This window comes from Dasypus novemcinctus, chromosome 10 (genome assembly GCF_030445035.2).
Source record: "Dasypus novemcinctus isolate mDasNov1 chromosome 10, mDasNov1.1.hap2, whole genome shotgun sequence".
NCBI lineage: Eukaryota > Metazoa > Chordata > Mammalia > Cingulata > Dasypodidae > Dasypus > Dasypus novemcinctus.
The window spans coordinates 5864852-5998800 of NC_080682.1; the positions used below are offsets into that span (position 1 = coordinate 5864852).

A 133949-nucleotide genomic window follows, 5' to 3' on the forward strand; every position below is an offset into this window, starting at 1 on the left:
CCATGACCCTTGGTCCTTGGCTTGCACACGGCAAGGCGGATGGCGGCGGCTCCTGTGGCCCCTGATGTCCAGCTTCTGGCTGCTAGCTGGGCTCTCTCTGTATTCACTCCCCTTATAGAGGCCTCCAGCAGTAGGACCAAGGCCCATCCTGGGTGAGGGGGGCCACGCCTTACCTGAAGTAGCCCCGAAAGGCCCTGCTTACCTGGGTTCACCCCACAGGAATGGATTAAGTTCAAGGGGTACACACGGCTCCAAATCACCACACCCGACATCCCCCAGACCTACTCCCTCTTCATGCCCAGGGCAGGGCCAGGCAACTGTGCACAGCGAGAACTTGGGGTCCCTCCCAGAGTCACCCAACACGGGGATCCTGCCTGTAGCAGTTTGATGTAATTGATGAATTCCAAAAAGAAATACTGGGTTATGCTTGTAATCTGATCTGTACCTGGGCATGATTGAGATATGATTAGGGTGCTGATAAAAGGTATGGCAGAGGACAGAGGTGGGGTTTTGATGTTGGAGTTTGATGCTGGAGTTTGATGCTGAAGACTTCAGCTGGAACCCCAGGAAGTCAGACACAGAGCAGAGAGAAGCCAGCCCCAGGAAGGAAGGAACCTTGAAGCCAGAGTAAAGCAAACCCCAGGAACGTAGGAACCCAGGAGGCCTGAGCCCTGGCAGACGTTGGAGCCATCTTGCTCCAACATGTGGAAATAGACTTTGGGGAGGGAAGTAACCTCTGCTTTATGACCTGGTATCTATAAGCTCCTACGCCTAATAAACACCCTTTATAACGCCCAGCAGATTTCTGGTATTTTGCATCAGCACCCCTTTGGATGACTAATACAGGCCCCTGCCGTGAGTGCAGCAGGTGGCTCAGGGGTGACGTCACCTCGTCCTACCCTGGGGACTCGCTCTTCTCTGGATTCTTCATTTACCCGGCAGGAAAGGGGTGTCGGCCATTGTAGGGGACATGCCATCCAGGGGGTTGAAATAACGCCTCCCCCCGTTAGCCTCGTGTGCACACGTGCTACATCCTCTGGTTCTCGCAGGGAGGTGAGGGGGCCGTTTCAGTGAGCACGGCGCAGCCAAGAGGACCCCTAGACTGCGCAGTCACCCGACTATCAAGTGCCAGAACCTGGGCTCGACCCGAGGTCCAGGGATTCCTGCCCACGCCCCCGGAAGCAGTGTCGAGCCCGGGGTAAGTCCGATGGCCAGAGCATCCTCTCCCTGCGGGGGACTGGGGGTGGCCAGAGAGCCCGGGGTCCCTTCCCAGGCCCCCGTAGCTCCCCAGCCACGGGTGCGCTGCTGCCTGCGAGGTCTCCTTGGCTACCCCAAGGTGGCCTGGGGAGAAAGGCGCTGCCGGGCAGGCAGGAAGGCACGGCCTTCCCAGGGCCTCTTGTGGTCCCTGGCCTCACCTCCATTTCTCTGCAACCCAGCCCCCTGGGGGGCCCTTCAGCCCCAGCCCAGGGTGCTCTGGGCTGCTCGGCCACTGGGCGGGGCCTGCGCCATCCTGCACTTGAACCTCAAGCTCCCCTTCCCCTTCTCAGAGGGAGAGAAGAGTGTCCAGGGCCTCCGGAAACAGGCCCCCTCGGAGGCCAGGGGTCAGCGAAGGCAGCGGAGAGCGGCCCTGCCTGGCAGGAGAGCAGCCGAGGGCCAGGGTCCCTGGGCACCGGCGTGCATTGGGCACGGCACCTTCCCTGAGAGACCCGACGTCACGCGTGACAGCAGGTGAGAGGCTGTATAGTCACCAAAGGGGTGCTGATGCAAGACACCAGAAATGGGTGGGTTTTTATAAAGGGTGATTATTTGGGCTAGGAGCTTACAGATACCAGGCCGTAAAGTGTAAGTTACTTCCCTCACCAGAGTCTATTTGGAGCAAGACGGCTGCCAACGTCTGCGAGGGCTCAGGCTTCCTGGGTCCCTACATTCCTGGGACTTGCTTTTCTCTGGCTTCAAGTTTCCTTCCTTCCTGGGGCAGGTGTCTCTCCTCTGGGTGCTGACTTCCTGGGGCTCCAGCTTACGTCTTCAACATCAAACTCCCACATCAAAACTCCAACATTAAAAGCCCCTAACTCTGTCCTCTGCCACGCCTTTTACCTGTGAGTCCCCACCCACCAAGGGGCGGGGACTCAGCCCCCTAATCATAACTCAGTCAGGCCCAGGTACAGAGCAGACTACAAGCATAAGCCAGTATTTCTTTTTGGAATTCATCAATTATATCCAACTGCTACTGAGGCCCATGCTTTTTAATCCCCGGGGGGAAGAGGCAGGAAAGCGTGTGGGTTCAAACAGGGGCCTTGGCCCGCTGGGTCAGGCGAAGGCCTCTGCCCCCAGGTGCAAGGGGGCTGACCCGGGCAGGTGCCGCAGTGTCTCTGAGCCCTCGTCTTCGCCAAACTCAAACAGGGACAATGCCCACCTCGCAAACATTTAAAGAGGTGACGAGACTGTGGCACCTCCCCTGGCACCTGCCACCTAGAGAGCCCCCTGTCAGTGGAGGTGGCAGAGCCAGGACAAGGCTGTGACAAGCCAACTTACGCCCAGGAGCAAATTTACAGAGCCGCTCCCTCCCGGGGCCGTGCCATCGCCTCGGCTAGCGCTCAGCCCCCAGGAGGCAGCTTCCTCCTTCCTGCGTGTCCGTCCTCTGTGGCCAGTCCAGGGGCCAGGCCAAGCAACACCGGACGGACCCGGAGAGCTTCCCCCGCCCTGCTCCCGGAGCAGGAAGCCACGTGCCTCCAGGCCCCAGCGGAAGGCAACTCGCCTTCCCTGCCGGTGCCTAAATCAGGATCCGCCCAGCTCAGAGCCTTTACTGAGGAGCCCCAAAGCCAGCACACAGGAAGGAGGGACCCCAACGAGGGCAGCAGTGTCGGGGTGCCTGGATGTAGAAGGGCCCTGGGCACCATGCGCGGAGCTTGGGGTTTACCTGGCTGGCTCGACTCGGAAGGGCAGTGAGCGGCAGGCGGCGTGGGGACGGGCAGGCCCGGGCCGCAGGGGAGCTGCTGGCAGGACACGCAGCCCAGGGGCGTCCCAAGCATTGCCGAGCACCCCAGCTCTCACCAGCTCGCCTTGCTGCGCGTGGGCGGGTTACAGCCCCGTGGGGCTTGACGCGGGCTTTGACTGTTTTGTTATCACTGGGAAAGAGCCCCAGTTTACTGTTTAGTTTTAGTGGGGATAAGGGTGCCTCTCTCTCCAATGACCGCCCCCCCGACACCCCCTTTCCTCTCCTCACTCTCAATATTTGACCCCCTTCCACGTTCACGGAGAAATGGATGCCTTAAGAAAGAGGGCGGCCTCATGCCGCACGCGGGCCCTCTGCCCTCGGCCCCAAGCTGTGCCAGCCCTCTTGCTGGCCCTGGACCCCCGCCCTCTCGCCACCCGGGGCGGCAGCCACCTCTGTCCTGCCTCCGGTTTGCCTTCTACCGAATCACTCCCACCCCACGCAAGTGTGCGGTGGCATCGCTCCTACCAAATCAGCAAACAACAAATGCCTCTTGCCTCCATATCTCATTTCTCTGCCCCCGTGACAAATTTCTTCCAAAAGTTCTCTGCTCAGTTCCACGGCCGTCTCTCAGAGACCCCTCGAAGGGGCCTTGTGGACCACCCCTCTCCCGCCCTGCCCCCTCTACCCCTTTTTCCTGCTCTGTCACCTGCAAGCAGCGTCTGTGTTAGAAAGAAAGCTGCACCTGTAAGAGAACAAAAGCTCACCCGACTGTGGAGGAGAAATGCATTTTATTAACGAGCTTGCAGGAATGGATGCGCGACCTGGATAAAATGGCCGGTGCATCAAACAACAAGAAACACTGACATGTATACCCTAAGCCTCACACGCGGGTCCCTCCCCTGTCCCATTGAGTGGGTCCTTCAGGGGTCACAGCCTATCCAAGGGGTCTCACTAACCTCCCTGGGCTCCCGCTCCGAGTCGCGCTCTCCTTCCCTCCACTCCAGCTTGGTAGTTGGCTCCAGTCTCAAACTTGGCGCTAGTTTTCCCTTTTACGTTAGAGCTTCTCCCTCCGCCCCCCCCCCCCCATTACAACTCCCAATCCCCTTAATTTTGGAGTTAGTGCCACTTTCAGACTTTGGCACCAAAGCTGCTAGAGCCCCTGCCCCTCCCCCCTTCACCTGCAGAGCCGCTTCGGCTTCACCGTCACGGCAAAGCTAAACGTGACCCTCTCCTCACAACCTGTGACCTTCTACATCACAGCTGTCACCACCTCCGTCCCGGGCACCCCGAGGAAGCTGTGCTGTCCATTTGGCTCCATGCTTGGCTGAGGCCCCTTTGGAGGGGCAGCCCCAGGACGGCGCCCCACCCTTCTCCAGAGCAGTCCCAGCGCCTGGCGCGAGCAGCGCCTGCTCCGTGCTTGGCGGGATGGACCCCGAGTGGCCGCTGGGAAGAAGTCCAGGTGGGTGGAGGGCTGCCAGCCCTTCCAGGCCATCGGGACCCTGCCCAGGAGCCCCGGGGTCCCGCATCAGAGGAGCCAGGGTGGGCCGGGGTACGCGGGTGTGCCGAGGGGCGGGGTGATGGCATGGGAGGACACATTTTCCAGGAGGCCCGCGGGGGTGGCATGGGGGCCGCGCCTTCCCCCTCAGCACTAACGGTTTGGATGGACACGTGTTCACCGAGGCCCGCTGGGCGCCTGGCGCGGGCAGGCCAGGTGGGGGGACAGGTGGCCACGAGGGCGGGGCCGTGCACCGCGGAGTCCCAGTCCACCTGGGCCCAGCCCGGCCCCGCCCCCTCGGGGCCATCGCACGCACACGCCTCGCTGAAAGATGAGGGACCGGCAGGGAGATTCCAGGTGCCCCGCTAGAGCTGAAACCTGAAGGCCTGGGGTACACGGGTCCCAGGGGTTGTGGGAGAGGAGTTGGGGGGGTATGTGGAGAAAGGGGGCCCTGTGGATGGAGTCCCGCACTTACTTCAGTAACTAACGCTCCAGATTTGCATCATTTATAGGTGTTGATTCTGAGTTCACAGCCCCTTGCTTGATGCTAAGCCAAGAGAGCCCTTAAAATCCTGGCCCTAGGCCCCTGAAACACTTCGAATGCCCAATGCCTGGGCAGCAAAACTTCCACGAGCCAGACAAGGTGGGGACCCTGTGAGAAAAAGTCATATCGTCCCCGTGGGAGACCATCTGTAACAGCGAAGCAAAGGGGGAAATGAGCACCATGAAGGAGAGTCATCTGATGCAATACATTGGGAGATTAGGAAACATTAGTAACAAACTGATATCAGATCAAATAGATGTTAAAGCAGGGGTTTTTAACCTTTTTTATTCCATGGACCCCTTTGCCAGTCAGGTGAAAACCACAGACCCCTTACTAAGTCCACACTACACTGTGTATTATTTATTAAATATATCATGCCTACACCAACACATCCCCATAAGAACAATGTTTTGTGAATTTAAATTCAAGTTCACAAAAAAGTTAAAATGAAAACATGATTAAGGATGACTATCATCAAAGATACAATTCTCCAGAATTACATAACAATCTTAGATGTGTATACACTTCACAGAATTTCAAAATGGATGACGGAAGGGGAAAATGACAAAAGCTGCCATTATACTGGGTTAATTTTTATAGCAGACAACATATAGTAAGGATACAGAGAATTTAAACACTGTGATTTTTGAAAGCTTAATCAAGTGGGTTTACAAAGAAAACAAAAATGAGCTGTCTGCTAGGCTACAAAGGAATCTCAACAAATGACCACATTACCTGACCACAATGCAATCATATTAGAATTCAATAACAAAATGTTAGCCAGAAGTGCACATAGTAAAAGATACTTCTAAGTAGTTTATGGGCCAAATTAAATTACAATGGAAATTATAAAACATTTAGTCTTGAATAACAGTGAAAACACTACATATCAAAACATCTAAAGAAACCATGAGTGGTACAGTGACAGCCCTAAATACCTGCTAGAAAGAGGAGTTTGATCCCGGGTGCTGCGGGTGAGGCCATCTGCAAGCAGGGCCTTTGAAGCTGTTATGAGTTAAGGTGCCCCACGGAAGGGGGGCGGGCGTTCAACAGGGCTCCAGGCCTGTAAGCCAAGGGAAGTGGACACAGAGAAGCCACGGGGGGCAGCGGGAGCCGGAGGTCAATGGAACGCAGAAGAGAAAGGAGGGGCATGCCGTGGGCAGTGCCCTGTAACAGAAGAGCCTGGAAGCCCGCAGGCTGCCCGCCGGAAGATGCCAGCTCTGGGAGGAAGCCAGCCAACCAGCCTCTGAAACAGAGAGCCAGTACATCCCGTGGGAGCCATTCCTTTGTGTGGTATTTGTTTTAGCAGCTGGGAAGCTAAAGCACTACTCAAGAAGAGATTAAGAACCTAAATAGACGTAAAACATTAAATTGGATTTGTGGGCTTTTTTTTAAAGCCATACACACACACTCGTGCAAAAATTACCAGACCAGATGGTTTTACCTTCTGCCAAACCTTCAAAGAAAGATAATCTTTATATGATACAAATTGCTCCAGAGGGTAGAGAAAAAGGGAAAGCTCTCTGACTCAATTTATGAGCCAGAATAACTTCATAGCTTTAAAATAACAAAGCAGACAAGGATAGTACCCAAAGGGAAAATTGTGGGCCAATCTCACTCGTGAAACATGGATGGCATTTTACTCAATAAAATCAGAGCAAATCAGGAAAAAAACAGAGAAACCTAAAAATCGTTTATCTTATTTATATAAAGATAAACAAACATCAGAAATCTATCAGTATGTATCTATCACGTAAGTAGACTAAGGGAGAAAAAATAAAATATTATCTCAGGAGATGTAAAAAAGGTTTATGATCATTTTCATCTTGCATTTTTTTATAAAATCTCTCAGAAAACTAGGAAGGGAACCATTTCATCTTAGTAAAAGGTAACACTAAAGATAGAGCAAACATATCTAATGGAGAAATTTTAGACACACTCCCTCTAAATATTGGGAAGAAAATTAGTGTGTCTAATGTTCAGTCATTGTTCAGTACAGAATGAGATGTCCTGAACTATATGAACTCTAAGACGTGAAAAAGAAACAGGAGGTATAAGGATAGCATGGAAAGAAACACCAAAATATTTAACAGGCAAACTGACACATACAACAAAATAAATCGAGAAATTTGCCTGCCCACAAAAAAAACGTCGGCAGTGCTCCTAAGTGCCAGCGATCACCAGCAAGGAGCTATAACGGAAGCCCTTCCATCTCGGGCCGTGAGGACTGGATGTAGAACATGGAGAGAAGGTTTGAAACAGTTGCTTTCAGTCACTGGACAAGAGTCCCCGCAGATCTGTGATCCCTGAAAGAAGGGAGGTGAGCCCTGCGTAGACCTGACTTCATCTGAGCAGTCCAGACAGGGTCACAGGAAGCGGGGGAAGCTAAGCAGAGCCTGCGGGTCTACCTGAGTTGAGGGGACAGAGGTCACACCTGAGGGAGATTGAAGTGGCTGGAATTTGTAAGACGGGACTGGAGAGAAGGGAGTGAGATGGAGGGGGAAAAACCTCCAAAAAGCTGCTTAGTGGTGCCCTTGGGTCTTTGGCTGAAAACTAAGCTGTGCATTCCTAGAATGAAATTCTGTGAGGCTGGGCAAAGAACAACTAATGAGTAACTACTGGCCAAACAATTCTAAGAGCACACAAAGGACTGGGAGAGGTTTGAGTTCTAATTAGCCAGAGTGCAATGACCTCAACCTGGAGCAGTCAGTAGAAAGCTTCGAAAGGCCATTGAGGAGCTGCTCTGGACCCACCCTAACGAAGCTTAAAAACAATTCTTGAAAATATCAAGCTCATCTGCAAGTAAATTAAATCCTTGCCAGATGAAAGCCCACCACTCTTTAAAGGAAGACAACAAAATCCAGACATTCAACAATGTAAAATACCAATGTCCAGCATCAAATATGCCCAAATGCATGAAGAAACAGGAAAATGTGATCCAGGAGTAAAATTAGTTAATAGAAAGAGACGAGAGCCAGATAAAACAGAGATAATGAAATTTGCAGGCAAGGAATTTTAAACAACTATTATAAAAATGCTCAAGGAAAGCAAGAACATAATAAAGAGGAAATAGAAGACATGAATGAGAACCAAATGGAACACCTAGGGTTGAAAATAAAACAAGTGTAACAAAAACTTACTGGATGGGATTAACAGCAGATTAGAAACTTCAGAAGAAAAGATTAGTGAACTTGGTGATAAGAGTGAGCAATGTAGGTCAAGTGGTTGAGCACTTGCTTCCCACTAGGAGGTCCCAGGTTCAGTTCCCAGTGCCTCCTAAAAACAACAGCAGCAAGCAAACAAATTAAAAAAGCAACTCAGGGAAGCTGATGTGGCTCAGCGGTAGAGTGCCAGCTTCCCGCGTACAAGGTCCCAGCTTTAATCCCTCAGCCCCAGTAACTCAAAAAATTAAAAAAATTAAATACCCAAACCTTGAAATGGCAGGGAGCTTCTTAGCTCAGTAAAGGGAATGCACGATCGATACCCGTGGAAGCGGAGCCGGTGGTGGGTACAGGCTGGGTGGGAGCCGGCGGAGGAGGGAAAGCATTAAGGCCCCTGGTCACACACTGTTGCAAAAAGAGCTCAGGTGAGCGTCACAAAGCACCCCCAGGTGCTCCCAGAGCAGCCCGGCCCAAGCAACACCGTTTCAGTTTGGGCCCCTGTTTTCGGTTCCCAGGGCTGCCCTAACGCAAACCACAGACTTGGTGGCTGAGAATGACAGGAATTTGCCCCAAGTCCAGGTGCGGCCCGCCGCGCCCCTCTGCAGCCTGCTGGGGCCCTGCCCGCCTCTCCCAGCTCCGGGTTCCTGCCACCAGCCTCGGCGCCCCTTGGCTTGCAGTGGCGTCCTTCCAGTCACCGCTCCTGTCTTCGCGCAGTCTCCCCCTCAGCTCTGTGCTCGTCAGTGTCCAAATGTCCTCGTGGGGACACGAATCGGGCGGGCCGCGTCCTAACTCATCCCCATTCACTCCTTTTGGGGGGCGCAGTTCTGACCCCTGGCACCCATCTTTCTTCCGAATGGCGGCGAGACCCCGGTACCACCAACAGCTCTCGACGGACGCGCTGGACGCGGCCTGCTTCGTGGTCACCGCCCTGCCCATGTTCGTCCACGGCGCAGGACGCCGGGCAGTGGCGTGTTCGTCCGGCTGCTGAGTGCCCGTGTCCTGCGGACCCCGCCAGCGCCAGCCTCTTAGTCTGGGTCCAGAGACGCCCCCGGCAGCCAAGCGGGAGGGTCTTCGTGGACCCCCGGGCCTCAGGCCTGCGTTCCTGGACAGCACCTGCCCCTCGGCCCCTGCTGCCTCTTCCCCCCCGGGGGGCACCCGCAGCCCTCCTGGGGCGCCTGGTCCTCAGCCTCCCGCGTCTCCCCCGAAGCGGCAGCGCCCACCCCTCAGCAGCAGGAGCCGGTGAATCAGCCAGCGGCGCCCTGCTGACCCCATCCGCGCTGCGGCCTGCGCCCCGTGAATCGCCCCAGGCCGGGCTTGGTCTGGAAACAGGTGATTTCTAGATTGTTCCTTTAAAACAGACACTTGCAGCAGGGAGGGATTCCATACCTCACAAGCCCAGGAGACAAAAGACAGGGTGATTTCTTTTTCTATCACTGAACTCTTCTTTCTCTGCCCCTCACCCTACCCCAGTCTCTTGGCAGAGTTGTGGTCAGTTCGGGTCCCCACCCGTGGCCCAAGGGTGCCAGGGTCCCGTGTGTGGCCTCCCACCTGCACCACCGACAAGGACACTGGCGCCGCAGCCCCTGGGGTGCCTGCTTTCCATTGTCAGGTCACCTGCTCCTTTGCTCTCGGACTCCCAGGTTTTACCCGTAGCCTCCATCACTTCAACCCTCAAGGAGCAGCTGCCAAGAAGAGTGTCCAAATGTCCCGTGTCCCACAACAGTCTCTAACGCCTCATGTTTTTTTTTTAGGAGGTACCAGGGATTGCACCCAGGGCCTCGTACATGAGAAGCAGGTGCTCAGCCACTGAGCTACCTCCGCTCCCCTCTAACTCCTCGTTCTTGGCGCTGGATCTCCTCTCCACCCTGCTGGCTGGTGGGAGACGTTTGCCTGCGTGAGACTAGGCGAGTTGTTAGAGGGAAGAGCCCCTGAGCCGCTGGTGCAAGTCTTCTTGCTTGCACTGCAGTCCAGGTGGGTCAGCGGGGGCTGAGCCATCCAGGCACTCATGCCTCTGCCCACTCCAGGTGCTCCAGGGCCCCTTGTCCAGCCAGAGGACGGAGAGAAGGTGGCACTTGGCAGGTTTCTACGGGAAGGCCTTCCAGTGGCTGGGACCAGGAGAAACGGGGCTGCCGCCCCATCCCCGAGGATGTGAGGGTGGCCCCGGGATGACACCCAAAGGAAGAGTAGGGTCTCAGCTGGGCAGACACCCAAAAGCCCCGCGTTCATGGTCGTGAGAGGAAATCCTGCATGACCCCACCCCTGGGACATGGAGAAGCAAGAAGGCAAAAAGTACTAGAGTCAGATCTCTGGGGGCGGGAGGCCACGGTTTGAATCTTGCCTCCGTCTCCCACTTGCCAGGTGGTTTGGACAAGGCACTGAGTCTCTGCAGTCTCCATTTTTTGCTGCTTTGCAATGGGGACGATAGCACTGCCTGTGTCGTGGGGTTAGAGGACCTGATGAGCTGATGGCATCGCGTTTAGCTGTGTCTGGCCCATGGTGAATGGTGAGGGAATGTCTGTGACTTTTGTGAACTGGTCCTTTGGGGCTTTGAGAGGCTGCTGCCAGCTTCCAGTCCCTCTTCCCAAGAACCCACCGATTTGCTGGTGGAGAGTTGCCTCTCCCCCGCTGCCGGGTGTCTTGGGGGGTGGCCGTGTCTCCCGGGGCTCCTTCACACAGGCCCTGCCTCTCAGCCTCCAGCACGCCCACGGGGCCAGCCAGCGCCCCGACTGGCCCGTCAGCCTCTTGCCTAGGCCTCTGAACCTTGACTGGAGGAATGCGAGACGGGAGAAGCCCTGCTCGTCACCCCTTCTGCAGTGGCGCCCTGCCGTGTCACTGAGAAGCCCACTCTGCTTTTATGCCAGGGTCTCCAGCCTGTATCGGTGTTGTGAGCCCACCCTCCAGCCCCAATCTCTTTCCGTAAATTCCCTTTATTTCTGAAGTTGGCTGTAGCCGCCCGCTGGGACACTCACTCACCTGGGAATTCAACCAGAAGGGGCCTTGCAGGCAGCAGGTCTAGGGGCTTTGAGAACGGAGGTCCGCTGAGAGGCGAGGGAGCAGAGGTGGGCCCCCGCAAAGCTCAAAGCCCCCCTCTGCACGAGCCCCTTCTAGGGCCTGGGGACGCGGCAATGTGCTCACACGCTCCTGTGTCTTGTGGAGGTGCACCCCAACAGGCTACGACTGCCGTCTCTCCCCTCCATCCTCGCTCCATCACGCTTCCCACGTGTCCATGGCAGTGGAATGGCGTGGCTATGCTGGGGTCCAGATAGGTGGAGGCCGAGCCGAGGAGGCATCCCGTGTGGGTGTAGGAGCACGGGTTGTGTAGCTCACGATCACTTCCATGTAACATTCTGGCTAATGGACTTTCCAGGTTCCAGGACGTGAAGGCACAGCCTGGGCAGTTTCATAGAGCTAGGAACGTACCCAGTGGTTGCCAGCCCTGAAAGGACGGGGGAAGGCAGAGGAGAGGCGGGCAGAGGAGAGAGGACAGAGGAGAAAGGGCCGAGGAGAGAGGGCAGAGGAGAGGCGGGCAGAGGAGACAGGGCAGAGGAGCGGCGGGCAGAGGAGAGAGGGCAGAGGAGAGAGGGCAGAGGACAGAGGGCAGAGGACAGAGGGCGGAGGAGAGAGGGCAGAGGACAGAGGGCGGAGGAGAGAGGGCAGAGGAGAGGCGGGCAGAGGAGAGAGGGCGGAGGAGAGGCGGGCAGAGGACAGAGGGCGGAGGAGAGAGGGCAGAGGAGAGAGGGCAGAGGAGAGAGGGCAGAGGAGAGGCGGGCAGAGGACAGAGGGCAGAGGACAGAGGGCAGAAGACAGAGGGCAGAGGAGAGAGGGCAGAGGAGAGAGGGCAGAGGAGAGGCGGGCAGAGGACAGAGAGCGGAGGACAGAGGGCAGAAGACAGAGGGCAGAGGAGAGAGGGCAGAGGAGAGAGGGCAGAGGAGAGAAGGCAGAGGAGAGGCGGGCAGAGGACAGAGGGCAGAGGACAGAGGGCAGAAGACAGAGGGCAGAGGAGAGAGGGCAGAGGAGAGAGGGCAGAGGAGAGAGAGCAGAGGAGAGAAGGCAGAGGAGAGGCGGGCAGAGGACAGAGGGCAGAGGACAGAGGGCAGAAGACAGAGGGCAGAGGAGAGAGGGCAGAGGAGAGAGGGCAGAGGAGAGAGGGCAGAGGAGAGGCGGGCAGAGGACAGAGGGCAGAGGACAGAGGGCAGAAGACAGAGGGCAGAGGACAGAGGGCAGAGGACAGAGGGCAGAGGAGAGGCGGGCAGAGGAGAGAGGGCGGAGGAGCGGAGGGCAGCGCCAGCAGCAGGCGGGGAAGCCTCTCCGGCTTGTCAGGGAAGCAGCCCTGCACTGGAGGAGCGGGCGCTAGACAGACGTGCTGGAACGTCGCCTACAGTGATGCACGCTCCCCAGGGCTCGCCAGCGAAAAGCTGCGTGAGTGCGTCAGCCACGGCCAGGTGTTCGCTGGTTACGGGCTTTTCCTCTCCTTTAAATGGAGTATTTTAACACCCATGCCCCCTGGCTTTTCCTTTAAAGAGTCTAAGCGGAAGAGCTGGCCTGCCCATCGTAAAGCGCTTTTAGCCTCATACCATGGGTATAATAGCTTTTTAAAGACTCTTAAATACATTTGTGAAGACTTGGAAGAAGAAAATAAATCCAAATTGCCAAAAAAAAAAAATCTTTAAATTCGAAAAATCATTTTGGAACAAGTCAATAAAACCAGTGAGAAATTACAAACCCCTGATTTAGATGGCTATGAAGGAGATCTTTTGTTACCTTTAGATTTATTTAAAGAACTAAGAGAAAGTTCATATTAAAAATTCATGGCCTATGAAATAAAAGGCATAAAGATAAATATTGAAATCAGTGGAAATTATTTTGACATTGAAAACTGATTTTTAACCAAATGAAAATCATTAAAAAGAGGAGACCAATTTGGAATAGAAGAAATCAATAGGCTCTTATATTTTCAATAATCCAATTAATATATAAGAGTGCATTGTATGAACACATTGGGAAATATTTAAATTTCTTATTGCTTCAACATCAGTGAAGACAGATTAAAATCATAAATCACTGCTATAGCAAGGACCTTGACAAACTAGCTAAAGAGTGTCATCAATTCAAAGAATATTTCAGTTTAATCACTGTACAAGAAACCTTGAAATGCCCTAAAATCTTACCACTTGTGTAGGAAAAAACCTAGTAGAGATTTTCCCCAATTTGATAAAATCCAAGAAATTGATAGGCGATCTATTAATAACGACTAGTGAAGCTAAAGGAAACACTGCAAGGCTATCAAAATACAAAACAAAATCTTGATCAGCCATGCTTTAAAAAAGACTGCATTGTCTTTCAGTTGTCTCTACAGGAAATTTTCAAAACTGTTGACATATGAGAAAACTATCAGTGTGTGGCCAGACATGGTAGAAAAAACATTATGCTTTTTTTTTCCCTGTATTTTGTTAGTTGCAATATTTGTCAGCTCTTAAAAATCTGTAACTTGCCACTATTTCTTTTTCATTCTTAATAAACATTCATTGCTGTCCCTCCACTTGTATTTATAATTTTGTATTCTTGTTCTTAACAAGCCCCCTCCCCTTGAATGCTGGCCTCTGCACTCCACAGTTTGTCCCTGGCTGGAAGGCACAGAACTCCCATTTGCACTGCGGGAGGGTCAGCAGCACCCATGGGTCAACCAAGGACAGCTGGAGGGCGATGCTAAACCACCGGGCCCCTTGCTGCCTGAGAAGGAGGGGCCCGGGACTGCGGGGCGGGGGGGGGGGCTGTGGAGGACAACCCCAACCTCTAATTTCTTGAGATCTGGATCGAAACTCGGGGAACTAAGGAAGTGCTGAAAGAATTTTTTTTCTTTTTTCTTTTGGTAATCTCTGGGCTGAGACTGACATGGGGAAAAAACCCTCACAATTAGAACATCTGTCGAATGCAAAACTGCACACATCTGTTATTCATTCAACAAACATTTAAGAGCAGATTCTGGGAGCCAGGCATTGCTCCTGGGAGGCTGCACATCTGTCCATGGCAAAGCGATCGCAAGAAGGTTCCAGAAGACACAGGGCAGCCCCCGGCCCCGGGGACCCTCCGGTGGCCTCCTCCTGCCTGAAGGACGTCCCCCTCTGGGGTTGAAGAGCTGCCGTCCCTCCTGAGGGGACCCCTGCAGGAAGCTGACTTCCAGCCCCCGCCTGGCCTTGGATGGGACCCCGCCCGGCCCAGGGTGGGTGGAGAGGAAAGCAGGAATTCCAGTCTCCAGGGGGTGAGAAGCTGGGGCCTTCTGGGGGGTGGGCCTCCGCGCGTGCTTAAAGGGGCAGAGTGTGCCCCTCGGAGCCCGCGCCTGCAGCCGAGCCCACGCCCGCGCCAGGGGCCCGAGGGCCTGCAGAGCCGGTTAATACAAAGCCGGAGCCCCCCCAGGCCGGGGCATGCCCACGATGCAGTGGGGGGACGCACAGGAGCCAGGAAAGGGGGGCCTAGCGTGGGAGCCCCGTCCTCTCACTTCCCCGTGTCCCATTTGGCACCCAGGAGACTCTGCCCTCCCGGCGCTTGAGACTTACGTGGAGAAGAAAGTGCCAGAACATTCTGGAATGCTGGGGGAGAAGGCCCAGTGCCCACTCCCCCCCGCCCAGAGCCCTGTTGGAGAAATGACTTCGGTCCTGATGGAGGAGGGGCTTAGGAAGAGGGGCCGGGAGATCCGGTGCTGCAGTCGTGGAAGCCAACCGGCTCCTGTAGCAGTTTAATATTAGTGATGAATTCCAAAAAGAATATTGGATTATGTGTGTAAACTGGTCTTTTCCTCTGGGTATATTAGATTATATTCAAATTAAGCAATCAAGGAAACCTCTTGTGCCTGTAGGGTGTTGAGTCCCCGCCCCTTGGTGGGTGGGGACTCACAGATAAAAGACATGGCAAAGGACAGAGTTGAGGGTTTCTGATGTTGGAGTTGTTTTTTTTTAAAGATTTATTTTATCTTTCTCTCCTCTCTCCCCCCCCTCATTGTCTGCTCTCTGTGGCCATCCACTGTGTGTTCTTCTGTGACCGCTTCTATCCTTATCAGTGGCACCGGGAAACAGTTGCTTTTTTTGTTGCGTCATCTTGCTGCGTCAACTCTCCATTTGTGTGGCGCCACTCCTGGGCTGGCTGCACTTTTTTTGCATGGGGTGGCTCTCCTTGCGGGGCGCAATCCTTGCGCGTGTGGCACGGCACTCCTTGCACGCGGCAGCACTGCGCATGGGCCAGCTCACCACACAGGTCAGGAGCCCTGGGTACCAAACCCAGGCCCCTCCATATGGTAGGCGGATGCTCTGTCAGTTGAGCAACATCTGCTTCCCTGAAGTTGGAGTTTTGACGTTGGAGTTTGATGGTGAAGCCTTAAGCTGCAGCCCTAGGAAGTAAGCTCACAGAGGAAAGAGAAGCCAGCCCCAGGAAGGGAGGAACCTGAGCCCAGGAAGAAGCAAGCCCTGGGAAGAGAGGAACCCTTAACCCAGAGAGAAGCAAGACCCTGGACGAGAGGAACCCAGGAAGCCTGAACCCGCACAGCTGTTGGCAGCCACCTTGCTCCAACACATGAAAATAGACTTTGGTGGGGGAAGTAACTTATGCTTTATGGCATCTGTAAGCTCCTACCCCGAATAAATACCCTTTATAAAAGCCAGCTGATTTCTGGAATTTTGCATCAGCACCCCTTTGGCTGAGTGACACAGGTCCCTTCAGCCAAACCCTTGCCCCCACACAAACGAGGGCAATTCCTGGGCCTGAGGGTGCCCAGTTGTGCCCCTGCTTCCAGGGGTCTGAACCTAGAGACAAGCAACTCCAGGAGAGAGGACACCACCGGCTGCTCTGAAGCTTCGGCCCTTCCTGTCCTCCTCCATCCTGGTCCTCTGGGCGCCTCACCCACCCACTGGCTCGGATATGCTCTGAAAATGTTTCTTTCTTTCTTTTTCCTTTAAGTCAGACAGGGTTGACTATTGCTATCTCTTCCAAAGAACCAAACAAATGCACATTAATATTCAGGAAATTGCATAAATGAAGATACTTTGGGCATCAAAGGAAAGAAACAGAAGTCAAACTGTCTTAAAGAAAAAAGGGAACTTATTGGTTCTAGTAACTAAAAACTCCAGAAGCCATCACAGCTTCAGGCATGGCTGGATCCAGGAGACCCAACCGTATGGTCAGGAGCCTGATCCCCTCCATCTGCACTGATCGCCATCCCCTTTGCCGGCATAAATGGGGTCGCTCTCCTCAGACTTCCATCCTACCCCTCAGGAGCCCCAGGAGGAAAGCTCCGTTCCCCTCAGCATTTCCCATGAAACACCTGGCATTGACCTCATTGGGTGAACTGGAGCTGTGTGCTTTTTCCCAAACGTGTAGCCCAGGGGCTGGACTAACTGATTGGCCGAGCCTGAAGCACTTCACACACACGTGGAACCTGACGTGAGGTCAGCAGCCCCCTTGGAGAAGCACCTGGGCTTGCCCTGGCCGTGAGAAGTCCGGCTCTTTCCCTCCCGCCCAGGGACTTGGCCAGCCACCAGCTCCTCAGAAGCTGGCTGCTTCGTGGACGAGGCACAGCCCATCAGCTCTTTGGGGTCACCTCAAAGCAGAGACCCAGCCGAGGCACGTCCTTCGGCTGACGCCGCGGCCTCAGGGCTCCCCCTGCTCCCCAAGTTCAGCACGGAGGCTCGCTGGTCTTCCAATGTGGGGCGAGGCGCTGGGGAACCTGAACTTGGTCTAGCCTTCCCCAGGAAGGCTGGGAGACAGCTCACCACGTGGACGGGCAGGCGATGCGCCGCGGGGCGGGCGCGGGGGTGCAGTAGGGGACCCCGAAGAACGGGAAGGACACCAGAGCCCTTCCCACCATCCTAGCGCCTGCCGGCGGCTGCCCAGGAGCGGGGAGCCTTCACGCCGTCTAGAGACAAAACCCCGGGCCGTGTTGGTGGCCCGGTGGTCACACGTGAGGATACGAGCCAGTTCTAGATTTAAGAGTTGAGACTTGATTTCATATTTCCCCCATGGGGCTCGTGTGCTCTGCACATGTCCTGGAGTCACATCGGGGAAGACTGATGGCTTTCACGGTTGGGATAACGTCCAGCTTTGTCAGGCAGGAAGTGAGCGGCCGGAGGGACTTGGGGTGATTGGCCAAGCCCTGCCTTTGCTGGAACTTCAGCTTCGTTCCTCCCCACCCTACGGGGCTCGGGTCGCTTGATTCTCGGACCCTTGAGTTGCTAAGCCCTGGCAGAATGGCGCGCTCTCTGCACGGCTTTATTGTTTCTACTTCCAGATGCTTCAGCGTCCAAGGATGCTGGCTCCACTCTGGGCACCTTCCGGAAGGCCCAGCCGCCGCCGAAAGCTTGCCCTTTCTCTGCCCTTAGCCTCCCTCCTCCAGGAACACGCAGGCTGCGTGGGCTGCTCAAAGGAGCGTGCCCGGCGACGCGCAGCCCCGGACCGAGGACGGCCGGCGTCCCAGCCGGGCGTGGGCAAAGCCCCTGCCCCGCCGCGCACGCGGGCCCCGCGGTCCTGCACGCAGCTGCCCCCAGGGGCCATTGCAGCATCAGCTGGAAGTTGCAAGCGACAGAAACCAGACGCGCTGGACGAAGCGCCATCCCTCCGAGGTCCCCCGGCTGCCACAGTGACGACGTCCGGGACACGGTGTCGCTTCAGGGACAGCCGGAGCTTCTTGGGACCAGGAATCGGTTCCTCCCCGTGTCGTCTTCTGCGTCCTTCGTTAACTGCTTTTCGGGCCCACTCCAGGCTGGCCAGGGGCAGCGGGCCCCCGGCAGCTCCAGTCCTCTTCGCTCTGGCTGAAACCTGAACCCTTTCCCAATAACCGGAGGTGGCAGTGGCACCGCCGAGCCATGGGCCCATTCCTTGGTCAGGACGGGGACAAACATCGACTCATACACCCCCACCCAAAACACAAGGATAAGGGGAAACCCAGGGGGCCTTCTCAGAGGAAGCGGGAATTCACGCTGAGCATTTCCCTGCGGGGGTGGGGTTTACTCAGTCACCACGAACCACGTGGCCAGCTGGGCTCCCGCTCTGCCCTCACACACAGTCCTCCCCGCTCATCGCCCGCACTTCCACCGCCTGCTGTGGCCGTGCTTCCCCTCCGCCCGCCCCGTGTCCAGCCGTGGGCCAGGACCAGGACGGCTCACAGGAAGGCCTCCGAGAGCCTCACGCAGCCGCCGGCGTCAGGGACGGAGCGCAGGTGGGTGTCCTCGCACCGCTGAAACAAGCCGCCCCCAGACTCAGTGGGGGGGACGCCACCCGGGTCTGAAGTCCAAGGTGGCCGAACTCAAAGGCCGGAGGCTCGAGCGCGGAAGCCGCCGCGGCCTTCTCCAGCTCCCGAGGCAGCCCGTCCCCCGGCCCGCGCCGCGCGTCCCTCCGTCCGCACGTCGCCTTCCCTGGCTCTCCCCCCCCTCCCCCTTCTAAGGACCCTGTGATGACCTTGGCCACCCTGACAGCCCGAGGTCATTTCTCAAGACCTTTCACGTCATCGCGTCATCACACCTGCCAAGCCCCCTCTGCCGGGTGAGGTCACGGAGCCGGAGCTTGGGGGCGCGGACGTCTTTGGGGGCGCACGAGCCCGCCCACCACCAGCACCTATGCTGTCCAAACGTGCTGGGCACGGTCAAGGATCAAGGGCAGGATTGGCCGCACCACCTCGGCCCCCCAGGCGCGTCCATCTTCAGGGCAGGAAGGGGCCAGCAGTCGCTCGCTCACGTCCCTGTGCTCGGGTCCCCCCCGGGGGCGCTGACTCCGAGACCCCGCTGAAGGCTAAGCAGAGGTTGCTGGCCCAGGGCCAGCCGCTGGGGGCACCCGTGAGCACAGGTCTCTGGCCTCCAGGGTCTGGGCACCCCGGGCCCTGCCTAAGAGAGCTGGAAACACCCACCACCCCAAGCCGAAGGTGCTGCTGGGCGCAGACCTCTCCCCTGTGGCCTTGCCAGCCCCAGGCCCTGCTGTGCTCAGCGCCCAGCTTTCCAGGGCGCAGGGACCCCAGCCCACCTCTGTAGATCCAGCACCTCCCACCCCAGGGCAGGTGAGCCGGGGAGCCGCCTGCCCCCGCCAGTCCTGGTTCCAGGGCAGCCCTCCTCTCTCCAACACATGCAAACTGCCTTGCATGGGGGTGTGGGGAGACCGCACCCCCATTTCTACCTGGCACCCCCTTTCCTGCTTCTTAGGGGGGTGCGGATTTGGACCCCAGCGGTGGGGCTTCCGGGAGCCCCAAGGCCTCTGGGAGCCCCAGGGCCGAGCCTGCCCCTCGAGAGCAGCGTGGCCCTTGGCCGTGGGCTCCAGCAAGGCCAGCCTGGCCCAGGGTAGCGGCGAGACCCCGGGTGCCCGCTCCCACGAGGGGCAGGACGTGCCACCAGCAGCAGGAGGGCAGCCTTGGAGTGGCTCAGCCCCGGGTTCAAGTCTGGGCTCGGCCGCTTCCCTCCCGAGAGACCCCGGGCTCCCCCTTCTCTCCTGCCACGTGGGGACAGCCCAGCACCCGCCCAACGCCTGGAGGACTAACTGGCCCGTCTAGATCGCATGCGCGTGGGAAGTGGGCACGCTAAAAATCAAAACACAGGGAAACGGACTTTGGCCCAGTGGTTAGGGCGTCCGTCTACCACATGGGAGGCCCGCGGTTCAAGCCCCGGGCCTCCTTGACCCGTGTGGAGCTGGTCCATGTGCAGTGCTGATGCGCGCAAGGAGTGCCGTGCCACACAGGGGTGTCCCCCGCGTAGGGGAGCCCCACGCGCAAGGAGTACACCGGTAAGGAGAGCCGCCCAGGGCGAAAGGAAGTGCAGCCTGCCCAGGAATGGCGCCGCCCACACTTCCCGTGCCGCTGACGACAACAGAAGCGGACAAAGAAACAAGACGCAGCAAATAGACACCAAGAACAGACAACCAGGGTGGGGGGGGGGGGAATTAAATAAATAAATAAATCTTAAAAAAAAAATCAAAACACAGTTACAGGCGTGGGGATGGAATCCTGCCAGAGCCGGCTGCTTCGGGAACCTCCAGGGCAGGAGGTGTGTGGATGCCGCTCTGGAGAGACTGCAGCAGAATCAGGGCAGCCGCGAGGTGGAACTGCGGGTTTCTAACCCTGAACTCAGAAGCCGTGGGAAGGAAAAGCCCTTCCCGCCAGGGTTAAGGGCAGCGGCGTTTCCCTGAGAACTGCCAGTCGCGCAGCGGTGCTCCCAAGCCCTTTGCTCCCCAAATGCATGAACCCCAAGCCCGGGTTCCCCGAACTCCCACAACCCACATTTCACAGACCTACGTACCCTGAGTCCACACTCTCCCGGGCCTCCCTTTCCCGAGCCCAGCACTCCTGGAACTCTGGCATTGCCCTAGCCCTCCGGTTTCAGACTAACTCCAAGAGCGGGAGAGTTTAGGTGGGAGGTGCGGAGGGGCCCAAGGAGTGCAGGTTCAATTTTCTGCCACCCCCCCCCTTTTATTGAGTTTGGAGGAGCATACCAGCTGACTTGGGGAGAGCCTAGAAGAGAGAAGAGGCGAATCTGCTGAGAAAGCCTGATTTACCTAAACACCCTGGGACAGGAAACTTAGTCTGGGAGAAGGTGGAGTCAGAAAATTAACCAGCCCCCCTATAGCACACCTAAGGCAGAGGGACAGAAGGACGTGCTCTGCAGGCTTCCAACAGCATATTTAGGGTTCCTGGCAAGGGGTGGGTGCTCTCTCTCAAGAAATTAAGAGACATTATATTCTGAGGTGAGTTGGTTCACCAGGGACCCATTTGAATCTCCTACAGGAGCCCTCACTCAGCTTTCCTGCTGCCATGGGAGAGAGGGAAGTGAGAAAGGAGAAAGGGGGGAGGTCAGCCTCCCAAGCAGTTTATTCAATTGCAAAGAGGATTCCTTGCGTGAGGCCTTGTCTGGTCTTTTTTGTTGGTTTGTTTTCTTGTTTTTCCTTCTTCTTTATCCCCCCATGGCCCTTTCTCTTTTATTTGCTTTTTTTTTCCTTTCATTTTCCCTTTTTTATTCTTCTTTTTTCTTTTTTATATTAGGTGCTGCAGGCAATGTTTCTTATTGCTGTGCTTCCTCATCCTCAAGCTCCTCTTTTCTGAGTGTACTGATTTTGGCTACCAGTGCCACCCCCTTCCTTTACATCATTCTCTCCTCTATCATCTATTGTTTCTCTTACATTCCACCTCTCTTTGTTTAGCCCCCAATATTTCTGACTTTTTATCTCTAATACCTCTATTCTGTTTTCTATCTTTTATTCACTCTTTATATTATTGTCCTTTCTTTTCTCTTTCCCTCTCTCCTGACCACACTGGCCTTTTAATTCACACTATATTCCTCCCCATATTCAGTTTACTATCTCATTATAGGTACTCCACTTTTTTACTGTTATAACTCTACACAACTTACATGAGTTCAATATCCATTCTCCTAGATCTCACAAGGTTCTTCTGCTAACATTCACTATCAATACTACTATTATATTTTTCCTTTCTTACCCCTTTTGCTTTCTCTGGCCCTAATATCTTCCTTCAAGGGAACTTAGCCAACAACAAGGAAACAGAATAAGAAGAACAAAGTAACAAAGAGAAGACTTAACACGCACACAAAAACAACAACTAATTAAACCCTGAGATGAAGAAGCTAATCAACTGAATAAACCCAACAAGATAAAATGATGACCATACAGCAACAAAAAAAAAACAGACCATACCAATAATCAGGAAAACATGGCCAATCAAATGAACAAACTAAAAACCAGGAAGAAGAGTGGAACATTGAACAACTAATTAAAGATCTCAAAACATGTATCATGGACCAATTTAATGAAGTGAAGGAAGAGATTAAGCATATTAAGAAAACACTTGGAGAAGAAATTGTGATCATGCACAAAAGCATCACGGATATGATGGAGATCAATAGCACAATCCAAGAAAATAAAAATACACTCTCAGCAAATAACAGCAGATTGAAGAGGCAGAGGAAAGAATCAGTGATGTGAAAGACAGTACATCTGAAATCAAACAGACAGTAGAAGTGATCTATAAAAAGAAAAAATCCAGCAGGGACCTGAATGACAACACAAAATGCACACACATATGCATTATAGGCATCCCAGAAGAGAAGAGAAGGGAAAGGGGACAGAAGGGGTGTTGGAGGAAATAATGGCTGATGCGGTCACCCCTCGGGCTGAAGTGTGGTTTGCTGACCTCGCGGGGGGTGGGGAGCCGCAGTAGGCCTAATTCCAAGCCGCTGCCCCCATAATAGGGTGGCTGGTCGGACTCACCGCCACCCCTGAAGGGAGCTCGGCATGGGCGCAGAGTGCCCTCGGGTCTCCCCTTCTCGGCAGCCATGCTTCCGCGGCCACCCCTCCTCCCGGATGGTGCCACACGATGCCTGTGGGGCGGCACCCTTCTTCTTCTTTCTCCCTGCACAGGCGCAGGGCGGAAAATTCCAGTCTGCCCTTTTCCCTCCCCCCGACAGCAGCAACAGCCAGGCGTGGGCGGGAAACTCAAGTCTGCCCTCTACCCCAGCAACAGCAGCCACCAATCACTAAACCCTGCCACTTCCCCCAGCAACAGCAACAGCCAATCCCTAATCACCACCCCTCCCCTGTCCAGTACCTCCCACTGACCTTTCTCCGGCAACCAATCAGAACAGGGCGTGGCTTCGACCAATCAGCCTTCCCCAGCCCCTATAAAACTGTTGCCTCTCCCTCAATAAAGTTGGACTTGCGTGTTTACCTTGTCTCCGCGGTAGTTCTTCTGCCGTGCGCCCTCCAGTCCTGAGAGCCCCCAACAAGGGCCTGGCCTCCCTTGTCCCCAGTTTGTCGCCTGCTTCTCCGGGAGACCCCCTCGTCGCCGGCTTCGCTGGGCGACCCCGTCAGCCGAACCGCGCAACCCCTGTGAGACCAACCCCTCGTCTGCTGCCAGACCGATCCCTCATCCCAAGTGGGACCAACCCCTCGTCCCAAGCGGGACCAACCCCTCGTCCAAAGCTGGACCGACCCCTCGTCTGCAGCTAGACCCCACCTCTACCGACCGAGCAAACCGTCGCAGGCTGAAAACTTCCCAAACCTATTGAGGGAGATGCATGTACATGTCCAGGAAGCACAACGCACCCCAAACAGCATAAATCCCAACAGGCCCACCCCAAGACATATACTTGTCAAATTATCCAATGCTCAAGACAAAGAGAAAATTCTAAAAGCAGCAAGAGAAAAGAGAACCATCACATACAGGGGAAGCTCCATAAGATTAAGTACTGTTTTTTCATCTGCAACATGGAGGCAAGAAGGCAGTGGTATGACATAGTCAAGGTACTAAAGGAAAAGAATTTGCAACCAAGAACACTCTATCCAGCAAAGCGAGCATTCAAACATGATGAAGAGTTCAAAATATTCACAGATAAACAGAAACTAAGAGAGTATGCTGACAAGAAACCTGCCCTTCAAGAAATACAAAAGGGAGTTTTGCAGGAGGAAAGAAAAAAACAGGAGAGACAGAGTAGGAAAAGAGTGTAAGAAGAACTAAAACAACAAAAGGAGGGGGAAAAAATCAAACAACTTATGGCAAACACAAATTCAAAGAAAATATAGCTAATATAAGTAATTCCTTGAAAGTAATAACACTGAATGTCAATGGATTAAATTTATCTGTTAAGAGACACAGATTGGAAGACTGGATAAGGAAATATGACCCATCTATATACTGTCTACAAGAAACACATGTTAGACCCAGGGATTCAAGGAGATTGAAAGTGAATGGCTGGTAGACAATCTTACAGGCAAACAATAACCAAAAAGGGCAGGAGTAGCTATATTAATATTAGACAAAATAGACTTTAAATGCAAAACTATTGTGAGAGATAAAGATGGACACTACATATTAGTGAAAGGGATAATCTTTCAAGAAGAAAGAGCAGTCATAAACATTTATGCCCCTAATAAGTGTGCCTCCAAATATATGAGGCAAACACTGGAGAAACTAAGGGAAGGAATAGATGCCTCTACAATTATAGTGGGGGACTATAACACACCACTATCACCAGTGGACAGAACATCTCAAAAGAGAATCAATAAAGAAACAAAGACTTTGAACAACATATTAGAGGATCTGGACCTAATAGATATATACAGAACATTACACCCAAATACAGCAAGATATACATTCTTCTCAAGTGCACATGGATCATTCTCCAAGATAGACCACATGCTAGGCCACAAAGAAAGTCCCAATGAATTCAGAAAGATTGAAATCATACAAAATAATTTCTCTGACCACAGTGGAATGAAGCTGGAAATCTGTAAGGGCCAGAGACCCAGACTTGGTACCATGATATGGAAGTTAAACAACACACTCTTGGAAAAACAGTGAGTCAAGGAAGAAATCTCAAAAGAAATCAATAACTACCTTGAAACTAATGAAAATGATAACACAACATACCAAAACTTATGGGATGCAGCAAAAGCTGTACTGAGAGGGAAATTCATAGCCATAAATTTATACCTCAAAAAAGAAAGAGCTAAAATTGAAGAACTAACTGTACAATTTGAGGAATTAGTAAAAAAACAACAAACTAGCCCAAAAGAAAAAAAGAGAGAAAGGAAGAAGGAAGGAAGGAAGGAAGGAAGGAAGGAAGGAAGGAAGGAAGCAAGCAAGGAAGGAAGGAAGGAAGGAAGGAAGGAAGGAAGGAAGGAAGGAAGGAAGGAAGGAAGGAAGGAAGGAAGATCAGGGCAGAACTAAATGAAATAGAAAATAAGAAAGTGCTTGAAAAAATTAACAAAACAAAGAGCTGGATCTTTAAGAAGATCAATAAAATTGACAAACCCTTGACTAACAAAGAAAAAGAGAGAGAGGATGCAAATACACAAAATAAGAAATGAGAAAGGGGCTATCACCACTGACCCTACTGAAATAAAGACTTTTTATAAGAGGACACTTTGAAAAACTATATTCCAACAAGAAAGACAATTTAGCAGAAATGGACAAATTCCTAGAAACACATAAGCAGCCTACTTTGAAAGAAGAAGAAATCAATGATCTCAACAAACCAATCACAAGTAAAGAGATAGAATCAGTCATCAAAAACCTCCCAACTAAGAAGAGCCCTGGGCCAGATGGCTTCACAGGTGAATTCTACCAAACATTCTAGGAAGAACTAACACCAATCTTGCTTAAACTCTTCCAAAAAATTGAAATAGAAGGAATATTGCCTAACTCATTTTATGATGCCAACATTACCTTAATACCAAAGCCAAACAAAGACACCACAAGAAAGGAAAATTACATACCAATCTCTCTAATGAACCTAGATGCAAAAATCTTCAACAAAATACTTGCTAATTGTATTCAACAACACATTAAATGAATTATACACCACAACCAAGTGGGTTTCATTCCTGGTATGCAAGGACAGTTCAACATAAGAAAATCAATTAATGTAATACTCCACATAAACAGATTGAAGGGAAAAAAATCACGTGATCATATCTATAGATGCAGAAAAGGCATTTGACAAAATACAGCACCCGTCCTTGATAAAAAACTGCAAAAAATAGGAATAGAAGGCAACATTCTGAACATGATAAAGGGCAAATATGAAAAACCCACAGCTAACATCATTTACAATGGTGAAATCCTAAAATCCTTCCCTCTAAGATCAGGAACAAGACAGGGATGCCCTCTATCACCCCTTCTATTTAACATCGTGTTAGAAGTACTTGCTCGAGCACCGAGGCAAGAGCCAGATATAAAAGGGATCCAAATAAGAAAAGAAGTCAAAATTTCACTATTTGCAGATGACATGATCCTATACATAGAAAGCCCTGAGAAGTCTACAACAAAGCTTCTAGAACTTATAAATGAGTTAATAAAGTTGCAGGTTATAAGATCAATGCACAAAAATCAGTAGTGTTTTTATACACTGATCATGAGCAATCTGAGGAGGAAATCAAGAAACAAATCCCATTTACAATAGTAAATTAAAAAAATCAAATCCCTAGGAATAAATTTAACTAAAGACATAAAAGACTTATACACAGAAAACTACACAACACTGTTCAAGGAAATCAAACAATACCTAAATAAATGGAAGAATATTCCATGTTCATGGATAGGAAGAATAAATGTTATTAAGATGTCTATCCTACCAAAACTGATCTACAGATTCAATGCAATCCCAATAAAAATCAACCCAGCATTTTTTTGTCCCCGTCTCCTTCCCGCCCAGTATTGGCAGCCGGTGCTGCCCCTCCTTCTCCCCCTCTCTGTCTTCCGCCTAGCCGTTATCTAGACAGCCCACACTTTCCCCTTCCCCTCCCTTGCTCCTAACCTCTTAGCCAGCTTACTGTCCAGTAACCGCCTACGCAAGCAACAGCACCCACCGGCACCAATCAAGTCCCTTTACGTATCCCTAGACCCGATAAAACCATGTCCCCTTCAACAATAAAGTAGACTTGTGCCTAGACCTTGTCTCCGTGGTGTTCTTGCTTGCACTGCGCATCCCCCGTGCCTGAGCGGAGAGAGCGAGGGCCCAACGGCTTCGTGCCGAACCCCCTCCTCTCCTTCGACCGCGAGGCAGCCCCTGTCCAGAGAGCTCGCCCGGCCAACTGCGCCGACCCTCCCGGAGGCCCACAGCTGCCCGCAATTGGCGCCCAACGTGAGGCCCGCTTCTGACACCCCCCCCCCCACGTTCTGCTCAAGGTAGGGACTCTTCGGCGTCCAATACCCGACATGGGTGCTTCGCTTTCCTCCCGGCAGGTCCCGCAGGTTCGGGCCCTGGCCGCCCTCTTGGAGACTAACCAAGTCAAAGTCTCCGTCAGACAGCTCCAGCGCTACTGGGACTTGCTCCTCCTGTTCAATCCCTGGCTCACTACCTGCCCACTCTGGAGCCCCCAGACTTACGCTAAACTAATTGACCGGGTCACCTCCGCCATGAGGGGAAAACGTTTCCTCCCAATCTTCTACCTGCCCTTGTGGCCATTCGCGCCTGCTTGCAGGGCGTGCCCACTCCCGCGGCTGAGACTTACCCTTGCGACTCCCGCGGAAGCGGTGCCTGTGCCGAACACGATTCCCATGCGGACAGTGACACAGAGTTGCTCTCAGCCCAGTTGGAGGCTGCGCTCGAGCTCGACCCCCCACGTGCGGTGGATTCTGACTGACCAAGATGGCGAACTTCCGCCTTCTTCTTCGCGGAAGAAGGGGAAGTCGGCTCAAAATGGCGCGAAGTCCGCCCGAAATGATGCACTTCCTCCTTCTTCGAAAAGGGGGAAGAAGCCCAACTCCCCGCCCCTTCCTGCTTCTTCATGGAAGGAGCCTCCGTCTCTATACCCTCCCCTTCCTGTCTCGGCGCCATCTTACCACTACCCGCCTAACCCAGAAACGGAAGTGCCATGTCCGCCATCTTCCGATGATGACCTAGATAACGAGGGTGACCGGCCGCCATCTTATGCGCCGCCACAGCCCCTCCCCCACCGGTACTATCCTTCCCCGCGCGCTGATGAGTCCTTCCTGAAGCCTCCCACCGCCACGCTCGCTGATCTTTACCCACTAAACCCCAACCGCTCTGTGGCTAATCCCCAAGTGTGGGTCCCATTCTCGCCCAAAGATATGCAGGCCCTCCATGCCGCCATCCGAGAAGACGGGCTCGCCAGCCCCCATGCGCAGGACCTGCTCGAGCGCATGTCCGTTGCTCGCTGCCTCCCATACGATTGGATCTCTCTCGCTAGGGGCACCCTCCCGCCAGGGCAGTTCGTTGACTGGCGCGCACACTTCGCCACCGAAAACGAAAGGCAAATCGCCGAAAATGCCCGCGACGGCACCCCCTACCCTCCCAACGCGTTCCTTGGACTGGAGCGTTACGCCGCGCCCCTGAGATACGCGGGCCTCCCACAAGGCTTCTTTCTCCAACTGAGGGAGTGCGCCCTTCGGGCTTTCCGTAATTGCGTGGCCTCTGCCCCAGAGCCGCTTACCTGGCTCTTTCAAAAGCCGGAGGAGCCCTTCACCGATTTCATGGCGCACGTCCAGGCCGCTGCCGAGCGCAAGGTATTCGGCATGCAGGCCCAAACATCCTTCATCAAGGACCTCCTGCAGGAAGGCGGGAACCCAACATGCAAGGCAATCATCAGACCGCTGAGGGACAAACCCCTCCACGATTGGGTCCTAGCCTGCTCCGGCGTCAACGTCCAGGCCTCCGCCATGGCCCAAGCCATCCTTGCCGCTGTCTCAGCCTCCAACGAGTGTTTTAGCTGCGGCGAGGTTGGTCACTATGCCCGCGAGTGCCCCAACAAGTCACGACCTCATCCAGGCCCCCCTGAAACGAGCCATCCACCTCGGCTGCCTTCTACCCTGTGCCTGCGATGTGGAAAGGGGTACCATTGGGCCCGCAACTGCCGCGTCCCCAACGTCACTCGCAAGCCTTTAAATGGCCGTGGGGGCAAGCCTCAGCCCCGCGACAAAGAGGCCACAGCGACTCAGCCTCCCCGCCCCTGAAGGTGCTCTGGTCCGTTCCCATTGCACCCTCCACCAAACCTCTTCTCTCCATTCAAGTTTCGGGCCGCTGGCTCACCAGGTTGCTGGATACGGGTGCAGAAATCTCCTGCATCCCGCTCGAACAGGCCGGCCACCTTCCCCTCACCGATGGGCCCCTGGTGGTCGGAGCCACCAGTCAAGCACCCTCCCAGCAGGTCGCCCAAGACATCGCCTGGAGAGACGCAGAGGGTCGCCAAGGAACCTTCCGCCCCCTCGTCCTGAAGGAAATATCACAAGTGCTTTGGGGCCGTGACATCCTGCATCAATCGGGGGCCGTTCTCACCGCATCGCCGCCACAGCTGCCCCCCCAATAGCTTCGGCCATTGTTCGCGTTCAACCTCCGGCACCCGTTCCTCTGCAGTGGGATACAGAGGAACCCATCTGGGTGGAGCAATGGCCTTTCTCAATCCCTAAGTTGGACATTCCCAAGGGACTGGTAAGCGAACAGCTGCAAGCTGGGCACATCAAGCCCTCCACCAGCCCCTACAATACACCAATATTCTTCATTCAAAAGAAAAGTGGCAAGCCTCGCCTGCTACAGGATTTGCGAGAGATCAACAAGCACATCAAACCAATGGGGTCGCCACAGCCTGGCCTGCCCCATCCCACAGCCGTCCCTCGGCATTGGTTCGTCGCTGTCCTGGACATCAAAGACTGTTTCTTCTCTATACCGCTCCACCCGGCCGATCGGCCGAAGTTTGCCTTTACGGTCCCTCAAACCAACCATCGGGAACCAGCTCAGCGATATCAGTGGTGCGTGTTACCTCAAGGCATGCGGAACAGCCCCGCCATCTGTCAGTTATACGTTCGGGAAGCCGTCCAGCCGCTCACGCAATACGCCAACATCATCCACTATATGGACGATCTGCTTGTCGCGCATCCCTCCGAATCGGGATTGCGCACCGTGCTCGACCGCCTACTGAGCCACCTGGAAGACTTGAACCTCAAGGTCAATCCACAAAAACTGACCACCCACCCACCATATCAATTCTTGGGGTTCTCCATCACCTCCACCGTGGCACCACAAGCGCCCAGCATCAGGATCCCTGATGTGCTCACGCTCCACGAGCTACAGCAACTTTGCGGTCAAGTCAACTGGCTGCGCCCAGCGCTTCCTATCACCACCCAGAAGCTCCAGCCTCTGTTCCGGCTCCTGTGCTCCGGTGGTCCGCTCTCATCGGTCCCCAACAAAAGAATCCACCTCACCGAAGAGGCGAAGGGAGCTTTACTACAGCTCAACCAGGCCCTCGAGTGCTGCCAACTTCAGCGCTACAACCCCGATAAGACATTGCTGGGACTGGTTCTCCCCACACAGGGCACACCCACTAGCCTGCTCTGGCAGGATGGGCCCCTCCTCTGGGTACATATGGCAAAGAGCAAGCTCAGAAAGATCTGCCCGCAAACCACCCTCTTCGTCCAGCTCGCTACCGCCCTGGTCGATCAGGCCACCCACCACTACGGCTACCCGCCGGACACTCTCGTGTGGCCACTGACTGTGCAACAAACTACCACCTTGCTGCGGGAGTCTTCAGATATGCAGGCGCTCATGGAACTCTACCGAGGGGACTTCGATAACCACTTTCCACAGCATCGGTTACTGCAGGGCCTTCCCCTGCTAGAAATCGCCGCCCCCGGCCATTTCCCTTTTCCGTCCAGCAAGCCTCTTCCAGACACCACCATCATCTTCACAGACGCCTCCAAGACTAAGTTTGCCGCCGTTGTCTTCGCACCCAGCGAGCACCAGCCACGTTCACATGTGCGCCTCCATCAATCCTCTGTGCAAGTGGCCGAACTGCGTGCTGTCATCTTAGCACTCCAAACCCATCCCCACTGTCCACTGAACATCTTTACAGACAGCCTCTACTGCCTACAAGTCTGCCAAGTCATCGCCTTTTCTGCGTTTTTTCCGCCCAACAACTCAGCGAGTGAAAGCATCAACGTCGCTCTCCTGGACCTTCAAGAGCTCATAGAGAACCGCCGACAGCCTTGGTTCATCGCTCACATCCGCAGCCATTCCGGCCTTCCCGGGCCCCTGGCCCACGGCAACCACCTTGCTGATCAAGCCATTCACCTGCTTCCAGCCGAGACCACCGTCGCAGTCGGAGACCTCATCAATCAGGCCAAGCTGCTGCACGCCAGATTTCACTTCTCAGCAGCTGGCCTCCACAAACTCTTTCCAGACTTCCCAATCCATACCTGCAAACACCTTGTGCGGTCATGCCGAACGTGAGCTCCATTGCTGCCCTTGGGGCCGCTCCAACCACAGGGAGTTAATCCTCGTGGGCTCCGCCCCAATTCCAGATGGCAACTGGACATCACTCACGTCCCCCAGTTTGGCCGATGGAAATACTTCCACGTAGCCATCGACACCTTCTCTCATCTCTGCTACGCAACCGCGCTCACCAGAGAAATGGCCAAGTACGCCATCCAAGCGCTCAGAGAATCTATTCTTTTCATGGGCGTTCCATGGGACATCAAGACAGACAACGGACCTGCCTACCGGAGCGCCTCCTTTGCCGAATTCCTCAAGCTCTACGACATCACCCATCACTTCGGCATTCCCTACAATCTGCAGGGACAAGGCCTAGTAGAGTGCGGTCACCCCTCGGGCTGAAGCGTGGTTTGCTGGCCTGGCGGGGGAGCGGCCGCGGTAGGCCAAGCCGCTGCCCCCATAATAGGGTGGCTGGTCGGACTCACCGCCACCCCTGAAGGGAGCTCGGCATGGGCGCAGAGTGCCCTCGGGTCTCCCCTTCTCGGCAGCCATGCTTCCGCGGCCGCCCCTCCTCCCGGATGGCGCCACACGATGCCTTCTTTCTCCCTGCGCAGGCGCAGGGCAGAAAATTCCAGTCTGCCCTTTTCCCCTCCCCTGACAGCAGCAACAGCCAGGTGTGGGCGGAAAAATCCAGCCCGCCCTTTTCCCTTCCCCCGACAGCAGCAACAGCCAGGCGTGGGCGGGAAACTCAAGTCTGCCCTCCACCCCAGCAACAGCAGCCACCAATCCCTAAACCCTGCCCCTTCCCCCAGCAACAGCGACAGCCAATCCCTAACCACCACCCCTCCCCCATCCAGTACCGCCCACTGACCTTTCGCCGGCAACCAATCAGAACAGGGCGTGGCTTCGACCAATCAGCCTTCCCCAGCCCCTATAAAACTGTTGCCTCTCCCTCAGTAAAGTGGACTTGCGTGTTTACCTTGTCTCCACGGTAGTTCTTCTGCCGTGCGCCCTCCAGTCCTGAGAGCCCCCGACAAGGGCCTGGCCTCCCTTGTCCCCAGTTCGTCGCCTGCTTCTCCGGGCGACCCCTTCGTCGCCGGCTTCGCCGGGCGACCCCGTCAGCCGAACCGCGCAACCCCTTGTGAGACCGATCCCTCGTCTGCTGCCGGACCGACCCCTCGTCCCAGGTGGGACCGACCCCTCGTCCCAAGCGGGACCGACCCCTCGTCCAGAGCTGGACCGACCCCTCGTCCGCAGCCAGACCCCACCTCTACTGACCAAGCAAGCCGCCGCAGTAGAGCGTGCTCACCAGTCTCTCAAAACCCTCATTCTCAAGACATCTGCCGACCAGCCGCGTCGCACCCCTCGCGACGTCGTCACAAAGGCCCTGATCCGACACAACCTGATGACCTTCAATGCCCAAGGCTTTTCACCGGTCCACATGCACTGGGGGCCTACCTTCCGGCCCACCCCTGCACCGCTTGTCCTCTGGCGTGACCCGCAGACCACCCAATGGCATGGACCTGCCCCTCTCTTAGCCCAAGGACGGGGATTCACCTGCGTTTTCCCTGAATCAGAGCTGCAGCCCATCTGGGTCCCAGGACGTCTCATCAAGCCCCACACCGCCGAGGCTTCCGCTAACGCTGACACCAATGATCCTCCTAACGAGTTGCCTACCTAACTTGCCTCCTTCCCATCGCTGTTTCCTTTGTAGTTTTCTCTCTCTCTTTTGTCTCCACAGATGATTCGCCGCCACGCGGGTAGTTCCGTTCTTCCCATTGCTCTCATCGTCATGCTTCCCTTCATCTCCCCGGCCGTTGTCAACTCGGCCCATCAACGCTCCAATTGGACCCTCCAGCGCTGGCAAGAGGAAGCCTTCCTCATCATCAGAAAACTACTGCCCACGCCTGAATCCCCACCCCTCGCCGCTGGCCCCAATAAAGTCCTCAATCCCCCCGCCTCCCCCCCCTTCCAGCGGCACCCCCCCCCCTCGTCCATCGCTCCCCAGCCATGGCCCCCCCTACCAAGTATTCCAGTCCCCTTCTCGCGTTAATCTATGCATCCTACTTATCTCTAAATACTTCTCACCCCAACCTCACCAAAAACTGTTGGCTCTGCCTCTCCCCCTCCCTTCCTATCTATGAGCCTGTCGCCGTTAACTTCACATTCAACGAATCCACTTCAGTATACCCAGCCGAGTGCAACTGGAACACTTCCTCCATCCCCCTAACCTTTCAATCTGTTTCCTCCACAGGACGCTGTGTTCATTCTCGTCCAGGTTCCCACCCCTCCCTTAGTGCTTGCTCTAGCTACTCCTCTCCCAGCACTTCCGCCAAGTTCTTAATCCCCCTTAACACCTCCCAATGGCTTTGCACCTCCACCGGGCTAACCCCCTGCCTCAATGTCGCCACCCTCAACGCTACCCATGAGACTTGCCTGCTCATCCTTCTCGCTCCTCGAGTCGTTTACCATTCTGACCACGAATTTTTCCGCCGCGTGCTGAGCAGACAAACCTCCCTCCACTTACAAAGGAGAGAGCCTGTCGCCGCAGTCCTAACAGTCGCTACCCTTCTAGGTCTTGCAGGGGCAGGCACAGGGATCGCCGCCCTCGCCACACAGTCCTCTGCCCTCTCCTCTCTCAGACAGGCCGTCGACGAAGATATCACCTACCTTCAAAATGCTGTAAAACATCTAAAAAATTCTCTCAATTCTCTCTCTGAGGTAGTCCTCCAGAACCGCCGCGGCCTCGACCTCCTCCTCCTTAAGGAAGGGGGTCTCTGTGCTGCCCTTGGAGAGGAATGCTGCGTATACGCCAACTCCACCGGCTTAGTCGAGGACAACCTGAGAAAGGTCCAGGAGGGATTGGATAAGCGCCGCAAAGAGCGAGAAAATGCGAACTATTTTTCCAGTGTTCTCCATACCCTCCTCCCATACCTCCTTCCATTTTTAGGCCCACTCATCATCATCATCTTAGCCCTCACTGTAGGACCCTGGGCCGTCAAAAAAATAGTCCGCCTCGCCAAAGACCAAGCCAACGCGGTATTCAGCTCCTTTGTGCAGGTTCATTATCAACGCCTCGCCACTAAAGAGCCACCACCAAGCCACCCGCCGCACTCCTCCCGCCCCTGCCGCAAACACCGAACCACACGCCTGTAACCTCCTGTCTCCCTTTCCTCACTCATCTCCCTCCTTCTCCCCCAATCGGGCGAGGGGTTCAGGAACATCACGACCCCGTTTTGCTGGCAGAGCTCGGCGCGCGCCAGGCGCCGGCGTGCGCCGACCCCAGCAGCAGGCACATGCGTCCTGGCCAGATGCTGTGTCCTCTGCAGCTGAGAGCAGCTGGGAGGGCCCTCTGCTTCTCGCCGCCAGCCGGTCTCCCTCGTGGTCTCCCTCCTCCCCTCGTCTTACCCCAGTACCCCGTCCCATACTGCCCCTGCTGCCACCAGTTCACCTCCCCCGAAGCACATACTTTTAAACAAAAGGGAGCAATTGTCCCCGTCTCCTTCCCACCCAGTATTGGCAGCCGGCGCTGCCCCTCCTTCTCCCCTTCTCTGTCTTCCACCTAGCCGTTATCTAGACAGCCCACACTTTCCCCTTCCCCTCCCTTGCTCCTAACCTCTTAGCCAGCTTACTGTCCAGTAACCGCCTACGCAAGCAACAGCACCCGCCGGCACCAATCAAGTCCCTTTACGTATCCCTAGACCTGATAAAACCATGTCCCCTTCAACAATAAAGTAGACTTGTGCCTAGACCTTGTCTCCGTGGTGTTCTTGCTTGCACCGCACGTCCCCCGTGCCTGAGCGGAGACAGCGAGGGCCCAACGGCTTCGTGCCGAACCCCCTCCTCTCCTTCGACCGCGAGGCAGCCCCCGTCAGAGAGCCCACCCGGCCAACCGCACCGACCCTCCCGGAGGCCCGCCGCTGCCTGCATTTTTTAATGAACTAGAAAAACTAACTATGAAATTTATTTGGAAAGGAAAGAGACCTCAAATAGCTACAGACATATTGAAAAAGAAAAGTGAAATTGGAGGAATCACATTACCTGACTTTAAAACATACTAAAACGACATGGGATTGGCTCAAGGATAGACACACTGATGAATGGAACTAAATTGAAAGTTCTGATATAGATCCTCATATATACAGTCATCTGATATTCGACAAGGCCACCAAGCCCACTCAACTGGGAGAGAATGACCTCTACAACAAATGGTGCCTAGAGAATTGGATATCCATATGCAAAAGAAGGAAAGAGGATTACCATCTCACACCTTATACAAAAATCAACTCAAGATGGCTTGAAGACCTAAATGTAAGAGCCAAGACCATAAAGACCTTGGAAAACAAGGTAGGGAAGCATCTACAGGACCTCGTAATAGGAAATGGTTTCATGAACTGCACACCCAGAGCACGAGCAGCAAAAGAACAAATAAATAAATGGGACTTCCTCAAAATTAAAGCCTTTTGCATCTCAAAGGAGTTTGTCAAGTAAGTGAAAAGAGAGCCCACCCAATGAGAGAAAATATTTGGTAACCATATATCTGATAGGAGGCTTATATCCTGCATATATAAAGAAAATAAAAAGACAATCCATTTTAAAAACAGGAAAAAGATTTAAACAGATGCTTCCCCAAAGAAGACATACAAATGGCTAAAAAGCACATGAAAAAATGCTCAAAATCACTAGCTATTAGAGAAATGCAAATCAAACTACAATGAGATACCATCTTACTCCTGTAAGATTGGCAGCTATCAAAAAAATAGAAGAATAAAGTGCTGGAGAGGATGTGGAGGAATGGGAACACTCATCCACTGCTGGTGGGAATGCAGAAGGATCCAGCCATTCTGGAGGACAGTTTGGCGGTTTCTCAAAAAGTTAGCTATAGATTTACTATATAACCCAGCAATTCCACTGCTGGGTATATACCCAGAAGAACGGAAAATAAGGACACAAACCAATATATGCACACCAATGTTTGTAGCAGCATTATTCACTATTGCCAAAAGCTGGAATCAACCCAAATGCCCATCAACAAGTGAATGGATAAATAAAATGTGATATATACACACAATGGAATACTACTCAGCTATAAGAAGGAATACAGTAATATGTGATAATATGGACGAATCTTGAGGGCTTATGTTGAGTGAAGCAAGCCAGGCATTGAAGAACAAACACTACATGACCTCTCTGATATGAAATAAGCAAACCAAGCAGTCTCAGAGAGCTAAAGACTGGAAGATAGGCTTAAAGGAATTTGGGGGGGTGAGGAGGGTTGAGAGCTGACATCTGCATGGGTGAATGTCTATGATAAGCTGGAGGTAAGTATTTGTACAGGGAAAGGATACGATGGGGGCATAGGGATACATTTGGGTGGGTCTTTGCAGGCTTGAGGGGGGCTAGGGTTGGGAGGATGGGTCAGATGGCCCAAGGAATTCGGGGGAGGGCTGGGGGGAACAGTTGAATATGGGAGACTTTCAGGTATATGGTTGAAACTATGCTGCTGAGAAAACTCTTTAGAAAATATAATAAGGAAGGATTACGTGTTTAAGGGACATCTAGTACAGGGTCAGGCTTCTAGGGAGTATGTGAGTGCTCAGTTTGTCATAGTGCGTTGTATCATTGGGTGGAGACCCATACAATGAATGTGAAGTTGTACCCACATCCTGGGGAGACATGATGTTTCCAAACAGAGGGAATTGTGTCTCTCGAGGGAATCAGGGCCTCCAATGGGTTAGGGTAGTCTAGTATGTCAAGCCCTCAGCATTGTTGCAAGTATCTGTAAATCTGGTCCCTCAGGTAGTGAAGATTGATTGTCACTGTGGGCACTGAGAGAGGTATAGAATAGGTGGAAGCCGAGTAACTGGGGGGCAATGGAAGTGCCCCACAAGATAATGCGATGATGGATATAGGACACGTTAACTTACACCAAAAGTGTATAAAAATCTATAAGCTAAAATGTAAACTATAATGTAAAACATAAAGAAACTAAAAATTTTAAAATGTGTACAGTCTAAAATATAAACCATACTGTAAACCAAAATGGAACCATGTTCAATAGCTATGTTCCAAAATCCGTACATCAGTTGTAGCAAATATAACATGAACATGTGAAAAGATCATTGGCTATATGGGAGTCCCCTATGTTGTATATGTGAATTACTATGATCTAAAACTTTTTTGAAGACAAAATTAAACATTAGGGGAAAAAAAGGAAGAAATGATGTAGACACCAAGGAAGAAATGAAAGAAAGTGCCTTGCCACTGTACGTACAGGGCAACACCATTACAGTGATGAAAGGCAAAACATTAAAAGCAAAGCTTTATAATATTTTTCATTTTTTTAATACACCAATTTATTTTTACCTTATTTTAGTATTTCTAAATTAGTATGTATTCTATTTCTAAACTTTAAACCCATCACTACATTTCAATTTCCTGTTAAGTGAATTTGGCAATATATTAGGCTTCATTATTGAAGTTTTGGACCACAGAGAGGTTCAACTATGGCAGGAGAGGAACACTGATGTGGGGTGTTATTGATGGGGGGCACATGGGTGGGAGGGAGTTCTCATATACATAGGGGACATAAAAATATTCTGACATATGTTGGGTATTTTCATAGTAGTTACAGTTACAAATGTCAGCTGAGGGAGTGCTGAGTTCTTACCCAGGGGAGCTCTCTCACATTCTCCAATGGAACAGCAATAACCCCCCAAGTGCAACAGCAAAGACCAACAAGGAAGGATGGTCCAATAATGAGCCCTTGATACTGATGACTATGCTTATGAACCTGTGTGCCTGAAATGTGCACTAGGGTATCTAAGTGTTACCTCCTGAGGGCATCCATGTTGCTCAAATGTGGCCGCTCTCTGAGCCAAAGTCAGCATGTACATGTATTACCTTCACCCCAGCATGGGACATGACTCACAGGGATGAGCCTCCCTGGCACTGAGGGATTACTACCAATCACTAGCTGGTGATGCAACTAGAAAGAGATCTTGAATAAAAGGGTCAACTCAGACCAACAGAATATCTCAGCCTACATGTAGAATCATGTGTTAAAAACTGCTTTTTAATTTGAATAAAAGGGGGAAATGACAAAGACAAATGAGTTTATATGGCTAAGAGTCTTCAAAAAAGAGTAAGGAGGTCATCAGAGGGGTCACACTTATGCATGCCTCAGCAGGACCCCAGAAAAAGCCAAAGTAGATACAATCCTAGGTACTGGTTCTCCTGAAGGCTACAGACACCCACAGGGTATATGGTCATGACAGATGGATTTGGAGTTCTCTGCTATGTCAGAGGGCCCTACTTTGGAATTTGTGTTCCTGAGTGTGATGGAGCTGGACTCAGGTGTGACCTTTCCACACCTGCCTCCTCTGTCACTTTTACTGAACCTGTGGTGGCTCTAGGGATGGTGTATACTCAGGGGACTTGAATCTCTGGACTGTCCATGTGCCACCTGGGCCCTGAGCCTCAGCAGAGTTGCAGCTCCTACTCTCTGGTTCATTGGATTTACCCAGGTCAGCTAACAGGGAGGTGAAGATGGTCAACCACCACACCAGGGAATCAAGAGTACCTACAACTGCAAGCAGAAGAATTGCATCCCTCATCCATGTGGAATCTAAGCCCCCTCTTGATCTAGAGGTGGAGTGGACATCACCAACCCAGGGTCCACAGGATGGAGGAATAAAATGTGGATTAGGGTGGCCTTACTGATATTCTATTATAAAACTGTTGTGACTAGTAATAGAAGAAATTGTAGCATTGATGTGGAGAAAGTGGCCAAAGTAGTTGCTGAGGGCAGAGAGAGGGAGGAAGAGATGTGATGTGGGGGCATTTTGGGGATTTTGAGTTGTCCTAAATGATATTGCAGATCAGATGCTAGACTTTATATATCCTGCTATAACCCCCTGAATGGACTGGGCAAGAGTGTAAACTACAGGGTAAACCATTATCCATGTGGTGCAGCAGTGCTCCAAAATGTGTTCACCGAGTGCAACAAGTGTACCACGATGATTGGGGACGTTGTTGGTGTGGGAGGAGTGGGGTAGGGAGGTGGGGGTATATGGGAATCTCATGTTTTTTAATGTAACATTTTTTGAGATGTATGTATCTTCAAAAAAACACAATTTACAAAAATGATGAGGGTGGGGGGTTATATAGGAACCTCTTATGTTTTTTAATATAACGTTTTTTGTCATCTATTAACTTTAATTTTAAAAAGTGTAAAAAATTTTTTATACAAGCATTTCCTCACCCCTTCTGAGGACACAACTGCCTTCTCTCTGTGTCAAGGAAACAAAGTGAAATTAAAAGAATGGAACGTTTTTCTTCACCTACTTTTAATGGGAAAAAAAGAGAGATGAGAGAAAATCCCCTGAATCATGGGAACTGAATATAAAAGCTGATTTCAGGCCATTTTTGCTCTTTTCAGACTTCACTAGTCCGTTAGCCCAAACAACAGAAGTAAAATTCCTTCCATGGCGCGTGTCCTCCTGGGTGGTTGTTTATCTTAGAAAGCAGCGGAAAGGCACGAGCCCAGCTTTCCGGGTCCAGGCGTGGGTGGGGGACCCAGAACATTCCTTGCAAGCCAGCCACGAGACCCAGGGGCGGGAGGGTGCTCCTGGCAGGTGCCCACAACGGGTGCTCTTCTGTCGATTCTGTAAACACCTGCCGCGGACCTGCACGCGGTGTTTCTGCCCTACAGGCAAGTCGGCCACGGCCCCTCCAACCCCGAGGGAACGGTCTTGCGGGGCGCGGCGGTTACACAACGAGCGCACGGTTAATTATCCGATTGCCGCCGTCATAAGTGCCACAAAGGGCAGTGCGGGGGTGAGGACGGCAGGTGATGGGGCCAGGGCCGGGCTGGTGTCAGGAGGTGGAAGAAGACGCCTCTGCTTCCTCTTGCGCACCGCGCGGCTCCGAGGTTCCCGTCTCCTGGGGCACGGGGTGCACCTGTGCTTCTGGCTCTTACTCTACTCGTAGCGTGGCAGTGGTTTCCAGAGCAGGTGGACAGCGGTGGCTCCATCGTGGGCCGCTACGTTTGATTTCCTGAATTGGCTTCAGGAGGAGAGGACCAGAAGGTGCCTGGCTTGTGGGTCTGGGGGTGGCGGTGTCTTGAAGTTGCCAGGGCTTCTGTTCTCGTTTCCTTGGCTGCTCAAGCAAATCCCATGAAATGGGTCAGGTTAAACGCTGGGAATTTATTTGCTTATGGCTGTGAGGCCAAAAGAAGGTCCAAATCAAGGTGTTGAGGCAATGCTTTCTCCCCGAAGACGGTGGCTTGGGGCTTAGCGACCCCTGGTCCTTAGAGAGTCCATGGCAAGGCCCCGGGCAGCCCGGCCTCTCTGTCCTCTCCAGGTTTCCTTGGTTTCAGCTTCTTACTTCCAGTGGCTTTTTCTCCCCCTCTGAGTTTCACTCCACTTATAAAGGACTCAGGGATTGGATTTAGACCCATCCTGATTCGTTGGCTGCATCTTAACTGACGCGACCTCATCAAAAGGTCCTGCTCGCCATAGGTCCACCCCACACGAATGGGTTAAATTAAGAACGTGCTTTTTCAGGGGCACGGGCAGCCTCAAACCGCCCCGGCCTGCCCGCTGAAGGCCGTGCATGGGCTGCCTGAACGGGGGAGCCCCTGGCCCGTGGTTTGGGAAGCTGGGCATCCTGCATCAAGGTCTCGAGGGGCTGTGCCTTCTCCTGCAGGCTGTGGCCCTTCTGTGCTGGCCACCGCCACCCCAGGGGCCCCTGGGCTTGCAGGGCTGCCTCTGCCATGCACTTCTCCTTCCGGCTTCCTCTCCCACCCAGGTCTCCTACAAGGTCCCACGGACTCGGGCCCACCCAGATTCAGCGCCACCCCATCTGTTCACAGAGGAGTCCACGCCTTACCTGATAACAAAGCCTTCAGGGTCCCGGCCACGGGATGGGGGTTAGGACGTGAGCAAGTCTTTCATGGGGGGCAAAATTCGATCCCCAAAAGGCGGTTCGGGACAGAAATGGAAATCCAGATGTGACCAGCTGCGGGTGGATGGGTTGTGGGATACAGGCGGAGGGTGGTAGAGGAGACACCCCACGTCCAGCATTTAGGGGTCAGTATATGTCAGAGGGGCAGCAAAGACAGCAAAAAAAAAAAAAAACAAGAAGAGAATCAGGGGGGCATGGAGGCCCAGCAGTACAGAAGGAGGTGCTGGAAGGAGGAGGGGGCAGCCGCCAGGATAAGGGCTACTGACAGAGGACATCCATTGGCTCTCCTCAACAAGGCAGGTTCCAGTGACCTGAGGGCCAGAAAGCTAGAGCAGTTCAACAGAATGGGGCCTCTTTAGCAGAATGGAAAAGTTGATCCAAAAATCCATGTGGAATTGCAGGGGGCCCCAAAATCGCCAAAACAATCTTGAAAAAGAAGAACAGGGAAACGGACTTTGGCCCAGTGGTTAGGGCGTCCGTCTACCATATGGGAGGTCCGCGGTTCAAGCCCCGGGCCTCCTTGACCCGTGTGGAGCTGGCCCATGCGCAGTGCTGATGCGCGCAAGGAGTGCCGCGCCACGTAGGGTGTCCCCCGCGTAGGGGAGCCCCACGCGCAAGGAGTGCACCCATAAGGAGAGCCGCCCAGCGCGAAGGAGGGAGCAGCCTGCCCAGGAATGGCGACGCCCACACTTCCCGTGCCGCTGACGACAACAGAAGCGGACAAAGAAACAAGACGCAGCAAAAAGACACAGAAAACAGACAACCGGGGGAGGGGAGGGGAATTAAATAAAAATAAAAAAAATAAATAAATAAATCTTTAAAAAAAAAAAAAAAAGAAAAAGAAGAACAAAGTTGGAGAGCTCACGCTTCCCAATTTTAAAACTTACTACAAACCCACAGGAATTAAGACCATGTGGTCCTAGTACAGAGACAAGCAGAAAGATCAACGGAATGGCCTCGAGGGCCCAGCAGTAACCCCAGACGGCCACTGCCAGCTCATCTTCAACAGGGTGCCAAGGGGAAAGAACTGTCCCCAGCACGCTGCTGGGACAACTGGACAGCCACATGCAGAAGAGTGAAGTTTCACCCTGACCTCACACTGGATACAAAGCTATATTTTTAAAAAATACGTAAAAATGAACTCAAAATGTATCAAAGACCTAAATACAAGAGCTAAGAGTTAAAGTCATAAAACTCTTAGAAGAAAACAAAGGAGTAAACCTTTATGCCTTCAGATTTGGTAACGGAATCTTACACAGGATACCAAAACACTAGCAGCAAAGGAAAAAAACTGATAAACTGGACTCCATTAAAACTGAAAACTTTGGTTCATCAAAAGTGGAAAAACAAACCACAGAATGGGAGAAAATATTTGCAAATCATGTATCAGATAAGGGTCTAGTATGCAGAATATGTAAAGAATTCTTGGAACTCAACAACAAAAAGACAAACAGCCCAATTTAAAAATGGACAAAAGACTTAAACTAGGGGAGTGAATGTAGCTCAAATGGTTCAATCCCTGGTACCTCTCCTTTAAAAAAAAAAAAAACAATAAAACTTCAGGAACAGATGAGCACCTGCTTCCTATGAACAAAGTCCTGTGTTCAATCCCTAGTACCTCCTTAAAAAAACAAACAAACAATCCCCAGTACATCCTAAAAATAAAACAGACAAAAGAAAAAACCAACTCTCATTGGGGAGCAGATGTCGCTCAGTGGTTGAGAACCTGCTTCCCATGTATGAGGCCCTGGTTCTTCCTAAAAATAAAAAAGGACAGAAGACTTAGACATTTTTCCAAAGAAGATATATAAGTGACCAACAAGCACATGAAAAGATGCTCAACATCATTAGCCATTAGGGAAATGTAAGTCAAAATCATAGAAGATACCATGTCACAACTCCTGGGATGGCTGTAATAAAATATACATTTTAAAGAGAGGATAATAGTAAGCGTTGGCAGGGATATGGAGAAACTGGAATGCTCACACGCTGCTGGTGAAAATGTAAGATGGTGCAGCTGCTTTGGAAAACAGTTTTGCAGTTCCTCAAGAAATTAAACATGGAATTAGTTACCATGTGACCCAGTGGTTCTAAACCTAGGTCCAGACTCCAAAGAACTGAAAACAGGTGTTCAAACAAGAACCTGTACGTGAATGTTCATAGCAGTGATATTCACCACAGCCAAGGGGTGGAAACAACCCCGACGTCAGGCTAACGACTGCGTAAACAGAAGGTGGTCTACACACACAGTGGAAGATTCTGCAGCTATATAGAGATGAAGTTCTGGTACGTGCTGCATCGTGCTGAGTGAAACAAGCCAGGCACAGAAGACCACGTATTGTCTGATTCCATTTATCTAGAACATTCAGAATAGGAGAACCCACAGAGAAGACAAAGTAGATCAGTGGTTGCTAGTGGGGAGCTACTGCTAATGGGCTTGGGGTTCTTTCTGGGGTGAAGAAAATGTTCTGGAAGGAGAGAGTGGTGATGGTAGCACAGCCTCGTGAAGGCACTGAAAGTCACCGTGGTCAAATTTGTGTTATATGTACTTTAACACAATAAAATATAGAGCGCGAGAGAGTAAGCCAAGGGGAGGCATCACGGAGGCTGCGTGGACGATGGTTTCGAGAGATTTGCTGTAGGAGTCAGAGAAAAGTGAGCGTCAAAGGAACAAGTGGGAAGTTTGGTTTTGTGTTTTTTGTTGTTTTTTTTTAATTTATCCTCCCCCCTTGCTGCTTGCTCGCTGTCTGCTCTCTGTGTCCATTCGCTGCGTGTTCTTCTGTGTCTGCTTGTCTCCCTTTCTTGCGTCATCTTGCTGCACCAGCTCTCCGCGAGCATGGGCCGTCAGCTCTCCGTAGCATGCAGGCCAGCCTGCCCTCACAAGGAGGTCCCGGGACGCGAACCCAGGGCCTCCCGTATGGTTGACGTTGACGGGAGCCCAATCGATGGAGCCACAGCTGCTTCCCGAGAAGTTTGTTTTTACTGGAACTGCTACTGCCTGCTGTGTTCTGCAGGGAGGGAGGCCTTCACAGGGGTACCTGGCGATTTGGGACGAGGGTGATGGCATGCCCACGACCTGAGCAGGGGCCGAGCCTGTGCGCCGGGGGTGGGCAGCAGGGACTGCCGGGAACAGGGCGGAAGGCAGCTCAGGGCTGAGGCGAGCAGGGAGCAGGTCCAGGGCAGAAGCAGGGCCAAGGGCGCGTCTCACCTTTGTGTCTTAGAGACATTCCTCGGGCGTACCTGTGGGTCACCTCAGGCGTACCTGCAGGTCACCTCAGGCATACCTGTGGGTCACCTCAGGCGTACCTGTGGGTCACCTCAGGCGTACCTGTGGGTCACCTCAGGCGTACCTGTGGGTCATCAGGAGGGGGCGAGGGTGTCGGAGGCTTGAAAAGAGCAATGGCCGTGTGTGGGAGGGGGCCGGCCTGGGAAGCGCCCGAGGACCACTGGGCAGGGCTGGCCCCCACCAGGCCTCTCGGGGGGACCCACTCCTGGTCAGTGCCCTGTTACCGCCATCTTGAAATTCCCAGTGATAAAGAAGGGCCCACATTTTCGTTCTGCTCTGGGCCCTGCAATTCCACGCCTGGTCCCATCATTCCTCAAAATAAAAGCAGAGAGGGCTGCACACCCAGCTCTTCGGCTGCCCGGGGCAGGTGGTGGAGACAGAGTGAGGAGGGCCGGGTTTGGCGAGGCCGGCTACGGAAGGCAGGGCTGGCCAGGGATATAGAGGAGGAGGCAGAGGCGCCCGCGGAGAGAGGCAGACCGGGGCACCGCCCGCAGCAGGGAGGACCGCCAGGGGGCCGGGGGGCACTCCCGACCTGCTGCAGGAGCTGCTGGGGGGCAGGGGAGGAGAGCGGATGGACGCACACCTGGAAGGGCAGCCGCCCTCCCTGTGTCATGGGGGAGGGCTGGGGCAGGGGGTCACCTCCGAGAGAAAGGAGCGAGAAAGTCTCCCCATCTCGTCCCTCGCCTCTCTCAGGCCTTCCATTCTGGAGCAAATCTGGAGCTCCTAGGCTCGGGGGCCTGCAGAGACACTCCCCCAGCAGGACCTCCCCACCTCCAGGCAGCCACCCTGGATTTACTCCTCGCCGTGAGCCTGCTCCTTATGTTCCTCCACTCCCACCTGCAAATAATGACGCCATCTCAACCCTAGCCTGTGGCCGGCCCAGGTCTCTGCATTCCTCGTTGCAGCCGGCTGCATAATGGCCCCCAGGCGGCCACGTCCTAGTCCCTGGGAGCCATGGCCTGGCCCTACGTGGCCACGGGCACCTTGCAGGTGTGATGAAGTGAGGGGCCTCAGATGGGGAGATGTCCTCGTTAGAGGAGCAGAAGCAGGAGCTGGGGCGACGGAAGCCAAAGGCTGGAGAGGGCGAGGAGGGGGCCACGAGCCAAGGAATGCGGGCGGCTCCAAAGGGCCGGGAATCGGGTCCCCTTCGAGCCTCCGGAAGGCACCAGCCTGCGGACACCTCGTCTCTAGCCCAGGGGGACCCGCGTCAGACCTCTCACCTGCACAGCCCTAAGACGACAAAGCTGCGTCACCGTCAACCTCCCAGCTTGCGGGGATTTGTTACCGTGGCAAGAGGAAACTGACCGCGTGTGCTTGTGTCTTGACTTCAGGAGGAAACTTTCTGGAGCAAGGCTGGCCTTCCCCGTCTCTCGCAGACCCCACATGGGGTCTGAGCTCACCAAGCAAAAGTCAGCCCCCAAATGCTCCTAGAGGAGCAGGACGGCCGGTGACAAACCCACAGAGCTGTGTGTCCTGGTCACCCCATTCCCACTCTAGAGCCCGCCCTCTGGGCTCACAGGCAAGCGGGGGGACCCACCCCCAGAAGGGGCCTCAGCCGTCCAGGGCAAGCACTTGGCTTCACAGCCACCTCCCCGGCTTCATGGGTCCCCTCTGGGCCTCTGTTTCCTCCTCTGTGAAATCTGTGAAATGGGGACCACCACTCCTTCCCTGCTCTCAGAGGTCCCGGGACACACTGGCCTCAGCAGACGAGGACGCAGCAGTGCCTCCAGGTGTTTGCGGAGAAGGGTTCCTGCTTGGGTTTTGATTTTGAATGTCAAGTGCAATTTACCAGCCCTTGGATGTTTTTAATACCCTTAGACGTTTGGTTGAAAATCAGATGCCTTGGAGCGGACGTGGCTCAAGTGGTTGAGCGCCTGCTTCCCATATGGGAGGTCCTGGGTTCGGTTCCTGGTGCCTCCTAAAAACAAAGAAACAAACAGAAAAACCAGCTCAAGGGAGCTGAAGACGTGGCTCTGTGGTTGAGCGCCGGCTTCCCACCTACGAGGTCTGGGGTTCCATCCCCAGCCCCGGTAGCTTGGGAAAAATAAAAATAAAAAAGTAGATGCTTGTTGAAATTTTCTGTTGTATCTGTGAAATCAAACGTACACACAGGGACAACACACAGCACAACTCTCGGTCTCCCCATAGCTGGGCCTGGTATCTGTCGCCCCCTCCCCCCGCAGGCTCACACCCCGTGTCTGGTTGGGGCTCCGGCGCCTGCACCCCGGCTCATGGTGGGCTCCGCGGTCTGCAGGGCAGCCCATGCCATGCAGGGCGGGCCTTGAACGAAGCCAGCCCAAGCGAAGGATGGGGCGGGGACACGGCACGGAGGCAGGGGACCCCGAGCTGGGGTCGAAGGGATGGTGGGAGCGGGCCGGTCAGAGGCGCTGGGGAGGGGTCCCGGGCAGAAGAAGCAGCAGAGCAAAGCCCAGTGGGCAGGGGGCCGGGCCCGCTCCAGCTACCGACGCCCGCCCTCCCCAGGGTTGAATTTCTTCACTTTCTAAGAAGGTGGAGTCTTTTTATTTTTCCCCACAATCTCTTTATTTTTGTTTTTAAATGTTACGTTCAAAATATATATGAGGTTCCCATACACCCCCCACCCCCTCACCCCACTCCTCCCACATCAGCAACCCCCCCCACACAGCCCACTCACTGCACTCGGCGACCACACGCCAGAGCATGGCCGCCCCACGTGGATAACAGTCCACAGCGTAGTCTACACTGCCGCCCAGTCCACCCAGTGGGTTACGGCAGGATATATAACGTCCAGCATCTGTCCCTGCAACATCCTTCAGGACAACTCCAAGTCCTGAAAACGCCCCCACGTCACATCTCTTCTCCCCTCTCCCTGCCCTCAGCAACTACTGTGGCCACTTTCTCCACCTCAATGCTACAATTTCTTCCGTTACTAATCATAATAGTTCCATAGCAGAATATCAGTAAGTCCACTCTAATCCACACTCTGGTCCTCCATCCTGTGGACCCTGGGATGGTGATGTCCACTCCACCTCTATATCGAGAAGGGGCTTAGATCCCACATGGTTGATGGATGCGATTCTCCTGCTTGCAGTTGTAGACTCTCTGGACTTCCTGGTATGGTGGCTGACCTTCTTCACCTCCCTGTCAGCTGGCTTGGGTAAGTCCAATGAACCAGAAGGCAGGAGTTGCAAGTCTGCTGAGGCTCAGGGCCCAGCTGGCACGTGGACAGAAGGTGGGGTCTCTTTCAAGCCTTGGCCTTTGATAGTTCTTTTGTGAATTTCTGGCTCATGCCCCTTGCTTCTTTCCTACCTGCGGAGACATTAACCTTTTCCCTTGTCGGGCCTCATCGGTGCCCCCACTTAACCCCCAGCCCCTGCCCCAGGGGAGGCTGGATTTGCAGGGAAATGGAGCTGTGGGCCCACGGGGGAGGACCCCACACCCGAGCCCCCGTGAAGTCACATTCAGCAGGCAGGTCGCTGCCCGAGGCCACGGGGCAGGCTCGGGGGAAACTCTGACCAACCAGACCCACACAGAAGGAAGACACACGAAAGAACGAATGCACAGGATAAGCCAGCTGGGGTCCAAGCACAGCCGTTTTCTTTGGTCTCCTGCTGTCCCTTGAGACTTTATCCACTGGGCCTAGAAACTTTGGGCTCATTTCAGGGGACTAGGGTTCTGGGGTCATTTTATGTTGCAAACACCATCTTGATTTCTGAATTAAACCACTGAGTCTCAGGTAACAGTCAAAACACCACGTGACATGGCCTTCTGTCCTGGCTGCCGGCCAAGACCTGCAGGGACAGGGGGCTGGAGGAGGGGGGGAGAGGGGGACAGGGCGGCTGGTCAGTGGCCTTGAGCTCCCGGGGCCCGAAGGCCTCTGCCACGCAGCACGGCAGCCCTGGTGGTCCCTCCCCATCGGCTGGCAGGCCCCCCACCCCTGCTCACGTTTGGGCTGTGGGAGACCCTCCCCTGTCCTTGCCTAGCAAACGCCATCAGCCGGGGTGGGGGGCCACCGCGGGGCAGCGGCCTCCCCTGGCTGCACCTCCAGAGGCTCAGGCCATCGTCCAGCCCGGGGTCCCCGGCAGAGCACATCCCACACGCTTCCGACTGCTCCCCTTAGGGGGGTGAGGAGTGGTCACCTCATCCCCTCCCCCGCTGCCCCACAGGGGGCCGGGGCTCACCAGCAGCACCCCTTCCTCCAAGGGAGAGTCTCCCCATGTCCTCACCGAATTCTCTCTGCCCTCCCACCGCCTTGATCCCACTGAGGGGTCCCGGGGGAGGGGAGCCGCTGCCGTCAGAAAGCTGCGTATTGGGGGGCTGGGTCCTGGAAGCTGCCCCTCCATCACGGGCTGCCGTGTACCCCGGAAAAGGCACGCTCCCGACGCTGGTGGCAGGAATTTGGAAAGAGGAATTTGGAAAGAGGAATTTGGAAGCGATTAGTTCAAATGAGGTCAAACCAGATCAGGAGGGGCGGACCCTGCAGGACTGGGGTCCTCAGAAGGCGGTGGGCATTGGGCACAGACAGACAGACACAGAGGAGAGGCCACGGGGACTCGAAAGCCGAGATCGGAGCGACGCGTCTAAGGCCAAGGATGGCCAGAAAACCCCAGAAGCCGGGGCGGGGGGCTGGAAGGAGGCGCCCCGCAGGTCCAGGGGCGCGTGGCCTCCGGAACGGGAGGGGCTGCGTTTCTCCTGCGTCAGGCCCCCGGCCTGTGGCGCTGCTCCCTGGGATCTAAGACGTGCTGCTGCCACAGGCTGCGCAGGGGCAGGGATGCCACCGTCGCTCAGAGCCCCGGCTCGGAGGGCCCGCACTTGGGGGTTAGAGCTCCGCAGCCGCCTCGTCATCATTTTGTCTCTGAATGTGAGTTCTGTCCCGTGGGACAGTGCAGCAGGCGTCGGTGCTGGCACGGTCCCGCCGCCCCAGGGCAGGTTCTCCACCTTCTGCTCTGGCACCCCTGGCGCCCCAAGTCCCACTGCTGCCCTCTGCTCCCTGGGGTGCCTGGGTGAGGCGGGGGTGCAGGGGTTCGGGGTAAGGCAATGCAGTGCGCTGGACAGGCGGGGGCAGGGGGCAGGCCTCTCGCCCACCCCCCCCAGGCGCCCAGTGCCCCCCTGTGTGAGGAGGCAAGCCCTGTCCGCCCCGGTCTGTTTATCTGTAAAACGGGGATTTCACAACTGCCATTTCGAGCCCATCTCAGGGGTGACTGACTGCGAAGAGCGCATCAGCCCGGGCTGGGAAGCGGTTTTCAAACAGCAAGGACGGCGCAGGGGGAAGAGACTGTCGCTTAACCCGTCGCGCCCAGGGCCGGCCTCGGGATGGCGCAGGGCTCCGCGGGCGTTTGATCACCGCCGTTGGGAGATTCACTCTCCTGAGTCATATTGAAGTTGGGGAGATCTGGCGGTTGGGAGAAGCCATGAAAATAGCTTGGGGTGGTGAGAAATACTGGAAACTGGTGATTGCTCAACACTGTGAGTGCACTGAGTGCCACTCAACAATGGTTAAAATGGCAAATTTAATGCGACATGTATTATATTTTACTGTAATAAAAACTTCCAGGAAGCAGATTTGGCTCAAATGATAGAGCGTCCACCTACCACATGGGAGGTTCAGGGTTCAAACCCAGGGCCTCCTGACCCAGGGCATCCTGACCACACAGTGCTCATGCACACAAGCAGTGCTGTGCCAGGCAGGGGTGTCCCCCGCGTAGGGGAGCCCCACGTGCAAGGAGTGCCCCGTAAGGAGAGCCGCCCAGCACGAAAGAAAGTGCAGCCTGCCCAGGAATGGCACCGCACACACGGAGAGCTGACACAACAAGATGACGCAACAAAAAAGAGATGCAGTTTCCCAGTGCCGCTGGATAATACAAGCAGATGCAGAGAAACATGCAGCGAATGGACACAGAGAGCAGACAACTCGGGGGGACGGGGCGGGGCAGGGAAGGGGAGAGAAACAAGTAAAAAATAAATCTTAAAAAAAAATGTCCCTACCTAATTTCAAAACGCAGTAAATACAAATTCTAGACAGCATCCATTTATGCACAAATAAAATCTAAGCGAGTTAGAACTCGGCAGCGGAAGGCAGCATTCCCCGGCGCCCTCCGTTCTGGAAGTGATGCAGCGGGCTCCTCTTCGGGGCAGACGGCACTGCTCGCTCAGCCCGGCAAAGGCCCAACCGGGCAATGGCCCAAGGAGGTGGCCCGGGCAGGCTCCGTGGTGGCAAGATCAGCTGCCCTGAGGGCCGGGGAGGAGCCAGGCCTTGGGCGCAACCACCGCCACCCACGCAGATGACGGCTCCGTCCACGGCTCGTTGCGTGCGCGGCAGTCGGGGTTTAGTATCGGCTCCGGGCCAGGTGCACAGAAGGCAGAGAGGGGGCAGGTGCTGCCCCAGGACATTGCCAGGCCACCAAGTGACCAGGGGTGAGCCCAAGGCCAGCCCGGGTCCCATGGGAGCGAGGGACATCGACACAGGCTGCGCAGGCTCACCCACGAACGCCTCCCACAGCTCAGTGCCGCCTTGCTCCCACCCACCTGGCGGGAACGGGAAAAGATGGGGTGAGGGTGGGCTCAGGGATCTGCCCTCCCCACCCCTGCCTCCTCTGTAAATATTTACAGCCTGCGGGGAGGTAAAAGAAAAGCTTTCGGCCGATGCCAGCTGGCAGGGCGGCGTTGGGGAGTCGTGAGTGGGGAAGCACCCCCTTCACAAAGGAGGAGCAGCTCCTAGTCGGGACCGACGCAGAGGCAGGCGGGACATGCTGTGCCAGCAGACCTGCCACTTCCTTTACGCAGGGGTCTAACGCAGGGGGGCAGGAGGCCCTGGTGGGTGTGGGGGGCTTCTAGGGGTGGAGCCCGGCTGATCACAGGCTGTGCCCCCTGCGGGCTGCGGCCCCCTCCTCAGCAGAAGCCGCTCCAGGAAGGGGTCCCTCCCGGCCATGCCCAGGGCCCACCCTTAGCCCACCCTCCTCCCCTCAGGGCCAGATGACCACACACTCCCCCAGCAAGGACGTAACTTGGGGGTGGCCTGGGCAGCCCCGGGGACAGCCGTTCACTACAGCCCCCAGAAGCCCCCAAGTCACGGCCTCCTCCTCTTCAGCAGCTCCCAGGTGGGGTGTCGGGCTGACCCCGCTGGCTCCCACTCCTGGGGGTACACCCCCCTTCAGATTGCTGGGGCCCCGTCTCCTCGCAGCTCATGCCCCGCTACTTTCTCAGCAGCCCCCCCACCCTGGCCAGGCCAGAGGGGCCGCGGCTGCCCCACCTCACCCCACCCCTGTCCGCTCGCACAGGGCCCAGCCCGACACCCCCTCGGAGCACCTCGGGGGCAGGCAGGCACCAGCCTCCGTCTCCACGCACCCCCCAGCTCCCCAGCACAGCTTAAGCCCCCCAAGAAGCTGGGCCCTCCCTCCCCCCTCACCTCTCAGGCACCCTGCTTCTCTCCAGGCCCTCAGGCGCATCCCCCACCCCCAGCTCCCTCTTCTGCCTCCACCGTGGGGAGGGGGCAGCAAGGGTGGGACGGAAAGGGCTTGGCCCCTCTCAGAACGTCCTGGAACACGGGGACCCCGCAGTTCTGCAGCCTTAGCCAAAACTGCAGGGCAACGGGGAAGACCCTTCAACGGCCTCGCGGGGGGCTTGTCGGGTGTCCCCTAGAGACCCAGCCGAGGGAAGGAGGGGCGGCGAGAGCGCAGGGTCCCGGAGGAGCTGAGACCCGGAGGCATCACGTGGGCCCCGGGGCGCTGGCGCCCACCCTGCCAGCTGCGGGCTGGGTGCTGGCTGGCCGGGCAGGGTGGGGGGCACAACCGTCCCCAGGAAGCCCCCCGCGCCCTGCACGCCTGGCACCACCGCGGGGGTCTGTGCTGGGGTAGGTTCTTGGCTCTAACCCTCAGCTGCTGGCCCGCCGGTGGGCGAAAGGCCGGGGCTGCTCCCAGGGCAGGGCGGTGAGGCACTTAGAAAGGAGGAAAGCTTCCTGCTCGTTGTGCTCACCGCCGCCCTGTTCCCGGAGCCGGGCCACTGGACTGCACCCTCACCTCATCACTTCTCAGGGGGATCTGTTGTTGCTCCATTTTACAGATGAGGAAACTGAGGCAGGGGCACGCCAGGTTGGGAGCAGGGTTCCCAAATGGGGCAGCCTGGCCCTGCCATCCAGCCGCGTCCCCCATCGCCCACCAGTCAGCAGCCACGGCGTTCATGAGCAGGTGGCGCCGTGGGTCGTTGAGCACCTGCCTCCACGCAGGTCACGGCCCCCCAGCTTCGGCCCTCGCAGCCCCCCCTTCCCTTCTGCGTCCTCTGCAGGGGCTGACCTCGTGTACCACGACCAGCCTCTGCGTCCAGCACCCAGGGCTCCAGCCCCCAAGAGCCCACCGCCCAGGGAGTCACACCCGAATCGGGCCCCTGAGCCCACCGAGGGCCCGTCCCATGGCAAGGCCAGGCCGAGGGGAACGGCCGCAGGCCCAGGGCGCCCCTCCCGGCTCGCAGCCTTCCCCGCTGCCATCTGAGCGCCCTGGGCACGCCGGCCTGGAGCTGGCAACCTGCGTCTCGGGCCTGCGCCCAGGCACGGAGAAGGCGACGCTGAGCTTTTGAAATCAGCTCTTGTAGCAGAGACGATCGTGTTGAACTTGACGGCTTTTGATTCCCAAGAGTCGGGCTTTTTGAATAAAGCAGATGAAAGCCCCCACTTTCAGCACATCAAGTTTATGCCGGGAATGGGCGAGGAGGCGCCGCCCACCGGCCAGTGGAGGGAGGACCGCATGGATTGAGCCCGTGGGTCCAGTAACGTGGGTCCAGTGACGAGCCGCCCTGTGGCCTGCGATGACAGCCCATTTTCCTGAAAACAGACAAGGAGACGGAAGGAACCGGGTGCTTGGACCGTAGTTCCCGTTCCGACCGTGTTTCTGGAAAAGGGCTTCCCTGGAGAGCAGACCCCATTGTGGTGGAAAGAACGGGGGGCTCCCTGCGCTGTCTCCTGCCACCCCTAGGGAAGTAGCTGGCTCAGGCAGTGACGGCAACGGCCGCTGGAGCTGGTGAGCGGGGACACGAGAAGCTCATCGAGCAAACGAGGGGGAGGTCTAGCTGGGCGGCCGATTCCAATCTCGGGGGAAACTGAGTCAGCAGGGAGTTTGAGTATGAGACCGTCAGAAGGGATCTGTGCTGGTTCTGCTGGGTATGAGGATGGTATTGGGACGATGCTTTTGAAAGTCTCTAGATTTTGGAGTGAAACACTACAGTGTCTGGGATTTGCTTTAGAATAATCCAGCCAAAATTTAAATTAAAAAAAAAAGGTGCAGGTGTGGGGACAGGTCAAACGTGCAGGCACGTGGTGACAGCTAATGAAGCTGGGAGGCCACCCGAGGCCCATGATTTGAGGCTCTCCTTCAGTGTGTGGCTCTAAACGTCCCACGTGAAAATGGAAAAAATGAAGGAAAAGGCGGCGATGGCAGCGATGGCCAGGCGATGGCCAGGACGGAGCGAGGACACGCGGACGGAATGGATGTGCGAGTCCATGTCCCAGCATGCGCCAGGGCCAGCAGCCACCGAATCGGCCGGGCAGCCCCAGCTGGTCCCGCGCCATCCGCGTGCAGCCATGGACACCGGCAGGTGGGCGCTCGGTTGGCACAGTGGAGCCTTGCCAGGTGGCCCTCTCCATGCCCCGGCCTCCTTGAGGTCCTCCAGACACTTCAGCCACCACCAGGCCAAGGTGTCCTACCCTCCACGGACCCCCGCGCCCCTCCTCGTGCCATCTTGAGGAGACCAGGACCGGCTGAGGGGCACGGCCACAGGTGTGCGCAGGGATGTGGCCGCCGTCACCCAGTGACGGGAGCGGGGCTGGGACCTGCCCCCGGGCCTCCCAGCCCCCAGGCAGGCGAGCACGTCCTGGCCCCGCTCCTAACCTCTCGACCACCCGCGCCCCGGTGCCCGGCGGGCTCCCAGGTTGTTGAGAACACAGCTTTGCGGGGACAGCTTCTGGGGAGAGCCGGGCATGGGGAGGCCGCCCCACTCCATCCACCTCTGGACCCACTCCCGGTTTGGCTATAAATAGCCCTCTGCGGGGAGGTGGGACCCGCGGGCCCATCTGACCACCCTCGAGAGGACCGGGCGGTGGCCCCAGACCTGGAAACCAAGCTCGCCAATGTCTGCTCAGACGTCCGTGCAAGTACACTGCGGAGATTCGTGCTTAAAAAACAGCAAGGAGACCTTTCCCGAGCCTGTGGGGTCGCCTCTGTTAGGCTCGGGGCCCACACGGGGGAAGTCGCTGACTCCTGGAAGCTCGTCATTCCTCTTGGGGAAGCAGGATGGTCACCCGGGAGGAGTGACGGGCGGGCGAGGGCAGACAGTCAGGCGCTAGTTCTCGGAGACCGCTGCGCAGCCAGCAGCCAGCCGGGCACGGGACACGAGGCACAGGAACGGCCCTGCGCTCCAGGCACTCACAGCGAGGCTCCTGGGCGCCCCAGAGGGCCGAGGGACCTCGAGGGATGCACAGCCCCCACCACCCCAGATGCCACCTCCTGCCTTGGTCATCTTGTTCTGAACAGGACCCCAAACAGGTAGGCTCCTTCAATGCTCCCTCTCCAGGAACCATCACGTGGACCTCGGTGGTGGCCACGGAGGGTTTCTCTGACTTCCACTAAGAGATCACAAGCCTAAGTAGAGGAAAAGGGGCGCTCGCTGTGAGGGGCAGGAGGTGGGGAGCGTCCTAGAGAAGCTGGAAGGTGGCGCTGCTCCTTTGCTCTAAGAAGAGCTCACATACCTTCAGGCATAGCTCGATCCAGGTGCTTGACTCAGGAATCAGGGACCCGTCTCTCTCTGCCTCAGTCGTGCTTCCCTTTGTCTGGGCTCCGCTTTCAGGAGGTTGCCCCTAAATGAAGCCCAAGGTGGCAACCCGGTCCTCCAGGCCTATGTCCTGCGGCTCGGCCATCCCTGCAGGAAGACGCCCTCGCCCTCAAAGCACCCCTGAGGCGCTCAATGTGAACTTGCACCCAGCCAGCTGTGGCGGGAGGAACGGCACGCCGCGCGTGGGCAGGCCCAAGATGCGGCGTAGCCATACCATGGGACTTCACTCAGCAGTCAAAAGAAATGAAGCGACAGGCTCAAAACAGCCTGGAACTGGCCCAAGGGCAGACATAAGCCAATGGCTGGAACGGAGAGCCCAAAAAGTAACGCTCCCTCGCACAGTCAAACGACTTTTGACAAGATGCCAAGACCATTCAGTGAGGAGAGGACAGCAAATGGACACAGAGCACAGGCACGGGCATGGGGGAGATTGGGAGAGAAATAAATAAAAATAATAAATCTTTTTAAAAATTTATATACATATATATATATAGAAGAGGTTCCCACATACCCCACACCCCACCCCACTCCTCCCACATCAACAACCTCCCTCATCATTGCGGCACATCCATTGCATTTGGTGACTACGTCTTGGAGCACTGCTGCACCGCGTGGATGATAGCTTACGTTGTAGTTTACGCTCTCCCCAGTCCATTCAGTGGGTGATGGCAGGATGTATAATTCCCAGCATCTGTCCCTGCAGTATCATTCAGGACAACCCCAAGTCCTGAAAATGCACCCATATCACACCTCTTCTTCCCTCTCCCTGCCCTCAGCCCCTCCCATGGCCACTGTCTCCACATCAATGACATAATTTCTTCCATTGCTAGAGTCACAATAATTCTATAGCAGGGTATTTATTTGGGGGTAGAAGCTTACAGTTACCAGGCCCTGAAAAGTCCACCTCAAGCTACTCTTCCCACCACAGTCGCTCGCCGCGTGTTGAAACAAGATGGCCGCCCGTCTCTGCGCGGGGAGCCTTCCCCTCTCTCAGCTCCAGGCTGGCAGAGGCTTCTCCTCAGCTCAGCTGCTCTGTTCTCTTTGGCTCCACACTGTCAGGCAAATGGCTCGTCCCTCTTCCGGGGCCGCAGGGTTCAGGTTCTCCTCTGCCCTGTCTGTGGAGCTTGCTTTCTTTTCCATGTATCTTCTTCTGAGTCTTCTTGAGGAAATGTGCATTTCCATCAGCCCACCAAGGGGCAGGGACTTTTTTTTTTAAGGTTTATCTTTTATTTATTTCTCTCCCCTCGCCCCCCCCCCCCAGTTGTCTGCTCTCTGTGCCCACTCGCTGTGTGTTCTTCTGTGTCCATTTGTATTCTTGTCAGCGGCACCGGGAATCTGTATCTCATTTTCTCGTGTCATCTTACTGCGTCAGCTCTCTCTGTGTGTGGCACCACTCCTGGGCAGGCCGTACTTTTTCGTGCTGGGCGGCTCTCCTAGCTTGCACACTCCTTGTACGTGGGGCTCCCCTACACGGGGGACACCCCTGTGTGGCACAGCACTCCTTGCGCACATCAGCCCTGCGTGTGGGCCAGCTCCACACGGGTCAGGAGGCCCGGGGTTTGAACCCTGGACCTCCCATGTGGTAGGCGGACGCTCCATCAGTTGAGCCAAATCCGTTTCCCAGGGTGGAGACTTAACCTGAGTTACACGCTACTGACACGGTTGAACCCAAGCCCTAACCTTAACATAACTTAGTCGAAGACCTCTCTGCTGAATCTATCACAATCCAAGGGGTGCTGCGGGAGGAGCCCGAGCTGGACAAAGGGAGACACCCTCCTGGGCACCAGCGAGGTGGGGGTTGAGGTGGGGTCAGCCTGGGCCTGGGTCTGGGCCATGCTCCAGGCCCCCACGGTCTGCCCTCTCTTGACCCTGGGGCCCAGCAGTGGCCTCATTGGTCAGTGCAGCCCCTGGGGGAGAGGGGGGCTGAGCGTGAGCTGCAGGGAGGAGGGGATGAGAGGCTGGGAGATGATGGCATGGGTACTAGTCAACCAAGGTGAAAGCACCAGAAAGCTGCTGGCCTTCATAGAGGGTATTTACTCAGGGTGAAAGCTCACAGGCACAAGGCCCTAAAGAGTCCAACTCAAGGTTACTTCCTCACCAAACTGTGCTGCCATGTGTTGGAGCAAGAAGGCAGGGTTCAGCCTTCCTCTTCCTCTAAGGCTCCATGGGCCCTGCTTCTTCCAATCTCAGCTGTAGGCTGGAGGGCTTCTTTCTTTCCAGGCCCAGCTGCTCTGTTGTCTTCACAAGGTCAGCTGTAGACTGTCAGGCAAATGGTTCGACTTTCTGGGGCCGCAGGATCCTCTTCCCTGTCTATGGAGCTGTCTCTCTTCCTCCTTGTATTTTTGTCTGTGTATCCACTTCCATGTTCTTGATTGAGAGTCCATTTATACAGCCCACCAAGGAGGTGGGAACTCAACGCTGCAGGCCCTAATGACGTGGTCGAATCAAAGCCCTAATCTTGATTTAATCAAGCAAATGGAAAGCCTGTGATTTAAATCAGTCAAAGGCTCTCATGCCCAGAGGAACGGACCAGTTGACAAACATAATCAGCATCTCTTTTTGGAATTCATGAGTAATATCAAACTGCCACACTCCACCCTCTGAATTCCAAAAAGACATTACGATATCCAAAAAGCCTTATTTCAGTAGAAATGCTAAGAACAAAATCATATCGCAGTTTATAAAAATACGGTTTGTCTTGGGGCAAATTCCCCTGTGGCTGCAGACCTGTGAAAATTAGGAAGCAATTTATGTGCTTCCAATAAATGAAGGGACAGACAAAGGATGAACATTTGCAGTACCATAAGGAGAATTTTGGAGGGAAACATGAGTCTGGGTCCCCAACAATTCCGTCGTAAACCTGCGGGGCATTCTCCATTAGACTTCAAAGTCTGAGAGTCATTCTCAAAATGATGGTTTCTTCTCCCTGGGGCCCTTTTGGGACCCACCGTTTCCACAGGCTGGCCCAACAGTCATTTTCTAGGTTCCATCCTCATCAAGGTGGTGACCAAGCTCCAGACCTCAGTCTCCCTAAACCTTGGGGGATGTGCTCTACCACCCTCTCTGTAGCCTGAGGTGGCAAAATTCTCCCCGAACAGCGGGCTGGAACATCCACCCTCTTCAACTGCTGGGGCAAACTCACCGTCTCTGTACACATGGGTGGGGTTCCTCTCTTGGCCCAAGGAGATGTTAATTCCAGACCTCAGCTTCCGTGGTTTCCCTCTTGAAGCTGTTTTCTCTGCCACCTCTCCCCTGCATGTCCCTTTTAGTCCAGGATGACAGCGGTTTGTTCATACAGCTTTCTTAAAAGGTTGTTGGTTTAGCATGCAGGAAGCAGGGGTCCAAGCCATCAGATAATAAGACTTTTCATAAGTCTTTCCTAGATCTATTTTCCATCCTGATTTACAAGTTCCAAGTTTAGTTAAATCCTCAACTGGGGCAGTATCATCTGGGGGCTTGATTTCAGAGGCTTGGAATTTCTGGAATCAGTGTCTGTTTTCTTTGTGACCAACAATTCAGTTATCAGCTTATCTCTTACCGCTAACATTTTGCTATAAACTGCAAGGAGAAGCCAGGCTGCATTTTCTGCATTTAGTTTGGAAATCTCCTTGGCTAAATGTCCAAGCTCATAGTTTTTAAATTCTGCCTTCCATACAATATCAGAAGTCAATCTTGGTAAGTTCTCTGAGACTTTAAAACACAGATTGCCTTTCTTCCAGTTTCTAATAATAATTTCACCATTTACTTCTAAGGCCTCATCAAAAGTCTCTTTAGCATCCATATTCCTACCAACAGTCTCTTCAATGAAATCTAGGCCTTTTCCCTCAAACATCTCACAATTCCTCCAAAAAACACCCCTTACCCATTTATAAAATTATTCCAGCATTTTGGTAATTGCAAAAGCACAACCGCATTTCTTGCTACCAAATTCTGTATTGGTCAGCCAAAGGGATGCTGATGCAAAATATCACAAATCTGTTAGCTTTATAAAGGGTATTTATTTGGGGGAGAAGCTTACAGCTACCAGGCCTTAAAGAGTCCAACTCAAGGTTACTTACCAAACTGTTGCCATGTGTTGAAGCAAGATGGCAGGCAATACCTGTGCATGTTCAGCCTTCCTCTTCCCTCTTTTTAAAAATATTTATTTATTTATTTCCCCCCCCTTCCCCTCTCCCTCCCCTTGCCCTGCTGTTTTAGCTGTCCGTATCCATTCGCTGTGTGATCTTCTTTGTCTATTTCTCTTTTGGTCTTCTCTTGTCATTTTTTCTCATCTACAATTCACCAGGATTCAATACAATTCACCAGGATTCAATCCTGGGGACCTCTGATGTGGAGAGAGGGTCCCTGTTAGCTGCACCATCTCAGTTCCTAGTCTCTGCTGTGCTTCACCTTGACTCTCCCCTTTGTCTCTCTTTTGTTGCATCATCATCTTGCTGCATGACTCACTTGTGTAGGCACTGGCTTACCGTGCAGGCACTCAACTCACTGCACGGGCACTCAGCTTGCCATGTGGGCACTGACTTGCCACATGGACACTGGCTTGCTGCACAGGCACGCTTTCTCTTCTTTTTTCACCAGGAGGCCCCAGAGATCAAACCCGGGTCCTTCCATATGGTGGGTGAAAGCTCTATAACTTAAGCCACGTCTGCTTCCACCTCTTCCCTCTTATGTCTCCATGGTTCCAGCTTCTTCCTATCTCAGCTGTAGGCTGGCAGAGGGTTCATCTCTCTTCCTGGGTCTTGTAATTTTCCAGGCTCAGCCATGCTGGTCTCTTCACAAGATCAGCTGTAAACTATCAGGCAAATGGCTCAACTCTTTTCCCAGGGCTGCAGGATTCTCTTCCATGTTGTAGCAGTTTGATATTGCTTATGAATTCCAAACGTAGATATTGGACTGTGTTTGTAAACTGGTCTGTTCCTCTGGGTGTATTAGGTTGTATTAACTTCAGAGGTTTTACTTTTGTTTGATTAAATTGTGATTAAGGCTTTGATTGGGCCATGTCAGTAGGACATTGAGTCTCTGCCCCCTTGGAGAGTAGAGACTCACAGAGAAACTGCACCACAGAGAAGGGAGGTGAGAGTTTTGAGCTGGAGCCCTGGGACGTCAACACACAGGAGAAGAACACAGAGGAACAGATATGGTTCCATAGACACGGCAGAGGCCCCAGGGATAGAGAGAGCCTGAGAGTCTACACTGACCTTGTGGAGAGAACAGAGCAGCTGAGCCCAGAGAGGAACAAGCCTGTGAGAGAGACTACATTTATCCCAGCCTACAGCTGATATAGAAGAAGCCGGGACCACGGAGCCTTAAGAGGAAGAGGAGGCCTGAGCCCTGGCAGACATCACCCGCCATCTTGCTCCAACACATGGAAACAGACTTTGGTGAGGGAAGTGACTTATGCGTTATGGCCTGGTATCTGTAAGCTTCCACCCCAAATAAATGCCCTCGATAAGAGCCAACAGATTTTGGGTTCTTTGCATTGGCACCCCTTTGGCTGACTAATTCACATGTCTATGGAACTTCCTCTCTTTTCTCATGTATCTGCTTCCGTGTTCTTGATTGAGCATCTGTTTATAGAGCCCGCCAAGGGGGCGGGGACTCTGCAGGCCCTAACGACGTGGTCAAACCAAAGCCCTCATCTTGATTTAATCAAGTAAATGTAAAGCCTTTGGATTTAAATCAGTCAAAGGGTATCACGCCGAGAGGAACCAACCAGTTTACAAACATAATCCGTATCTCTTTTGGAATTCGTAAATAATATCAAACTGCCGCAGCACGCATTGCAGAACGCCGGCAACCAGGAAGGCAGGGGCGCCTGAGACGCCCCCCGGCCTTGGAGCAGCCGCTGGGCCAGGTGCGCCTCCCCCTGGCTGGTGCGCCCCCACCTGGCCGGGCAGTGGAGGTGGCGAGGGGGGCAGAGAGGCTGCCCCGGCTGCTTCTCCCAGCCTCGGATGCCAGCCGAAGCAGGAGCGGTGCTTCTGGAAGGAGACCTGGCCGTGTGGTGACTGGGGGGAGGGGTGTCCAGGGCCCCGTGACCCGCCAGGACCAAGAGTCCCTGCTCCAGCCCCGTCCACCCAGAAAGACGATGGGGAGCCAGGATCGCCGACCACGGCGTGCACTGCAAGCGCCACGCCTCTCCCAGGGGAGCGACAGGGGGCCGAGACACGAGCTGCGGTGCCCTTGGGGACATCCGTAACCCGCCCACAGGAGGTCGCGGGGAGCGCCTGAGCTCGCCGGCCCCGCCCCTGGCGTCCCCACCCCACCCCCGCCTCACCAGGGCCTTGGGGCCGGCCGGGGCCTGTGCACAGGGGAAAGGAATCACCCCAGCCTGCACCCCGGGGCCGGCACAGCCCAGCAGAGGCCACGGTGCCCGCCCACGAGCGGTCACTGCCTGGTGCCGGGGTCAGGGGAGGGCAGCCAGGGGCAGGGGCCGTCACCCCCCTGGGCAGGCCCTGAGTGCAGGGAGCGCAGGGACAGGGAGGAGCCCAGCGGCAGATCTCTCTGAACACGTCACCAGGATGGCTCCCAGGTGGGCGGTGAGGACACATGGGTGCGTGTGACGGTGGGAGCGGGGGAGGGGTGCACGTGCCTACTGTGCATCCGTGTGCATGTGACACGGCCACACGACTCGCCCCGGCTGGCTCCCCGTGCCCGTGGGCAAATGCCCCAAGGAAACCCGCACAGCTCGCTGCTGCCCGGGGCTGAGTGCAATGACTGAGGCCCCCTGCCTAGCCCAGCTTCCAGAACCAACGAGCAAGCCCAGGCATGAGCTGCTGCTTTGCCTCCTGTACTCTGAAGCTACGTCAGGGGGTGCATGGAAATCTGGGACCGTGTCTTCCTGGGAGCTGGACCTTTTAGGGTGAACCACGGGGTGTCCTCATGAAGTGCAGTCACAGCACTTTCCCGACAGCCTGCTCTGTCTGGTACTTACGTACTCCTCCAGCTTGCCTTCTTTTTTTTTTTTTTTTTTTTTTTTGTCTTTATTTCTTTTTTTTATGTTACATTCAAAATATATGAGGTCCCCATATACCCCCCACCTCCCTCACCCCACTCCTCCACCCATAACAATAACCTCCTCCATCATCATGAGACATTCATTGCATTTGGTGAATATATCTCTGAGCACCACTGCACCTCATGGTCAATGGTCCACACCACAGCCCACACTCTCCCACAGTCAACCCAGTGGGCCATGGGGGATATACAATGTCTGGTAACTGTCCCTGCAGCACCACCCAGGACAACTCCAACCCCCAAAAATGCCCCTACATCACATCTCTTCCTCCTACTCCCTACCCCCAGCAGCTACCATGGCCACTTTCTACACACCAATGCCACATTTTCTTCGATTACTAATCACAATAGTTCATGAATAGAATATCAGTAAATCCACTCTAATCCGTACTCTATTCCATAATCCATCCTCCATCTATTCCTCCACGGCCCTAGAATGGCTGTGTCCACTCCACATCTATATCAAGAGGGGACTCAGATTCCACCTGGATGCTGGATGCAATTCTCCTACTTTCAGTTGTAGGCACTCTTGGCTCCCTGATGTGGTGGTTGACCTTCTTCACCTCCATGTTAGCTGAGTCCAATAAACCAGAGTGTAGGAGCTGCAAGTCTGTAGAGGCCCAGTGCCTGGCTATCACATGGTCAGTCCAGAGATTCAGGTCCCCTGGGTATACATTAAACCCCAGCCTACAGTACTGGTAAAAGTAACAGGAGAGGCTTGTGGACAAAGATCACATCTGAGTCCAGCTCCATCACACAGAAACACAAACTCCAAAGTAGGGCCAACTGACGTGGCACTGAATTCCATCTGCCATGACCATAGAACCTGTGGGTCTCTGCAGTCCTCAGAAGAACCAATACCTGGGGTTGCATCTACTTTTATCTGTCTCTGAGATTCTGCTCAGGTGTGCATAAGGGCAACCCCTCTGATAACCTTCTGGCTCTTTTTGGAGATTCACAGCCATATAAACTCATTTGTCCTTTCCATTTCCCCCTTTTATTCAGGTCAAAAAGCATTTTTAACTTCTGGTATTATATGTAGACTGAGATATTCTGCTGACCCGAGTTGACCCTTTTATTCAAGGTCATTTTCTAGTTACATCATCAGCTGGCACTTGGTAGAAATCCCTTGGCGCCAGGGAGGCTCATCCCCAGGAGTTATGTCCCACGCTGCGGGGAAGGCAACACATTTACTGCTGAGTTTGGCTTCGAGACTGGCCACATTTGCAGCTTGCCTTCTGTTGTGTTGTCTGCCCTTTCAGCCTTGTACCCTGGCATGTTGGGGGTGTCACTTGAAAACACTCAGAACTGGATTGGGTGCGACATTGAGAAATACTCACCCCAGCATACGTGGGCCTGTGGGTCCCAACGCCCCCGAATCCCACCCAGTGTCAGCCCTCAGAGTCAAGCAGGTGAGGCCCAGGGACCCCACAGTCCCTCTCTGGGCCTCAGTTTTCTAATCTGTAAAACGGGGACGATATCATGAGCGCCCATCCCCGGGCCCTGAGTTTTCTCCCTAAGGTGGGACCCTGGGCCCTTCCTGCAAGGGGGTCTGGGGTGGGGTCAGAGCCACCTGGGAACATGCCGCTGGGCTGGCATGAGGCCTCCACTGCCCCCCAGAGCCAGCCTGGTCCTGCCTGAGCCCGCTCTGGCCCCTCTGTTGTGTCCCTGGGCCACCTCAGGTCAGTCTAAAGATGTCAGATCCCCCGGGGGACTTGCAGGCTCAGGGAAGACCAGCCTCTGTTCCAAGCAGGGCCACGGCTCCGCACTGCTCTTGTACCCACCACATTTCATCTTCCGTGCCAGGGCCACGTTTCCACCGTGGACTCAGGGTTCCACTCTAAACTGGGGGAGGCCCCGGGCCTCCTTGACCCATGTGGAGCTGGCCCACGTGCAATGCTGATGCGCTCAAGGAGTGCCATGCCATGCAAGGCTGTCCCCCATGCAGGGGAGCCCCACGCACAAGGAGTGAGCCCCATAAGGAGAGCCTGCCCAGGAGTGGCGCTGCACATACGGAGAGCTGACACAGCAAGAAGACGCAACCAAAAGAGACACAGATCCTGGTGCCGCTGACAAGAATCTGAACGGACACAGAAGAACACACAGAAAGTGGACACAAAGAGCAGACAACTGGGGCAGGGAGGGCCAGGGGAGAGAAATAAATAAATAAATCTTTAAAAAAAAAAAGAATTCTGGAAGCACCTGAGGCAAACTTGCATTTGCCTGGCTACAGTGGCTGAAGAAGGGCTGGGCGAGGAAGGAGGGGGCTCTCAAGCCCAAAACCAGCCCCCCAGAGCTCCTGCCCCAAACAGAGGCACCCCTCGTGCAAACTGCTTCCAGGGCTCACAGTCCCCAGCTCCCACGGCCCCCGGGCCTCTGATCCCAGCACCGCCTGAGGTCAACCCTCCCCCCCGCCCCCAAGAAGGCCATGTGCTGAGTGGGGGGCCCCCTGCATTAAGACCCGGCCGGGAGAGCCACAAAACTGACCCCCCACCCAGCTTCTGGGGAATTTCTCCAAGGAAGAGTTTTCACTACAGTGACCGCAGAGGGTTGCAATGCAAATCGGATGAGATGATGCGGGTAAAGAGCCTCCCATGATGCCAGGCGCCTAATACAAACTCAAATGCTGGCATCGGCTCCTAATTTTGACTCGCGCTCACTCGCGGCCAGGCCGAGCGCCAGGCACTCTGCAGCATCCCGCCAAATCCCAAAGGTCAGAGGGGTTTACAATTTGGCCTTACACCTTCCCATCTTTTTTATGCATATATGTGTATTTTACGTGCATTAGGGCATACAAGTCCTACTTTTATCATTAAACATTAGCATTCAGTGATTATATTATAAAAAATGACTACCCTGATTAATGTTTGCAAAGCATTCTCAAAAAAAGTCCTTGGGGCGGATGTAGCTCAGTGGTTGTACATGCTTCTCATGCACAAGGCCCCGGGTTCGATCCCTGCTGCCTCCTTAAAAAAAGAAGAATCCTTAAATATTCTATTGCCTGGGGATAAGGAGAAGTGGCGAGTTTTTGCTTACTGGGTATGAGTTTCTGTTTGGGATGACGAAAATGTTCTGGAAATAGGCAGTAGTGAAAGTTATACAACGTTGTCAATGTACTTACATGTCGCAGAATTACACACTTAAAATGGTTGAATGATTTTCATATCATGTATTTTTACCACACCAATAACTAATGTAAAATAAATAATGTAGGGAAGCAGACTTGGCCCAGTGGTTAGGGCGTCCGTCTACCATATGGGAGGTCCGCGGTTCAAGCCCCGGGCCTCCTTGACCCATGTGGAGCCGGCCCACGCGCAGTGCTGATTCACGCAAGGAGTGCCGTGCCACGCAGGGGTGTCCCCCGTGTAGGGGAGCCCCACGTGCAAGGAGTGCACCCCCGTAAGGAGAGCCACCCAGCGCGAAAGAAAGTGCAGCCTGCCCAGGAATGGCGCCGCACACACACAGAGCTGAGCTGACACAGCAAGATGATGCAATAAAAAGAAACACAGATTCCCGTGCCGCTGACAACAACAGAAGGGGACAAAGAAGAACACGCAGCAAATAGACACAGAGAAAAGACAACTGGGGTGGGGGGCGGGGAGAGAAATAAATAAAATAAATCTTAAAAAATAAATAAATAAATAGTGGATGAGACTGTGTGCACTGTGATGAGGCTTCCGGGTAAGGAGAGAGGGTTGAACACGGCATCCGCTTCAGCTCCCTGACCAGCCGGGGGCGGGGGCCTCTGAAAGGCCTCAGCCCTCAAGGACAGGGCGCTGGAGAGCAGATGCACGAGCAGCGGAGGGCTTCACGGAGCCGCAATGGGAGAAGCTGAGAACTGAAAAGATTTAAAGAACAGAAGCGCCAAAGGCTCAGGCGGCTGGGGGGATGTAAGAGAGGGGGTGGCTGAACGCCTGCGGAAGAGGCAGGCGACGCTCAAATCCCGCCCGCTGCTCCGGGGAGCCCCGCCCAGACCTGGGAGAAGCCCGGAGGCAGATCTAGGCGCCAAAGTGGGGGAAACATGCCGCTCTGCTCTGGGGTCGGGGGCCCAGCAGCCCTCAGTTCCCCACTCAGCTCAGGGTCCTGGGAATCCGGTGAGCCCAAGAGAGACGGCGACAGGACTTGCAAGGGTCCCAGCGGCGCAGCCCCCAGCCCGCTCTAGGCAGCGCTCCCACCCCAGTGCCTGAACCAGGAGCAGCCAACCCCGGCGGCTGAACTGAGGTAAGAGGCAGGCAAGAGCAGCGGGAAGGAAACAGAAAGTCCCCCACTAACACCCTGAGCAAAGACAAGACAAAGCAGCGAAGCTCAAGGAGCAAGCCCTGGAAAAAAGGAACGTGAAGAAAGAGTTCCCAAAGGTTAAAAACGGGATCCAACTGATAGAGCGTCCGCCTACCACGCGGGAGGTCCAAGGTTCAAACCCCGGGCCTCCTGACACGTGTGGTGAGCCGGCCCACGCGCAGTGCTGATGCGCACAAGGAGTGCTGTGTCACGCAGGGGTGTCCCCCAAGTAGGGGAGCCCCATGCACAAGGAGTGCACCCGTAAGGAGAGCCGCCCAGCGCAAAGGAGGGAGCAGCCTGCCCAGGAATGGCGCCACACACACGGAGAGCAGATGCAGCAAGATGAGGCAACAAAAAGTGACACAGATTCCCGTGCCGCTGACAAGAATGCAAGCAGACACAGAAGAACACACAGCGAATGGACACAGAGAGCAGACATTGGGGGGAGGGGAGAAAAATAAGTAAAAAAAAGAAAAAAGAAAGCTTGAAAGAGATTTATTTTTTTTTAAATGGCATCAGAGGAATCTTTAAAATCCTAACGAGGAAGTGGGTGTGGCTCAAGTGACTGGGCTCCTGCCGCCACTCGGGAGGTCCTGGGTTTGGTTTTTGGTGCCTCCTGAAGAAGACGAGCAAGAAGCGAGCTGAGTGATGGGCTGGCGCAGCAAGCTGATGCAACAAGTGAGGCAACGAGAGACACGAGGATGAAAAACATAATGAGAGACACAAAAAAGCAGGGAGCGGAGGTGGCTCGAGCAATTAGGCACCTCCCTCCCACATTGGAGGCCCTGGATTTAGTTCCCGAGCACACAGTGAATGAGCACACAATGAACGGACAGCAAGCACAACCAACGAGGGGGTGGGGAGAAATAAAGAAAGAAAATAAATCCTTTAAAAAAATCCTAACTGGGTTGAATGGAAACTAAGCTTAAGGAAAATCTCAAAAAAAAAAAAAGGAAAGAAAACCTCAAGAGAGAGAATTTGGGAGGGAAGAGAAAAGAAAATTCGAAAATGGATTCCTATTTGCCACATAAATGATAGGAGTTCCGGGAAAAAGAAAGAAATCATACAAAAAAGAAAGTAAACAACAAAAACGATCCAAGAAAATTCCTCCAAATGGAACTCATGGGCTGCAGCAGACCCCAGCAGAGTGCTCAGGAAATGTTCCCTCACAAGCTGCGTGAGCTCCTTGGGGTACTAGTGCGAGGTCACCCAGGTGGCATTCACAAACACTTTTAACTAAGACCCACAGAAAGAAATGCTTTTCACACCAGACTCAGTACACACACGCGCGCGCGGCTGAAGAGTAGTCCCATAAACAGCACTCGCCTCGACTCCATTTGTTGCACTCTATTCTGTGTTCTACTCTGCCTCACCCAATCTGTCTCACTTCATAGTAAAATATTCCTCATGGGAGCGGATGTGGCTCCAGCAGTTGGGCACCCACCTACTACATGGGAGGTCTCGGGCTCAGTTCCCAGTGCCTCCTAAAGAAAATGAGCAAGACAGCAAGCTGACGTATTGGGCTGGTGGGGCAAGCTGATGTGATGGGCTGGCGTGGTGAGCTGATGCAACGAGGAGACACAATGAGAGATACAACAAGCAGGGAACGGATGTGGCTCAAGCAATTGGGTGCCTCCCTCCCTCGTGGGAGCTCCCTGGTTTGGCTAAGCTCAGCCTGATCCCAGGGGGGTTGTGGAGGGAAAATTTCACCAGAGTTGGCCCCTTGAGGGAATCTCCATGTCTTGCTGTGCTCTGTCCAAACTCCTGCCCCGCCACATCCATGGGCATGATGCATTGTTCTGTGCCACAGTTTTGGGTGAATTTGTTCTGTAGCCATAGTAACTGGAACAGCATTTTTTCCCCTCTGATGAATTGGAAAGCCCTGCCCAGCATCCAGTTTTAGAGCGTGGACTTGGCTCTGATCCCCGCCTTGGAATTTGTCCTTTTCATCCTCTTTACCCACAGGAAGAAAATTCTAGATCTAACCTGCTAATGTACCATCTGGAAGGCCCACAGCCTCCAGCCCCCTCATCAGCACAACTTGGGTCTGTTTTCAGGAACGCAGAAGTGTTCCCCTCGTTCTGAGTGTGATGATGTTATTACAACTCTTCTTTTTTTCTGTTCTTTGTATCGCCACTGTGAGATGGGTCGTGGAGAGGGGTGGGGGCCATCCCGGCCTGGAATCGCAGGTCAACGACTCCTGCAAAACGGGGTCTCCCGTGACAGGGGCAGGGGAGACGCCCCAGAGGCTGGGCCTCCCATTGCCTTGCCACACAGTGACAGCTCAACCTGTGGTCCTCTAGTGCCACGGCCAGGAGACAGGCTCAGGCCCTGCCCAGAGCCTTCTTGTTCAGGGGCCCTGTGCCCCCCGTCCCCGCCACTGGAGGGGTCTTCCAGTGTGCTTACAGAGAAGGCCGGCAATCTGGAGGGCACAGGGAGGATTTCACCCCACTCACTGCCCCAAAGCCCGCGCCACACGGCCTTCCCCCGGGGCCGCATCTGCCCTCCCCCAACTGGAGGGAGCAGGGCCAGCTCAGGGTCAAGGTCATCTGCTGCTGAAGTTTGTCATCCTTGGGCTGAGGGCCAAAACAAGTGCACATAAAATCTAAGAATGGTCTGGAGGTTGTGTTTAATAGAGAATCCGGGGGCGTGGGAAGCCCTTCTGTTCCCTGGACCCTGGAATACCTAACGTGTCTCATGAGAGGAAGCCAAGCAAGGCTGCCCCAGGAGCTCCCTTCTGGTTTGGGGCAGCCCCCAGCACAGCGGCTTCCAGATGGTTTTGATCATATGCCCCAACAACACCACTTTTAAAAATTAAATGCCCCCAAAGAATTGAGAACAAGGACTCAGACAGATACTTGGTACCCCAAGGTTCACGGCTGCATTATTCACAACAGCCCAAACAACCCAGCTGTCCATCAACAGATGAGCTGTGAGCCATCCATACAATGAAACACTCTCCAGCTGCAAAAAAGAATGAGGTTCTGTTACCTGCTGCAACACGGATGAATCTTGACGCCACTATGGTAAGTAAAATGGCCAGTCACAAGAGGACACACATCGTATGATTCCATTTATATGAAATAACTAGAATATGTGAATTTGTAGAGACAGAAGAATTGGAGGCTACCGGGGGCAGAGGGGAATGGAGAGCTGTTACTAAACGCAGAGAGTTTCTGTTCGGGGTGATAAAAATTTTTGGAAACAGGCAGTGGTGATGGTTGCACAACATTGTGAATGTAATTAAAGCCACTCAGTCACATATTTTAAAATGGTTAAAATGGCAAATTTTATGTGCTCTATGTTTTAGCACATTAAAAAACGAAAACTGAGCAGCAGCCTGAGGACTTGGAAAGCCTGGGTCAGGCGCCCTTGAGTCCCAGCCCTGGCTCTTGCACCTGGTGGCCTCCGGCTGACATGCCATTGCCTGGATCTCCCTCAGGGTGCTCACAAGCCAGACGGTTTATCATTACATACCTCGTAAGGTTGTTGAGAAGAATGAATGGGATAACGCACACAAAAATTATACCCCATGACCAAGTGAAGTTTATCCCAGGAACGCAGGGTTGGTTTAACACTCACCAATCAATTAATAAAATATTCCATATTATTAGAATAAAGAAAAAACCTCAAAATATCTCAATAAACACAAAAAAGCATACAAAAAGGGGCAAACTTATTCATGGTAAAACAAATACTGGCAAACAAGTAAAAATACCTTAACAAACTAAGAATAGAAGGGAACTTCCTCAACATTACAAAAACATCTACAAAAACCTAGAGCTACCATTATACTTAATGATAAAAGACTGAAATCTTTCCCCGAGATAGAGAACAAGGCACTTCTAGTTAACACTGTACTGGAGGTTCTAGCTAGTGCATTAAGTGCATTAAAGAAAAAAAGGGGGGGGGGGAATTAAAGACTCCACATTGGAAAGAGGCAGCAAAACTGTCTTTTTTCAAAGACTCATGAGCGTGGACATAGAAAATTAAAAGGAATCCACAATTAACTACTAGAACTAATGAGTTTAGGAAGGTTGCAGGATAAAAGGTCAATATACGAAAGTCAATTGTATTTCTATATATTAGTAACCAACAATCAGAAAGTGAATTTAAGAAAAAAATTCCGTTCACAATGACATCAAAAAGAATAAAATACTTGGGGAAACATTTAACAAAAGAGGTTCAAGATTTGCATGCTGAAAACTACAAAACATTGCTGAGAGAAATTAGATTAAATAAATGGAGAGCTATTCCATGTTCTTGGATTGGAAGACTCAATATTAATAAGATTTCACATCTACCCAAATAGATCTACAGATTCAATGCAATTCTATTTAAACCCCAAAGACTGACAATCTGATCCTACAATTTATAAGGAAATGTAAAGGACTTAGAATAACCCAAACAATCTTGGAAACAAAGAACAAAGTTGGAGGATCTATGATATCCGATTTCAAAAACTTATTAGAAAGCTACAGTGATTTAGATATCTAGCTCAATGCAGGAGAACTGAGAATCCAGAAATAAGCCTTTACATTTATGTGCAATTGATTTTCCACAAGATGCCTAGACAATTCAATGAGAAAGGAGGGTCTTTTCAGCAAGTACTGCTGGGATAACTGGATATCTATAAGCAAGAAAAAGAAAGAAACTTAGAACTCGTATGAAAATGAACTCAAAATGGACATAGATCTAAATATAAAAGCAAAGCCTATATAATGTCTAAAAGAAAACGTGGGATAAACTTCATAATCTTAAATCAGGTGCCATGTTCTTAAACACAGCACCAAAAGCACAACCATGAGAAAGAAAAACCATGACAAAATGGACTTGGTTAAAACTGAAAGCCTTTGTACTTCAAAAGAAAGCATTAAAAAATTGAGAAGACAAGTCACAGACTGGGAGAAAATATTTGCAAATCCTATCTTTGGTCAAAGATTTGTATCCAGATTATGGAAGGAACTCATATATCAATAAGACAAACAATCCAATTGAAAAAATGGGCATACGGTTTGAATGAACATTTTACTAAAGCAGAAACCAAATGTCTACTGAGCCTACGAAAGTGCTCAACGCCATTACTCATTAAGAAAATACAAAGTAAAGTAAATGAGATCCCACGTACACCCACTAGAATGGCTAGAATCTACCAGACAATTGCAAGCATTGACAAGGATGTGGAGAAACCGGAACCCTCATACATTGAGACTATAAAAGGGTACAACCGTTTTGGGAGTTTGCTAATTTCTCCAAAAGATAAATATAAACTTACCATATGACCCAACAGTCCCATGTCTAGGAATCTACCCAAGAGAAATGGAAATATAAGTCCACATGTGGATATCCACAGCAGCTTTAGCCACAATCATCATAAAGTGGAAACAGTATGAATTTCATCAACTGACACACAGGTAAATAAAATGTGGGCTAGCCATGCAATGGAATATTACCAGCCATCAAAAGGAATGCTGCAACAGGGAAAACCTCAAAAACACCAGATTAACTAAAAGAAGCCAGAGGCGAAACTCGACGCATCGTGTGATTCCATGTATGTGAAGTTTCCAGAAAGGGCAAAGGTATAGTGACAGAAAGCAGAGCAGTGGTTGCCTGGGAATGGTTGGGGGCGGCGCTCTCTGCAAACTGTTAAGAGGGACCTCTGCGGTGGTGACGGATTGCACAAACCTACAAATTTACTAAAATTGCAGTGGGCAAATGCTACGACATCTACATTAGACCTCGATGAAGCTGTAAAACAAAATAATCCATTGGCCATTGAAGGCAAGGAAGACGCTGCTGAAGGATAGGCAGGCAAGTAGAGAAAAGAGACAGGACCGATCAAAATAGTTGGCCCACTGCACAGTGCATCTGGGATAATTGAGAACTGGCCACGTCTCTGCTCGCCCAGATGAGGAGGCAGCTCACCCGCTCCACTCTTCCTCCAAGCAAAGAAGTTTCCAGACCAAATAAGGCTGCGGCTTTTGCAACGCGCCTGGCACAGAAGACCATTCCTTTTCAGTGCCAGGTTATAAGTTGGGCCTAAAATGTCCTGGGGCAGCCCGGGCCATCAGCCCACTCCTCCCGGAGCCAGACCAAACGGCCACAGTCCTCAGCCCACCAGCAGGGGGCAGGTGGGCTCTGCTGCTGGGCCGGAGGCAGGAGGGGCAGGCACCTGGGATCCGATCCGCAGCTCTGCTGGCAGGGGACCCACTCCCGGGCCCCAGGCTCTTGCGCCTGCACCCTGAGCAGGGAAGACCACGGCCGGACCCCTACTCGGTGCCACAAGGCCAAGTTCACGGCGGCCTGGCAAGATGACGACATGTACAGGGCACCGGGAGGTGAGAGGTGCTGCTCCCGCTGCCTGGCAGGGGTCCACACGCTGCATCTTCACAGCCACCCTAGGAGACAGGGCCCATCACATGCCCACTTTACAGACGAGGACACTGAGGCAGCAGCGAGAGGTGAGCCTGGGCACGGCCCCGAGCTCCCAGACGAAAAGGGCAGGGCCTCCTCGCCGTGCCCCACTGAGGGGAGGGAGCTGGCCACTGTCCCCTGAAGGGGGACCTCAAATCTGGGCTGTTTCTTCTAGAAGGCCTGCAGATTTCTGTAAGCAAGACCACACTTGCTGGCTGGGAAGAGCTTTGCTTGGGATTTTTTTTTTTCCTTTTTTTGGACCTTCCTATCCAGGCCAAACCGTAGGACGTTTCCCAAGCGACCAACCACTAACATTTTCCTAACAAGGTCTCTCTGGGATGGGAAATGGAAACTTTGTACCGCGACCTTCAGCGCTGACAGCTTCGCCATGCAGCACAGCGGCCTGCACGGCGCCAGTGGAAGGAGCGGCTGCTCTGTGGGGCTGGCTCCCGCGGGAGCTGCCGTGGAAACCCGGGTGGGACCCAGGCCTTGCCGGCGCAGCCCGGTGCCTTGCTGATGTCGCACTCCCCGCCCCTGGTGGCGCTGGCGATCAGGCTCGGGTCTTGCCATTCCGAAGGCTTCTCTCACCCCTCCTGGCCCTGGGCTCGCTGGGGCCAGGCGGGTACGCTAAGCCGTAAGGGGCGCAGCCTCCCCGAGCCTGCAGGTGGGGTGCCTTGCTGCACAGGGAGGGCTAGTGAGCTCGCGGCCAAGTCGCACCCACTGCGCCCCCTGCTCTCATGCCTTGTCACCTCCTGTCGGCGTGCCCTGACCGCAGCTCCTCGGGGCGCGAGAACAGCAGCTTCGACACAGCGGGGGTGGCACCCAGCAAAGGCAGCAGGCTGCTAGCGGAGGGCAGGCCAGGAAAGCGTCCACGCGGGCAGAAGGGTGGGCCCAGGCATCGGGGCCTGAGCGGGGGACGGGGTGGTCCCCAACGGTGGCCAGGGGCTGGCAAAGGCAGACTTGTCCCTGGGGGCTGCATCTGGCATGCAGAACACGTTTGAGAAATGTGCCAAATAAATGGCATTTGGAGGCAGTGGCATGACAATGGGACAAACAAGTCTCCTGAGGGACACTGAGGTGCCCAACGTGGGCACCTGGACCGACCGCCCGCCCGAGGAGCTGGGGTTGGGGAGACCTGAGGGGACAGGCAGCGGGCGAGGGCCGCGGTGGCAGGCAGGGCAGCCCATGGGCCGGGGGGGCCGGGCCGCGGGGACGCCAGGCAGCAGCGAGGCCTCAGCGCGTCCTCCGGGCTCGTCCCGGCCGCGGGCCACCCGGGGCTGCCGGCTCCAGCCTTCCAGAGCTCAGGCCGACTGCCCTTAACCGTCTTCCGAGCCCAAACTTGCCGGCTTGAAGCCCTCGCTCCAGTTGGCAGAAGAGCCAGAGGCGGGATTCTTGTCCTCCCCGGCATCCGGTCAGGGCGCAAGGCCGGGCTGCCAGCGGCCCCCGCTGCGTCTCTCCCACCCGGCGCCTCCCGGGCCCGTGCGCCTAACCGCACCAAGGCGGCGCGGAGCCAGCGGGAGCGAACGTTCACGGTAGGACACAGGCATACGTAGACAGGCAGTATATGTTTTTTATTTCATTTTTAAATAATTTATATCCCATTGAAACAAAAATCTGGGGGCTAAAATAATACATTCCTCTGAGGTTTCCTTAAATACCTAATAGCTGGCAACGGCCAATGGGGCCGGCCTCTGAAGGGCTCTGGATTTGGGTGCGCTGGGCCGCTTTCCCAAGACAGACGTGGGGAGCGGCGGCCACCGCACCTTTAGCAGCTGCAGGCCGGGGGAGGGCTGGCGCAGGCCACAGGGCCACCAGAACCAAGGCCACGGCCCCCACGCGGCAGCAGGGGTCGGCCCCGAGGTGCCCCTGCCACGCTGTGGGGATCCGTCTGCAACACAAATGGCAGTGTGGCGGTCACGGCTCAAAGCTGGCGAGCTGGCCGCCCGGGACCATGAGGGAGAAAGGCTGTGGGGTCTCAGAACCCGGCTGAGGGCCTCCTGCCCAGGCCTGGACTCCGCCCCTTTAAATGCCCCAATTCTAACGGCTGAGTGCCCCCAGCCCAGGGGAGGGCCCCGCGCGCCAAGGAAACGGGTTCTTCCTGCGCCTCCCTGGAGCACTCCACGGAGTCAGACACTGGGATTTCTTCTGTCGGGGAGGGAAGAGACAGGAGCAAACGGTGCTGGGGTGAGAATGAGGAGGGGACCCACTTACCACGGGCCCCCAGCATGTCCCAACAGTGAAAGGGCCACCCCCTACCTGACCAGCACTGCCCTCTACTGTCAAGTGAGAAAAGCCGGGGACTGGGTTCCAAAGGCCCAACCTCCCCCACCAGGGCCCCCCTCCAAGGGTACCTTCCCCCTCCCCATCGGACCCCTGCCCACCCCCCAAGGCCCCAGTGGAGTCGGCCGTGGCTTGTCTCAGGCTGGGGGTGCCTGCGCTCTCACCGTATTGCCAAGGTGAGCTCGGCAGCCCCGCGAGGAAGCCAGGCGGTCACTTCTCCTTCTCCTTCCTCTTGCTCTTCCTCTGGCCGCTCAGCTCATCCAGCTTCCTGTCCAGCCTCCTCTGGAGCTGCGCCCTCTTCGCCGGGTCCAGGGACCTGTCCTTGGTCCCGCTGCCAGCATAGAGGACGCCTTCCCTGCTGATTCTCTGCCGAGCATGTGCGCGAGCCCTCTCCCCACAGCCGTGGACCTGGGAGGACACAACAGTCAGCGCGGGGTGAGCGGGGAGAGAGAGAAGACCCTCTGTGTGGACGGCTGCGTGTGTGAGACGCGCACCGGGCGGGGCCGGCTCTGCCTGAGCACTGCTCGCGTGGGTGGTGAGGCTGGACCGCCCAGGGCTGCACCTGCCCACCCCGGACGAGGGGCCACAGTGTCCTCGGGCACAAGACGACTTTCCTCCATCTCACCGAGGGCTAGGCTCATGGTAGCCGCTCAAATACATGTAGGAGGAGAGAGAGCTGAAAACCAGATGTATCTACTAAGGGTTTAAAATCCTAAACATACAAAATATTCCTGCAACTCATGAACAAAAAGACAACCCAATGTAAAAATGGGTCTGTAGGGAAACGCCAATCAAAACCGCATTGAGGGCAGCGGATAGAGCTCAATGGATAGAGCGTCCGCCTACCACATGGGAGGTCCAGGGTTCAAACCCAGGGCCTCCTTGACCTGTGTGGATCAGGGTTCAAACCCGGCCCACACGCAGTGCTGATGCGCACAACGAGTGCTGGCCACGCAGGGGTGTCCCCCACGTAGGGGAGCCCCATGCGCAAGGAGCGCGCCCTATAAGGAGAGCTGCACAACGCGAAAAAAGTGCAGCCTGCCTAGGAGTGGCGCTGCACACACGGAGAGCTGACACAAGATGATGCAATAAAAAGACACACAGATTCCCAGTGCTGCTGACAAGAATCCAAGTGGACACAGAAGAACATATGGCAAACGGACACAAAGAGCAGACAACAGGGTAGAGGGAGAGAAATAAACAAAAAATAAATCTTGGGGAAAAAAAACCAAAAAACACAGATTCCCGGGGCCACTGACAAGAATACAAGCGGAAACAGAACACACAGCGAATGGACACAGCAGAAAACTGGAGGTGAGGAGGTGGAAGGGGAGAGAAATAAATAAAAAATAAATCTTAAAAAAAAAAACCCACACTGAAATACGATTTCACAGGCCTTGGAATGACCGCTATTTTTAGGAAAGGAAAATAAGTGGTGATGAGAATGCAGAGAAATCAGAACCCCCTTACGTTATCGGTGGGGATGTAAGACAGAGCAGCCACTACAGGAAACAGTTTGGTGGCTCCTCAGGAAGCTCAACGCAGGACTACCACACGACCGGGAGTTCCACCCCAGGCGCACACCCTGGGGTACCGGGCAGATGTCTGCATCAATCACAGGCGCCAAAGGAGGAAGCAACCCAAGTGCCCGTCAACAGATGACTGGGTAAGCAAAATGTGGTCTAGCCGTGTGTGGCAGTTTAATATTATTTATGTTTGTAAATTGGTCTGGTCCTCTGGATGTGATAGCCCTTTGATCGTACCAGATCCAGCTGAGACGTATGATTAAACTATGCTAAGACTAGGGCTTTGATTCAACCACATAGTAGAGTGCGACTCAGCGCTGAGTCACCAGCCCCTTGGTGCTTGATAAAACACACTCACATGGAAGTCAACACACAGAGAAGAACAGAGGAAGAGAGAGAGCTCAGTTGACATACAGAGGTCCCGGAAGAGACACGAGCCTGAGAGTCTACAGCTGACCTAGTGGAGAGAGCAGAGCAGCTCAGCCCAGAAAGAAACGAGACCTGGGGAGAGAGACGAGCCCCGTGCCAGCCCACAGCTGAGATCGGAAGAAGTGGGGACCACGGAGCCTTAAGAGGAAGAGGAAGCCTGAGCCCTCACAGCCATCACCCACCATCTTGCTCCAACATGGGACAACAGAGTTTGGTGAGAAGTAACCTTGAGCTGGACTCTTGGGGGCCTTGTGACTGTCACTTCTACCCTAAACAAAGGCCCCTGTGAAGGCAGCAGTGCTGGTGTGCCTCAGCACCCCTCTGCCTGGCTGCTCCACCACGATGGAACATGACACAGCTATAGAAAGGAACAACGTTCTGATCCACGTGACATGGATGGACCTCGAAGACACCATGCTGCGTGAAAAGAGCCAGGCACAAAAGGACAAACACTGTACGACCCCGTATACACGAAATAACTAGAACGTGCAAATTCAAAGACCCTCGACTGCAGCTTTCCAGGGGCCGGGCAGGCGGGGGGAGCTCCTGCTGGGTGAGTGGCGTTCCTCTTGGGGGTGAGAGACAAGTTCTGGGGATGGACGGTGGTGTCGGCAGCACAGCACCGTGAGTGTGAACACCACTGAGCTGTGCACTTGACAGTGGTGGAAGTGGGAAACTTCAGTTTACAGACTAGGTTATCAGAGTGAAAATGTTCAGAAGTCCCACAGAGCTGTACAGCCCGAAGACTGAGCCCCAACGTGAGGCACAGGCTACAGCTGACACAGCTGCAGGACGACCGGCTCCTCGGGCACAGGAAAGGTGCCACGCCAGCGCAGAGTGCCACCAGCAAGGAGAGCTGTCGTCCTCCGCCAGCGTACGCGTGATGACCCACGCCGGGGGGCAGCGGGCCGCGGCTCCCCGCGTGGCTGTCAGTTAGACGCCGGCATGCCGCCTTCCGCTTGCAGGAAGGCGCCGAGGGCAGGAGGGGAGCGGGCAGGAAGCACCTGCCGAGGGGCCCGTCTCGTGATCCTTCTGGGCGTGGAGCCACGCAGAGCCGGCCCGCTCTCCTGAGCCTGCACCCCTTCTCCTCTCCACAAAGGGCGTTTCCCGGGGGACCCAAGTTCCGCTCCTGGGCTCCCGGGTTGTCTCCATCCTCGGTCAGGCCGTCACGGGCCGGAGGGCTCGGGGCCCCACAGCAGGCCCTGCCTCTCCGTGCCCCAACTGTCCCCAGGGTGGACCCACGCAGCCCCGCCACGTCCCTGCAGCTGCTTCATGCTGCCTGCGGCTGCCCACCTCAGCCTGCGCTGTGTCACAAGGGCAGAGTCCACCCACGTCACAGCCCCCAGAGGACCCCAGGGCGCCCACGGCCTGCAGGGTCCATCTGAACCCGAGGGCTGCTCGCCAGCCCCTGCCCACTGTGTCTCTCCCAGCTTCAGCCCTCACCCCCACCCCCACACCCGAATGTGCCAGGCCTGGGCCCCTCATGAGCTCTAACAGCACCTGCCTGGGAGCCCAAACCCCACCTCCATCCTGGAGGCCTCAGCTCTAGCTAATGCTACTTCCTCCAGGAAGTCCACCCTGCCTGCTGCACCTACTCAGGACCTTCCCTGCCACTGCCTCGGCCCCTGGTTTCCTTCCCCAGAGCCCTCGGCGCACAGCAGCACGCGCTGGCCTCTTACCCAGACCCCACCCAGCTGAGCGCCTCCCAGGGCAGGGACGGCCTCTGCTCCGGCCCCAGCTCCCCACGGGCCCCATCTCCCACCAGACCCCGCCCCCGAGCCCAAAGGTCCCCATCCAGAATTCCCACGGTCCCACCAGCTTGGGTTCAATTCAGCACAGGTGCCCTGACTTGCTGGGAACAAACGGCAAGCCTGCGGCTGTGCCGCGTTGTGAAGAGAGCACCGTGTGAGCTCAAGAGCTCGGGCCACGCAGGCCCATCTGCCAGGCACCCGGCCTGCGGGCAAGGCCCGGCCACACGTACCTCGGGCAGGTGGTGGCTGAGGCAGTGCCGGCGGCCGCAGTGCAGGCAGAGCTGGCCCAGGGTCGCCACGCTGGCTACACACTTGGCAAAGCCACAGGTGTGGTCAGCTTTCACGGCAGCAGAGACCAGGGCGTCGAAGTCCTCCTCAGCCGCGGGCCCTAGGGGAGAGCGTGTCACTCAGGCCAGCGGGGAAGGGCCAAGGCCTCGAGCAGGAGCCCCCGCGCAGCAGTCCTCACGCCCAGCTCCTGCCTCGCAGCGAGTGTGCAGACGGACACACCAGGCCGCAAGGGGTGCCCGGCTCTCCCTCACTCTTCCCTGAACTCCTGACCCCCAAATCACATGGCTAAACCCAACACTGCACAGCCGCTGCTGCGGGTGTGAGGGCAGGCACAGGCTTTCTAGAAAATGGCTGGCAGGACACAAAGCGTCCTTACAAAGTCCAGCTCTTTAAACACACGCACGTTCCTTACAACAGTAACCACAGAACGGGCAGCCCAATTCCAGGGCAGGGGTTAGGTCCACCGTAGCATGTCCACAGGCCCTGATGTCAGGAAACCCTCAGCGTCCTCAGTCAGAGGCGCGTGAGTTATTTTAGTTACAGGAAAATGCGCAAGTGGAAAAGGGAAAACAAAGTGACTGTGGTTTTGCAACACACAAACGTAAGCCCGGTACACACGAGCACGTGGACAGCACACACGGGTGGGAAGCGCTCAGCAGCTGCACCACCTGCCTTTGGGCATGATCGTGAGATGGGGACGTGGCGGCCGGGGCGCACCCAGCAGTCGGCCTCAGGGCTGGGGAAGACTGTGACGCGACCCGGCAGCCCCCGGAGCCGCGGGCCTCCTGAGCTGGCCCCTGCACGGCGGGCACACATGCCACCTACCCACCAAGAGGTGGCACAGTGGAGAGGCTCTGGGAAGCGGGCACTCTACTACGCTAGACAAACAAGAGGCCCACTCCTCCAGGGGCCACAGGGAGGGAGGGAGGAGCCCACCGCCCCCTCCTGGACCCCCATGCGGAGCCCCCGTGGCGTGCGGAAGGCCTGGGCCAGGTGCCCGTTCTTGACAACGCCTCTGCAATGGTGAGTGATCCCAGGAGATGGCCAAGTCCATGGGGTCCAGACCCCATGCTGGGCGCAGGGGGCAGCAGGCGCCTGGGGGCAGAGCCCGTGGACAGAGCCGCCCGCTCAGAGCTGGGGGCGTTGTCAGAGCTCAGCCCCCACCCTGCCACCAGCTGGAGAACCTTGTGAGGGGCCCATGGGACCCTGGGCCATTCTCTCCCACTACAAACAGGGCAACCCCAAACCCCAGAGGCAGCACCCACACAGACGGCCGGCCGGGCCACGAGGGCCCCCCTGGGCTGCAGCCCCTCCCACCGGGACCCGGGGACTCCGTTCCAGGGGCCGCTGCCTCCCAGGGGTCAGGAGCTGGCCCAGAGCTGGGAGGAGCGTGAGGTTGGCTGCCTGAAGCTGCGCCCGCGTCTCCGAAACAGGGCGGAGCCCCCAGAGGCCCACCCTCAGGTCCCCAGGCACAGGCCAGGGTGGCCAGCTCCCTCCTGGCACCCTCCGCTGCCCATGACGCTGCGCGGATCCTCCTCTGTGGTTTAAGAGGGGCTCAGCACCCTTCCCCAGCGAGGTCAGTGCCTGGGGCAGGGGCGTGTCTCTCCTTCCCCTGCGTGAAGCCTGCATACAGCAGCTGCTCAATAAATGCTCGTGCGGTGAGCTCACCGGGAACCTCCAACTCCAGGAGGCTGGCTCCAAACCCCCGGTGAGGCCTGCACAGCTCTGCTTGTGAGGATTTAGCCAGTAAGAGCGAGCGCGGCCCCGTTTCGCAGGCGCCGCAGCGGAAGCGCTGAGCAGGTCCTCGCCCCAAAGGCTCCAGGCCTTCTGGGCCGGCACCGGCCAGGCCTCCCAGCTCTGGGCCAACTCCCGGGAGCCGGGACAGGCCGTCAGCTCGCACAGGGCACAGCCAGAGGGCACCCCCGGCCCGGCCCAGAGGGCAGTGTGGCCTCGGCATGGGGTTCTCCGCGCCCTGCCCCCGGGGCTTCTGGTGGGAAGGGAGCTGCCCTCCCCCGCTGCCTGTGGCTCCCAGGCAGCGCCCTCCCCAGCCCACTGCCCCGGCCACGCCTGCTGGCCAGTAAACAGGCTCTCAGCGCTTCCGACCCACCAGGCGCTCAGGTAGTCCGAACCTCCCCAGGAAGGGGACACCAGGCCAGCAGCCTGTGGTGGGCACGACTCACCTTTCACTTCCTTTTTCTTCTTCTTCTCTGGAAGCTTCTGCCTCCCCTGCTGCCCGCTCTTGGCCTGTGGCCCTGGCCCGCGCTGCTCCCTCTGCAGCCTGTCCAGGGGCAGTGCCTTCGGGTCCGGCTGAGCGCCCCCACCTTCATCAAGGGGGCGCTCCAACTGCACCGGGTGGGGGGGCGCGGGAGGGAGGGCCCTGCCGCCCACGCCCGCCGGGGGGGCCGGGGGGCTGCTCTTGCTCACGGTGATGTGCCTCTGCTTCCCCTCCCCGGCGCTGTCGTGCTTCAGCCCGTGCTCCTCGGCGATCTGATGGACCCGCAGCCTGTCGTGGGAACTCAGGGAGGCGGGGAACTCCAGCTGCGTCTGCGCACTCGCCGCGAACTCGGCGATCAGGGCCCTGAAGCGGTCTGCGCCGTCCCTTCCCTGCGTGCCCCCTGGGCCTGAGGGCTGCCCGCCCAGCTCCTGCAAGCCCGGCCTGGCTGCTGCTCCGGGCCCTCGGCCCCCCGCCGGCCGCCTGCTTCCCGGAGGCCTCCTGCCGGGCGCGGCCCCTCCGGGGGGCTTCACACCCGCCTGGCCGCGGCCCTGGCGGCTCTCGTGGTTGTAGTTCTCAGCGACCACGTCGTCCAGGTACTCGAAGGCCGTGCGCACCTCCCCGTGCGCGGTGAAGTAGTCCAGCAGGGCCTTCAAAAACGCGTGGCTGGTGACGGTGCGGGAATCACAGACAACTGCCACGTGGCGCCGAGCGCGGGTGATGGCCACGTTGATCCGCCGGTCCTCGGCAAGGAAACCAACCTCACCTGGAAACGAGCCGGGGGGTGCAGGCAGCGGGTGTGAGACCAGGGCGCAGGAGCCCCCTCCGCCCGCGCCGCCCACAGCCTGCAGGCCGGCAGGGCCTCAACGCGCTCCCGCCGGAAGCCGGGCACGCCCTCCGCGTGAATGAGCTGCCCCGCGGGCTTGGACGAGGTCACGCACCTTTCCTGTTGGACCTGACGAAGGACAGGATCACAGCCTCCTTCTCTCGCCCCTGAAAGCCATCGACCGACTTAATTTCGAGCTCGGGGTACCTGGGAGCCAGGCTCTGTCTGAGCAGGTCCACCTGCAACACCAAGCCGGGCGTGGCTTCCTCACGTCTCCCCCAGCGGGCCTGCCCCCCGCAGAGGCGCTCTCCCTGGGGGGCCGCCGCCACCCAGGGGCAGCCCCGCAGGAGCCACAGGAGGCGCGGCCCAGCGGCTGCCCGTCTCACAGACGTGCGAATGGGCACAGCCAAGCGCTCTGGCGTGTTCACACTCCCCTGAGAGTGTAAAACACGACACACACACCCCCTGGCATTTCCCCGTGCCTCTTGAACTGGCCTCGCTCAGCTGCCCTGTGTGGCCCGCAAACCGGGAAGGGCTGACAAGTCTCCCACCGACCCCACACTGTTTCGAAGCAGGTGTGTTTTTCCTGCCAACCTAGTCGCGATTTGCTTCATAAGCACAGAAGTGTGAAAAGCTCAGAGAAGGAGGCAGATGTCCGTGTTCTGCTTTCCCACCGACTACCCCCCTCTGCAGGCAGCAGCTGGCACCCCGATTTCCTCCAGAATCTACCCCACCCCCAGCAGCCCCAGTGGTGCTCCAGGGGGCTTAAGCCTGGACTGCCTGCTGGAAGCACAACGCAAGCCCAAGCTGCCGGCTGCCCGGGGAGTGGCTGGAAAACGAAGGCCACACGGGAGGTGACAGGCTAGAAGGGCTGTGCAGAGGAGGCGGGCGGGCCGCCAGCGGTCAGCCGAGTCCTGGATACTGCCGCCAGGAGGCAGCCCCATCCTTGGCCTTGGCGGGCACGAGGGCCGAGGCGGCCTTTTCTTTTAGCCATGTCGAGTCGGGCCAAGTCCTGCCTGGCACAGGGACAGATGGACGAAAGGGGCCCCCTCGCACCTGCAGGTTGTACGGCGTGATGACAGCAATGTCCCCTGCCGGGACGCCGGCGTCCACCAGAGCTTGGACGTGTAGGTTGACGAGGCGGACCTCACCTGGTGGGGACAGGGACGAGGCTCTCAGACCCGGAGACCCGCCTGCTGCCCTCTGAGCTCGGTCAGGGCTTGTTCTCAGGCTGTTCTGCCACTTTCCAGGAGCTGCTTTTACAGCCTCTCTGCGGTGGCTTCCTGGGAGCCAGTGATCCGAGGCGGAGGGTGGGAACCCGGGACGCCCGGCTAAATGAGACCTTCACGTAAGCAGCGAGTGACCTGGCACTGAGGGGGCGCTCATGTCCCAAGGCCCTGCCCGAGCCAGCATCCTGCCCAGGTGGACGGCGTCTCCCCCGCGGGATCCGCGCCCCTGGAGAAGAGGAGCGGCCTGCACAGCCCTCAGAGGACCTGCGTCACAGGCTTCCTGGCTCGCCACGCCTCACTCGTCTTTCATTTCTCCCCCTCCTCTTGCTCAGCTCCTCTCTGGGTGAGGCAACTTAAAATGATTTGAAGAGTCCGGGGTCTGTTCAAATGGAACAGCTGAGCCGCTCCAGGCAAACTCACCAGGGTTCCCTTTCGACTGATCGTTGTCCTCTTCAAGTTCAAACAGCCCACAGCCAGCCGTGTCCACGAGCAGCAGGGGGACACCTGTCTCCTCCGTGGCCGCCACTCCTGGGAGGTCCCTGCACACAGGTGGGGGCTGAAGGCGCTGAAGTCTCAGTGACAAAACACGCATTTCCCCTCGCCTTCTCTGAAGCTGATCCTCCCACCAGGAAAGCAGAGTACCGCCACCTACACCTATCAGGGACTGGAGAGGCAGGCCCCAAGCCAGCGCGCCACTGCGAAGCTGCATCCCTTCAAGAAAGTGTCTTAGAGACACCTTCAGCCTCAAGTCTTCACAGCCCGCCTTTCATCTGAGCCTGTTGCTTATAAACAGGTTATGCTGGAGAACGGTCAGGGCAGAGGTGCCGGTCACTCACCTGAGCAGGTGTCCGGCCACAGAAGGGTGCGCGGTGAGCTGCCCGCCGTACAAGGCCTCGGAGGCCCACTGCATGATGGCGTGGTGCATGCGGTACTGCACGGTCAGCATCCGCACCACGCCGCCCCCCAGCTGCTCTGCCAGGCGCTCCATCAGGCTGCGCGACAGCCCCGCCAGCGCGGCCCTGCGTCCGAGAGGGGTGGGGGCAACACCATGAATCTGGGGGTCCAGGCAGGAAGGCTCAGGCCAGCGAGGAGAGTGGTCCCCAAACCTGGAACCTAACCCAGCCCCCGGACCTAAGACCAAGGGTGTGGTTGGCCGGAGAGTGGCCCCGAAGAAGCCCACATCCTAGTCCTGGCGCTGGGCAGGACATGACCCGCTGTGGCACAAGGGACACGCGGATGCCTACATTAGGGCTCTGAGATGGGGAGCTTGTCCCGGGTAATCAGAGGGATCATCGCGAGAGCAAGAGTCCTTGCAAGAGGGAGGGCAGAGAAGGCTGTGAGGAGCGGGCCCTGCGCAGCGTGAGATTTCGTGTCCGGGTCTCCCCCTGGTGGGAACGCTCGGGTCAGGTTGGCTCGTGAGGGGTCACGGGGTTCAACAAGCACTGACAGGGCACCAGGAGCGAGCCGCACACTGAGCCAGGTTCTGGGGCTACAAAGATGAATACGATCTGATCCCTGATCCTGAGGGGTCCGCGGCGAAGGGAGGGACAGACGCCTCAAGGGATAAAGCCAAGAAAGTGGGATCAGAGCCATAACTAGGAAATGCGCAAAGGAGGCCATCACCGCAGCCTCCTGGTGAGACAGGACTTCTGGGCTGAACACTGAAGGACTGAATAAGGGAGGAGGCGAGGAGCAGGCGAAGGCTGCGGGCGAGGGCTCTTACTGGTGCGAGACCGTGGTGGGGGGCAGCTGCTTGTGGTCCCCGGCTAGGATGCACTTGCGGGCCTGCAGCAGGGGGATCCAGCAGCCAGCCTCGAGGGCCTGCGTGCACTCGTCAACGACCACCACGTCGAAGTGGCCCTCAGGCAGCAGCTTCAGCGGGCCGTCGGGGGACGCACCTGGCCGGGACAGCAACCACACGTCCTTACACAGGCTGTTTCCTAATAGCTGCAGCAACACCAGCCAGCTGTGTCTAGTCTTGCACTCAAATCATGCAGAGTAAATTTACACCTTGGAAAGATTAAAAACACATGGTGGGGGAGCACCTGCTCCCCAGGTACCTCCTACAAACAAGACCACCAGCTCTCGCTGGGGCGCATGGGGAGCATGGGGAGCTCGATGGCTGAGCACCTGCTTCTCCCAGACGAGGTCCCGGGTTCCATTACCGGTACCTCCTAAAAACCAACAAACAAAAATAAACAGCTCTCACTGGGGAGCAGACGTAGCTCAGTGACTGAGCACCAGCACGCCACATATGAGACCCCAGGTTCAAACCCCAGCATATAAAAATGAAACAAAACACACGGCACGATGCAGCAGCGCTGAAGTATGGAGTACTGTGTCCTCTAGCCTTGGGCCGCCCCAGTGTGTCAAGCACCCCCTCAGGGCTGAGACCACAGGCCCACCAACTGATGACCTTAATTTACAACTTCTTACAATTATTCTTCTTAGATGGACAGAACAATTAATTGCTGAGCATTCGTCCAATTTTTAAAAAGCCTTCCACGCATGTAACAACACAAAGTCGCTGGGCCAGTTTCTCCTTCCTGGTGTGGCAGTTTGATATTATTTATGAATTCCAAAAAGAGATATTAATTATGTTTGTAAATTAGTCTGTTTCTCTGGGCGTGACACTCTTTATATTAAATTCAAAGGGGTTGGGAAGCAGACTTGGCCCAGTGGTTAGGGCGTCCGTCTACCACATGGGAGGTCCGCGGTTCAAACCCCGGGCCTCCTGACCCGTGTGGAGCTGGCCCATGCGCAGTGCTGATGTGCGCAAGGAGTGCCGTGCCACGCAGGGGTGTCCCCCATGTAGGGGAGCCCCACGTGCAAGGAGTGCACCCGTAAGGAGAGCCGCCCAGCGCGAAAGAAAGTGCAGCCTGCCCAGGAATGGTGCCGTGCACACAGAGAGCTGACACAACAAGATGATGCAACAAGAAGAAACACAGATTCCCGTGCCGCTGACAACAACAGAAGCAAAGAAGACGCAGCAAATAGACACAGAGAACAGACAACTGGGGCGGGGGGGGGGGGGGGGGGGGGGAAGGGGAGAGAAATAAATAATCTTTAAAAAAAAAATTCGAAGAGTTTATGTTACTTGACTACGTTACGACGAGGGTCTTGATTTGACCACATCATCAGGGTGTGTGGGGTGAAGTCCTCGTCCCCTTGGCAGGCTATACAAATGAACGCTCGATCAAGAAGACAGAAGTAAATACACAGAGAAAGACACACATGTGGAGAGAGCTCCACAGACTCAGAAGAGGAAAGGACTTTGATCCTGCAGCCCTAGGAAGAGAGACAAGCTGTTCACCTGATAGTTTAGAGCTGCCCTTGTGAAGAGAGCAGAGCAGCTGAGCCCAGAGAGAAACAAGCCTCAGGAAGAGAGACAGGCCTTAAGCCAGCCCCCAGCTGAGAGTGGACGAAGCTGGGCCATGGAGCCTTAGAAGGGAAGAGCAAGGCTGACCCCTCGCACATGTCACCCACCATCTTGCTCCAACATGTGGTAACAGAGTTTAGTAAGTAACCTTGAACTGGACTCCTTAGGGCCTGGTAGATGTAAGCTTTTACCCCCAATAAATTCCCTTTCTAAAAGCTAACGGAGTTCCGGTGCTTTCCCTCAGCACCCCTTGGCTGGCTAAGACACGGCCGCACGGTGGTAGAGCGGAGATTCAGGCTGTGAACGAGACCTGGGCCCTAAGGCCACTGCCCAGGAGCCTGCTTCCTCCCCTGAGGTGGACAACACCAACGTCGCCCAAATCGTTACAATGACGAGACAATGGCCCGTGAGGGGCACCTGGCACAAGGCACGTCAGATCGAGACCGCGTCCTCTGGGTTGGAGAAACAAAGAGCTCAGGTGAATATGACACCCAGGTCAGCGTGAAAGGCAGTGGGAAGCATACTGTGATCTAAATCAAGGGACACAGACAACCAGAAGCAGTGACACAGGGGTGAATACAGAGGCGATTTTTCTTATTATTTAGGTCTTCCTAAGGATAACTGTTAAAATAATTCCAAGATATTGTGGGACTTACAACACGTTTAAGTAAAACACTTAACAACAATGGCATAAAGGCAAGGAAGGGACAGGTGTCAGCGTACTACTGTAAGGTTTTTACCCTGTACGTGAAGTTGCATATTACCACCTAAAGAGAGACTGGTAAGTTAAAGATCACACTATAAATCCTAAAGCAACCACTAAAGCAAAAACGAGATGTGTAGCTAATAAGCCAGCAAAACATTATCATGAGAAATGTTCAATTAATCAAAAAGAAAGCATAAGAAGAGGAAAAGGGAACAAAGAATAGATGAGACAAACAGAAAGCAAATAGCAAGATGACAGAGTTACAACTAACAATACCACAAGGAAATGTTCTAAATACTCCAATTAAAGGGCAGAGAGTGTCAAAATGGACTTTAAAAAAAGGAAGACCCAACTATGTGCTTTCTTTAAAAATTCACTTTAAATATTAAAATACAAGTATGTTCTAAGTAAAAGGATGGAAAGATATATATCATGATAACACTAATCGAAAGAAAGCTGAAATGGTTATTTAGTATCAGACAAAGGAGATTTCAAAAAAAAGAACATGAAATAAAGAGGTCATTTCATAATAATAGATTGGTTAATTAATCAAGAAAATACCACCTAAACATTTATGTCCATAAAAAGAGCTTCAAACAGCATGAAGTGAAAACTGGTAGACCTGCGAGGGATAGGCAAATGTATCAGAGAGTCAGAGATTTCAGCACCCCTCTCTTTGTAAGTATTAGGACAAGACAGGACGTAAGCAAGGATACACCAGGCGAGACCAAGTCAACTGTCATGAGCGGAGTGACATTTGTAGAACACTGTGCCTAACAAAACGAGAATACCTGTTCTTTTCAAGTGCACATGGCACATTGTCCAAGATAGACCATGTAGGAGTTCGATATAGTTATGAATTCCAAAAATAGATACTGGATTGTTTGTAATCTGGTCTATTACTGGGCATAATTGAGTTATGAGTAGGGCACTGATTGGGCCACGTCATTAGGGAGTAGATAAAAGGCATGGCAAAGGACAGAGTTGGAGCTTTTGATGCAAGCTTCTTAAAGTTGAAGTTTTGATGTTGGGTTTTGATGCTGAAGTCTTAAGCTGGAGCCCCGGGGAAAGAGACAGAGCCGTTCGCTTGCTCGTCCACAGCTGACCTTGTGGAGAGAGGCAGAGCCTAGAGAGCCTCATAGTCCACAGCTGACCTTGTGGAGAGAGGCAGAGCCTAGAGAGCCTCACAGGCTACAGCTCAGACTGTGGAGGAAACAAGAGCTGAGCCCAGAGGAACCCAGGAAGCCTGAGCCCTCGCAGACGTCAGCAGCCATCTGGCTCCAACACGTGAAAATAGACTTTGGTGAGGGAAGTAATTTATGCCTTATGGCCTGGTAACTGTAAGCTCCTACTCCAGATAAATACCCTTTATAAAAACAAACCAATTTCGGGTATTTTGCATCAGCACCCCTTTGGCTGTACTAATATAGACCACATTCTGAACCATAAAACAAGTCTACAGAAATTAAAATGACTTTTCTCATGAAGAAAAACCCAAGTCCAGACATGGTTCCTGGTGAATTTGACCCAACATTTAAGGAAAAAAAATAATAAAACCAATTTCACAAACTCTTGCAGAAAACTGAAGAGGAACTGGTTCCCATTCATTCTTTGAGGCCAGACAGGAAGGATGGAGACAGCGTTTCTCACCTGTGTTTGTGGCAAGAATAACATCTGCTGAGGTGAGGCTTTGGAGCATAGCTGCTTCTTCCCTCTCCTTCAGCTCCTTTCTTAACAGCTTAATTTCGTTTTGCACATGACTCTTCTCTCTTTTATCCTGGGTCTTTTTGTTTTTTCCCTATGAAAAGAAACACAGTACAGAATCATTTTACCCAACTTTGTGCTTCTTTAGCTGTTTTTCATTTATGAAGGGCTTTATTTTATATCCAGTTGGTCTGGTTCAATGAGCTCCTTAAAAACTACTAAAAAAATCAAAATTTTTCTTGAAGGAGTGACAGAGATACACAAGTGACTAAGTACCTGACATGCTAACCTGCCTTAACAGGGACAAACAGAAAGAGAATGCTTCTGTCCCTGAAGGAGATGGGGTTTTTAACTGTAAAGTCCTAAGAGACCAGAAACTGGGTCTCCGCTGTGCCCTGCAGAGTCATTTAACATGCTCTTGGGCGAAAAAATGTTATCTACCCATCTCAGGACTTGGACTTCAGTGGCTCATACACAGAGAAACTGACTTCACGTATTATCTGACATTTGCCAAGAGATTACAAAAAAATTGCTTACCTAAACTCCAACTGACTTTATTAATTTTTAAGATTATTACTTTTTTATTTCTCTCCCCTTCCCTGCCCTCCCTGCCCCCCACCCCGTTGTCTGCTCTCTATGTCCATTCGCTGTGTGTTCTTCTATGTCCGCTTATATTCTTGTCAATGGCCCCTGCAATCTGTGTCTCTTTTTGTTGCGTCATCTTGCTGCGTCAGCTCTCCGTGTGTGCAGCGCCACTCCTGGGCAGGCTGCACTTTTTTCACACGGGGTGGCTCTCCTTACAGGGTGCACTCCTTGCGCATGGGGATCCCCTACACAGTGGGGACACCCCTGCGTGGCACGGCACTCCTTGTGTGCATCAGCACTGTGCATGGGCCAGCTCATCACATGGGTCAGGAGGCCCTGGGTTTGAACCCTGGACCTCCCATGTGGTAGATGGATGCTCTATCCATTGAGCCAAATCCACTTCCCCCAACTGACTTTAAAACCTCAAAAAGACATTTAACCCTTCCCTTTCTTGTGATCTCAGAAGATGGGGTTTTGGCAGGAGTGATAGGAGGTATTTTACTATGCCTAATTTACAGAGAAGAAAATCTTAAACAGAAACAAGAAAATGAAATCATCCACATCTGTGATGAAGCAAATAACACATTCCTCTACCACCTTCAACCCTAAGTAGCATATGTCCATCCTGGTTCCTGCCACCAAAGCAGGCTGATTAGCCCCACTCTGGCTGCCAGGTGCCCTGTCTGAGCCAGAGCGGACTCTTCTATAGGCCCCAGGGAAAGCATCTGACTCACAGCCCTTCCCCCTGCTGCACTCACTTTTCCGAGGCTAGGACACAGGAATGCGAATGAGGGGTGGTGAGTCAAACGGAGAGGTAGGTTGAAGGTAAACAGAACAGAACATGTATTAGGAAACCAGGGCAAACACGTAAATCAGAGAACCAAACAGCTCAAAGGATTGGACCACAAGAAAAACTGCCCTCTCAAGTTGAGCTTTTCAGCTACCTACTTGCCCAGGGGACTAGAGTTCACTTTCACAATGATAATGTAAAATGGACAAGAAGACTGGGCAGGATGCATAGTTTCTGCACTTTTATTTTCTGGCTGCTTTTTTTTCCCTTGCAAATATTACCTATACAACATGACCAGTTATAGGAAGACTCAGTTTTCTTTAAGACAAAATTCTTCACCTACTTATCAAGCTACCTTGACAGGTGAGTCCCTGTTAAATACTGAATATAATCCTCTTTCAAAAATGAGCAGTCCCAAAGTTTGAAATTATTACATAAGTCATGGAAGGCAAAAGCAAACAAAGAGGAATGCAGACAGCTGCATTAAAAAGCACAGATTAGCAAACTACAGGCCACCTGGACATGCCTATGAGATACACACAAAGAACTGATCCATGTCCCTTCTGATGTCTGCGACGATCTGGGCGTTGTCACTGCGCGCTAAAACTGCGTCAAGGCAGTGCTGCTGAATGGAGTCCAGGAGGCGGGCTGGGTGTCCGAGGCGCAGAATCTTCTGCTTACACCGAGCCAGGCGCTCTACCAGATTATCCACTGCAATGTTAGAGGGAGCACAGCACAGAACCTTGGAGAAAACAGAGTCAAATTAGGGGTTGGCCGTTTATTTTTAAGTTAAACCACTTAACTTCTCATTAAAAGAAACAGAAAACCTTAAAAGGAAGGAAAATGGGGTGAAGTATGTGTTCCTGGTAGTTTTTAAGTATAAACACACAACTTTAAAGATGGGAGAAAGTCTTACAAACACATATTATAGCAAACTGGAATAGTATCTGGATAACCTTCCCCACATCTTAAAAGTGTATTAGTCACCAAAGTACCAAAACTCTTAGTGACTGGCAAATGGAAGGAAAAGGACTCGGAAAGGTTGAAATGTGCCCTAAAATTATCAGGGGTGAGGCATTCAGCATATCACCAATCAAATTCTTCCATCATCTGACAAAGTCAAACAAGGGAAACTCTCTCTGCACTGGCTCCAGTCTTGCTTCTGGAACGGCAGTTCCATTATTAGCAGTGGGTGGAGTGGGGCACTGGCCCCATGCCCAGGAGGCAGAGAGAAGAGCCCTTCTGAGCCCAGGAAAGGAGGCAGTGCCCCCCATGCCCCACACCCCTGGCACTGCCTCCACCCCAGTGACATATCCAAGGGCACATTGCACATGAGCAAGCACACCCCATTTCTCAATGTTTCTTGAAACAGAAAGCACCCCATAAAACCACCAAATCTGCTTCCTGTAGTAAGTCACCTTCTCTTACCAGCTTTCAAACGTCTGCCGAGACACTCATTTGCAGTCCTTTAACTGAGAGCTCTGTACAGTAGCAGCTCTGCCCACAGAGAGGCGGCAGGATTCAGGGGCTGCGAACGAGCAGTCCCTGCTCTGCCATCGTGCTGAAGGCCTGGGCGCTGGCTCTTGCTTCCCAGTTGCCTCTTGTGTACTCCAGAGTCACCGACCACACCTACCACCCAGAGCCTCTGTGAGGACTAAGGGAGGGAATGCGGGGATACCGCTCACAGGCAACCTGCCAGCCAGACGCTCTCGGAAACGCTCACTGTCAATGTCCCATCCTCATCCTCACCCAACATTTCATAAACCAGACTTCCACCTGCTGAGAATCAGTAATAACTCATGTGATGCAGATAACAAATTGTATCTCAACCATTAGAAATGTAAGGAGGGGAAGCAGACGTGGCTCAAGCAGCTGGGTCCCACCTGCCACATGGGAGGTCCCAGGTGCAGTTCTCAGTGCCTCCTAAAGACGACCGGCAAGACAGTGAGCTGCTATGATGGGCCAGCGCCGCAAGCTGACACAGTGAGATGACGCAACAAGAGACCCAGCAAGGAAACACAATGAGAGACACAACGAACAGGGAGCAGAGGTGGCTCAAGCGATTAGGCGCCTCCATCCCACATCAGAGGACCCAGGTTTGGTTCCCAGTGTCTCCCAAAAAAACAAAAAGACAATGAACAAAAAGTGGGCACAAACAAAGGGGGGCAAGAAAAATAAATAAAAGTTAAGTCTTTAAATTTAAAAAAATATAAGGGAGAGTGGATGTAGCTCAGTAGTTGAGCATCTGCTTCCCATGCACAAGGTCCCAGGTTTGATCCCTGGTACCTCCTAAAAACAAACAAATGAAAAAAAACAATTCTCACTGGGGAGCAGATGTAGCTCAGAGGTTGAATGCCTGCTTCCCATGTACAAGGTCCTGGGTTCAATCCCTAGTACCTCCTTAAAAAAAAAAAAAAGCCTACATTGTAAAAAAAAAAAAAATGTAAATGAATAGTAATGTACCAGATTACACTCTACACTCAGAAAAGCCACCATCTGTGCACAGCACGTCACGTCAATTGACTCAACGACCTGGTTAACTCTACTAGGTCTGCCTCCCTCAACCCCAACCCGGACTCCCAAAGGGCCCAGACAGGCCCTGGTCAACTCCACACCCCCAGCACCCAGCAGGGCCCAGCACCCAGCAGGGCCCAGCACCCCGGCACGAGCACAGCAAGTCTGATGAGCCAATGAATCCTGCCCGAGGCCTTCGAGTGCCTGCAGGAGCCCTTCCCACCCCGTAGGCTGATGCTTCAAGACAGGAGCAAGGACTTCTGCTTCACCCCGGGGCTGCCAGAAAGCGGCAAGTCTCCATCACCAGTGGGCCTGGCAGAGCCCCCTCAGAGACATCCCACCCAACAGCCCCAGGTGAGGTCCCCGCGGGCTGCCAGCTCCGTTCGCCACAGCTGCGAGCAAGGGAGCCAAGGATGGGCCCCGCCCCCGTCACCAGCACCCGCAGTCGCAGGAGGCCCTCTGAAGAGGAAGCGCCTCGCTGATGCCAGGCACCTCCCGGGGCCACGAGAGACGGCAGCAGTTTGGTATTATTGAAGAATTCCAAAAATAGATATTGGATTACGTTTCTAAACGGGTCTGTTCCTCTGGGCGTATTAGATTGTATTAACTTCAGAGGTTTCACTTTTACACGATTAAGTTATGATTAAGGCTTTGACTGGGCCACGTCAGTAGGACATTGAGTCTCTTCCCCCTTGGAGAACAGAGACTCACAGAGAAACTGTACCACAGAGAAGGGAGGTGAGAGTTTTAAGCTGGAGCCCGGAAGTCAACACACAGGAGAAGAACAAAGAGGAACAGAGACGGCTCCACAGACACGGCAGAGGTGCCGGGAAGAGAGAGAGCCTGAGAGTCTACAATGACCTTGTGGAGAGACCAGAGCAGCTGAGCCCGGAGAAGAACGAGCCTGGGAGAGAGAAGAGATTTATCCCAGCCGACAGCTGACATAGAAGAAGCTGGGTCTGGAGCCTTAAGAGGAAGAGGAGGGAAGCAGACTTGACCCAATGGATGGGGCATCCACTTACCACAAGGGAGGTCCGCGGTTCAAGCCCCGGGCCTCCTTCACCGTGTGGAGCTGGCCCATGCAGTGCTGATGCGCGCAAGGAGTGCCCTGCCACGCAGGGGTGTCCCCCGCATAAGGGAGCACCATGCATGGGGAGTGCGCCCCATAAGGAGAGCCGTCCAGCGCAAGGGAGGGTGCAGCCTGCCCAGGAATGGTGCCACACACACGGAGAGCTGACACAACAAGAAGACGCAAAAAAAAAGAAACAGCCTCCCAGTGCCACTGATAGGGAAAGAAGTGGGCACAGAAGAACACACAGCAAATGGACACAGAGAGCAGACAACTGGGGGGGCAGGGGGAAGTGGAGAGAAATAAATAAAAAATAAATCTTAAAAAAAAAAAAGAGAGAAGAAGAAGAAGCCTGAACCCTGGCAGCCATCAGCAGCCATCATGCTCCCACACGAGGCAACAAACTTAGGGGAGAGAAGTAACTTATGCTTTATGGCCTGGTATCTGTAAGCTCCTACCCCAAATAAATACCCTTTATAAGAGCCAACATCAACTGATAGAGCATCTGCCTACCATAGGGAGGGTCCAGAATTCAATACCCAGGGCCTCCTGACCCATATGGTGAGCTGGCCCATGCACAGTGCTGCCACATACAAGGAGTGCCATACCATGCAGGGGTACCTCTGTGTAGGGGAGTCCCACACACAAGGAATGCACCCCACAAGGAGAGCCACCCCACGTGAAAAAAGCACAGCCCACCCGGGAGTGGCGCTGCACACACAGAGAGCTGTCGCAGCAAGATGACGCAACAAAAAAGAGATGCAGTTTCCTGGTGCCTTGTGACAATGCATGTGGACGCAGAAGAACACACAGCAAATGGACACAGAGAGCACACAATGGGGTGGGGAGAGAAATAAATAAAAATAAATCTTAAAAAAAAAAAATGAGCGAACAGATTTCTGGTACTTTGCATCAGCACCCCTTTGGCTGACTAATACAGAATTTTTTTTTTTTTAATTTCTCTCCCCTTCCCCCCCCCCCCCCCGTTGTCTGCTCTGTGTCCATTTTGCTGCGTGTTCTTCTTTGTCCACTTCTGTTGTCGTCAGTGGCACAGGAATCTGTGTTTCTTTTTGCTGCGTCATCTTGTTGTGTCAGCTCTCAGTGTGTGTGGTGCCATTCCTGGGCAGGCTGCACTTTCTTTCGCGCTGGGCGGCTCTCCTTACGGGGCGCACTCCTTGCGCGTGGGGCTCCCCTATGCAGGGGCACCCCTGCATGGCAGGGCACTCCTTGCACACATCAGCACCGTGCATGGGCCAGCTGCACACGGGTCAGGGAGGCCCGGGGTTTGAACCGCGGACCTCCCATGTGGTAGACGGACGCCCTATCCACTGGGCCAAGTCCACTTCCCACTAATACGGAATTGGTGATAAAAATGATTGTTGTTGTTTTAAACAACGTGTTCCTGGCAGATGCCCAGAACAGAGGCCGGAACCCAGCGGAACTAACTGTGGTACAGCAGGAGCTGATGGTTACTTGGGCAAGCAAGTGCCCCTACCCACCTTCAAGCCCTGCTTCACAGCCTGGAGGATTATCTCCACCACAGTCGTGGTTTTCCCAGTGCCAGGAGGTCCATGGATGATGGCAAGCTCTTTCTGGGACAGCGCAAATGAAACCGCTTCTTTCTGGGAGGTGTCCAGGGAGGTGTTGTAGAAGGTCAGCGGGTCTGCGGAAGAAGCAGCAGCGGTTACACTCGCACTCTCCATCTCCTGGCGCTTCTTCCTCTCTGGGTGTACACCGATGGAAATGAGTGATGTGTGCAAGGGGGAAGCTGACCTCCCTGGGAGCAAAGTCCAGTCAACAGAAAATAAACCTGCTTTGTTTTCAAAGATTTCTTCTAGAATAGGGACCAGCCATGGACCGAACCCATTTTGGCAAAGAAAACTGGCCCACAGCCATACCCATTTGTAGCTTTCTGTTACAATGGCAGAGCTGAATCGCAAAAGAGACCATTTGGCCTGCGAAGTCTAAAATATTTACTATCTGACCCCTCACAAAAAAAGTCTGCCAACTCAAGCTCTAGAATAACAGGTTCTTCTGATGTAAATGTTTCTTATAACATATTAGCTTCTACATATTTCCCTTTTTAAGTGACCATAAAATGACAAAAGCTAAACAGCCAAAAAAGAATAACAAATCCCAGCCTCATACACCTACTCTAAATCTTCTATGAGCAAGACTAATTATTTGCTGCTTTATGCTATGTCCTCCTTGGGAGCAAGTACTGTCTGAATGAGCTTCATGTCCTCAGGACTGGATACATGCAGTGCCCAGGCTATGTATCTGCTAACTCATAATCAAGGCTTGTCCGACCAAAACAAGCTTGTAAAACAGAAGAAGGGCATGTGGGACCAGTAATGGGCCATCTAATCCAAGCATCTGTTCATTCCACTACTCCACATCCTGTGCCTTTTTCTTAACTAACAGCTATAATCAACAGATACCATGTTCCTTAAAACACAAATTTCTAATTCAGTGCCCAGAACATAGTAACCCCTCAATAAACATTTGCTGGAAAGAAGTATTATTGAAATGTGGGCACTTTTTAAATTTCCAAAGGTAAACACAGAAAGAAAATGAACCTTTATGAAACAATTCATAAACTGAAAAAGCACTACAAAGTAGCCCTGTGTTTTTAAAGCTGACACAACACTGGAGTGATACAGGCGTGAGTGATTCAGGCACAAGCGTGATAGAAAACGGTTGTGGGATAATCCTGTATCAAAGTATTGGTAGACAAATTATGCACCGCCCCTTGACAAGAGAATAAAGTCTCCTCAAAAATGAGGACCTTCCAGAACCCTGACAGACACGAGAAAGTGCAGACAACCGTGAACAAATGGAGCCGGAAGTCTGTAAGTGACACAGACACACTGCTCCATGTGGACCCAGAGAAAAGACTAGAACACACACCAAGTACTAGTGAGGTTAACCTAGATGGCAGGCTCTTGGGCGATATTTTCCCCTTGTTTATATGGCTATTTCCAAAGATTCTACTATAAATGTGTGTTGCCATCACAATCAGAAGTACACTGACAACTGAGGGATGCTGAGAAAATAATCAAATGCTAAAAGAATTGAGATTTTCAAACCATAAGAATGCTTTCAAGGGGAGAGGATGTAGCACAAGTGGTTAAGCGCCTGCTTCCCCTGTACAAGGTCCCAGGTTCAATCCCCAGGACAAAAAAATTAAGTGGTTAAACTGGGGTATTTATTTTATATATGTTACCACAATAAAATTTTTTTAAAAAGAGAGAACACTATCAAACCTGAAGTATGATCGGCTCTCCTCTATTTTCACAGAGAACTGAGCTAGAAGAAATATTCTTACGTGCCAAAATAAAATATTTAGATACCTTAGAAAGAACATTCTAAAAACACAATGGAATGAGATGTTGTTTTAGTGTCACATACAGGAAAGAGTCTAATTTATACAAGTCATTCAAAGTAATTGATAACAGAACATTAAAGTAAATTGCTTCAAATTGTACACTTTCAAACTCTGGCTAAAATGGCCCAAGATCACATTCTTCTCCGTGCCCTTTAGTCAAAAGAGAAAAACGAGGCATTCTTACACGTGTCACCGGCAGGACTGGGGGTGGCGCCGCCGAAGAGGACCTCGACGAGGGAGGACGCCGGGCCCGAGTGGTGCTTCTTCAGTGCAATCAGAGCTCTGCCGCGGGAGACCCAGGTTAGGAGCGTGCGGAAAAGCAGCCGCTCAGCGCCCCCGCCCCGCCCGACGCTGCCGCCCGCAAGCTGCAGCCACTGTCCCAGGCCACACAAACCCCCTGGGGACGTGCGGCTGCTGTTTCACTCGGAGTGAGTTAGATGTGCTCATGACACACACACTTACTTTTTCAGTCGCTTGTAAGTGATGTCGTTGGCAAGTTTTAAGAGTCTGTAGGAACTCTCTCGGTCCAAGCTCAGCTGGAAATCATGGGTCTCGTCGAAGGCCACTGTGACAGATTTGTGGGTGATCCGGGTCAGGATCCCCGAGGCCAGCTGACTGCCCTCATCAGCAGAGTCATACAGACCCACAATGTCGCCTACAAAAACAAAAACTCAGAGTTACAGAAAACACTGAAAAGGTTCAACACAAATTACTTTCCGAGACCAATTCCATCTTAATTATTATGTCTACGTTAACATTCTTTCCTAAATGAAATCAGTAACAGTTAACATCTAAATCACATGAGGAGCTCTTCAGAAGAAAAACAGCTGAAGTGCCTACTGTGTGCCAGGCACTGCCCCAGGCCCTGGAGCTACACTGTGCACAGACGCAGCCCCATGCAGGGAGGGAGAGATGACAAATACACCGATGCACTGCGTGAGATGTCATCAGTGCTAAGTGCCATCCAGAGAGGAAGGGGCTGGAGAGGGACTAGGGGGCCACTGTAGAGTGTGCGAGGGCCCCTGAGGAGGGACAGGCAAGCAGGGCAGGCCCTGGGGGAAGGAGGGCAATGAGCACATCTGGGAAAGAACGCTCCAGGCATAAATGATGATGGCTAAAGGACGGGCCAGGGCTTGGTACACCCACTCAGCACGGACATTCCTGCTTCCTAGGGTAACTGTTTGGAGACCATCCATCCACCAGGTGACCCTCAGGGGCCTCAGCCTGGCCAAAGGTTCCCAGTGGTCAGTCCTTCACATCACCCCCCCAGCCCACAACACAGCCCTGGTGGCAGGTCCAGGGACGAGCATGTGACCAAATCAGAGCCCCTAGGATGTGATAAGATTTTTGCTTGGGATCTGGGAAAGGGACGCTCCCTCTTTTCCACTACACCAGAAACCTGAGAGGACAGAGAGGTTAGAACTTGCACCACGCAGTGTCTGCGAAGGAAACCATCCATAAGAAGGCAGGGCCTTCCCTTCATGGAGAGAAGCTAAGTCCCGACAACCACCTGGAAGCCAGCCTTCCATAGACGGCAGCCCGTGTGTCCCTTCTCGCCTGAGCCAGCTGGTGTAGGTTCCGTCACTGGAACGCAGACAGTCCTCGCCGAAACAGATTCGATGCGGAGATAAAAACCAGGGCCAGCCACCTCTATTTACACCCTGCCGGTTCTGGTAGAAAAGGCCTGGCTCTGTGCCCAAGGACCACTGCGAGGGCTAAAAATTCAGACCCAGCCCTCCCCAGGACCACCCCGCGTACAGAAGCCGACCCTTCAGGGTTCCTATCTCTGAGCTGCTGAGCCTTAACACTGCTCCTCAGAAGACGGAAAAAGAGCTCCATGGATCTGCTCAATAGCTGTATTGATACATCCAAATTTCAGCTCCCTCCTTTTCTAAACACCGCTTCCCCTGACTTGCTGTTTGGCATCAACTGTTTCTCAGTCTCTTAAGTCACTGGCTTTGCGAGGCTCAGTGGATATGTATTTTCACCTCTGCATTTTTTATTTATAAACCACCTGCAAGTACAGGCATCCTGCTCCTTGGAGCCTGACAGCAGCTCCATGAGGCCCTGTTATTATCTCATGAGCCACTGTCATGAGAGGTGGAGTGACAGCTGTTGGTCACATCTCAAACTCTACTCAGGTCTGTCCCAACCAGCAGACCCCTCCCCCATGCCACAACACTCTCAGCTCATCTGTCTCCAAACCCAGCCAACACTTCAACAATCGCTTGGGTAAGAGTCTTAGGAAATCAAAAAATTCTTTCACTACAAAAACAAGGCAGAGAGAGACTTTTACAGTAAAAATAAATAAATAAAAAATGGCGTTGGCAAGACTGTTTTCTCTACGTTTCCAAGTAGATTATATAACAGAAGCATTCCGGGCATGTGGCCGAGAAGCAGCATGTCTCAGAAAGGCCCTGGGCGGCTTCTAGCTTCCCCTCCATTCCAACAGGGCTGGCGCAAGTTTAGCCAAAGTATGCTTGGCACGAGAAAGGTTGGGGAATACAAAATGCCACGTCCTGCTTGTTGAATGAGATGGATCAGCACTCTCCAAACAGAAATGTAACGGAAATCACGTGAAACTGGAAATTTTCTAGTGGCCACATTAAAAAAATTAAGAAACAGGTAAAACTCATTCTAATACTATAACTTATTTAACACAATATATAAAAAATGTTTTATTTCAACATCAATAGCTATTCCAAAAAATTGATAAGATATTCTAAATTTGGGAGGGAGGGTAGTATATCTTCCAAATCTGGGGTGAATTCTGCACAGTTAGCACATCACCAGCCACATTTCAAATGCCCTATAACCACTTGTGACCAGTGGCTACCATTCTGGACAGTGCTAATAATCTAGACTATCAAAAAGCCACAGAATCATTGAATTTCTAAAGAAGGATTCTTAGTTGCAATCCTTTATTCTCTCACTGGTTAGGTATAATCTAGGGTGTGATCCAGTCTCCCCAAGAATTAAAAAACACAATATGAATTCAATGCATTTCTCCTTTTTTTTTTTTGAGGTACCAGGGCTGGAGATTGAACCTAGGACCTTATATGTGGGAAGCTGGTGCTCAATCACTGAACCACATTTGCTCCCTCAATATATTTTTGTGTCAAAAAGGTACCAACCAGAAGTGAAGCTGTTACTGGCAAGTACTGGGACAGATCCATACTTCCTGGGCTCAAAGGTGACCAGCAGCCGTCCGTAGAGCCCAGTTCGCTGGCTGGAAACCTGCAGCTTCAGCAAACAGACGCCTCTGCTCTGGAGTTCCTTCACAGAGATGTTTTCCTGCCAGGACCTGGAAGATAAGATTTATTTATTTTTATTTATTTCTCTCCCCTTCCCCCCTCCCGCCCCAGTTGTCTGTTCTCTGTGTCTATTTGCTGCGTCTTCTTTCTTTGTCCAATACCCCGTATTGATAGTTGAATAACTTTACCACTTTTTACTTCCACCCAAGCAAGAGGAAAGTAAAGGTGAGAAAAAGCAGATAAAGATCTGTGCACAGCCATGGGCAGTGCTGATGCGCGCAAGGAGTGCCGTGCCACGCAGGGGTGTCCCCTGCGTAGGGGAGTCCCACGGGCGCTTGCGCCCCGTAAGGAGAGCCGCCCAGCGCAAAAGAAAGTGCACCCTGCCCAGGAATGGCGCCACCCACACGGAGAGCTGACGCAGCAAGATGACGCAACAATAAAAGAAACGCAGATTCCGGTGCCGCTGATCGCTGATTACAACAGACGCGGACAAAGAAGACACAGCAAATAGACACAGAGAACAGACAACCGGGGTGGGGGGTGGGGGTAGAAATAAATAAATAAACAAATCTTAAAAAAAAAAGATCTGTGCACAGGTACTAAATGTGCCCTTAAAGAAACTGAGACTCTGCCCTACTCCCACACCTGCTTCTCCTCCATTCTCTAGTGCAGTTAATTCCAGTCACCTGAGACAGACTCCAGTCCCTTTGACTCTTCCCACCCTTCCATACCACCACTTCCTGGTTCCCATTTGCCACTAAGTCTCAGCAACCCTCAGAGCCTACACCACTGCTGGTTCACTGGTTCAAGCCTACACCACTGCTCACCCTGAGTGGTGCCTCCAGCTCCTCTCTGGGCTTTCCCTATCCAATCTCCCAGCAACCTGTTTAGCCGCCCTGATGGCCACCCTCCACAGACAGAATATCCCAGGAGCTCCTCAGCAAAGCCCTTGCCCATCCAGTCCCTGACTAGTCATCATCATCAGGACAGCCACCACCATGGGGCGCTTACTCTGACCTGGGTATCATGCCAAGCACTAACCTACGGTAGATCATTTCATTCTCAGCGCAGAGCTGGGAGGTGGGAATCAGTCCCACAAACCAAGGAGCTGGGGTTCTAGCAAGGTTGGCACAACTGCACACCGTGCTAACCTTCGTCGTCAAAAGCCTCTCGAATGAGTCCTAGCCCTGTATGCACAGCAATGGGTGAGTGAAAACCCAGAAATCAGGCTGTCTGGCCTCGCATCCCGATTCCACCTGCCATATCTTGGTTGTTACTTAGTTTCTCTCTCAGTCTCCTTATACATAAAACAACAATAAAAGTAGTTCACTTCAGAGGGCTGACGGGAGGTTTAAAGGAATTAACACATGTAAAGTATTTTTATAACAATCAATAAATATTAACTTTTCTATCTCAGTCAAGTGAATTCTCCCACCCAAATACAAGCTGGGCTCTCTCCTGCCCCTGTCCTCACAGGCAGGGATACTACTCCTCCAAACATCTACCCAATTAACTCACGTTTTTCTTCACGGTGTGCTCAGGCAACACCTCTTCCATGAAGCCAACTTTGATCTTCCCAGAGGAGGCATCAGTTCTCCCTCCATGTTCTCACTGCACTATCTACACTCTCCCTTTGGTTATCTATTTATGAAATTAGAAGAAAATTGTTCATTCTTCTGTCCACCTTTCTGTTCATACCCAGCCTCCAAGTGAGGGCAGCAATGGACAGACATCCTCTCTTGCTTTGCCAGAGCCTGGCACAGAGGAGGTGCGAACAATCCTTACCGCGGGGATGAATAAGGGAAGGGGCTGAGAACTCGTCGATAACACGCTGTTCAGAGAGGTGGTGTTACGGGTGGAGAAAAGGCTTTTCTAAGGGCCTCAAAATGTTATGGCCTCGCGGGAGGTGGTGAGAGCTCCACCTCTGGCAGAGGCAGGCCAGGCCCTGCCAGGACCCCAGGGCTCAGGAGAGGCCCCTCCGGCCCGACGGCGGCCACGCTCCGCCCAGGGTCTGCGGGGGACCTTGGAGGCCGGAGGGAAACGGCGGGACCGACCCCTAGAAGACGGGCGCCGACGGCCGCCTACCTGCGCTCCTCGACCTCCGCGTCTCTCTCGAGCTCCAGCAGGCCCAGCTGCGTGGTCACGAAGCTCTCCACAGCCGCCGACGGCATCGCCGCCGCCCGGCCCGAGCCCGGAGCCGGCCGAGAGCCCGCCGGGAGCCCGCGGAGGTCCCGCTTCCGCGCGGGGCTGGTGTTCCCGCCGGACGCGGTGCGTCGACGCACGAGGTTCCGCCGCTTTCGCTTCCGCTTCCGGCTGGGGTTGCAAAAAGATGGCTGCGGCTGTGGGGGCCTCGGCTCTGGCGGGCACGTTCGGGCGGCTGGTGTCCGCGTGCAGCCACGGCATCCTGAGACCTTCGGGGCTCGGAGCGGGTGAGACCTGGGCCGCGGGGCGGCGGGGAGGGGGATGTTATAACTTATCTGTTGTAGTAACGTGTATCCAACTCAAAATTCCCCAGTTTAACCACTTCCAGTTGTACGGTTCAGTGGTGTTTACCCTCACGATACTGTGCTACCATCGTCAACTCCTGTTTCCCAAACTTTTTCATCACTTCACACAGAAACTGTGCACGCTTTAGGTAACAATTCCCCCTTCTTTTCACTTCCCCCACCTCTGGTAACTTGTCATCTATTTTTGTCTTAGTGGCTTTGCTTATTCTAGATGTCTGATGTGAGAACATTCAATATTTGTCTTTTTGTGTCCGACTTATCCGTCTTCAGGGTTCATGCATGTTGTGGCATGTAGCAGTATTCATTCCTTTTCATGGCTGCAAAATACTCATTTGATGGCAAATGATCAGGGCGTAGCCCAGAACTTCTAATCCTAGTCATAGGATTGGACTCTTCCTTAGGGAGCACAGGGGATGGCCCTTGTTCACATCAGCTTTTCACTTATTGGGCCGGGAAGTCTGTGCATTTCTGTCAACCACAGTTACTGACACCTGCCCACGTGGATGTTCACAGCAGCATTATTGGTTCCTAATAGCTCAGAAGAGAAAACACCCAGTATTCACTGGCTGATGAGTGGATAAGCAAAATTTGGTGTCTCCATACAGTAGATTATTATTCAGCAATAAAAAGGGATAAAGTACTGACCCATGCTGCAACACAGATGAACCTTGAAAACATATTCAGTGAAAGAGGCCAGCTTTGTAGCTTTGTAGCAACCCTAGTGGCTTGGAGCTCTGTGCACCCATTAGAATGTGTTCTTTTTTTTTTTTTTAGTAGTTTTCAGTTTATTTTCAGAAATCGCTATTTTTTTTTAAAGATTTATTTATTTATTTATTTCTCTCCCCTTCCCCCCATCCCGGTTGTCTGTTCTCTGTGTCTATTTGCTGTGTCTTCTTTGTCCGCTTCTCTTGTTGTCAGCGGCACAGGAATCTGTGTTTCTTATTGTTGCGTCATCTTGTTGTGTCAGCTCTCCGTGTGTGCAGCGCCATTCTTAGGCAGGCTGCACTTTCTTTTGCGTTGGGTGGCTCTCTTTACAGGGTGCACTCCTTTCGCATGGGGCTCCCCTATGCCGGGGACACCCCTGTGTGGCACAGCACTCCATGCACGCGTCAGCACTGCACGTTGGCCAGCTCCCCACGGGCCAAGGAGGCCCACGGTTTGAACCGCGGACTTCCCATGTGGTAGACGGACGCCCTAACCACTGGGCCAAGTCCACTTCCTATAGAATGTGTTCTTAATTTATTGCTGTGGGGTATGAATCCATTGTAAATAGGACCTTTTACTTCAGTTTAGTTGTGGGCCAACCAAATCAGGATGGACTTCATCCTATTTTTTAAGTCCTTTATAAGCAGAATGATGAATTTCAGGCACACACAGAGAAAGCCATGGGAAGGAACTGAAAGTCACTGGAACCCAGAGTAGCCAGGAGAGGTCACCATAGCCATTGCCATGTGGCAGAAAAGCCAAGGACCAAGAATCGCCGGCAGCCAGCCCCACAGTGCCACAGTCCTTTCGGAGAATGCATCTCCTCGATGACACCTTGGTTTTGCACTTCTCCCAGCCTCAAAACTGCGAGCCAGTACATTCCCATTGTTTAAGCCAACGCGTTGCATGGTACTGGTTTTAGCAGCCAGCAAACTAAAATAGTTCCATATTGTAGGATTCCATTTATATGAAATACCCAGAGACAAAAAGTAGGTCAGAGTTTACCAAGGGTTGTTGGTCTGGGGATGGAGAGTGTTGCTTAATAAGTACGGAGTTTCTCTTTGGGATAATAAAAAAAAAATTCTGAAATTAGACAGTAGTGATGGTTGCACAACTTTGTGAATATAGTAAAAGCCACTGAATTGTATCCTTTAAAATGGTGATCTTTTTGGTGCATGAATGATATATGAGTTTAAAAAAATAAAACCAGTAGTTGAGAAATCTCTCTCCTACTTTTTGCAGTCTAAGCATCGTGTATTTTAGTTGTAAGCCCTTCTCGCCTTGGTAGACCATGAGTATCTTTGACCTTTGGTGTATTTGTTATTTATTGCTGCATAACAAATTGCCCCCAAAACTTAGATGCTTAAGACGAAAAGCCTGTATTATCTCACACCATTTCTGAGAATTAGGAATAGGTAAGCAGCTTCACTGGGTGGTTCTAACTCAGGATCCTGCAGCCAAGCAAGTCAGCTAAAAGAGCAGTTATTTCAAGACTCCACTGGGCCTGGAGAATGTGCTCCCAAGCCCATTCCCATGGTGGTTGGCAGGTCTCAATTCCTCACCACATGGGCCTCTTCCAAGGGCAGCCCCTTGCCAGGGATCAGAGATAGAGGGAGTAAGCACTCAAGATGGCACTTGCAGCTTTTATAACCTAATCTTGGAGATGACACATTATCGCCTCTGCCACGTTCTGTGACGTAGGCCATCCCCATGAAAGAGGGGCCACCCAAGGGTGAGGAGACCAGGAGGTGGGGCTCACTGGGGCCATCTTGGGGGCTGCTCGCACACTGGGCAAAGGAGAGGGTCAAGGAATGAGTGACAGCGCAACGAGCGTATCTTAGCACACGTACCCGGTCGCTAAACACGATGTTCACTGGGTTTGGTTCACTAGATTTGTCCATAGCCAACTTACAATGTCACAGTGTCAATTGGATGTCATCCAGTGACAGCAGTTCATCTAGCTTCATAAGGGGCAGTGTGTGTTTCATTTCAGTAATCACCCATGTCTCTCTTGTTCCCTCAGCTTCCCTTTGGTCAGCTTCTCGACGGTTCTGCTCACAGAGCACTTCATTTCCACAAGGGTAATATCAAGACATGGGTTTGGGCAGCGCTCCTCCTTTCATTTGTACAATTGTCTTTCTAAAGTCAAAACTGCATGTGCTTGGATTTTCTAGAGCATCTAAATTTTCTCTTAGTTTTTCTGGCACTATATTTCTCAGACCTTTAAAATAAATATAAATAGTGCTGCAAAAGACCAGAGAGGACAGTGTCCTAGGCCTTACATAGCTACCTTTCCAGGAAAAGCTTTTAATGCCTATTGAGAGATTTTTCTGGGATGAGAGAGGAAAGGTCACATCAGAATCTTGAAACAGGAAACGGACTTTGGCCCAGTGGTTAGGGCGTCCGTCTACCATATGGGAGGTCCGCGGTTCAAACCCCGGGCCTCCTTGACCCGTGTGGAGCTGGCCATGCGCAGTGCTGATGCGCGCAAGGAGTGCCGCGCCACGCAAGGGTGTCCCCCGCGTGCGGGAGCCCCACGCGCAAGGAGTGCACCCATGAGGAAAGCCGCCCAGCGTGAAAAGAAAGTGCAGTCTGCCCAGGAATGGCGCCGCCCACACTTCCCTAGCCGCTGACGACAACAGAAGCGGACAAAGAAACAAGACGCAGCGGAGGGGGGGAAAATTAAATAAATAAATAAATCTTTAAAAAAAAAAAAAAAGAATCTTGAAACAGACATATGGTTTGGAAAAGCATATTCAGTATTAGAATTTTATCGAGGATTAAAAATAATGAAGCACAAAGTAGAAATTTTTTTAAAGATTTATTATATGTATTTCTTTCCTCTTCCCCCCCATTGTCTGCTCTCTGTGTCCATTCATTGTGTGTTCTTCTGCATCCACTTTGCATTATCCGGCAGCACTGGGAAACTGCGTCTCTTTTGTTGTTGTTGTTGTTGTGTCATCTTGCTGTGTCAGCTCTCCGTGTGTGCGGCGCCACTTCTGCGCAGGCTGTGCTTTTTTCATGTGAGGAGCTCTCCTTGAGAGTCGCACTCTTTGTGCATGGGACACCCCTACATGGGGGCACCCCTGCATGGCATGGCACTCCTTGCACACGGCAGCACTGCACGTGGGCCAGCTTACCACACAGGACAGGAGGCCCTGGGGATCGAACCCTGGACCTCCCCTATGGTAAATACGCTCTATCAGTTGAGCCACATCCACTTCCCAGAAAGTAAATTTTGACAAAAATCAGACCCCCTGTTGGGAGGCACAGGGACAGCCCAGGGCATTGGTCACATGGGGGGAAGCCACCCACGGTCACATTCCAGCCCTGCCCCTCAGAGCCAAGGGACATCGAGTGAGATGCTGGGTCTCTCCCAGCTTTGTTTCTCCTCTACAACATGGAAGGAATAGTTAGGTCAATGAGGTTTTGTGCAAATTACAAATTAGGGCATTTGAACTGCCTTTTCATGTCTGTGACATGCATATGCGCATTTTTTTTTTACAGATATGTTCCTAAAACTTCCCTGAGTTCACCACCTTGGACAAAAATTACACTGCCAGACCCTGCGGAGGAGGCCAGGCACCACGCAGGTAAAAACCACACAGCAGCAGAGCAGCTCCCCGCCTCCCCAGCCAGCCTTGGAGTCTGCCCCTGCCTGAGAGCAAAGCTTTCTCGTTTGCTAGGTGCTCTAGGCAGCACAGCACGAAGGCACTTGGTAATACTTTGTCAGTCAACACTACCCTTGTAAAGGTTCGTTCACCTACCATCTCTTGACCACCTGCCGAGTCAGCACCAGGGACCCAGCAGGTTCAGGAGGCCTGAGTCCTGTTCTCGTGGACTGCAGACGAGTTGAGTGCTCTGATTTTACACAGATGATCCTAGTTGTGGAAGATGCCAAGAGGACATATTCAGGATTGTGAGATTGTAGGTGAAGGAAGTGCAGCATTTTCAGTAGTATTGATAGGCAGTTTCAAACCTTATCAGAAGTGAGTCTGCACCACTGGCAGGAGAAGGTAGAGGAATAGTCAGTGAGGCGTCTGCCCAGGCCCGCGGCTGCTGGTGACAGTGTCCTCCCAAACAAGGTGTTCCCCAGGTTTGAAAAGAGTGAGTCTCCAGCCCCTCTGCCCTTCTTTGTTCAGGCTTAGATCCTTCTATTAGTCAGCCAAGGGGGTGCTGATGCAAAATACCAAAACTCTGTTGGCTTTTATAAAGGATATTTATTAGGGGTATAAGCTTCCAGTTACCAAGCCATAAAGCATGTTACTTTCCTCACCAAAGTCTGTTTTCACATGGTGGAGCAAGATGGCTGCAAGGGTTCAGCCTTCCTCTTCCTCTTCCTCTTAAGGCTCCATGGTCCCAGCTTCTTCTCTTTCAGCTCTAGGCTGGGATAAGTCTTGTCTCTCTCCAGGTTTGTTCCTCTTCAGGCTCAGCTGCTCCATGCTCTTCACAAGGTCAGTGAAGACTCTCAGGCTCGCTCTTTTCCCAGAGCCTCGGCCATGTCTATGGAGCCATCTCTATTCCTCTGTGTTCTTCTCCTGTGTGTTTACTTCCTGGGGCTCCAGCTTAAAAACTCCAATTAACTCATCTGCCATACAGTTTTCCCCATCAAGGGGGCAGGGACTCTGTGTCCTATTGTCGTGGCCCAATCAGAGCCTTAATCATTTTTTTAATCAAGTACGAGTGAAACCTCTGAAGTTAGCACAATCTAATACACCCAGAGGAACAGACCAGTTTACAAACATAATCCAATATCTATTTTTGGAATTCTTCAATAATACCAAACTGCTATAGTCCCCATTCCAGAAGAGCACCCCAACAGTCTGTGCACCACAGCCAAGGAATGTTTCAGACGTTAGCTCCTTTGGTCCTTGAACCTGACTCTTGTCCAGGCCATGTCCTTGCAGGGGGAAAGGGGCAGTCTGGGTATCCTCGAAGGGAAGTCTAGACAGGGCCCCTGCCTTGAGCCTCCCACCTTCTGGAAAGCCCATTTCCTGCAGAGTTGGGCTTAGCCCTGGGTCTTAGTAAAACAGGAAGCCTGCATTTATTTTTTTTGTAATTAATTTATTTTTAATGTTACATTAAAAAAATATGAGGTCCCCATATACCCCCCCACCGCCCCTCACCTCACTCCTCCCATAACCACAACCTCCTCCATCATCATGGGACATTCATTGCACTTGGTGAATACAACTCTGAGCCCTGCTGCACCACATGGTCAGTGGTCCACATTACAGTTTACACTCTCTCCCAGTCCACCCAGTGGGCCGTGGGAGGATATACAATATCCCATAACTGTCCCTGTACAACCACCCAGGACAACTCCAAGTCCTGAAAATGCCCCCACATCACATCTCTTCTTCCCATTCCCACCCTCAGCAGCTACCATGGCCACTTTCACCATTTCGGTGCTATATTTACTTCCATTACTAATGACAGTAGTTCCAGAATAGATTATCAGTAAGTCCACTCTAATCTATACTCTATTCCTCCATTCTGTGGACCCTGGGATGGTTATGTCCACTCCACCTCTGTATCAAGAGGGTGCTTCAATTCCACTTGGATGTTGGATGCAGTTTTCCTGCTCACAGTTGTAGGCACTCTTGGCTCCCTGGTGTGGTTGTTGACCATCTTCACCTCCCTGTTAGCTGGCTGGGGTAAGTCCAATAAACCAGAGGGTAGGAGTTGCAAGTCTTTTGAGGCTCAGGGCCTGGCTATCACATGGACAGTCCAGAGATTCAGGTCCCCTGAGTATACACTAAACCTCAGCGCCAACCACGGGTCCGGTAAAAGTGACAGGAGAGACTTGTGAACAACGATCACACTTGAGTCCAACTCCATCACACTCAGGACCACAAACTCCAAAGTAGGGCCAACTGACATGGCACTGAAGTCCATCTGCCATGACCATAGAACCTGTGGGTCTCTGTAGCCCTCAGAAGAACCAATACCTGGGGTTGTATCTACTTTAGCTGTCTCTGGGTCTCTGCTGAGGTGTGCATAAGGGCGACCCCTCTGATGACTTCCCAGCTCTTTTTGGAGACTCATAGCTGTATAAACTCATTTGTCCTTAACATTTCCCCCTTTTATTCAAGGTCAAAAGGCATTTTTAACTCCTGATATTACATGTAGGCTGAGATATTCTGCTGGTCTGAGTTGACCCTTTTATTCAAGGTCGTTCTCCAGCCACATCATCAGCTGGTACTTGGTAGTAATCCCTTGGTGCCAGGGAGGCTCATCCCCGGGAGTCATGTCCCATGCTGGGGGGAAGGCAATGCATTTACATGCTGAGTTTGAGGAAGCCTGCATTTATATGCGTGATCCATTCCAGGTCCTTAGAAAAACTACAGTCATTATTGGAACTTGAAAAAGAGCCCTTAAAAGCTAGGTTTTGTTAATTTTTTTTTATTAGCTGCCATGAGAAATATGAGCTTTGTACTTCTTAGCATTTTTTAAAAAATAAGGTCCAGCAACAATGCCAGGAATTCACTGAAGGTTTGTATAACCTGCCCAGGTAGAAATCACATGGCCTCTCCCCTGGGGACGCCTTGTCCTTCATCACACATCTGACCTTGTGCTGTGGTCTCTAGTGTACCTGTCTCACTGCCCACCAGAGTGTGACCCACTCAAGGAGCAAGTGCTTCCTTTTGTCTGCGTTTGGATGAATAGTGCCCCGTAGCACCTAAAGATGGGCGCTCGGTGACTTAAGTCAGTCTGTCTATTAAGAGCACATAAAGCTTTCCCAGACTCCTGGGGTATGTGTTGAGGAGCCAGGACCACGCCAAGGCCTCTGCCTCCCAGACCAGTGTCCTCACCTGAGTAGAGCGCCCCCAGAGCAGAGTGCCTTCTCGGCCCAGGGTGAATGGACCGCTTCTCCCTGCCGCCATTCCACCTGAAAAGCCAAGGAGCTTCCTAGCCCAGGCTCCCAGTTTCAAAATGGACACTTATTTATTAGTAACGTAGGTCATTTATCCTAGAAACCTTTAGGAAGTTTGGAGGACAGTTTGTTCATTCATCAGTAGAGGCAGCTCAGTACCTTGGAGTGTGCTTGGGTCTGAGAACGAGCTGGCCTGGGGCGCTTGTTTCTGCCTCTTTTTTTTTAATTAAAATTATTTATTTATTTTTAAAAATTACATTCAAAAAATATGAGGTCCCAATCAACCCCACCGCCCCCACCCCCCACTCCCCCCACAGCAACACTCTCTCCCATCATCGTGAGACATCCATTGCACCCAGTAAGTACATCTCTGAACCTCACTGCACCCCGTAGTCAATGGTCCCCATCATAGCCCACACTCTCCCCCGTTCCATCCAGTGGGCCCTGGGGGGATCTACAATGTCCCGTAATTGTTCGTGAAGCACCACCCAGGGCAACTCCACGTCCCGAAAACACCTCCACATCTCATCTCTTCCTCCCAATCCCCAAACCCAGCAGCCACCTTGGCTACCCTTCCCACACCCATTCCACATTTTCTCTGTGGACATTGGATTGGTTGTGTCCATTGCACATCTTGTTTCTGCCTCTTTACTCACTACATGACCTTAGTCTTCATTCTATACAACGAAGGGGTCAAATTCATTAGCAGACTCCCTGGGTGCACTTGTGTGGACTTTCAAGGCCCCCACGATCTGGTGGGAAGGCAGACCTGGCAATAACAAACTAAAGTATGAGACAGGATGGAGTCATTCTTCCTGCACTTACCGCAAGTCTGTCAGCATGCTGATGATTAACAAGGCTTCACAGAAGAGGTGGCACTTGAGCTGGGTTTTGAGGGTTGAATAAGAGTTCCACTGGCAGAGATGAAGGAGAGGGTATTCAAGGCCAAAGGAACAGAACGGGCATAAGCATGGCAGCAAGAGCAAGCAAGCAGGGTGTCTGAGGAGCACATTTCCTGGGTGTGGCTGTGGTGTTGGGTATGTGGGGATATGTGGGCAGAGGCACTGAGGAGAGGGTTGAAGCCAGGGGGCAGGAGGGAGAGCCGTGCATACCCCAGTGGGGACATCAAGATCACCGTGAGTGTGAGCTGAGAAAATGGCAAACCCTTAGCAGGCCTGTCCTTAGGGACGTGGGGGTGCATCGGAGAGGTGAAAGAGGGGTCCTGGAGAGCCCCCTGGTGTCATTGCAGGGCCCAGACCCCAGACCAGGGCGCTCAGTCTCTGCAGGTTTATGTGGAAAACTTGGACGGGACTGAAAAGTCCCTGGGAGTCTCACCCGCTCTTCGTAACTTGGTACCTCGCTGGTCCCTGCCCATCCATGCTTAGCCAACTGTTGTCTCTGCAGGCTGTGGGGTGCAGCCTGCAGACACCCCTGCAGCAGCTCCTCAGGCACCCCACGCCTGTCCCTAGCCCAGCAGAGATGGATTCCTGGGCCCCTCCCTTTAGCTGCCGGGAAAGACTCAGTGTACTTAAAGGGGCGGCGTGGAAAGCACTAGTCTCGTCCGTAAGTGGAACTCAGGTGATACAGAGGCCGGGCAGGGCACGCAAGTCTGGGGAGGGGCCAGACCTGGTGACAGGTGGTCCTCTGACCCATCTCGTTCTCCCACAGTGGGTAGAAACATGGGTTCAGAGAACAGCTTCTCCTCCATCTGAAGAACGATGATGCGCCATAATCAGTGGAGACTGGTGCTCATGCTCCGTGTAGGCGGGGCTGCGAAGGCTCTTAGGAACCGGATCAGCCTGGGGGAAACCTGGCCAGCTGCTGGGGCTGCTGTTGCTGCGAGCAAGTGCCAGATCTCTGGCTTTAAAAAAAAACTCAAAATCAGATTATCATGTGAAATCTTCCAGCTCTAAAATACTTCCAGGTTCTGCACCAGATAAACAAACACACGTGTGGGCCAGGTTCCGCCACGTGCTGCTGGCTGCAGCTTCTCGTCTCGATGGTGCTGCCCCAGCAGGGACTGCATGTGCCGCCCCGGGGACCTGCCCAAGGCCAGGGCCAGCGGGTTGTGTTCAGGACATTTAGTTCAGAACAGGCACAGTCCAGGGTGGTGGGGAAAGGAGCTAGGATCAAGGCAGCGGGTGATGAGAGAAACGAAAAGCAAGGGCGGTGTGGGCGCTGTTCCTTCCAGCTCCAAGGGGATAGAATTCCAGGTTTTTCTCTTTGCAGAAATGTCTTCCCAAAGTAGATTTATTGGACTTTCTTGTTTGTTTTTGAAAGATTTATTTATGTCTACCCCCTCCATCGTCTGCTTTCTCTGCCCATTCACTGTGCGTTCTTCTGTGTCTGCTTGTATTCTCATTGGGCAGCTCTGGGAACCGATCCTGGGTCCTTCCGGAGTGGGAGAGAAGTGATCGTTCTCTTGCGCCACCTCAGCTCCTTGGTCTGCTATGTCATCTTATTGTCTCTCCTCTGTGTCTCTTTTTGTTGCACCCTCTTGCTGCATCTCCTCTCCGCATTGACCAGCACTTCTGCATGGGGCAGCATTCCTGCCTGGGCCAGCACTCCGTGTAGGCCAGCTCACTACACAGGCCAGCTCGCCTTCACAAGGAGGCCTGAGTATCGAACCCTGGGCCTCCTGTATGTAGTCAGGAGCCCAAGTGCTTGAGCCACATCCATTTCCCTAGATTTATTGTTACTGTACTTATTATCTTATGTTAAGGGAGGAACTTGTAACAATGATATAAAGATAGTGGTTGCCAGAGGCTCAGAAGGGAGGCAGGGGATGAGTGGAGGGACATGGTGTACTGGGGCAGTGAGAGTCTTCGTATGATGCCCAGGGCAATCTCCTACACTTTTGGCCTATACTTTTGGTATAATTTTTCTGTAAATGTAAATCTAAGATTTCTCTAAAAATAAAGTTTAATTTTTATTTTCTTTTGGTTTTTTTACTTTATGAAATTTTCTTCTCCTTTGGCTTCTTGGAGTTTTCACACTGCCCAGTCCTCTGGCTCTGTATTAAACAGAAATGGAGCCAACTCTCCTGGGTGATAAAGCCAGAGAATTGCATGAAATGGTGTTGGCATTTTGTGAAGTTGGGAAGAACGCGAGTCAATTAAAAGCCCCACGTGGCAAGGTGCCAGGCCCTCCTGGGGAGGACGGCTTGACTGCGTGTGCTCGGGCGCTGGTGCTTCAGGGCAGGGAAAGTAAGAGCGCGGCCTTCAGCCATGAGCTCAACCTCAGGAGAGCTCATCCACGGGGCTCCTGGTTCCCCGCGCAGAGCCAGCTGGGAACCACATGGGAGGGGGCAGTCGCGGGGGTGGCTGTTTCGAGTGCCATCACTGCAGCCGCAGGTGGGGTAGACCTGCTGCCTTTCCGGGTGTGGGTCACTATCTGTCCGCCCTTTCCGCAGAGGTCGTGGGGAGAGTCAACGAGCTGATTGCCACAGGGCAATACGGCCGGCTCTTCGCCGTGGTGCACTTTGCCGGCCGCCAGTGGAAGGTGACCAGTGAAGACCTGATCCTAATTGAAAACGAGCTAGATGTGGCGTGTGGAGAGAGGATTCGCCTGGAGAAGGTGAGGCTGAGTCTCTGTGGTCGGGCTCGGCCGCCAAAGAGGCCAGCCCCCAGCTCCCCTGGTTCAGGGAGGGCTCCTCGGTGGGCAGGGAGGACAGGCGGGGCAGAGCGTGGGCAGCGGCCGTGTGTGCCGTGCAGGCTGCCACGGCTCAGAGGACACTGCTGCGCTCAGGTTTAGTCCTTAGGGAGAGGCATCAGCCACACTTCTCTTAGGATCTTGGGAAAAAAGAAATAACAAAAATAGATTAGACAGACAGATCTGCCTGCCAGTCTTATTAACATATTCCCCTAGAGAAGTATTTGATATCAAGACCTAGTAAAAACTGCAGGTAAGGATGTGATGAGTCTTTAAGCACATGCTGAAGGGGGAAAGGTTAGCTTCAGCCAGAACACTAACTAACCTGACCTTGGATTTGACCGCTGCTACCATTTTTAAGCAGCAAGCGTAGTCCGGAGGCGTTTTCCTGGGTCTTGATTTATCTTACCCATCTGTTGGGTCTGTTACTGACTTAGCTAATCTAAGCATTTCTACCATTCCGGTTTATACTGTTCATTGTATTTGGGGTCTATTGGCTTTTTACCTACTCTATTTCTATTTAAAAAGCCATATGTTAAAATAATGCATAAAATAATAGTAACCTGCCTCAGATAATTGTTCTGGGATATATTTAGTTATCAATTTGATATTTGCTTTTCTTTATGAAAACTCCTTCCTTTGTGATTGCAGACATTTTGCTTATTTACACCAAGTGGCGCATCCACCTCTTTGTAAGATGGCCTCGCAGCCTGTGAGCTGAGCGTTTCTGTTCGGCTCAGAGCTGAACTAATTGGATTTGCTAAGACAGCAGCCAGCACAGCTCTGTTCTTAATGAGATCAGTGTCATGAGCTCATAAGCAAGGGCATGTGTTTCTTAGTGTCCAAAATAAGGAGGAGACTTCAGTAGTGTATTTGTGAAGGTTTTTAGAGATATTATTTATAAACATTTCTCATTAACAAAGAAATTGTAGAAAACCCCGTGTAAAAAGGACGTTTTTCATGATTTCAGAAATTAGGGGAAAAGAGAACATGTCATGCTGAAATTACCTCTAAAAATACTTTGTAGTTATTTACCATCTAATGTATGTTGTCCATTGATGTTGCTAAAAATATACTGTCTTGGGGAGTGGCTGTAGCTCAGTGGTTGAGCACCTGCTTCCCATGAAGAGGTCCTGGATTAATCCCTGGTACTGCCTTAAAAATACATATATATGTGTGTGTGTATGTATACTACTTTTAGACATTTACGTTAAATATAATCAGATTTTTAACCAGTAAAACTTAAGACATTCTTCCAACTAATAAAACATAATTTAAAAAATAAAAATAAAAAACTATCACACAGACTGCAAAGATTTTTCCATGTCGCAACAACTTAGCATCATAATTTCCCAAACACTGAGAATGTTTGCCTGGCCAAACAGAATTCTCCATCCCTTTAAAGAGTACAGTTAAACCTAAGCTTTGCAATATTAGCAGTCCTGTCTGAAAAGACACCATAGTATGACTTGTGCCTTTAGCTCTACGTATATTATGCTCTAATAAAAAATTTTTAAGCCACCATTTCTCTAGGAGGTTAGCACCATGGCCTGGATGTGTAACCACTGTAACAGATGGCCACGTTTTTACTCCCCACACACACACGCAGCAGTCCAGGGCCTCAGGTCAGATGGCCTCGCTCTGCCCAGGATCCCCACTACACTGGTAGTTTACATCCCCAGTTCTCAAATGCTAAAAGAGTAATTAGGTGGCAGATCAATATATGTCCAAATCTTTTCGGTTCAGTTACTCTTTCTTTTTTGCAGTGTGTTCACATAAAACTTAATTGTCACTTCCTGTTCTTATAGACTTCTCTTTTACTTCTTAGTAATGAGCCAGGGATTAAATGCTCCCATTGAATTTCTTAAGGTCCTGCTGGTTGGAGCCGACGACTTCACGTTACTTGGGAAGCCACTCCTTGGGTAATATTCCGTTAAAAGACGGATTTGTATTTGAACACGGGGTTGGGTGTATGGGCTCAGGGCACGGGTGTGCAGGCACAGGTATACAGTTGTGGGCCCTGGTATACAGTTATGGGCATAGGTATATGGGCTCAGCACAGGTGTAGTAGGCACAGGTACACAGTTGTGTGGGTACAGGTGGCGGGCTTGGGGCTTAGGGGCACAAGTATATGGGTGTGCAGGCTCGGGGCCTAGGTGAAGGCACAGGTACACGTGTGTGGGCACAAGTGTGTGGCACAGGCATACGGGTGTGTTTGCTTGGGGTGCAGGTGTGCAGGCACAGCACAGTTCCATTTAATCATAGTGGAAATGAAGTCCTCCCTTGAGGAGAGCATGATGAGCCTAATTCAATCCAGGATGGCCTTTTTAAGAAAAGAAAGCAGCACTTAGAAATGCTCATGTAAAGCATTAATAAACATGAAAGAGAATCCAGAAGATGTGTCATTATTTCCTTCCTTCTAGAAAGGATCTCGTTCGAGTAGAAGCGACAGTCATTGAAAAGACAGAATCATGGCCAAAAATCTATATGAAATTTCTTAGAAGGAAGAACTTCAGGAAAAAAAAAGGTAAGTTAAAGCGAGCGGAGCTGCCTCCTGTGCCGCCCTCCAGTGTGCCTGGCAGGATCCCCGCGTCCTGCTGCTGGGGCTGTGGACGAGCCACCTCCTTCCAGACGCCAGCCCAGCATGGGCCCCCAGAGAGGGGCAGGCATGCCCTCCACGGGTCTCCCAGGTGCAGGAAGAGAGCAAAGGGAGTTTATTCTGAACACTCTCAAGATCCCAGGAAACCGCAGCCCTGAGGTTAAGTGACAGGCGACAGAACTGGGAGGTGGGAGGCTCCTCCACAGAGGCCACAAGGGACAGGGAGTCCAAGCCTGTGGGTGCGGGGCAGCTAGTGGGAGCATGGCCAGCGGCCCCAGGCAGTGAGCTGAGAAGAGGCGGGGGACCAAGGTGGCTTAGCAGGGCATCCCCCAGGCTGGCCTTGGTTGAGAGGCCTTCATTTAGTGTGGGGGTCTGTCAGGAACAGCGGCTGGGGGCAGGGGGTGGCATTTAGGGTCACACAAATGAGAGGAGTGGGGACATAGCTGCGGGGTGAGGAGACACCTCCTGGGTCCTTGGTGAGGGGACAGGAAAGCAAGCAGGGGCCAGAGGGGCTGTGTCCAGAGCACGGGACCCCCGACAGCCAGGTTTTGGCCAAGTGTTCATGGGTACAGGTGCAGGTGAGGGCGCAGGTGCAGGGTGCTGATGATCAGGACGGACGGCAGGCCGTGTCCCAGGCACGTGCTACTCCCATCTGTCCCCCCCAGCCCCAGGCCTGGCTCGGCTCTGCCCTTCTGGTGGACTCCGTAGCCACTGACGGTGTCCCTGAGAGCAGCTAACCCCCAGGCAGGGCGGCCCTGCTGGAAGGACCTCCCTGCAAGGTGGCCATAGGCCGCTCGTCTCAGCCCCACACGCTCCTGCAAGGTGGCCACAGGCCGCTCGTCTCAGCCCCACGCACTCCTGCAAGGTGGCCACAGGCCGCTCGTCTCAGCCCCACGCGCTCCTGCAAGGTGGCCACGGGCCGCTCGTCTCAGCCCCACACGCTCCTGCAAGGTGGCCACGGGCCGCTCGTCTCAGCCCCACACGCTCCTGCAAGGTGGCCACGGGCCGCTCGTCTCAGCCCCACACGCTCCTGCAAGGTGGCCACAGGCCGCTCGTCTCAGCCCCACACGCTCCTGCAAGGTGGCCACGGGCCGCTCGTCTCAGCCCCACACGCTCCTGCAAGGTGGCCACGGGCCGCTCGTCTCAGCCCCACACGCTCCTGCAAGGTGGCCACGGGCCGCTCGTCTCAGCCCCACGCGCTCCTGCAAGGTGGCCACAGGCCGCTCGTCTCAGCCCCACGCGCTCCTGCAAGGTGGCCACGGGCCGCTCGTCTCAGCCCCACGTGGGGCATAGCCACACGCAGAGGGGGCGACTGTCGAAGCTTCCTGGTCGCGGCAGCAGTTGCTGGCCTGTCCTCCCAGTCGTGGGGAGTAATTGAAATACCCCCAGAACAGCAGCACGTGATGCTCTGTTCAGACCCGTTCAGTGGGGCTGCCTCTGCTGCCCCCTCTGAGGCTTCAGGTAGCTCAGGGTAGCCCGACAGAGGGCCCCCCCACTCTGTGCATCTCATGTCACAAAGTGTGGGAGGTGCTCGGCAAGGGCCCTCCTGGATACAGGGTCTCTGGGCGTCCCAGCCTCTGCAGCTTCTGGCTTGGCTCTGGAAATCAGCACGGCCCAGGCAGCAGGGGACAGAGCGGGGGGCAGGTGGCCCCACCCGTGGCGACATGGATGTCGGGGCCTGATGAGCAGCCGGTGTGTGGGGCTGGGCCAGCCGACGGGGTGCAGGGTCCCCACTCTGGCTCACAGCAGCCAACCCATCACGGCGTCCTCTCTCTCTTTCAGTTACTGTGACTCCACAAACCGTCCTCCGGATAAACACGGTTGAGGTCGCCCCGCGCCTGCTGTGATTCCTGAGCTGGCCTTTACAGAGTATAGGAATAAACTTGTTTCCAGGGAGACCGTGTGTTTCCATTCTGATGGAGGAAGCGCATGATGGCGCAGGGGCTGCCTTGCCTCAGGGTCGCGTGGTGAGCTGCTCCATAAGGAGCAGGCCCTGCCTGAGCCCGAGGGGACAGGACTTCAGGAGGAATGGCAAGTGTGGCCTCCTGGGGGCCCATGCTTGGTTCTTGTGGGAGGGGCGAAACAGTGTTCTTGGCCGTCCTCCACCCCGTGGCAGCTGGGCCGGAGGGAGTGGCGGGGTCACAGCCGGGGACGGGCACCGTCCAATTCCATCTCTGGGCGAGCTGGACCAAAAAGACATGAATTCGCCTAACAACTTGCTTCCTTAAAAGCCACCTTGGAGGCAGATGTGGGCTGAGAGCACCTACCTCCCACGCAGGGGGTCCAGGGTTCAATCCCCAGTCCTGGTACCTCTGAAAAGAAAAGCCCCCTGGCTCCAAGGACCAGCTCTTGTCCTGCTTTTACTCCCGACTCCGTCCAGCAAAGTCTGATCAGGGAGGGAACTGGCAGTGCAGGGTGGTGGGCAGTGGCCACGGGTGGGGGCAGGGACAGCGTGGGAGAGCAGGATGCTGCACGGCGCCTTCTGGGTGCAGGATGCAAGGTGACGGATGAGCAGAGGCGCTGGAATGTGGCCCTGGGCGGAGCGTTGTGGAAGCCAATCCAGGTGAGAGATGGCAGGTCCTGAACCCCGAGGGGCCGTGGGAGCGCAACGGAGAGGAAGGAAGGAGCCCTTGCCCAAGTGGGGTGCCGCTCCCGGAGGCAGTGTCTTCCTCCAAGGTGTGGGCCTTTCCCAGGGCGCAGCGTCGCTCTCCACTGCGCCACAGTAAGTAGTTCCTTCGTGTTTCCCTCAGAATTCCCAGGTGCCCAGCCCCTGTGTTGTAGAAACGAGATAAGGGCAACACCCTCACCCACCCAGAGGCCCCTCGCAGAGCTGCGAACCCCCAGGCTCCCAGCACCCCCAGCAGCACTCACTCAGCCAGTCCTGAACCCCAGGTTTAGGGCAGCACCCCAGCACTGCCCTCGGGCACTGCCACCCGCACCTGGCGTCTCCAAAAAGGCACAAAACTCCCTGCTGCTCTCTGCTTAAGATGCCAGCTTTGTTAGCGTAGAAGGAGGCACAGACGCAGCAGCCAAAAGAAGAGTCATGGGGCGGGGGCAGGGTCTGGGAGGGTGTCACTGGCGAAGCCCCCACCCCATCCCCAGTGCAGTGACGTCATCAGCTGTGAGGCCCACCCCTTTCCAGGGCCCAGCCCCACTCCCGTCCCAGAGGCCGCAGATCAGGCTGATGAGAGGGTGCGCAGACGCCCAGGCCCCTAATCCAGGGCTTCACGCTGCAGGTGTGGTGGGCCCATCTCATTAGCCTCGTTAGGGTCCTGCGGTCGCCATGGGGAAAGGGGCCCTCCTGTCCTGGGAAAGTCCAAGGGCGCCTAGGGGTGGGCAGCAGGGGGAAGGCCTCTGCCCCCTGGAATCCCCTGTGGTGCCCCACCCGGAGGGGCAGGGGCGGCTGGGACCTCCCTCAGGATGAGCGTCCCCTCCCCTCCGGGCCACCGTGGGTGGAGGGTTTCCCGCGTTTTCAGAGGTTGCCGCTCATCACGGCCATATCAGAGGGCGGTCTCCCCGGCCCCTGTCTGGACTGGTCAGCCTGGCCCTGCCTTGTGTGGGCGCTGCTCCACCTGCAGGTGTCCCTGAGGTCATAACGCGTCGGTGACCTCCGGAGAGCCGTGTTCCTACGCCGCCTGAACAGCGGGTGCGGGCGGCTGTGCTGCAGGAAGGCAGCTTAGCCCGGTGGTGGGGGCGGGGGCCACATGGCCCTGGACGTGGCCTCGGGCAGGTCACTCGGCCCTGGGCCTCATCTGTCGAGGGGCGTCTACCCCGCGGGGTGCTGTGAAGTCTTGGTGACAGGTAACCAGCCACAAGCAGTAAATGCTCAGTTAACTGTCGCCATGTTTATGACCTAGAAAGCAGCAGCGCAGCAGGTGCCGAGCCTCTGAAGCGTTAACGTCAGGGCTGAACGGGGAAGGTGTTACGTCCTTCAATCCCTGGACTAGCCTAACGACATGGGTCGCTTTGAAGACACAAACAAGCACGACGGTCCCTGCCAGTATCTGTCTTTACAGGGGACAGCGTCCCCGCTTGGGCGCTCAGCCCGTGTGTACTGGCAGGTCGCCCTGGGCTCACAGTGTGCATCGTCGCCAGCCCCCTGCCCAGTACAGCACCAGCCTGGCCCTCGTGTCCCGCCGGCTGGCAGTGGCCCCTTCCCAGGAACCCTTTGCGGCTCCATCAGGCAGTGTGGGCTGTTCTGGACTCCCCCGCCCTGCTTCCCCCAAGGGCCCTCACCCCTGCCTAGCCCAGCCACCGGCCCTCGCCCACCTCGGCCTTGCCCGGCTCCGGGCCCTCTGGGTGCCCGTGCCCCGTGTGCTCCTCAGGTCTGTAGAGCTCGGCTCCTGCCCTGGGGAGCAGGGGGAGCCTGGAGCAGGCCAGTGTCCCCCCAAAGCCTCCCCCGGGGGTAGGGCACCTGCGGAGAGTGAAAAGAGGTCAGCTCAGGGCACAGTGCAGCCAGCGGCCAGGCTCAGGCCAGGCTGGATCAGGTTGAATTCTGCCCCTCGCTAACCAGCTGTGTGGCCTCTGGCAAATCACCTCTGCAAGGTTTCCCTATCTGCAAAAGGGAAGCAATGCTAGAACCTTCCACGGAGCGCACTGTGGTGATTGCACCAGCTGGTGCCGTCAAAGGTCTTGGAACAGTGCCTGCAGGCAGCGTTGTGCTCAGGAGCTCTTTCTAAAGGCAACGTCACCTCCCACCGCTCCATCACCCCTCGCTCCCACTGCCCTGTGGCCCCCCCCCCCGCCCCCCAGCTCTGCCTCTGCTGGCTGTCAGGACCCTCGCGCCCCCCCTCCCATGGGTCGGCGCAGCGGGCAGGAGTGCCAGCCACCTGCCTTCAGGTCTTGTTCCCACCAAGACCCTTGACCCTTGAGGAGTCACATGAAGACTCCGAGCCTCCTTTCCCTTTTGTCATGAAGTCTAACAAGGGGAGACGAGGAAAGGGTGGTCGGCACAGCACCGGCTCCAGGAACGACCGCCGTCGGGCTGCCCCACGGCCCGGCACGCACTCCGACCACAGTGCCCGGGGTGTGTCCACGTCCACAGGCTTCCTGCCTGCCCCCCCCAGACTGCCCCAGGAGGAGGCCCCATCCCCGCCGGCTCCACAAAGGTCCACACAGCAGCAACGGCCACGCCCAGCCCACGGCAGCCCACCACGAGCAGCTGTGGCCCGTGTGACTCTCTCTTTTGGGGTCCCTAATTCAACACAACTGGGGTGCTGGGGCTTGCACCCCGGCAAGAGCTGGAGTGGTCTTTCCATGATGTGCAGAAGATGCAGGGAAGGGGCAGCAGAGGCTGCGCAGGGGTGTCAGGTGGGTGGAAGCGACTGGGTCACACATGCGGCAGGAGCGCTGGTGAGAGCATGACTCCTCCAAAGCGGACGGTGTGGCCAGAGGACTTACCACTGGCAGCTGTGCTGCTTCCCGCCACCCCTGCCAGCCTCTCCCTTTACACTTTGCTCCCAGGACCCCCAGAGGTGAGGGCAGCAGCTGCTGAGGGCCTTCTTACAGCGTCTTCACCCCTTGGGGCCCCACTCCTAGGTCCACAGGCCACTGTGCCAGCCGTTGAGGCGGGGCACAGGCCTGCGGCGGCTCCCAGAGATAAGACAGGCACACCTGGGAGACTGGTGTCCTCTGACCCACTTCCTGCTCAGAGCCGCGTCCGGGTGACATCTGTGCCAGGCTGAGGCAGGCTTCCGCGGGCTGCCTGGTGCTCCCAAGAGACGCCGTCCGGTTTCTCCTTGTTCCTCCTGTTGGTTAATGGCCAGGATGTGGGCACAGAGCTGTGAGGACCTGCCCTCCGCCCAACTGGTCAGGAAAGTTCCAGGCCAGCAGCCGCCTCTGCTCATCTCTGGTGACTTCACCGAGGGGTCTTTTTAAAGACAAATCCCTTTGTGTGGTCAAAGAGGAGTCTGTGAAGGAGTGTGGGGGCGGCGGACCCTGTCCTGACTCAACAGCCTGAGGAGCACCTTTGCCACCAGGACCTGGAGATCTGGGTCCCAGTGAGTGGACACCCAGAGCTGGGAAGATCCTGTGAGCTGATGGAGCCATGCGTGGGCAGTCGCTAAGGTTTGTTGAGCACCTCCCCTGTGCTAGGCACAAAAAAGCATGGTAGGTGTGTTAGCTCAGCTGATCCTGTACGGGCCTGCTGACACAGCTGCTGTGGCATTGCACCCATGAAGAGCCTGAGTCGAGAGAGCTTAAGTGCCTGGCCACAGGTCATGGCTAAGAGCACCTTCAGGATGCCCCTACCCTGCTGCACTTGGGAGTCACCTAATAGATCTGTCAGGCTACGCCATGCTGCTATAACAAATAAAGCCCGACCTCACAGGGCCTTTACACAGTAAGATTGTATGTCTTGCTGACGGAAAACCTGGTACAAATTAGGCAGCCCTCATTGACCTCCCAGCTGCGGACAGCTAGAACAAGTGGGCTCCAGGTCGCCGTGACGGGAGGGGCACTGGAGAATCCCAGGGGACGGTTTTAAAGGCCAGGCCTGGGGGCCAGAACTCAGCCATGTGGCTGCAACCTAGCTGCAAGGAATGCTGAGAACAGCCGTATGGCAAAGGAGGGACGCTGCCTCTACTGCATGCAGGAGACTAAAAGCTACCAATGCCAGCCCACCCACAAAATTCTGATTGATTTGCTCCAGCGTGGGATCAGACTGCTGTCGGGATTTTTTTTTTTTTTTAATGTTCCCCAGGGTGATTCTAGTATCTGTGATCAGGGATATGAGGCTCAGCCTGCAAAGGCCACCCTCCTAGCCCAGGAGTCAAGGAAGAAGGTTTTAGATAAATAAGGAACCGGGTGGATTTCTACAAACGTCTGAACCGTTCAAAGCCAAGTATCCGTCTACCCCGGAGGTCGAACCCCACTGCTACCACTTGCTCCCCTGGGACCCTGCACACGTTCATGTCCTTTGCCTCAGTTTCCTTATCTGAAAAGTGGGGGGCTGATGGTACCCATTGCACAGGATTGCTGGAGGCCACGCAAAGGGCTTAGAGTGCCTGGCACGGGGGTCATCAGGCTAGACGTTTCTGCGTCAGCGCCATGGTTGGGGGGCGGGGCGCCTGACAGTTTCCTGCATCCAGAGCAATCTCTTCCCATAAGTGGCCTCAGTCCAGGAAGCTCACGCGGAGACGTGATGTGCTGCCCTGGAAGGGCAGACTACAGTATGGTCACACCGCACCTTGAAAGCCACGCTAGCGTTTCAACTGATAAAGGATGTTTCCCTAGAGAAACCGTCCAAACCCCTGAAGGAGCCAGAGCACAGCGTGTCCTGAGGGCCAGCCTCAGCCGTGCTCGGACCCCACGTTCACATCTAACCCTCTGGAGCAGTTTGATATTAGTGATGAGTTCCAAAAAGAAATATTGGATTATGTTTGTAAGTGGATCTTTTCCTCTGGGCATATGAGATTATAGTGGATTCTTAGGTTTACTTGATTAAGGAATTACATAACCCTCTTGTGCCAGTAGGGCGTTGCGTAGGGTGGGGACTCACAGATAAAAGGCATGACAAAAGGTAGAGTTAGCGTTCTTGATGGTGGAGTTCGATGCTGAAGCCTTAAGCTGGAGCCCTGGGAAGTCAGCTCACAGAGGAAAGAGAAGCCAGCCCTGGGAAAAGAGGAACCCTGAACCCAGAGAGAAGCAAGACCCTGGAAGGGAGGAACCCAGGAGGCCTGAACCCTCGCAGATGTCAGCAGCCATCTTACTCCAACATGAGGAAATAGACTTTGGTGAGGGAAGTAACTTACGCTTTATGGTCTGGCATCTGTAAGCTCCTCCCCCAAATAAATGCCCTTTATAAAAACCAACCGACTTCTGGTATTTTGCATCAGCACCCCTTTGGTGACTAATCCACCATCCTTCCTTCTGCATGTACCCCAGGACTTCCTGGTGCTCAGCTTTGGGGAAGGACCTCAGTCTTGGGGTGTTCGAATCAGACCTGTTCTCACACAGAACATCCCCCAAAGTGGGATTTCACAAGTGGTGGAGGCAAGATGCGGCCTGGGCCTTCCCCTGCCCTGAAAATGACACTGAGGTCACCTGTACCGCAGCTCCCCAACCCCCTATAAAGTCTGCCTGCTCTTACTCCCTCCCCAATTATCATGAATATTTTTTATCAGCCAGGTACTTTTTATTATGTACCTTTTAGGGGCACTTTTTATTCTGGAGATATGTGGCATACATGAAAGAAGAATAGAATAGCGGACCCCATGTTCCCACACCCAATATCCAAAGTTTCCAACATTCTGCCATTTTTAGTCCTTCCACCCCCTACTCCCCCACCCCCTTTTTTTTTTTATTCTGCTTATATTTTTACCACCTAAAATTCCCAACTCTAACCACTTTCAAATATACTACTAGGCGGCATTAACCACATTTCCACATTGTGCCACCAGCACCACCAGCCGTCACCAAAACTTTTCCATCACCCAAAACAGAAACTCTGTGCCCACTAGGCAGTAACTCCCCACCCCTGTGGCATGTCCTCACATTTCTGACTCTCTGAATTTGCATGTACTAATTTTTTCAGACGAGTGAGATCGTGTTCTGTTTGTCCTCCGCTGTCTGGCTTATGTTTCCTAAGGTGAGGTCAGAGGTTCATTTTGTAGCACGTGTCAGAGCCTCAGTCCATTTAATGGCTGAAGTCTCCCCCTGTGCGGCTGGACCACATCGTGTTTCTCCGTTCACCTGGGCTGCTCCCACCTTTGGGCTGCCATTATTTCTAGTTACAATTTTCATGGCCCTTCATCTGCTGATTGCTCACCACGAAGTCACCAAAAAGCCCTGTTCAAGCCCTGCCCCGGGCCCGCGCACAAGACCTTCTTTGGAAATGGGGTCGTTGCAGATGGAATGAGCTAACACGACGTCACACTGGAGTGAGGGGGCCTTGAAAGAAGGAATGTGGACGGGCTCCGAGGCGAAGGCCGTCTGAACAGGGGCAGACCCCGGAGGGGCGCGTCTGCAAGCCGGGGCCGGCCCAGGGCAGCTGCAGCACAGAGGCTGGAGCAGGTCACTAGGATTCGCCCTCCCGGGCCTTGTCGACACCCTGACCTTGGACTTCTGCCCTCCAGAAGGCAAACAATAAAGCGCTGTTGTTTAAAGCTGCCCCGTGTGTGGTTCTTTGCTAAGACAACCCCTCCAGGCCCGCTGTTTAACCAATCTGCGAGCCCTGAGTTTGCCATGACCATGGCTTACCTGCCTCCCCGAGCTTGGCCCTGCCCTGACCTCGCCCACGGACTTGACTGGGTGTAGTTTGAATTCTCTAGAAGGCCTGTTTGGAGTTCTGGGGCACTGGTCCACGTCCGCCCTGATGGCCCGCACCCTTCTCATGACTGCTGAGGTCACACGCAGGCCAGCCCAGCCGTGCTCCAGGCGCCCAGGCTCTGCGCCACCTTGGGCATTGGTTACCAGTCCAAGCTCCCAAGAAAACAACCTCGGGTACGAATAAACCTGAATTTTCCCTTGTGCCTGACCATGGTGACTGCTGGAGTCCAGCAGAGCTGGCTCTGGTCCCAGACTCCATGGTTCACCTGCTAGGGGAACTTGAGCCAGTACTTGACCTTCTCAGTTGCCACACCTGGGAAGCAGAGAGAGATCAGGCAGTAAGGTGCCTATGAGGCTGAAATGAGCTCTTGCAGGCAGAATGCCTCGTGGCCCCCCACGGCTGCGGGCTGAACCTCATTCCCCCCTCCCTGTGACTTCGGCCCTGCCCCTGCAGCTGAGGGCGGGCACCTGCCCCACCTGCACCACCCGTTCCTCTTTCCCACTCTCACTGAGATCTCGCAAGAGGCCAGGTGCTGTGCCCAGGGGCTGATGAGGGTTCTCGCATTTAATCCCCGCAATAATTCCATGTGTACCAGGGTTCTCCAGAGGCACAGAACTGACAGGAGATAGTTTATATATATAATAAACCTCACAGAATAGGTACTGGTCCATCCCCATCTCCACTCGTGCTCCCCACCTGCCTGGCAACTGCTCTCAGCTGCTCCAAGCACCCAGTGTGGAGGGCCCTGCCTTGCCCAGCAACACCTGCTGCGTTGGAGGAGGTGAAGCAACGTGCAGCCCCCAGCCTCGATGTGGAAGTCTCTGGAATTCCATAGGGTGGAGGAGGGCTGAGGAGGGCTCCTGATGGCCCCACATGCTGCTCTGGGCTGGAGGCCTTGGAAACGCAGTCCTTTCTGCCTTTACAAATAGAGCGAACCCTCATGCTGGAGAAGGCGCTCCTTTTGTCTGAGAAGATGCAAGCTTTTGGGAAGAAAATCAAATGGAGAGTTAATGTCCTACCTAGCAAGCCTTGTGAAGAGGATTTGGCAAAACGCCTTAATAATCTTGATATTCACAACCTTCGATCCTGTCATTTCAATTCTAGGAATTGTCCTAAGAAAATAACCAGATAGAGATATACCTATGTATAAGTATGCTTATCTTAGATGGAATAATAAACAACAACAACAAAAAGGCGGGACAAACATAAATGTCCAGCAATGAAGGAATGTCCAAATATAGGTGATCTCTGGTGAGAAACTGCAGGGTCGTTGTCGCCGAGCTATCGGGGTGGGGTTGAGGAGGTCCACGCGGAGCAGGGCGAGCTTTGGGAGGCGACAGGTGACGTTCACTGTATTGCTTGTGGTTTCACAGACATAATGAGTGTCAAAACTGACCAAATTCTACACGCTAAATGTATACAGTTTATTGTATGTCAGTTATATCTCATAAAACATACTTTAAAAAAGCCAGGCAGTCATTAAGAACCATGTTTTAAAAATATTTCATGGAAGAGCAAATGGTACTGGAACAAAATTAAGTGAAGGGAGGGGGTAATAATTTCATATGGCTTTTTGGAGATCATCTAGCCGCATGCAGTAAAATTTGAAGTGGTCCTCCCCTCGGCCCCAGCAGTTTCATTCCTAGGGGTTATCTTAGAGAGGCTGAGCAGTCGGCTGTTGAAATCTTTGTCTCAGCTCCTCACAGCCATCACACCCAAAGGACCACCTAGCCTCCCTCCCCAGTTCCCTCCAAGGCCGGTGCCCTTTGCCTCCCACCACCTCCAGCCACACGCGTCTGGCTGGAACAGGCAAGCTTCTTCCCACCCAGACAACTTTACACACAGCTTTCTTTATCTTTGCTCACTTCACTCAGGTCTCTGAGCAAATGTCACCTCTTCACAATGGGATTCTTTGAGCACCTTATCCAAAACCACCCTGTCCCAGGGTTCTAGGGCATGCCTGGATTTCTGGAAAAACAGAAGGTTGATGCATATCTCAATCCTATACCAGAATAAAATCCAAATGGGTCAAAGTTCTAAATGGAAACCCTGAAAACCTAGAAGTTGGGAGAATTCCTTCATAATCCTGAAATGAGGACAATTTTATCTATGACTTAAAATTCTGAAGCCAAAAAGAGTAATAAATTTGACTGCAGAAGAATGAACTGTATTAAAAAAAAAAAAAGACAACCTGGTTAATCATCTGGGAAATGCAAATTAAAATCACATGATACCATTTCACAACTATGAGGATATATATGATCAAAAGCCTCCGGTATGAATAAACCTAAATTTATAATAACAAGGGTTAGTGAGGACGTGGAGAAACTGGGGCCCTCCTACCCTGCTGGTAGGAGGTAAATTGGTGCAGCTCCTGTGGGAAGCAGACTGGCAATTCCTCAAAAGGTTAAGCATAGAGTTATCATATGACCCAGCAATTCCACTCCTAGACAACAGAAAAAATATGCTCACACAAAAGCTTGTACACAAATGTTTGTAGCAGCATTACTCATGACAGCCCAAAAGTGGAAAAACTCCACCTGTCCATCAACTGATGAGATAAACAAAATGTAGACTATCCATATAAAGGAACATTCTTCAGCAATAAAAATAAATGAAATACACACTTCTAGGAAGATGGAGGTTTAGGGAGACCCAAGACTCACATCTCTCCCAGAAAAATTAGCTAGAGGACAGGCAGAAACTTTCTGGAAAAAGGTTCTAGGGTTTAGGACACCAGGAAAGGCTGGACACCACCTGGAAGAGAGAGGGGCAAAGAAAAAGACACTCAACAACAGGTCATTTTAGATCGGGAATGTGTAGCTCAGTGGCTTGAGTGCCTGCTTTTCATGTACAAGGTTCTGAGTTTGATCCTCAGTACCTCCTACACACAAAAAAATTAGAGACACAAAATAGCAGATTATTCAAAATCATAGAAGAAAGAATAACTGATGTAGAAGACAGAACAGCCAAAATTGGGGAAGCGGATTTGGCCCAATGGATAGGGCGTACACCTACCACATGGAGGTCCAAGGTTCAAACCCAGGGCCCCCTGACCTGTGTGATGAGCTGGCCATGCACAGTGCTGATGCACATAAGGAGTGCCGTGCCACGCAGGGGTGTCCCCCACGTAGGGGAGTCCCATGCGCAAGGAGTGCACTGTAAGAAGAGCCACCCTGCACAAAAAAAAGTGCAGCCTTCCCAGGAATGGGGTCACCCACATGGAGAGCTGACGCAGCAAGATGATGCAACAGAAAAAGACATGGAGTCCCGGTGCCACTGACAAGAATACAGGTGACACAGAAGAACACACAGTGAATGGACAGAGAGACCAGACAACTGGGGAGGGGGGTGGGAAGGGGAGAGAAATTTTAAAAATAAATCTTTAAAAGAAAAAAGAACAGCCAAAATTGAAGAGAATGAAGAAGAAAGAAAAAAGAATGGAAAAAATTGGACAAGGCTCAGGTTGTTGATTGACAACATGAAGCGCAACAACATAAGTGTCGTGGGAGCTCCAGAAGGAGGAGAGAAGGGAAAGGGGCAGAAAGATACTTGGCTGAAAATTTCCCAAGTCTTGTGAAAGAATGATTTTACACGTCCAAGAAGCACAGAGTGCTCCAATCAGAATAAATCCAAATAAACCTACTTCAAGACACATACTATTCAGAATGTCAAATGCCAAAGTTCAAGAAAATTCTGAAAGCAGCAAGAGAGAAACAAACCATCACATACACAGGACACCCAGTAAGACTTAGTGTGACTTTCTCACCAGAAACCATGGAGGCAAGAAGACAGTGGTATGATATAATTAGGATACTGAAAGAGAAAAATTGCTAGCCAAGAATTCTTTATCCAGAAAAATTGTCTTTCAAATATGAAGCTGAGTTTAAAACATTCACAAATATACAGAAACTAAGAGAGTTCATAAAAAAGTATCTGGCTTTCAAGAAAGAGTAAAGGAAGCCCTACAGCCCAAAAGGAAAAGACAGGAGAGAGAGACTTGGAAAAGAGTTTAGAAGGGAAGACTATCAGAAAGGATAACCACAAGGGTAAAATGACAGATGAAAATAAGACGTAACATATGAAAGCCAAAATGTAAAGTGGAAGTAAATAAGGCATTTACAGTAATATCATTAAATATTAATGGATTAAACTTCCCAGTTAAAAGATAGAGGCTGGGGAGTGGATGTAGCTCAAGCAGTTGAGCACCTGCTTCCCACATATGAGATCCTGGGTTTGAACTCTGGTACCTCCTAAAAACAAAACGAACAAATGAAAAACCAACTCAGGGGGACTGATGTAGCTCAGTGGTTGAGTGCCTGAGTGTGGCTTCCCATATATGAGGTCCCAGGTTCAATCCCTAGTCCTGGTACCTAAAAAAAAAAAAAAAAAAAAAAAAGATATAGACTGACAGAATGGCTGAATACAAAAAACACATGAGCCATCCATATATGTTGATAAGAGACTCACCTCAGATCCAGGGATACTAATTAGCTGAAAGTGAAAGGTTGGAAAAAGATATTCTACATAAACAGTAACCCAAAGTGAGTAGTGGTAGCTTATACTAATATCAGGCAAAACAAACTTTAAATGCAAAAAAAGTTATAAGAGATGCTGTAGGCCATGATATATTAATAAAATGGACAGTCCACTGGGAAGGAGTAATAGTCATGAATAGCTATGCACCTAACCAGGGTGTCCCTAAAAACATGAGGCAAACTGGCAAAACTGAAGGGAGAAATAGACATCTCTACAATAATCGTTCAAGACTTCAACATGCCACTTACATCATTACATGGAACAACCAGACAGAAGATTAACAAGGAAACAGAACCTGAACAATATGATAAATGAGCTAGACCTAACAGATATATACAGACTGTTGCATCCCTAATCAGAAAGTTATGCCTTCTTTTCAAGTGCTTGTGGATCTTTCTCCAGGATAGACCACATATTAGGTCACAAAGCTGGTCTCAGTAAATATAAAAAGATTGAAATTATACAAAGCACCACCTCAGATAATAATGGAATGAAGGTGGAAATCAATAATAGGTGAGAGAGGGAAGCAGATGTGGCTCAAGCAGTTGGTCACCCACCTACCACATGGGAGGCCCTGGGATCAGTTCCCGGTGCCTCCTAAAGAAGATGAGAAAGACAGCAAGCTGACACAATGGGCTGGCAATGTGGGCTGGCATGGTAAGCTGGTGTGGCAAGTTGATGCAATGAACTGACGCAATGAGGAAACACAATGAGAGGTACAATAAGTGGGGTGCAGAGATGGCTCAAGCAATTGGGCACCTCCCTCCCACATGGGAGGTCCAGGGTTAAGTTCCTTGTGCCACCTAAAAAGAAGACAAGCACACAATGAATGCACACAAAGAGCAGACAGCGAGAGCAAACAGCAAGTGCAAACAATGAGGGGGGGAGGAAGAAAAGAAGGAAGGGAGGGAGGGAGGAAGGAAATCTTTTTAAAAAATAGGCAGGAAAGGGGAAAATTCACAAATGTGTGGAGGCTAAATAAAACATTCCTAAACAATCAGTGGGTCAAAGAAGAAATTGTAAGAGAAATTAGTAAATATCTCAAGACAAATGAAAATGAGAACACAACTTATCAAAACTTATGGGATACAGCAAAGGCAGTACTGAGGGAAATTTATAGCCCTAAACTCCTTTATTGAAAAAAAGAAAGAGCTAAATCAAAGACCTAATAGAACATTTGGAGGAACTAGAAAAAGAGCAGCAAACAAATCCCAAAGCAAGCAGAAGGACAGAAATAATAAAAATTAGAGCAAAAATAAATGAAATTGAGAACAGCAACAACAAAACAATAGAGAAAATCCACAAAACCAAAAACTGGTTCTTTGAGAAGGTCAGTAAGATTGACAAACCCCTTGCTAGACTAACAAAGAAAAATAGATAGAAGCTGTAAATAAATAAAATCCAAAATGAAAGAGGGGACACTACGACTGACCCCACAGAAATAAAACGAATCATAAGAAGCTATTATGAGAATCTATATGCCAACAAATTATACAACCTAGATGAAATTGCCAAATTCTGAGAATGCACAACAACCTACATTGACTCTACAAGAAATACAGGAACTCGACAAACCAATCACATTTAAAGAGATTGAATCAATTGTCAAAAATCTCCCAACAAAAAAAAGTCCAAAACAAGATGGCTTCACAAGTGACTCCTACCATGCATTTTGAGAATTAACACCAATCCTGTTTAAAACTCTTCCAAAAGTTAAAGAGAAGGGAAAATTACACAAGACATTTTATGAAGTCAACATCACCCTAATACCAAAGCCAGATGAAGATACTTCAAGAAAGGAAAATTACAGACCTATCTCTCTAACGAACATAGATGTAAAAATTCTCAACAAAATACTCGCAAATAGAATCCAACAGCTTACTAAAAGACTTATACATCTCAACCAAGTGGAATTTATTCCTAGTATGCAATGTGGTTCAACACAAGAAAATCAATTAACATAATACACCATATTAACAAACTGAAAGAAAAAAGACACATGACCATCTTGAGCAATGCGGAAAAGGCATTTGACAAAATCCAACATCCTTTCTTGATAAAATCTCTGAAAGACAGGAAGAGAAGAAAAGTTCCTCAATATGATAAAGGGCATATATTAAAACCAACAGCCAACATTGTATTTAATGGAGAAAGGTTGAAAGCTTTCCCTCTAAGATCAGGAAAAAGGCAAGGAGACCATCTGTCACCACTGTTATTCAACAAGGTGCTAGAAGTTCTAGCTACAGCAATTAGACAAGAAAAGGAAATAAAAGGCATCCAAACTGGAAAAGAGAAGGTAAAACTCTCACTATTTGCAGATGACGTGATCCTATATTTAGAAAATTCTGAAACATCTATGACAAAGCTACTTGAGCTAATGAACAAGTTCAGTGAAGTGGCAGGGTATAATAGTAACACACAAAACAAATATCATTAATGTTTCTATACACTAATATTGAACAATCTAAGGATGAAATCAGGAAATAAGTTCCATTTACAATAGCACAAAAAGACCCAAATACTTACGAATCAATTTAACCAAAGATGTAACGGACTTGTATTCAGAAAACTACAAAATCCTGCTAAAAGAAATCAGAGAAGCTAAACAAATGAAAAGACATTCTGTGTTTATGGATCGAAAGACTAAATATTGTGCAGATGTCAATCCTACCCAAACTGATTTATAGATTCAATGCAATACCAATCAAAATTCCAACAGCCTACTTTACAGAAATAAAAAAGGCAATTATCAAATTTATCTGGAAGGGAAAGGGGACCCAAACAGCCCCCCTCCAAAAAAAAAACCTCAAAAAGAAGAGTGATGGGAAGCAGCTGTGGCTCAATTGATTGGGCTCCTGTCTACCATATGGGAGGCCCTGAGTTCGCCTCCCCGGGCCTCCTTGCTAAGGCAAGCGGGTCAACGCCTGCAGAGAGCTGGCGCAGCAAGATGATGCAACAAAAGGAGACAAGCAGACAAGCAGAAGAATGCACAGCAAATGGACACAGAGAGCAGACAGCAAGCAAGCTGCAAGGGGGCATAAGCAAAATAAAAATGAATCTTTAAAAAAAAAAGAAGAAGAGGAGTGATGTGGGAAGATTCCCTGCCTGAACTTGAAGTGCATCATAAAGCTACAGGGGTCAAAACAGCACGGTATTGGCATAAAGACAGACACATTGATCAATGGAATAAAATTGAGCGTCCATAAATAGACCCTCACCTCTACAGTCAACTTGTTTTTGACAAGTCTACCAAGTTCACGTTACTGGGACAAAATGGTCTCTT

The 133949-nt window shown here is 53.2% G+C and overlaps 2 protein-coding genes and 1 long non-coding RNA gene across 6 annotated transcripts; 2 read left to right on the top strand and 1 right to left on the bottom strand.

Annotated features, from left to right (window-relative positions):
• Positions 1-74146: 74146 nt before the first annotated feature.
• On the bottom strand, positions 74147-102766 carry IGHMBP2 (immunoglobulin mu DNA binding protein 2). 2 transcript variants are annotated; one of them, XM_004481662.4, is made up of 16 exons: positions 102606-102766; positions 100401-100570; positions 97729-97921; positions 97451-97548; positions 95378-95541; positions 90837-91037; positions 88867-89014; positions 84855-85029; positions 83968-84150; positions 83552-83670; positions 82959-83053; positions 82018-82141; positions 81045-81842; positions 78807-78964; positions 75035-75278; positions 74147-74735 (listed from the first exon to the last, which is right to left on the bottom strand). In XM_004481662.4, the coding sequence occupies exons 1-15, from the start codon at positions 102689-102691 to the stop codon at positions 75081-75083; spliced, it is 2910 nt and encodes a 969-aa protein (XP_004481719.2). In that variant the 5' UTR covers positions 102692-102766; the 3' UTR covers positions 74147-74735; positions 75035-75080. The 2 variants fall into 2 exon arrangements, with proteins under 2 accessions (XP_004481719.2, XP_004481720.2); XM_004481663.4 differs by having other exon boundaries at positions 74147-74769.
• On the top strand, positions 79427-100530 carry LOC105745001 (uncharacterized). Of its 3 annotated transcripts, none has more exons than XR_011649849.1 (4): positions 79427-80440; positions 86755-86988; positions 88795-88898; positions 100393-100530. It is a non-coding gene; the product is annotated as an uncharacterized lncRNA (long non-coding RNA). The 3 variants fall into 3 exon arrangements; XR_011649850.1 differs by having other exon boundaries at positions 79429-79887; XR_001117874.3 differs by lacking the exon at positions 86755-86988 and having other exon boundaries at positions 79451-79887.
• A 60-nt stretch (positions 102767-102826) lies between the features above and the next one.
• On the top strand, positions 102827-118755 carry MRPL21 (mitochondrial ribosomal protein L21). The gene is made up of 7 exons (XM_004481668.5): positions 102827-102949; positions 105756-105813; positions 107240-107325; positions 114022-114185; positions 116130-116182; positions 116684-116787; positions 118642-118755. Exons 1-7 carry the CDS (start codon positions 102850-102852, stop codon positions 118704-118706), a joined length of 630 nt encoding a protein of 209 aa, XP_004481725.1. The 5' UTR covers positions 102827-102849; the 3' UTR covers positions 118707-118755.
• Positions 118756-133949: the final 15194 nt, after the last annotated feature.

Coding starts and splice junctions, on each gene's coding strand:
- IGHMBP2 (XM_004481662.4), bottom strand. CDS start 102,691: ATGCCGTCGGCGGCTGTGGAGAGCTTCGTGACCACGCAGCTGGGCCTG. Junction 95,542..97,450: donor CAGTCCTGCCGGTGACACGT/GTAAGAATGCCT, acceptor CTTCTTCCGCAG/ACCCGCTGACCTTCTACAAC. Junction 84,151..84,854: donor CCCACCACGGTCTCGCACCA/GTAAGAGCCCTC, acceptor TCTCGGACGCAG/GGCCGCGCTGGCGGGGCTGT.
- MRPL21 (XM_004481668.5), top strand. CDS start 102,850: ATGGCTGCGGCTGTGGGGGCCTCGGCTCTGGCGGGCACGTTCGGGCGG. Junction 107,326..114,021: donor GGAGGCCAGGCACCACGCAG/GTAAAAACCACA, acceptor CCCTTTCCGCAG/AGGTCGTGGGGAGAGTCAAC. Junction 116,183..116,683: donor CTTGGGAAGCCACTCCTTGG/GTAATATTCCGT, acceptor CCTTCCTTCTAG/AAAGGATCTCGTTCGAGTAG.